This window comes from Parasteatoda tepidariorum, unplaced genomic scaffold, assembly GCF_982258835.1.
Source record: "Parasteatoda tepidariorum strain Cologne lab strain unplaced genomic scaffold, Ptep-v5.0 scaffold_12, whole genome shotgun sequence".
NCBI classification, from domain to species: domain Eukaryota; kingdom Metazoa; phylum Arthropoda; class Arachnida; order Araneae; family Theridiidae; genus Parasteatoda; species Parasteatoda tepidariorum.
The window spans coordinates 501547-637153 of record NW_028257371.1 but is presented as its reverse complement, the minus strand read 5'-3'; the positions used below and the strand labels follow the sequence as shown (position 1 = coordinate 637153).

The following is a 135607-nucleotide window of genomic DNA, read 5'->3' as shown; positions in this document are numbered from 1 at the left end:
TCTTCAAAAGGGTATTTTTAGACAGAAATAAAAATTCACTTTTTTCTACAGTCCTTTCTTTACCAATGATTACTACATTCTAAGGGTTTTCAACTATCAACCTATCATTATTTCGTCTAATCTTCCAACTTGGTTTACGTAATTAAATAAAAAACAGAATCCACAGTATTGTTGCTTCATAATTATTAAAAAATGTGAAAAACACAGAAGGGTGCTATTTAATAAATTACTAAAAAGGAGAAGTAGATTGTATAAAACACAGTAATTCGATGTTGTAAATTTGATTATCAAAAAATTATTTTATAAAACATATATTAAAGAAATTTTTTAAAAAATAAAAAAATTATGTTTAATTTCAGTAGCATCATCAAAAAAGTAAGTATTATTGGCATATATCAATTAATTAGTCACATTTCACAAAAATAATAAACTTCAATTATTCAACTTAGCAAATAAAACTTAGTTTTAAAAAATCAAAAATTTGTCTCTTTCAACAAAACTAAAGTTAGCTGAATAAACTTTTATTTGCAAGAATTTTTAACTGAGAACAATTTAATCAATTACATAGCTGTTAGTAGTATACAAGATATGACAATACTAATGGTTTCAACTATAAAGGGTAAAAGAATTTCCCAAAGCAAAAAACTTTCAACAAAAAATGCGGGCTCAAAAACCAATGGGCAAGATGAAAGTGGGTCTTTCTTGAGAAAAAGGGAAAATATAGTAAACAAAATTTTTTATTCCAGATTGTCAAGAAATTTTGGATTGGTAATGGTTAGGAATATTTACTGGCAAAAGCTTATTTTTTCCAGGACATTGAAAAAAAATGAATAAAACCGAAATAAATTGAATGAAATGGGTGATAGTAAAAATAGCCAAATAGAATTGTTTAGCAATCTGTTCCTACATAAACATATTTGAATTTAAATAAATTACAATTTAATATAATAACAGGAAATGTAGTTTTTTTACATTTCTTTTTTAAAATAACTATACTTGTATTATTAAAGTTTCATGCTTAATGTTCTTCAAAGGAATTCCCAAGAGACGATAGATTTCTTAAATGAGGTCCATTCTTCATAGACTTATAAAAGTAGAAAATTTTAAGCTCATTTCTCGAAGCTTATTGAAAAAAACAAAAAATTAAATTTTCTGCCAAATTTGTATTCAGTTTGTTTTGATTACGACGTTTCTGATCTTCTATTTCTGTTACATGAGTTCTTTAATCATAAATTTTACATCAAATGCCTAAAGCATCTAGCTCACCCGTTGTTTAACCTCAAGGGACATTCTCACTGTTTAAGAAAAATTCGCGAATGGGAGACAGAGATTTGAAGCATAACCTGGTAAATGAAATCCTTTAACTAGAAAGGCTAAAATAAAACACTTGGGTATACAGAAGTATTAAAAACGGCAGAGAAAATATGTATTGAAAGTTTTTCAGACTTGCCATCACAGTTTGGACTTTTTGGAGAGGGGATTAGATAGTTTCCATGACACTGGTTGGGATCATAGATTCGCGTGCTTTCTGACAGCCCTGTCAAAATACGATGGTTTGGAGTATAGTAGCGAGACTTCGCTGACCTAAAGATTAATGAAGCTAGAAGATTAAAGAAAATGACATAGATTATTACTTTTTATTTTCTAATAATAAAAATTAATTTTTTGATAATGCAATTAAATTGTAATTTATCTTTTCTTTGAAGAGGGAAATACCTTTGAAGAGTCACTCCATGACTTGTTTAGAACATTAATACAAAAAAATTCGCAAACATAATTATTACAAAAAATTTAGAAAACTATTGAAACTCAAAATCTAAAAATTGTGAACAGGATTCTGCTCATAATTTTCATTGCATTCGAATGCAGTGAAAGACTTTTCTAAAAATAATACAAAAAGAGTGGTCTTAAACTATTATTCTTTTATTTAACTTTCTTTTATTTAACGTACTTTTACAAACGTATTTAAAACTTTTCTTTTAACTCTAAGTTTCCAAACACTTACACATGGTCTAAGGAAAAGTCAAAAGGGGTGTTTTAACTAAAATTAAAATTTCTGAAGGAAAAGAAAATGCAAATTTTTTTAAGTATTACTTGCTTGTTAAAATATTTAACATTTTTGAATCATACTTCGCGCTCCCTTAATTTTGAAAACATCTCTTTATTTTCTGCGAAAATTGTTTTTTTCAAATTCATTACATCAAACTAAAAATTTTCATAATTTTTTTTTATATCTACCCTAAAGATTGGCATCACTACAGAAAAAAAAGCAACTAAAGCTTAATTCAAGATAAAAAAAAAAAAAAATGCTTTTAAAATAACATTTTGCGATTTATAAATGTTCAGGATATTTTTCACTAATTTTATTCAATTCGACTTTTTGAAAATATATAATTATTCCCTTTAAGATTGATCCTATGTTTTCATGACGGAAAAGAGTTGAGAGTTCAGTATATAAAATAAAAATATAACAAATTTCATGAAAAAATAGCTAATGTTCAACTAATGGTTTGTCCATTGATTTGGCTAGAGCCCCTGAATTAGACAGACCGACTCATCATCTATTTTTGCTCCAAAGAGCTAACATAAGCACAATACTAACATAACGTTAACTTGAGAACTTTTTTGTTCCAATATTGCTTGATAGGTCAGCTCTGATAATATAGGAGCCTTAGATTTGGCCAATGGTGCATGCACGCAACGTTTTATTTTTTAAATAAAAAATTATTATTCATACACGAAAGTTTTTTTTTGTGCCATAATGATAATGTATCTTAAGCATATTTCAATCTAAAAAAATATCACTTGTCACTCAATAATTTTCTAAAATCTCAGATTATTATTTTTGAAATTAGATCCATTAAAAAAGCCCAGAAAGAACTAGTTTTTCATTAATCAGTTTAAATCGTTCTTTATGGTTTAATTAGGCAATTTTTTCCTGTTATAAATTTTTCAGGTGTGTTAGTGCGATATTTAATTTTTGCAACTGAGAACATAAAATTGTACACAGTAACTGAACAGTTAGTTTTAATAAATTCATAAATTATTGATTTCTACACATAAGACTTGATAGACTGTTTAATTCTTCAATCCTACAATTCTAAACGTTGAAAATTTTCTTACTTTAGAAGAAATTTCCTTTTTTATTACTATTTAATTTAAATTTTAGCGTACTATTTTTGGTAATATTTAAATAGTATGCATTCTAAAATGCACTTCGGGGCAATTGCTAAGGAGGGATGATAATAGCAACGATGCCAACCACAAAATTCAGGAAAATTAGATAAAGTGTGTAATAAAAGAAAATTAAATAAAAGAGAACTTTTCTTGGATTTGTATTTCAATTCAGGTAAAAAATTTAAAACGAAATAAAAACTTGTAATATAATTGGTAAAAACAACAGACAAGAGAAAAATATCTAAAAAGGAAAGAAAGTCATCAAAGGCCGCTGGATTAAGAATCAGCTATCCGGTTTCACCCTAAGCTCCAGAATTTTTCTTGGGATATTCATCCTCTTTTAGATGCACCTTGATAATTTTTTTTTAAATTTTTTTTCGCACATGCGCTGTATAAAGCAACTACTTCAATTACTTTTATTTGGCGCAGTTTTTTTTATTATTTTTTTTAATTTTAAAGCAATAATTTCGTTATCAGTTTAAAATTGATTCAAACGCTTTGTTTAATTTTTTTTAAATAAGCTATAGCAAAAGTGGCACTAGACCTAGTACACATCGGACATTTATCAAAGATCTAGTCATACGACGTCTGGATAAGTGCCATTGCCCGGTATACTCTACACTGATGTTTTTTTAAGGTCAAGAGCCATTGCCCGGTATACCCTACACTGACGTTTTTAAAGCTAAATATTCGAGGCGCAGGCATTAGGGCTGGGCAATGTCAGAATTTCGATATTGTGGTATATTGTGAGCTTCATATCACGATATTATGATATACCGCGGTAATTAAATTGTTATGTATATTATAAATGCTAAGACTATTTTGCAATTAAAAATTAATGTGTTTAAAGAGCATCATTTAAAAAAAATGGGGTACTTATCCTATATTAGCTCGCAGCATAATTATCCCATGGAATCAACTAATTATAAAGCATCATTATTTTAAGACAGAAAAATTTTATTAATATAAACATCAATTACTAATATAAACATCAACACAATTATAAACATCAAAACAGTTATAAACATCAACACAATTATAAACATCAACAATTATAAATATCAACACAATTATAAACATCACAAGGAGATCCGACAATCTCGGATATTTTTAAAATCAGAAGCACGCTATTCTCAAAATGAAACCAAAATCAGTAACTAAGTATACCATGGAGGGTTGATATAACGCGCGGGTGTTTGAAATCCTATATCGCCAATACCACGGATATGACGCATGCGCTTTAAAGTCAAATGATACCACAATATATTGTAGGAGAAATTTCTAGCTGCCGAGAGGAGGTACCGTAAATATTACGCGCAAGCCTTTGAGTTCTTCACCCCTAAATCAATCACGTGCCATACCAATACCTCCTAGATACCATACCATACCGCCACTTCCTCGCCGCCGGTCGGCCGAAGATATTGGCTAGCGGTGAGTACCGAGAGGTGCAGGCATACCGAAGTTCAATAACTCGGTACTGCCGAAGAATATACTTCCGAATATCATTACCGCGGTATCAAAGAAATACCGGTAAATGACGGTATTACGGTATATTGCCCAGGCCTAGCAGGCATATCAATCATGGCGCAGTTGGTAAAGCTGTGTGGCAAGTTAGATCGGGGGCCAGGGGATCGAAACCCTGCGAGGGTCGATATTCAAATTTTTTCTTTATATTATTTTTTTAAATATATTTTTGGATATTTTAACCTGAATCAAGTGTTCTGTACATAATAAAAAAACTATTTTTTCTTTGGGAAATAGCGTATAATAGCTAATAAACGGATAAATTTCGGTTAAATTTTATTTATTTATTTTAATTTATATTATTTTTTTAACTTCTTTTCAATATTTTAAAGCAAATAAAGTGTTCTATATGAGAGAAGAAATATTTTTCTTTGCTAAAGAGAGAATAATGGCTGAAAAAGGGGACAGAAGTCATATCAGGAGGCGACGCACGCATCACACCCCGTAACTCCCTATAATATTAACTTATAAATTTCAAACTCCACCCAAAATTAGAATTTAATATATCGAACAATTTTACCGAAGGATTTTTTTATATACCAATTAGTGGGTCCACAATCTGCCAAAATAAGTTTTGTTTACTAACCGGGAGGAGGTGTTTTAAACTAAATATTCGCGGGGTTGGCAAGAGAAGCATGGCGCAGATGGTAAAGCTGTGTGGCAAGTTAGATTTGTTGTCCCAGGGGCCATTGGTTCGAAACCCTGTTGCGGTCGACATTCAAATTTTTTCTTTTCTGATATATTATTTTTTTAAATATATTTTGTGATATTTTAACGTGAATCAAGTGTTCTGTACATAATAAAAAAACTATTTTTTCTTTGGGAAATAGCGAATAATAGCTAATAATTGGAAAAATTTCGGATAAATTTTATTTATTTATATATTTTAATTTATATTATTTTTTTTTATCTTCTTTTCAATATTTTAAAGCGAATAAAGTCTTCTATATGAGAAAAGAAGTATTTTTCTTTGTTAAAGAGCGAATAGAGGCTGAAAACGGGACACAAGTCATATCAGGAGGCGACGCACACATCACACCCCGTAACTCCCTATAATATTAACCTATAAATTTCAAACTCCTCCCAAAATTATAATTTAATGTATCGAACATTTGAAAAGAAGGAATTTTTTATATACCAATTAGTGGGCCCACAATCTGCCAAAATAAGTTTTGTTTACTAACCGGGAGGAGGTGTTTTAAACTAAATATTCGCGGGGTTGGCAAGAGAAGCATGGCGCAGTTGGTAAAGCTGTGTGGCAAGTTAGATTTGTTGTCCCGGGGGCCATTGGTTCGAAACCCTGTTGCGGTCGACATTCAAATTTTTCTTTTCTTATATATTATTTTTTTAAATATATTTTGTGATATTTTAACGTGAATCAAGTGTTCTGTAGATAATAAAAAAACTATTTTTTCTTTGTGAAATAGCGTATAATAGCTTATAAACGGATAAATTTCGGTTAAATTTTATTTATTTATTTATTTTAATTTAAATTATTTTTTTAACTTCTTTTCAATATTTTAAAGCAAATAAAGTGTTCTATATGAGAGAAGAAATATTTTTCTTTGCTAAAGAGTGAATAATGGCTGAAAAAGGGACAGAAGTCATATCAGGAGGCGACGCACACATCACACCCCGTAACTCCCTATAATATTAACTTATAAATTTCAAACTCCGCCCAAAATTAGAATTTAATATATCGAACAATTTTACCGAAGGATTTTTTTATATACCAATTAGTGGGTCCACAATCTGCCAAAATAAGTTTTGTTTACTAACCGGGAGGAGGTGTTTTAAACTAAATATTCGCGGGGTAGGCAAGAGAAGCATGGCGCAGTTGGTAAAGCTGTGTGGCAAGTTAGGTTTGTTGTCCTGGGGGCCATTGGCTCGAAACCCTGTTGCGGTCGACATTCAAATTTTTTCTTTTCTTATATATTATTTTTTTAAATATATTTTGTGATATTTTAACGTGAATCAAGTGTTCTGTACATAATAAAAAAACTATTTTTTCTTTGGGAAATAGCGTATAATAGCTAATAAACGGATAAATTTCGGATAAATTTTATTTATTTATTTATTTCAATTTATATTATTTTTTTAACTTCTTTTCAATATTTTAAAGCAAATAAAGTGTTCTATATGAGAGAAGAAATATTTTTCTTTGCTAAAGAGTGAATAATGGCTGAAAAAGGGACAGAAGTCATATCAGGAGGCACACATCACACCCCGTAACTCCCTATAATAATAACTTATAAATTTCAAACTCCGCCCAAAATTAGAATTTAATATATAGAACAATTTTACCGAAGGATTTTTTTATATACCAATTAGTGGGCCCACAATCTGCCAAAATAAGCATTGTTTACTAACCGGGAGGAGGTGTTTTAAACTAAATATTCGCGGGGTTGGCAAGAGAAGCATGGCGCAGTTGGTAAAGCTGTGTGGCAAGTTAGATTTGTTGTCCCGGGGGCCATTGGTTCGAAACCCTGTTGCGGTCGACATTAAAATTTTTTCTTTTCTTATATATTATTTTTTTAAATATATTTTGTGATATTTTAACGTGAATCAAGTGTTCTGTACATAATAAAAAAAATATTTTTTCTTTGAGAAATAGCGTATAATAGCTAATAAACGGATATATTTCGGATAAATTTTATTTATTTATTAATTTTAATTTATATTATTTTTTTAACTTCTTTTCAATATTTTAAAGCAAATAAAGTGTTCTATATGAGAGAAGAAATATTTTTCTTTGCTAAAGAGTGAATAATGGCTGAAAAAGGGACAGAAGTCATATCAGGAGGCGACGCACACACCACACCCCGTAACTCCCTATAATATTAACTTATAAATTTCAAACTCCGCCCAAAATTAGAATTTAATATATAGAACAATTTTACCGAAGGATTTTTTTATATACCAATTAGTGGGTCCACAATCTGCCAAAATAAGCTTTGTTTACTAACCGGGAGGAGGTGTTTTAAACTAAATATTCGCGGGGTTGGCAAGAGAAGCATGGCGCAGTTGGTAAAGCTGTGTGGCAAGTTAGATTTGTTGTCCCGGAGGCCATTGGTTCGAAACCCTGTTGCGGTCGACATTCAAATTTTTTCTTTTCTTATATATTATTTTTTTAAATATATTTTGTGATATTTTAACGTGAATCAAGTGTTCTGTACATAATAAAAAAACTATTTTTTCTTTGGGAAATAGCGTATAATAGCTAATAAACGGATAAATTTCGGATAAATTTTATTTATTTATTTATTTTAATTTATATTATTTTTTTAACTTCTTTTCAATATTTTAAAGCAAATAAAGTGTTCTATATGAGAGAAGAAATATTTTTCTTTGCTAAAGAGTGAATAATGGCTGAAAAAGGGACAGAAGTCATATCAGGAGGCGACGCACACATCACACCCCGTAACTCCCTATAATATTAACTTATAAATTTCAAACTCCGCCCAAAATTAGAATTTAATATATAGAACAATTTTACCGAAGGATTTTTTTATATACCAATTAGTGGGCCCACAATCTGCCAAAATAAGCTTTGTTTACTAACCGGGAGGAGGTGTTTTAAACTAAATATTCGCGGGGTTGGCAAGAGAAGCATGGCGCAGTTGGTAAAGCTGTGTGGCAAGTTAGATTTGTTGTCCCGGGGGCCATTGGTTCGAAACCCTGTTGCGGTCGACATTCAAATTTTTTCTTTTCTTATATATTATTTTTTTAAATATATTTTGTGATATTTTAACGTGAATCAAGTGTTCTGTACATAATAAAAAAACTATTTTTTCTTTGGGAAATAGCGTATAATAGCTAATAAACGGATAAATTTCGGATAAATTTTATTTATTTATTTATTTTAATTTATATTATTTTTTTAACTTCTTTTCAATATTTTAAAGCAAATAAAGTGTTCTATATGAGAGATGAAATATTTTCCTTTGCTAAAGAGTGAATAATGGCTGAAAAAGGGACAGAAGTCATATCAGGAGGCGACGCACACATCACACCCCGTAACTCCCTATAATATTAACTTATAAATTTCAAACTCCGCCCAAAATTAGAATTTAATATATCGAACAATTTTACCGAAGGATTTATTTATGTACCAATTAGTGGGCCCACAATCTGCCAAAATAAGTTTTGTTTACTAACCGGGAGGAGGTGTTTTATACTAAATATTCGCGGGGTTGGCAAGAGAAGCATGGCGCAGTTGGTAAAGCTGTGTGGCAAGTTAGATTTGTTGTCCCGGGGGCCATTGGTTCGAAACCCTGTTGCGGTCGACTTTCAAATTTTTCTTTTCTTATATATTATTTTTTTTAAATATATTTTGTGATATTTTAACGTGAATCAAGTGTTCTGTACCTAATAAAAAAACTATTTTTTCTTTGGGAAATAGCGTATAATAGCTTATAAACGCATAAATTTCGGTTAAATTTTATTGATTTATTTATTTTAATTTATATTATTTTTTTAACTTCTTTTCAATATTTTAAAGCAAATAAAGTGTTCTATATGAGAGAAGAAATATTTTTCTTTGCTAAAGAGTGAATAATGGCTGAAAACGGGACACAAGTCATATCAGGAGGCGACGCACACATCACAATCCGTAACTCCCTATAATATTAACCTATAAATTTCAAACTCCTCCCAAAATTATAATTTAATGTATCGAACATTTGAAAAGAAGGAATTTTTTATATACCAATTAGTGGGCCCAAAATCTGCCAAAATAAGTTTTGTTTACTAACCGGGAGGAGGTGTTTTAAACTAAATAATCGCCGGGTTGGCAAGAGAAGCATGGCGCAGTTGGTAAAGCTGTGTGGCAAGTTAGATTTGTTGTCCCGGGGGCCATTGGTTCGAAACCCTGTTGCGGTCGACATTCAAATTTTTTCTTTTCTTATATATTATTTTTTTAAATATATTTTGTGATATTTTAACGTGAATCAAGTGTTCTGTACATAATAAAAAAAATATTTTTTCTTTGGGAAATAGCGTATAATAGCTAATAAACGGATAAATTTCGGATAAATTTTATTTATTTATTTATTTTAATTTATATTATTTTTTTAACTTCTTTTCAATATTTTAAAGCAAATAAAGTGTTCTATATGAGAGAAGAAATATTTTTCTTTGCTAAAGAGTGAATAATGGCGGAAAAAGGGACAGAAGTCATATAAGTTGGCGACGCACACATCACACCCCGTAACTCCCTATAATATTAACTTAAAAATTTCAAACTCCGCCCAAAATTAGAATTTAATATATCGAACAATTTTACCGAAGGATTTTTTTATATACCAATTAGTGGGTCCACAATCTGCCAAAATAAGTTTTGTTTACTAACCGGGAGGAGGTGTTTTAAACTAAATATTCGCGGGGTTGGCAAGAGAAGCATGGCGAAGATGGTGAAGCTGTGTGGCAAGTTAGTTTTGTTGTCCCGGGGGCCATTGGTTCGAAACCCTGCTGCGTCGAGAATCGAATTTTTTCTTTTCTTATATATTATTTTTTTAAATATATTTTGTGATATTTTAACGTGAATCAAGTGTTCTGTACACAATAAAAAAAACTATTTTTTCTTTGGGAAATAGCGTATAATAGCTAATAAACGGATAAATTTCGGATAAATTTTATTTATTTTAATTTATATTATTTTTTTAACTTCTTTTCAATATTTTAAAGCAAATAAATTGTTCTATATAAGAGAAGAAATATTTTTCATTGCTAAAGAGTGAATAATGGCTGAAAAAGGGACAGAAGTCATATCAGGAGGCGAAGCACACATCACACCCCGTAACTCCCTATAATATTAACTTATAAATTTCAAACTCGGCCCATAATTAGAATTCAATATATAGAAGAATTTTACCGAAGGATTTTTTTATATACCAATTAGTGGGTCCACAATCTGCCAAAATAAGTTTTGTTTACTAACCGGGAGGAGGTGTTTTAAACTAAATATTCGCGGGATTGGCAAGAGAAGCATGGCGCAGTTGGTAAAGCTGTGTGGCAAGTTAGATTTGTTGTCCCGGTGGCCATTGGTTCGAAACCCTGTTGCGGACGACATTTAAAATTTCTCTTTTCTTATATATTATTTTTTTAAATATATTTTGTGATATTTTAACGTGAATCAAGTGTTCTGTTCATAATAAAAAAACTATTTTTTCTTTGGGAAATAGCGTATAATAGCTAATAAACGGATAAATTTCGGTTAAATTTTATTTATTTATTTATTTCATTTTATATTATTTTTTTAACTTCTTTTCAATTTTTAGAAGCAAATAAAGTGTTCTATATGAGAGAAGAAATATTTTTCTTTGCTAAAGAGTGAATAATGGCTGAAAAAGGGACAGAAGTCATATCAGGAGGCGACGCACACATCACACCCCGTAACTCCCTATAATATTAACTTATAAATTTCAAACTCCGCCCAAAATTAGAATTTAATATATAGAACAATTTTACCGAAGGATTTTTTTATATACCAATTAGTGGGTCCACAATCTGCCAAAATAAGTTTTGTTTACTAACCGGGAGGAGGTGTTTTAAACTAAATATTCGCGGGGTTGGCAAGAGAAGCAAGGCGCAGTTGGTAAAGCTGTGTGGCAAGTTAGATTTGTTGTCCCGGGGGCCATTGGTTCGAAACCCTGTTGCGGTCGACATTCAAATTTTTTCTTTTCTTATATATTATTTTTTTAAATATATTTTGTGATATTTTAACGTGAATCAAGTGTTCTGTACATAATAAAAAAACTATTTTTTCTTTGGGAAATAGCGTATAATAGCTAATAAACGGATAAATTTCGGATAAATTTTATTTATTTATTTATTTTAATTTATATTATTTTTTTAACTTCTTTTCAATATTTTAAAGCAAATAAAGTGTTCTATATGAGAGAAGAAATATTTTTCTTTGCTAAAGAGTGAATAATGGCTGAAAAAGGGACAGAAGTCATATCAGGAGGCGACGCACACATCACACCCCGTAACTCCCTATAATATTAACTTATAAATTTCAAACTCCGCCCAAAATTAGAATTTAATATATAGAACAATTTTACCGAAGGATTTTTTTATATACCAATTAGTGGGCCCACAATCTGCCAAAATAAGCTTTGTTTACTAACCGGGAGGAGGTGTTTTAAACTAAATATTCGCGGGGTTGGCAAGAGAAGCATGGCGCAGTTGGTAAAGCTGTGTGGCAAGTTAGATTTGTTGTCCCGGGGGCCATTGGTTCGAAACCCTGTTGCGGTCGACATTCAAATTTTTTCTTTTCTTATATATTATTTTTTTAAATATATTTTGTGATATTTTAACGTGAATCAAGTGTTCTGTACATAATAAAAAAACTATTTTTTCTTTGGGAAATAGCGTATAATAGCTAATAAACGGATAAATTTCGGATAAATTTTATTTATTTATTTATTTTAATTTATATTATTTTTTTAACTTCTTTTCAATATTTTAAAGCAAATAAAGTGTTCTATATGAGAGATGAAATATTTTCCTTTGCTAAAGAGTGAATAATGGCTGAAAAAGGGACAGAAGTCATATCAGGAGGCGACGCACACATCACACCCCGTAACTCCCTATAATATTAACTTATAAATTTCAAACTCCGCCCAAAATTAGAATTTAATATATCGAACAATTTTACCGAAGGATTTATTTATGTACCAATTAGTGGGCCCACAATCTGCCAAAATAAGTTTTGTTTACTAACCGGGAGGAGGTGTTTTATACTAAATATTCGCGGGGTTGGCAAGAGAAGCATGGCGCAGTTGGTAAAGCTGTGTGGCAAGTTAGATTTGTTGTCCCGGGGGCCATTGGTTCGAAACCCTGTTGCGGTCGACTTTCAAATTTTTCTTTTCTTATATATTATTTTTTTAAAATATATTTTGTGATATTTTAACGTGAATCAAGTGTTCTGTACCTAATAAAAAAACTATTTTTTCTTTGGGAAATAGCGTATAATAGCTTATAAACGCATAAATTTCGGTTAAATTTTATTTATTTATTTATTTTAATTCATATTATTTTTTTTAACTTCTTTTCAATATTTTAAAGCAAATAAAGTGTTCTATATGAGAGAAGAAATATTTTTCTTTGCTAAAGAGTGAATAATGGCTGAAAACGGGACACAAGTCATATCAGGAGGCGACGCACACATCACAATCCGTAACTCCCTATAATATTAACCTATAAATTTCAAACTCCTCCCAAAATTATAATTTAATGTATCGAACATTTGAAAAGAAGGAATTTTTTATATACCAATTAGTGGGCCCAAAATCTGCTAAAATAAGTTTTGTTTACTAACCGGGAGGAGGTGTTTTAAACTAAATATTCGCGGGGTTGGCAAGAGAAGCATGGCGCAGTTGGTAAAGCTGTGTGGCAAGTTAGATTTGTTGTCCCGGTGGCCATTGGTTCGAAACCCTGTTGCGGACGACATTTAAAATTTCTCTTTTCTTATATATTATTTTTTTAAATATATTTTGTGATATTTTAACGTGAATCAAGTGTTCTGTTCATAATAAAAAAACTATTTTTTCTTTGGGAAATAGCGTATAATAGCTAATAAACGGATAAATTTCGGTTAAATTTTATTTATTTATTTATTTCATTTTATATTATTTTTTTAACTTCTTTTCAATTTTTAGAAGCAAATAAAGTGTTCTATATGAGAGAAGAAATATTTTTCTTTGCTAAAGAGTGAATAATGGCTGAAAAAGGGACAGAAGTCATATAAGTTGGCGACGCACACATCACACCCCGTAACTCCCTATAATATTAACTTAAAAATTTCAAACTCCGCCCAAAATTAGAATTTAATATATCGAACAATTTTACCGAAGGATTTTTTTATATACCAATTAGTGGGTCCACAATCTGCCAAAATAAGTTTTGTTTACTAACCGGGAGGAGGTGTTTTAAACTAAATATTCGCGGGGTTGGCAAGAGAAGCATGGCGAAGATGGTGAAGCTGTGTGGCAAGTTAGATTTGTTGTCCCGGGGGCCATTGGTTCGAAACCCTGCTGCGTCGACAATCGAATTTTTTCTTTTCTTATATATTATTTTTTTAAATATATTTTGTGATATTTTAACGTGAATCAAGTGTTCTGAACACAATAAAAAAAACTATTTTTTCTTTGGGAAATAGCGTATAATAGCTAATAAACGGATAAATTTCGGATAAATTTTATTTATTTTAATTTATATTATTTTTTTAACTTCTTTTCAATATTTTAAAGCAAATAAATTGTTCTATATAAGAGAAGAAATATTTTTCATTGCTAAACAGTGAATAATGGCTGAAAAAGGGACAGAAGTCATATCAGGAGGCGAAGCACACATCACACCCCGTAACTCCCTATAATATTAACTTATAAATTTCAAACTCGGCCCATAATTAGAATTCAATATATAGAACAATTTTACCGAAGGATTTTTTTATATACCAATTAGTGGGTCCACAATCTGCCAAAATAAGTTTTGTTTACTAACCGGGAGGAGGTGTTTTAAACTAAATATTCGCGGGATTGGCAAGAGAAGCATGGCGCAGTTGGTAAAGCTGTGTGGCAAGTTAGATTTGTTGTCCCGGTGGCCATTGGTTCGAAACCCTGTTGCGGTCGACTTTCAAATTTTTTCTTTTCTTATATATTATTTTTTTAAATATATTTTGTGATATTTTAACGTGAATCAAGTGTTCTGTACCTAATAAAAAAACTATTTTTTCTTTGGGAAATAGCGTATAATAGCTTATAAACGGAAAAATTTCGGTTAAATTTTATTTCTTTATTTATTATAATTAAAATTATTTTTTTAACTTCTTTTCTATATTTTAAAGCAAATAAAGTGTTCTATATGAGAGAAGAAATATTTTTCTTTGCTAAAGAGTGAATAATGGCTGAAAAAGGGGCAGAAGTCATATCAGGAGGCGACGCACACATCACACCCCGTAACCCCTATAATATTAACTTATAAATTTCAAACTCCGCCCAAAATTAGAATTTAATATATCGAACAATTTTACCGAAGGATTTTTTTATATACCAATTAGTGGGTCCACAATCTGCCAAAATAAGTTTTGTTTACTAACCTGGAGGAGGTGTTTTAAACTAAATATTAGCGAGATTGGTAAGAGAAGCATGGCGCAGTTGGTAAAGCTGTGTGGCAAGTTAGATTTGTTGTCCCGGGGGCCATTGGTTCGAAACCCTGTTGCGGTCGACATTCAAATTTTTTCTTTTCTTATATATTATTGTTTTAAATATATTTTGTGATATTTTAACGTGAATCAAGTGTTCTGTACATAATAAAAAAACTATTTTTTCTTTGGGAAATAGCGTATAATAGCTAATAAACGGATAAATTTCGGTTAAATTTTATTTATTTATTTATTTTAATTTATATTATTTTTTTAACTTCTTTTCAATATTTTAAAGCAAATAAAGTGTTCTATATGAGAGAAGAAATATTTTTCTTTGCTAAAGAGTGAATAATGACTGAAAAAGGGACAGAAGTCATATCAGGAGGCGATGCACACATCACATCCCGTAACTCCCTATAATATTAACTTATAAATTTCAAACTCCGCCCAAAATTAGAAATTAATATATCGAACAATTTCACCGAAGGATTTTTTTATATACCAATTAGTGGGTCCACAATCTGCCAAAATAAGTTTTGTTTACTAACCGGGAGGAGGTGTTTTAAATTAAATATTCGCAGTGTTGGTATGAGAAGCATGGCGCAGTTGGTAAAGCTGTGTGGCAATTTCGATTTGTTGTCCCGGGGGCCATTGGTTCGAAACCCTGTTGCGGTCGACATTCAAATTTTTTCTTTTCTTATATATTATTTTTTTAAATATATTTTGTGATATTTTAACGTGAATCAAGTGTTCTGTACATAATAAAAAAACTATTTTTTCTTTGGGAAATAGCGTATAATAGCTAATAAACGGATAAATTTCCGTTAAATTTTATTTATTTATTTATTTTAATTTATATTATTTTTTTAACATATTTTCAATATTTTAAAGCAAATAAAGTGTTCTATGTGAGAGAAGAAATATTTTTCTTTGCTAAAGAGTGAATAATGACTGAAAAAGGGACAGAAGTCATATCAGGAGGCGATGCACACATCACATCCCGTAACTCCCTATAATATTAACTTATAAATTTCAAACTCCGCCCAAAATTAGAAATTAATATATCGAACAATTTCACCGAAGGATTTTTTTATATACCAATTAGTAGGTCCACAATCTGCCAAAATAAGTTTTGTTTACTAACCGGGAGGAGGTGTTTTAAACTAAATATTCGCAGGGTTGGTAAGAGAAGCATGGCGCAGTTGGTAAAGCTGTGTGGCAAGTTAGATTTGCTGCCCCGGCGGCCATTGGTACGAAACCCTGTTGCGGTCGACGTTCAAATTTTTTCTTTTCTTATATATTATTTTTTTAAATATATTTTGTGATATTTTAACGTGAATCAAGTGTTCTGTACATAATAAAAAAACTATTTTTTCTTTGGGAAATAGCGTATAATAGCTAATAAACGGATAAATTTTGGTTAAATTTTATTTATTTATTTATTTTATTTTATATTATTTTTTTAACTTCTTTTCAATATTTATAAGCAAATAAAGTGTTCTATATGAGAGAAGATATATTTTTCTTTGCTAAAGTGTGAATAATGGCTGAAAAAGGGACAGAAGTCATATCAGGAGGCGACGCACACATCACATCCCGTAACTCCCTATAATATTATCTTATAAATTTCAAACTCGGCCCATAATTAGAAATTAATATATCGAACAATTTCACCGAAGGATTTTTTTATATACCAATTAGTAGGTCCACAATCTGCCAAAATAAGTTTTGTTTACTAACCGGGAGGAGGTGTTTTAAACTAAATATTCGCAGGGTTGGTAAGAGAAGCATGGCGCAGTTGGTAAAGCTGTGTGGCAAGTTAGATTTGCTGTCCCGGCGGCCATTGGTTCGAAACCCTGTTGCGGTCCACGTTCAAATTTTTTCTTTTCTTATATATTATTTTTTTAAATATATTTTGTGATATTTTAACGTGAATCAAGTGTTCTGTACATAATAAAAAAACTATTTTTTCTTTGGGAAATAGCGTATAATAGCTAATAAACGGATAAATTTCGGTTAAATTTTATTTATTTATTTATTTTATTTTATATTATTTTTTTAACTTCTTTTCAATATTTATAAGCAAATAAAGTGTTCTATATGAGAGAAGAAATATTTTTCTTTGCTAAAGAGTGAATAATGGCTGAAAAAGGGACAGAAGTCATATCAGGAGGCGACGCACACATCACATCCCGTAACTCCCTATAATATTAACTTATAAATTTCAAACTCCGCCCAAAATTAGAAATTAATATATCGAACAATTTCACCGAAGGATTTTTTTATATACCAATTAGTGGGTCCACAATCTGCCAAAATAAGTTTTGTTTACTAACCGGGAGGAGGTGTTTTAAATTAAATATTCGCAGTGTTGGTATGAGAAGCATGGCGCAGTTGGTAAAGCTGTGTGGCAATTTCGATTTGTTGTCCCGGGGGCCATTGGTTCGAAACCCTGTTGCGGTCGACATTCAAATTTTTTCTTTTCTTATATATTATTTTTTTAAATATATTTTGTGATATTTTAACGTGAATCAAGTGTTCTGTACATAATAAAAAAACTATTTTTTCTTTGGGAAATAGCGTATAATAGCTAATAAACGGATAAATTTCCGTTAAATTTTATTTATTTATTTATTTTAATTTATATTATTTTTTTAACATATTTTCAATATTTTAAAGCAAATAAAGTGTTCTATATGAGAGAAGAAATATTTTTCTTTGCTAAAGAGTGAATAATGACTGAAAAAGGGACAGAAGTCATATCAGGAGGCGATGCACACATCACATCCCGTAACTCCCTATAATATTAACTTATAAATTTCAAACTCCGCCCAAAATTAGAAATTAATATATCGAACAATTTCACCGAAGGATTTTTTTATATACCAATTAGTAGGTCCACAATCTGCCAAAATAAGTTTTGTTTACTAACCGGGAGGAGGTGTTTTAAACTAAATATTCGCAGGGTTGGTAAGAGAAGCATGGCGCAGTTGGTAAAGCTGTGTGGCAAGTTAGATTTGCTGTCCCGGCGGCCATTGGTTCGAAACCCTGTTGCGGTCGACGTTCAAATTTTTTCTTTTCTTATATATTATTTTTTTAAATATATTTTGTGATATTTTAACGTGAATCAAGTGTTCTGTACATAATAAAAAAACTATTTTTTCTTTGGGAAATAGCGTATAATAGCTAATAAACGGATAAATTTCGGTTAAATTTTATTTATTTATTTATTTTATTTTATATTATTTTTTTAACTTCTTTTCAATATTTATAAGCAAATAAAGTGTTCTATATGAGAGAAGAAATATTTTTCTTTGCTAAAGAGTGAATAATGGCTGAAAAAGGGACAGAAGTCATATCAGGAGGCGACGCACACATCACATCCCGTAACTCCCTATAATATTAACTTATAAATTTCAAACTCGGCCCATAATTAGAATTCAATATATAGAACAATTTTACCGAAGGATTTTTTTATATACCAATTAGTGGGTCCACAATCTGCCAAAATAAGTTTTGTTTACTGACTGGGAGGTGTTTTAAACTAAATATTCGCGGGGTTGGCAAGAGAAGCATGGCGCAGTTAGTAAAGTTGTGTGGCAAGTTAGATTTGCTGTCCCGGCGGCCATTGGTTCGAAACCCTGTTGCGGTCGACATTCAAATTTTTTCTTTTCTTATATATTATTTTTTTAAATATATTTTGTGATATTTTAACCTGAATCAAGTGTTCTGCACATAATAAAAAAACTATTTTTTCTTTGGGAAATAGCGTATAATAGCTTATAAACGGAAAAATTTCGGTTAAATTTTATTTCTTTATTTATTATAATTAAAATTATTTTTTTAACTTCTTTTCTATATTTTAAAGCAAATAAAGTGTTCTATATGAGAGAAGAAATATTTTTCTTTGCTAAAGAGTGAATAATGGCTGAAAAAGGGGCAGAAGTCATATCAGGAGGCGACGCACACATCACACCCCGTAACCCCTATAATATTAACTTATAAATTTCAAACTCCGCCCAAAATTAGAATTTAATATATCGAACAATTTTACCGAAGGATTTTTTTATATACCAATTAGTTTGTCCACAATCTGCCAAAATAAGTTTTGTTTACTAACCTGGAGGAGGTGTTTTAAACTAAATATTAGCGAGATTGGTAAGAGAAGCATGGCGCAGTTGGTAAAGCTGTGTGGCAAGTTAGATTTGTTGTCCCGGGGGCCATTGGTTCGAAACCCTGTTGCGGTCGACATTCAAATTTTTTCTTTTCTTATATATTATTGTTTTAAATATATTTTGTGATATTTTAACGTGAATCAAGTGTTCTGTACATAATAAAAAAACTATTTTTTCTTTGGGAAATAGCGTATAATAGCTAATAAACGGATAAATTTCGGTTAAATTTTATTTATTTATTTATTTTAATTTATATTATTTTTTTAACTTCTTTTCAATATTTTAAAGCAAATAAAGTGTTCTATATGAGAGAAGAAATATTTTTCTTTGCTAAAGAGTGAATAATGACTGAAAAAGGGACAGAAGTCATATCAGGAGGCGATGCACACATCACATCCCGTAACTCCCTATAATATTAACTTATAAATTTCAAACTCCGCCCAAAATTAGAAATTAATATATCGAACAATTTCACCGAAGGATTTTTTTATATACCAATTAGTGGGTCCACAATCTGCCAAAATAAGTTTTGTTTACTAACCGGGAGGAGGTGTTTTAAATTAAATATTCGCAGTGTTGGTATGAGAAGCATGGCGCAGTTGGTAAAGCTGTGTGGCAATTTCGATTTGTTGTCCCGGGGGCCATTGGTTCGAAACCCTGTTGCGGTCGACATTCAAATTTTTTCTTTTCTTATATATTATTTTTTTAAATATATTTTGTGATATTTTAACGTGAATCAAGTGTTCTGTACATAATAAAAAAACTATTTTTTCTTTGGGAAATAGCGTATAATAGCTAATAAACGGATAAATTTCCGTTAAATTTTATTTATTTATTTATTTTAATTTATATTATTTTTTTAACATATTTTCAATATTTTAAAGCAAATAAAGTGTTCTATGTGAGAGAAGAAATATTTTTCTTTGCTAAAGAGTGAATAATGACTGAAAAAGGGACAGAAGTCATATCAGGAGGCGATGCACACATCACATCCCGTAACTCCCTATAATATTAACTTATAAATTTCAAACTCCGCCCAAAATTAGAAATTAATATATTGAACAATTTCACCGAAGGATTTTTTTATATACCAATTAGTAGGTCCACAATCTGCCAAAATAAGTTTTGTTTACTAACCGGGAGGAGGTGTTTTAAACTAAATATTCGCAGGGTTGGTAAGAGAAGCATGGCGCAGTTGGTAAAGCTGTGTGGCAAGTTAGATTTGCTGCCCCGGCGGCCATTGGTACGAAACCCTGTTGCGGTCGACGTTCAAATTTTTTCTTTTCTTATATATTATTTTTTTAAATATATTTTGTGATATTTTAACGTGAATCAAGTGTTCTGTACATAATAAAAAAACTATTTTTTCTTTGGGAAATAGCGTATAATAGCTAATAAACGGATAAATTTTGGTTAAATTTTATTTATTTATTTATTTTATTTTATATTATTTTTTTAACTTCTTTTCAATATTTATAAGCAAATAAAGTGTTCTATATGAGAGAAGATATATTTTTCTTTGCTAAAGAGTGAATAATGGCTGAAAAAGGGACAGAAGTCATATCAGGAGGCGACGCACACATCACATCCCGTAACTCCCTATAATATTATCTTATAAATTTCAAACTCGGCCCATAATTAGAAATTAATATATCGAACAATTTCACCGAAGGATTTTTTTATATACCAATTAGTAGGTCCACAATCTGCCAAAATAAGTTTTGTTTACTAACCGGGAGGAGGTGTTTTAAACTAAATATTCGCAGGGTTGGTAAGAGAAGCATGGCGCAGTTGGTAAAGCTGTGTGGCAAGTTAGATTTGCTGTCCCGGCGGCCATTGGTTCGAAACCCTGTTGCGGTCGACGTTCAAATTTTTTCTTTTCTTATATATTATTTTTTTAAATATATTTTGTGATATTTTAACGTGAATCAAGTGTTCTGTACATAATAAAAAAACTATTTTTTCTTTGGGAAATAGCGTATAATAGCTAATAAACGGATAAATTTCGGTTAAATTTTATTTATTTATTTATTTTATTTTATATTATTTTTTTAACTTCTTTTCAATATTTATAAGCAAATAAAGTGTTCTATATGAGAGAAGAAATATTTTTCTTTGCTAAAGAGTGAATAATGGCTGAAAAAGGGACAGAAGTCATATCAGGAGGCGACGCACACATCACATCCCGTAACTCCCTATAATATTAACTTATAAATTTCAAACTCCGCCCAAAATTAGAAATTAATATATCGAACAATTTCACCGAAGGATTTTTTTATATACCAATTAGTGGGTCCACAATCTGCCAAAATAAGTTTTGTTTACTAACCGGGAGGAGGTGTTTTAAATTAAATATTCGCAGTGTTGGTATGAGAAGCATGGCGCAGTTGGTAAAGCTGTGTGGCAATTTCGATTTGTTGTCCCGGGGGCCATTGGTTCGAAACCCTGTTGCGGTCGACATTCAAATTTTTTCTTTTCTTATATATTATTTTTTTAAATATATTTTGTGATATTTTAACGTGAATCAAGTGTTCTGTACATAATAAAAAAACTATTTTTTCTTTGGGAAATAGCGTATAATAGCTAATAAACGGATAAATTTCCGTTAAATTTTATTTATTTATTTATTTTAATTTATATTATTTTTTTAACATATTTTCAATATTTTAAAGCAAATAAAGTGTTCTATATGAGAGAAGAAATATTTTTCTTTGCTAAAGAGTGAATAATGACTGAAAAAGGGACAGAAGTCATATCAGGAGGCGATGCACACATCACATCCCGTAACTCCCTATAATATTAACTTATAAATTTCAAACTCCGCCCAAAATTAGAAATTAATATATCGAACAATTTCACCGAAGGATTTTTTTATATACCAATTAGTAGGTCCACAATCTGCCAAAATAAGTTTTGTTTACTAACCGGGAGGAGGTGTTTTAAACTAAATATTCGCAGGGTTGGTAAGAGAAGCATGGCGCAGTTGGTAAAGCTGTGTGGCAAGTTAGATTTGCTGTCCCGGCGGCCATTGGTTCGAAACCCTGTTGCGGTCGACGTTCAAATTTTTTCTTTTCTTATATATTATTTTTTTAAATATATTTTGTGATATTTTAACGTGAATCAAGTGTTCTGTACATAATAAAAAAACTATTTTTTCTTTGGGAAATAGCGTATAATAGCTAATAAACGGATAAATTTCGGTTAAATTTTATTTATTTATTTATTTTATTTTATATTATTTTTTTAACTTCTTTTCAATATTTATAAGCAAATAAAGTGTTCTATATGAGAGAAGAAATATTTTTCTTTGCTAAAGAGTGAATAATGGCTGAAAAAGGGACAGAAGTCATATCAGGAGGCGACGCACACATCACATCCCGTAACTCCCTATAATATTAACTTATAAATTTCAAACTCGGCCCATAATTAGAATTCAATATATAGAACAATTTTACCGAAGGATTTTTTTATATACCAATTAGTGGGTCCACAATCTGCCAAAATAAGTTTTGTTTACTGACTGGGAGGTGTTTTAAACTAAATATTCGCGGGGTTGGCAAGAGAAGCATGGCGCAGTTAGTAAAGTTGTGTGGCAAGTTAGATTTGCTGTCCCGGCGGCCATTGGTTCGAAACCCTGTTGCGGTCGACATTCAAATTTTTTCTTTTCTTATATATTATTTTTTTAAATATATTTTGTGATATTTTAACCTGAATCAAGTGTTCTGCACATAATAAAAAAACTATTTTTTCTTTGGGAAATAGCGTATAATAGCTTATAAACGGAAAAATTTCGGTTAAATTTTATTTCTTTATTTATTATAATTAAAATTATTTTTTTAACTTCTTTTCTATATTTTAAAGCAAATAAAGTGTTCTATATGAGAGAAGAAATATTTTTCTTTGCTAAAGAGTGAATAATGGCTGAAAAAGGGGCAGAAGTCATATCAGGAGGCGACGCACACATCACACCCCGTAACCCCTATAATATTAACTTATAAATTTCAAACTCCGCCCAAAATTAGAATTTAATATATCGAACAATTTTACCGAAGGATTTTTTTATATACCAATTAGTGGGTCCACAATCTGCCAAAATAAGTTTTGTTTACTAACCTGGAGGAGGTGTTTTAAACTAAATATTAGCGAGATTGGTAAGAGAAGCATGGCGCAGTTGGTAAAGCTGTGTGGCAAGTTAGATTTGTTGTCCCGGGGGCCATTGGTTCGAAACCCTGTTGCGGTCGACATTCAAATTTTTTCTTTTCTTATATATTATTGTTTTAAATATATTTTGTGATATTTTAACGTGAATCAAGTGTTCTGTACATAATAAAAAAACTATTTTTTCTTTGGGAAATAGCGTATAATAGCTAATAAACGGATAAATTTCGGTTAAATTTTATTTATTTATTTATTTTAATTTATATTATTTTTTTAACTTCTTTTCAATATTTTAAAGCAAATAAAGTGTTCTATATGAGAGAAGAAATATTTTTCTTTGCTAAAGAGTGAATAATGACTGAAAAAGGGACAGAAGTCATATCAGGAGGCGATGCACACATCACATCCCGTAACTCCCTATAATATTAACTTATAAATTTCAAACTCCGCCCAAAATTAGAAATTAATATATCGAACAATTTCACCGAAGGATTTTTTTATATACCAATTAGTGGGTCCACAATCTGCCAAAATAAGTTTTGTTTACTAACCGGGAGGAGGTGTTTTAAATTAAATATTCGCAGTGTTGGTATGAGAAGCATGGCGCAGTTGCTAAAGCTGTGTGGCAATTTCGATTTGTTGTCCCGGGGGCCATTGGTTCGAAACCCTGTTGCGGTCGACATTCAAATTTTTTCTTTTCTTATATATTATTTTTTTAAATATATTTTGTGATATTTTAACGTGAATCAAGTGTTCTGTACATAATAAAAAAACTATTTTTTCTTTGGGAAATAGCGTATAATAGCTAATAAACGGATAAATTTCCGTTAAATTTTATTTATTTATTTATTTTAATTTATATTATTTTTTTAACATATTTTCAATATTTTAAAGCAAATAAAGTGTTCTATGTGAGAGAAGAAATATTTTTCTTTGCTAAAGAGTGAATAATGACTGAAAAAGGGACAGAAGTCATATCAGGAGGCGATGCACACATCACATCCCGTAACTCCCTATAATATTAACTTATAAATTTCAAACTCCGCCCAAAATTAGAAATTAATATATTGAACAATTTCACCGAAGGATTTTTTTATATACCAATTAGTAGGTCCACAATCTGCCAAAATAAGTTTTGTTTACTAACCGGGAGGAGGTGTTTTAAACTAAATATTCGCAGGGTTGGTAAGAGAAGCATGGCGCAGTTGGTAAAGCTGTGTGGCAAGTTAGATTTGCTGCCCCGGCGGCCATTGGTACGAAACCCTGTTGCGGTCGACGTTCAAATTTTTTCTTTTCTTATATATTATTTTTTTAAATATATTTTGTGATATTTTAACGTGAATCAAGTGTTCTGTACATAATAAAAAAACTATTTTTTCTTTGGGAAATAGCGTATAATAGCTAATAAACGGATAAATTTTGGTTAAATTTTATTTATTTATTTATTTTATTTTATATTATTTTTTTAACTTCTTTTCAATATTTATAAGCAAATAAAGTGTTCTATATGAGAGAAGATATATTTTTCTTTGCTAAAGAGTGAATAATGGCTGAAAAAGGGACAGAAGTCATATCAGGAGGCGACGCACACATCACATCCCGTAACTCCCTATAATATTATCTTATAAATTTCAAACTCGGCCCATAATTAGAAATTAATATATCGAACAATTTCACCGAAGGATTTTTTTATATACCAATTAGTAGGTCCACAATCTGCCAAAATAAGTTTTGTTTACTAACCGGGAGGAGGTGTTTTAAACTAAATATTCGCAGGGTTGGTAAGAGAAGCATGGCGCAGTTGGTAAAGCTGTGTGGCAAGTTAGATTTGCTGTCCCGGCGGCCATTGGTTCGAAACCCTGTTGCGGTCGACGTTCAAATTTTTTCTTTTCTTATATATTATTTTTTTAAATATATTTTGTGATATTTTAACGTGAATCAAGTGTTCTGTACATAATAAAAAAACTATTTTTTCTTTGGGAAATAGCGTATAATAGCTAATAAACGGATAAATTTCGGTTAAATTTTATTTATTTATTTATTTTATTTTATATTATTTTTTTAACTTCTTTTCAATATTTATAAGCAAATAAAGTGTTCTATATGAGAGAAGAAATATTTTTCTTTGCTAAAGAGTGAATAATGGCTGAAAAAGGGACAGAAGTCATATCAGGAGGCGACGCACACATCACATCCCGTAACTCCCTATAATATTAACTTATAAATTTCAAACTCCGCCCAAAATTAGAAATTAATATATCGAACAATTTCACCGAAGGATTTTTTTATATACCAATTAGTGGGTCCACAATCTGCCAAAATAAGTTTTGTTTACTAACCGGGAGGAGGTGTTTTAAATTAAATATTCGCAGTGTTGGTATGAGAAGCATGGCGCAGTTGGTAAAGCTGTGTGGCAATTTCGATTTGTTGTCCCGGGGGCCATTGGTTCGAAACCCTGTTGCGGTCGACATTCAAATTTTTTCTTTTCTTATATATTATTTTTTTAAATATATTTTGTGATATTTTAACGTGAATCAAGTGTTCTGTACATAATAAAAAAACTATTTTTTCTTTGGGAAATAGCGTATAATAGCTAATAAACGGATAAATTTCCGTTAAATTTTATTTATTTATTTATTTTAATTTATATTATTTTTTTAACATATTTTCAATATTTTAAAGCAAATAAAGTGTTCTATATGAGAGAAGAAATATTTTTCTTTGCTAAAGAGTGAATAATGACTGAAAAAGGGACAGAAGTCATATCAGGAGGCGATGCACACATCACATCCCGTAACTCCCTATAATATTAACTTATAAATTTCAAACTCCGCCCAAAATTAGAAATTAATATATCGAACAATTTCACCGTAGGATTTTTTTATATACCAATTAGTAGGTCCACAATCTGCCAAAATAAGTTTTGTTTACTAACCGGGAGGAGGTGTTTTAAACTAAATATTCGCAGGGTTGGTAAGAGAAGCATGGCGCAGTTGGTAAAGCTGTGTGGCAAGTTAGATTTGCTGTCCCGGCGGCCATTGGTTCGAAACCCTGTTGCGGTCGACGTTCAAATTTTTTCTTTTCTTATATATTATTTTTTTAAATATATTTTGTGATATTTTAACGTGAATCAAGTGTTCTGTACATAATAAAAAAACTATTTTTTCTTTGGGAAATAGCGTATAATAGCTAATAAACGGATAAATTTCGGTTAAATTTTATTTATTTATTTATTTTATTTTATATTATTTTTTTAACTTCTTTTCAATATTTATAAGCAAATAAAGTGTTCTATATGAGAGAAGAAATATTTTTCTTTGCTAAAGAGTGAATAATGGCTGAAAAAGGGACAGAAGTCATATCAGGAGGCGACGCACACATCACATCCCGTAACTCCCTATAATATTAACTTATAAATTTCAAACTCGGCCCATAATTAGAATTCAATATATAGAACAATTTTACCGAAGGATTTTTTTATATACCAATTAGTGGGTCCACAATCTGCCAAAATAAGTTTTGTTTACTGACTGGGAGGTGTTTTAAACTAAATATTCGCGGGGTTGGCAAGAGAAGCATGGCGCAGTTAGTAAAGTTGTGTGGCAAGTTAGATTTGCTGTCCCGGCGGCCATTGGTTCGAAACCCTGTTGCGGTCGACGTTCAAATTTTTTCTTTTCTTATATATTATTTTTTTAAATATATTTTGTGATATTTTAACCTGAATCAAGTGTTCTGCACATAATAAAAAAACTATTTTTTCTTTGGGAAATAGCGTATAATAGCTAATAAACGGATAAATTTCGGTTAAATTTTATTTATTTATTTATTTCATTTTATATTATTTTTTTAACTTCTTTTCAATATTTAGAAGCAAATAAAGTGTTCTATATGAGAGAAGAAATATTTTTCTTTGCTAAAGAGTGAATAATGGCTGAAAAAGGGACAGAAGTCATATCAGGAGGCGATGCACACATCACATCCCGTAACTCCCTATAATATTAACTTATAAATTTCAAACTCCGCCCAAAATTAGAAATTAATATATGGAACAATTTCACCGAAGGATTTTTTTATATACCAACTAGTGGGTCCCCAATCTGCCAAAATAAGTTTTGTTTACTAACCGGGAGGAGGTGTTTTAAATTAAATATTCGCAGGGTTGGTATGAGAAGCATGGCGCAGTTGGTAAAGCTGTGTGGCAAGTTTGATTTGTTGTCCCGGGGGCCATTGGTTCGAAACCCTGTTGCGGTCGACATTCAAATTTTTTCTTTTCTTATATATTATTTTTTTAAATATATTTTGTGATATTTTAACGTGAATCAAGTGTTCTGTACATAATAAAAAAACTATTTTTTCTTTGGGAAATAGCGTATAATAGCTAATAAACGGATAAATTTCGGTTAAATTTTATTTATTTATTTATTTTAATTTATATTATTTTTTTTAACATCTTTTCAATATTTTAAAGCAAATAAAGTGTTCTATATGAGAGAAGAAATATTTTTCTTTGCTAAAGAGTGAATAATGACTGAAAAAGGGACAGAAGTCATATCAGGAGGCGATGCACACATCACATCCCGTAACTCCCTATAATATTAACTTATAAATTTCAAACTCCGCCCAAAATTAGAAATTAATATATCGAACAATTTCACCGAAGGATTTTTTTATATACCAATTAGTAGGTCCACAATCTGCCAAAATAGGTTTTGTTTACTAACCGGGAGGAGGTGTTTTAAACTAAATATTCGCAGGGTTGGTAAGAGAAGCATGGCGCAGTTGGTAAAGTTGTGTGGCAAGTTAGATTTGTTGTCCCGGGCGCCATTGGTTCGAAACCCTGTTGCGGTCGACATTCAAATTTTTTCTTTTCTTATATATTATTTTTTTAAATATATTTTGTGATATTTTAACGTGAATCAAGTGTTCTGTACATAATAAAAAAACTATTTTTTCTTTGGGAAATAGCGTATAATAGCTAATAAACGGATAAATTTCGGATATATTTTATTTATTTATTTATTTTAATTTATATTATATTTTTAACTTCTTTTCAATATTTTAAAGCAAATAAAGTGTTCTATATGAGAGAAGAAATATTTTTCCTTGCTAAAGAGTGAATAATGGCTGAAAAAGGGACTGAAGTCATATCAGGAAGCGACGCACACATCACACTCCGTAACTCCCTATAATATTAACTTATAAATTTCAAACTCCGCCCAAAATTAGAAATTAATATATCGAACAATTTCACCGAAGGATTTTTTTATATACCAATTAGTGGGTCCACAATCTGCCAAAATAAGTTTTGTTTACTAACCGGGAGGAGGTGTTTTAAAGTAAATATTCGCAGGGTTGGTAAGAGAAGCATGGCGCAGTTGGTAAAGCTGTGTGGCAAGTTAGATTTGTTGTCCCGGGGGCCATTGGTTCGAAACCCTGTTGCGGTCGACATTCAAATTTTTTCTTTTCTTATATATTATTTTTTTTAAATATATTTTGTGATATTTTACGTGAATCAAGAGTTCTGTACATAATAAAAAAACTATTTTTTCTTTGGGAAATTGCGTATAATAGCTAATAAACGGATAAATTTCGGTTAAATTTTATTTATTTATTTATTTTAACTTATATTATTTTTTTAACTTCTTTTCAATATTTTAAAGCAAATAAAGTGTTCTATATGAGAGAAGAACTATTTTTCTTTGCTAAAGAGTGAATAATGGCTGAAAAAGGGACAGAAGTCATATCAGGAGGCGATGCACACATCACATCCCGTAACTCCCTATAATATTAACTTATAAATTTCAAACTCCGCCCAAAATTAGAAATTAATATATCGAACAATTTCACCGAAGAATTTTTTTATATACCAATTAGTGGGTCCACAATCTGTCAAAATAAGTTTTGTTTACTAACCGGGAGGAGGTGTTTTAAACTAAATATTCGCAGGGTTGGTAAGAGAAGCATGGCGCAGTTGGTAAAGCTGTGTGGCAAGTTAGATTTGTTGTCCCGGGGGCCATTGGTTCGAAACCCTGTTGCGGTCGACATTCAAATTTTTTCTTTCCTTATATATTATTTTTTTAAATATATTTTGTGATATTTTAACGTGAATCAAGTGTTCTGTACATAATAAAAAAACTATTTTTTCTTTGGGAAATAGCGTATAATAGCTAATAAATGGATAAATTTCGGATATATTTTATTTATTTATTTATTTTAATTTATATTATTTTTTTAACTTCTTTTCAATATTTTAAAGCAAATAAAGTGTTCTATATGAGAGAAGAAATATTTTTCCTTGCTAAAGAGTGAATAATGGCTGAAAAAGGGACTCAAGTCATATCAGGAAGCGACGCACACATCACACCCCGTAACTCCCTATAATATTAACTTATAAATTTCAAACTCCGCCCAAAATTAGAAATTAATATATCGAACAATTTCACCGAAGGATTTTTTTATATACCAATTAGTGGGTCCACAATCTGCCAAAATAAGTTTTGTTTACTAACCGGGAGGAGGTGTTTTAAACTAAATATTCGCAGGGTCGGTAAGAGAAGCATGGTGCAGTTGGTAAAGCTGTGTGGCAAGTTAGATTTGTTGTCCCGGGGGCAATTGGTTCAAAACCCTGTTGCGGTCGACATTCAAATTTTTTCTTTTCTTATATATTATTTTTTTAAATATATTTTGTGATATTTTAACGTGAATCAAGCGTTCTGTACATAATAAAAAAACTATTTTTTCTTTGGGAAATAGCGTATAATAGCTAATAAACGGATAAATTTCGGTTAAATTTTATTTATTTATTTATTTTAACTTATATTATTTTTTTAACTTCTTTTCAATATTTTAAAGCAAATAAAGTGTTCTATATGAGAGAAGAAATATTTTTCTTTGCTAAAGAGTGAATAATGGCTGAAAAAGGGACAGAAGTAATATCAGGAGGCGATGCACACATCACATCCCGTAACTCCCTATAATATTAACTTATAAATTTCAAACTCCGCCCAAAATTAGAAATTAATATATCGAACAATTTCACCGAAGAATTTTTTTATATACCAATTAGTGGGTCCACAATCTGCCAAAATAAGTTTTGTTTACTAACCGGGAGGAGGTGTTTTAAACTAAATATTCGCAGGGTTGGTAAGAGAAGCATGGCGCAGTTGGTAAAGCTGTGTGGCAAGTTAGATTTGTTGTCCCGGGGGCCATTGGTTCGAAACCCTGTTGCGGTCGACATTCAAATTTTTTCTTTTCTGATATATTATTTTTTTAAATATATTTTGTGATATTTTAACGTGAATCAAGTGTTCTGTACATAATAAAAAAAACTATTTTTTCATTGGGAAATAGCGTATAATAGCTAATAAACGGATAAATTTCGGATATATTTTATTTATTTATTTATTTTAATTTATATTATTTTTTTAACTTCTTTTCAATATTTTAAAGCAAATAAAGTGTTCTTTATGAGAGAAGAAATATTTTTCTTTGCTAAAGAGTGAATAATGACTGAAAAAGGGACAGAAGTCATATCAGGAGGTGATGCACACATCACATCCTGTAACTCCCTATAATATTAACTTATAAATTTCAAACTCCGCCCAAAATTAGAAATTAATATATCAAACAATTTCACCGAAGGATTTTTTTATATACCAATTAGTGGGTCCACAATCTGCCAAAATAAGTTTTGTTTACTAACCGGGAGGAGGTGTTTTAAACTAAATATTCGCAGGGTTGGTAAGAGAAGCATGGCGCAGTTGGTAAAGCTGTGTGGCAAGTTAGATTTGTTGTCCCGGGGGCCATGGGTTCGAAACCCTGTTGCGGTCGACATTCAAATTTTTTCTTTCCTTATATATTATTTTTTTAAATATATTTTGTGATATTTTAACGTGAATCAAGTGTTCTGTACATAATAAAAAAACTATTTTTTCTTTGGGAAATAGCGTATAATAGCTAATAAACGGATAAATTTCGGTTAAATTTTATTTATTTATTTATTTTAATTTATATTATTTTTTTAACTTCTTTTCAATATTTTAAAGCAAATAAAGTGTTCTATATGAGAGAAGAAATATTTTTCTTTGCTAAAGAGTGAATAATGACTGAAAAAGGGACAGAAGTCATATCAGGAGGCGATGCACACATCACATCCTGTAACTCCCTATAATATTAACTTATAAATTTCAAACTCCGCCCAAAATTAGAAATTAATATATCGAACAATTTCACCGAAGGATTTTTTTATATACCAATTAGTGGGTCCACAATCTGTCAAAATAAGTTTTGTTTACTAACCGGGAGGAGGTGTTTTAAACTAAATATTCGCAGGGTTGGTAAGAGAAGCATGGCGCAGTTGGTAAAGCTGTGTGGCAAGTTAGATTTGTTGTCCCGGGGGCCATTGGTTCGAAACCCTGTTGCGGTCGACATTCAAATTTTTTCTTTCCTTATATATTATTTTTTTAAATATATTTTGTGATATTTTAACGTGAATCAAGTGTTCTGTACATAATAAAAAAACTATTTTTTCTTTGGGAAATAGCGTATAATAGCTAATAAATGGATAAATTTCGGATATATTTTATTTATTTATTTATTTTAATTTATATTATTTTTTTAACTTCTTTTCAATATTTTAAAGCAAATAAAGTGTTCTATATGAGAGAAGAAATATTTTTCCTTGCTAAAGAGTGAATAATGGCTGAAAAAGGGACTCAAGTCATATCAGGAAGCGACGCACACATCACACCCCGTAACTCCCTATAATATTAACTTATAAATTTCAAACTCCGCCCAAAATTAGAAATTAATATATCGAACAATTTCACCGAAGGATTTCTTTATATACCAATTAGTGGGTCCTCAATCTGCCAAAATAAGTTTTGTTTACTAACCGGGAGGAGGTGTTTTAAACTAAATATTCGCAGGGCTGGTAAGAGAAGCATGGCGCAGTTGGTAAAGCTGTGTGGCAAGTTAGATTTGTTGTCCCGGGGGCCATTGGTTCGAAACCCTGTTGCGGTCGACATTCAAATTTTTTCTTTTCTTATATATTATTTTTTTAAATATATTTTGTGATATTTTAACGTGAATCAAGTGTTCTGTACATAATAAAAAAACTATTTTTTCTTTGGGAAATAGCGTATAATAGCTAATAAACGGATAAATTTCGGATATATTTTATTTATTTATTTATTTTAATTTATATTATTTTTTTAACTTCTTTTCAATATTTTAAAGCAAATAAAGTGTTCTATATGAGAGAAGAAATATTTTTCCTTGCTAAAGAGTGAATAATGGCTGAAAAAGGGACTGAAGTCATATCAGGAAGCGACGCACACATCACACCCCGAAACTCCCTATAATATTAACTTATAAATTTCAAACTCCGCCCAAAATTAGAAATTAATATATCGAACAATTTCACCGAAGGATTTTTTTATATACCAATTAGTGGGTCCACAATCTGCCAAAATAAGTTTTGTTTACTAACCGGGAGGAGGTGTTTTAAACTAAATATTCGCAGGGTCGGTAAGAGAAGCATGGCGCAGTTGGTAAAGCTGTGTGGCAAGTTAGATTTGTTGTCCCGGGGGCAATTGGTTCAAAACCCTGTTGCGGTCGACATTCAAATTTTTTCTTTTCTTATATATTATTTTTTTAAATATATTTTGTGATATTTTAACGTGAATCAAGCGTTCTGTACATAATAAAAAAATTTTTTTTTCTTTGGGAAATAGCGTATAATAGCTAATAAACGGATAAATTTCGGTTAAATTTTATTTATTTATTTATTTTAACTTATATTATTTTTTTAACTTCTTTTCAATATTTTAAAGCAAATAAAGTGTTCTATATGAGAGAAGAAATATTTTTCTTTGCTAAAGAGTGAATAATGGCTGAAAAAGGGACAGAAGTCATATCAGGAGGCGATGCACACATCACATCCCGTAACTCCCTATAATATTAACTTATAAATTTCAAACTCCGCCCAAAATTAGAAATTAATATATCGAACAATTTCACCGAAGAATTTTTTTATATACCAATTAGTGGGTCCACAATCTGCCAAAATAAGTTTTGTTTACTATCCGGGAGGAGGTGTTTTAAACTAAATATTCGCAGGGTTGGTAAGAGAAGCATGGCGCAGTTGGTAAAGCTGTGTGGCAAGTTAGATTTGTTGTCCCGGGGGCCATTGGTTCGAAACCCTGTTGCGGTCGACATTCAAATTTTTTCTTTCCTTATATATTATTTTTTTAAATATATTTTGTGATATTTTAACGTGAATCAAGTGTTCTGTACATAATAAAAAAACTATTTTTTCTTTGGGAAATAGCGTATAATAGCTAATAAATGGATAAATTTCGGATATATTTTATTTATTTATTTATTTTAATTTATATTATTTTTTTAACTTCTTTTCAATATTTTAAAGCAAATAAAGTGTTCTATATGAGAGAAGAAATATTTTTCCTTTCTAAAGAGTGAATAATGGCTGAAAAAGGGACTCAAGTCATATCAGGAAGCGACGCACACATCACACCCCGTAACTCCCTATAATATTAACTTATAAATTTCAAACTCCGCCCAAAATTAGAAATTAATATATCGAACAATTTCACCGAAGGATCTTTTTATATACCAATTAGTGGGTCCAGAATCTGCCAAAATAAGTTTTGTTTACTAACCGGGAGGAGGTGTTTTAAACTAAATATTCGCAGGGTCGGTAAGAGAAGCATGGCGCAGTTGGTAAAGCTGTGTGGCAAGTTAGATTTGTTGTCCCGGGGGCCATTGGTTCGAAACCCTGTTGCGGTCGACATTCAAATTTTTTCTTTTCTGATATATTATTTTTTTAAATATATTTTGTGATATTTTAACGTGAATCAAGTGTTCTGTACATAATAAAAAAACTATTTTTTCTTTGGAAAATAGCATATAATAGCTAATAAACGGATAAATTTCGGTTAAATTTTATTTATTCATTTATTTTAATTTATATTATTTTTTTAACTTCTTTTCAATATTTTAAAGCAAATAAAGTGTTCTATATGAGAGAAGAAATATTTTTCTTTGCTAAAGAGTGAATAATGACTGAAAAAGGGACAGAAGTCATATCAGGAGGCGATGCACACATCACATCCCATAACTCCCTATAATATTAACTTATAAATTTCAAACTCCGCCCAAAATTAGAAATTAATATATCGAACAATTTCACCGAAGGATTTTTTTATATACCAATTAGTGGGTCCACAATCTGCCAAAATAAGTTTTGTTTACTAACCGGGAGGAGGTGTTTTAAACTAAATATTCGCAGGGTTGGTAAGAGAAGCATGGCGCAGTTGGTAAAGCTGTGTGGCAAGTTAGATTTGTTGTCCCGGGGGCCATTGGTTCGAAACCCTGTTGCGGTCGACATTCAAATTTTTTCTTTTCCTATATATTATTTTTTTAAATATATTTTGTGATATTTTAACGTGAATCAAGTGTTCTGTACATAATAAAAAAACTATTTTTTCTTTGGGAAATAGCGTATAATAGCTAATAAACTGATAAATTTCGGATATATTTTATTTATTTTTTTATTTTAATTTATATTATTTTTTTAACTTCTTTTCAATATTTTAAAGCAAATTAAAAGTTCTATATGAGAGAAGAAATATTTTTCTTTTCTAAAGAGTGAATAATGGCTGAAAAAGGGACAGAAGTCATATCAGGAGGCGACGCACACATCACACCCCGTAACTCCCTATAATATTAACTTATAAATTTCAAACTCCGCCCAAAATTAGAATTTAATATATCGAACAATTTTACCGAAGGATTTTTTTATATACCAATTAGTGGGTCAACAATCTGCCAAAATAAGTTTTGTATGCTAACCGGGAGGAGGTGTTTTAAACTAAATATTCGCGGGGTTGGCAAGAGAAGCATGGCGAAGTTGGTAAAGCTGTGTGGCAAGTTAGATTTGTTGTCCCGGGGGCCATTGGTTCGAAACCCTGTTGCGGTCGACATTAAAATTTTTTCTTTTCTTATATATTATTTTTTTAAATATATTTTGTGATATTTTAACGTGAATCAAGTGTTCTGTACATAATAAAAAAACTATTTTTTCTTTGGGAAATAGCGTATAATAGCTAATAAACGGATAAATTTCGGTTAAATTTTATTTATTTATTTTAATTTATATTATTTTTTAAACTTCTTTTCAATATATTTAGGCAAATAAAGTGTTCTTTATGAGAGAAGAAATATTTTTCTTTGCTAAATAGTGAATAATGGCTGAAAAAGGGCAGAAGTCATACCAGGAGGCGACGCATGCATCACACCCCGTAACTCCCTGTAATATTAACTTATAAATTTCAAACTCCGCCCAAAATTAGAATTTAATATATCGAACAATTTCACCGAAGGATTTTTTTATATACCAATTAGTGGGTCCACAATCTGCCAAAATAAGTTTTGTTTACTAACCGGGAGGAGGTGTTTTAATCTAAATATTCGCAGGGTTGGTAAGAGAAGCATGGCGCAGTTGGTAAAGCTGTGTGGCAAGTTAGATTTGTTGTCCCGGGGGCCATTGGTTCGAAACCCTGTTGCGGTCGACATTCAAATTTTTTCTTTTCTTATATATTATTTTTTTTAAATATATTTTGTGATATTTTACGTGAATCAAGAGTTCTGTACATAATAAAAAAACTATTTTTTCTTTGGGAAATTGCGTATAATAGCTAATAAACGGATAAATTTCGGTTAAATTTTATTTATTTATTTATTTTAACTTATATTATTTTTTTAACTTCTTTTCAATATTTTAAAGCAAATAAAGTGTTCTATATGAGAGAAGAAATATTTTTCTTTGCTAAAGAGTGAATAATGGCTGAAAAAGGGACAGAAGTCATATCAGGAGGCGATGCACACATCACATCCCGTAACTCCCTATAATATTAACTTATAAATTTCAAACTCCGCCCAAAATTAGAAATTAATATATCGAACAATTTCACCGAAGAATTTTTTTATATACCAATTAGTGGGTCCACAATCTGTCAAAATAAGTTTTGTTTACTAACCGGGAGGAGGTGTTTTAAACTAAATATTCGCAGGGTTGGTAAGAGAAGCATGGCGCAGTTGGTAAAGCTGTGTGGCAAGTTAGATTTGTTGTCCCGGGGGCCATTGGTTCGAAACCCTGTTGCGGTCGACATTCAAATTTTTTCTTTCCTTATATATTATTTTTTTAAATATATTTTGTGATATTTTAACGTGAATCAAGTGTTCTGTACATAATAAAAAAACTATTTTTTCTTTGGGAAATAGCGTATAATAGCTAATAAATGGATAAATTTCGGATATATTTTATTTATTTATTTATTTTAATTTATATTATTTTTTTAACTTCTTTTCAATATTTTAAAGCAAATAAAGTGTTCTATATGAGAGAAGAAATATTTTTCCTTGCTAAAGAGTGAATAATGGCTGAAAAAGGGACTCAAGTCATATCAGGAAGCGACGCACACATCACACCCCGTAACTCCCTATAATATTAACTTATAAATTTCAAACTCCGCCCAAAATTAGAAATTAATATATCGAACAATTTCACCGAAGGATTTTTTTATATACCAATTAGTGGGTCCACAATCTGCCAAAATAAGTTTTGTTTACTAACCGGGAGGAGGTGTTTTAAACTAAATATTCGCAGGGTCGGTAAGAGAAGCATGGTGCAGTTGGTAAAGCTGTGTGGCAAGTTAGATTTGTTGTCCCGGGGGCAATTGGTTCAAAACCCTGTTGCGGTCGACATTCAAATTTTTTCTTTTCTTATATATTATTTTTTTAAATATATTTTGTGATATTTTAACGTGAATCAAGCGTTCTGTACATAATAAAAAAACTATTTTTTCTTTGGGAAATAGCGTATAATAGCTAATAAACGGATAAATTTCGGTTAAATTTTATTTATTTATTTATTTTAACTTATATTATTTTTTTAACTTCTTTTCAATATTTTAAAGCAAATAAAGTGTTCTATATGAGAGAAGAAATATTTTTCTTTGCTAAAGAGTGAATAATGGCTGAAAAAGGGACAGAAGTAATATCAGGAGGCGATGCACACATCACATCCCGTAACTCCCTATAATATTAACTTATAAATTTCAAACTCCGCCCAAAATTAGAAATTAATATATCGAACAATTTCACCGAAGAATTTTTTTATATACCAATTAGTGGGTCCACAATCTGCCAAAATAAGTTTTGTTTACTAACCGGGAGGAGGTGTTTTAAACTAAATATTCGCAGGGTTGGTAAGAGAAGCATGGCGCAGTTGGTAAAGCTGTGTGGCAAGTTAGATTTGTTGTCCCGGGGGCCATTGGTTCGAAACCCTGTTGCGGTCGACATTCAAATTTTTTCTTTTCCGATATATTATTTTTTTAAATATATTTTGTGATATTTTAACGTGAATCAAGTGTTCTGTACATAATAAAAAAAACTATTTTTTCATTGGGAAATAGCGTATAATAGCTAATAAACGGATAAATTTCGGATATATTTTATTTATTTATTTATTTTAATTTATATTATTTTTTTAACTTCTTTTCAATATTTTAAAGCAAATAAAGTGTTCTTTATGAGAGAAGAAATATTTTTCTTTGCTAAAGAGTGAATAATGACTGAAAAAGGGACAGAAGTCATATCAGGAGGTGATGCACACATCACATCCTGTAACTCCCTATAATATTAACTTATAAATTTCAAACTCCGCCCAAAATTAGAAATTAATATATCAAACAATTTCACCGAAGGATTTTTTTATATACCAATTAGTGGGTCCACAATCTGCCAAAATAAGTTTTGTTTACTAACCGGGAGGAGGTGTTTTAAACTAAATATTCGCAGGGTTGGTAAGAGAAGCATGGCGCAGTTGGTAAAGCTGTGTGGCAAGTTAGATTTGTTGTCCCGGGGGCCATGGGTTCGAAACCCTGTTGCGGTCGACATTCAAATTTTTTCTTTCCTTATATATTATTTTTTTAAATATATTTTGTGATATTTTAACGTGAATCAAGTGTTCTGTACATAATAAAAAAACTATTTTTTCTTTGGGAAATAGCGTATAATAGCTAATAAACGGATAAATTTCGGTTAAATTTTATTTATTTATTTATTTTAATTTATATTATTTTTTTAACTTCTTTTCAATATTTTAAAGCAAATAAAGTGTTCTATATGAGAGAAGAAATATTTTTCTTTGCTAAAGAGTGAATAATGACTGAAAAAGGGACAGAAGTCATATCAGGAGGCGATGCACACATCACATCCTGTAACTCCCTATAATATTAACTTATAAATTTCAAACTCCGCCCAAAATTAGAAATTAATATATCGAACAATTTCACCGAAGGATTTTTTTATATACCAATTAGTGGGTCCAAAATCTGTCAAAATAAGTTTTGTTTACTAACCGGGAGGAGGTGTTTTAAACTAAATATTCGCAGGGTTGGTAAGAGAAGCATGGCGCAGTTGGTAAAGCTGTGTGGCAAGTTAGATTTGTTGTCCCGGGGGCCATTGGTTCGAAACCCTGTTGCGGTCGACATTCAAATTTTTTCTTTCCTTATATATTATTTTTTTAAATATATTTTGTGATATTTTAACGTGAATCAAGTGTTCTGTACATAATAAAAAAACTATTTTTTCTTTGGGAAATAGCGTATAATAGCTAATAAATGGATAAATTTCGGATATATTTTATTTATTTATTTATTTTAATTTATATTATTTTTTTAACTTCTTTTCAATATTTTAAAGCAAATAAAGTGTTCTATATGAGAGAAGAAATATTTTTCCTTGCTAAAGAGTGAATAATGGCTGAAAAAGGGACTCAAGTCATATCAGGAAGCGACGCACACATCACACCCCGTAACTCCCTATAATATTAACTTATAAATTTCAAACTCCGCCCAAAATTAGAAATTAATATATCGAACAATTTCACCGAAGGATTTCTTTATATACCAATTAGTGGGTCCTCAATCTGCCAAAATAAGTTTTGTTTACTAACCGGGAGGAGGTGTTTTAAACTAAATATTCGCAGGGCTGGTAAGAGAAGCATGGCGCAGTTGGTAAAGCTGTGTGGCAAGTTAGATTTGTTGTCCCGGGGGCCATTGGTTCGAAACCCTGTTGCGGTCGACATTCAAATTTTTTCTTTTCTTATATATTATTTTTTTAAATATATTTTGTGATATTTTAACGTGAATCAAGTGTTCTGTACATAATAAAAAAACTATTTTTTCTTTGGGAAATAGCGTATAATAGCTAATAAACGGATAAATTTCGGATATATTTTATTTATTTATTTATTTTAATTTATATTATTTTTTTAACTTCTTTTCAATATTTTAAAGCAAATAAAGTGTTCTATATGAGAGAAGAAATATTTTTCCTTGCTAAAGAGTGAATAATGGCTGAAAAAGGGACTGAAGTCATATCAGGAAACGACGCACACATCACACCCCGAAACTCCCTATAATATTAACTTATAAATTTCAAACTCCGCCCAAAATTAGAAATTAATATATCGAACAATTTCACCGAAGGATTTTTTTATATACCAATTAGTGGGTCCACAATCTGCCAAAATAAGTTTTGTTTACTAACCGGGAGGAGGTGTTTTAAACTAAATATTCGCAGGGTCGGTAAGAGAAGCATGGCGCAGTTGGTAAAGCTGTGTGGCAAGTTAGATTTGTTGTCCCGGGGGCAATTGGTTCAAAACCCTGTTGCGGTCGACATTCAAATTTTTTCTTTTCTTATATATTATTTTTTTAAATATATTTTGTGATATTTTAACGTGAATCAAGCGTTCTGTACATAATAAAAAAATTTTTTTTTCTTTGGGAAATAGCGTATAATAGCTAATAAACGGATAAATTTCGGTTAAATTTTATTTATTTATTTATTTTAACTTATATTATTTTTTTAACTTCTTTTCAATATTTTAAAGCAAATAAAGTGTTCTATATGAGAGAAGAAATATTTTTCCTTTCTAAAGAGTGAATAATGGCTGAAAAAGGGACTCAAGTCATATCAGGAAGCGACGCACACATCACACCCCGTAACTCCCTATAATATTAACTTATAAATTTCAAACTCCGCCCAAAATTAGAAATTAATATATCGAACAATTTCACCGAAGGATCTTTTTATATACCAATTAGTGGGTCCAGAATCTGCCAAAATAAGTTTTGTTTACTAACCGGGAGGAGGTGTTTTAAACTAAATATTCGCAGGGTCGGTAAGAGAAGCATGGCGCAGTTGGTAAAGCTGTGTGGCAAGTTAGATTTGTTGTCCCGGGGGCCATTGGTTCGAAACCCTGTTGCGGTCGACATTCAAATTTTTTCTTTTCTGATATATTATTTTTTTAAATATATTTTGTGATATTTTAACGTGAATCAAGTGTTCTGTACATAATAAAAAAACTATTTTTTCTTTGGAAAATAGCATATAATAGCTAATAAACGGATAAATTTCGGTTAAATTTTATTTATTCATTTATTTTAATTTATATTATTTTTTTAACTTCTTTTCAATATTTTAAAGCAAATAAAGTGTTCTATATGAGAGAAGAAATATTTTTCTTTGCTAAAGAGTGAATAATGACTGAAAAAGGGACAGAAGTCATATCAGGAGGCGATGCACACATCACATCCCATAACTCCCTATAATATTAACTTATAAATTTCAAACTCCGCCCAAAATTAGAAATTAATATATCGAACAATTTCACCGAAGGATTTTTTTATATACCAATTAGTGGGTCCACAATCTGCCAAAATAAGTTTTGTTTACTAACCGGGAGGAGGTGTTTTAAACTAAATATTCGCAGGGTTGGTAAGAGAAGCATGGCGCAGTTGGTAAAGCTGTGTGGCAAGTTAGATTTGTTGTCCCGGGGGCCATTGGTTCGAAACCCTGTTGCGGTCGACATTCAAATTTTTTCTTTTCCTATATATTATTTTTTTAAATATATTTTGTGATATTTTAACGTGAATCAAGTGTTCTGTACATAATAAAAAAACTATTTTTTCTTTGGGAAATAGCGTATAATAGCTAATAAACTGATAAATTTCGGATATATTTTATTTATTTTTTTATTTTAATTTATATTATTTTTTTAACTTCTTTTCAATATTTTAAAGCAAATTAAAAGTTCTATATGAGAGAAGAAATATTTTTCTTTTCTAAAGAGTGAATAATGGCTGAAAAAGGGACAGAAGTCATATCAGGAGGCGACGCACACATCACACCCCGTAACTCCCTATAATATTAACTTATAAATTTCAAACTCCGCCCAAAATTAGAATTTAATATATCGAACAATTTTACCGAAGGATTTTTTTATATACCAATTAGTGGGTCAACAATCTGCCAAAATAAGTTTTGTATGCTAACCGGGAGGAGGTGTTTTAAACTAAATATTCGCGGGGTTGGCAAGAGAAGCATGGCGAAGTTGGTAAAGCTGTGTGGCAAGTTAGATTTGTTGTCCCGGGGGCCATTGGTTCGAAACCCTGTTGCGGTCGACATTAAAATTTTTTCTTTTCTTATATATTATTTTTTTAAATATATTTTGTGATATTTTAACGTGAATCAAGTGTTCTGTACATAATAAAAAAACTATTTTTTCTTTGGGAAATAGCGTATAATAGCTAATAAACGGATAAATTTCGGTTAAATTTTATTTATTTATTTTAATTTATATTATTTTTTAAACTTCTTTTCAATATATTTAGGCAAATAAAGTGTTCTTTATGAGAGAAGAAATATTTTTCTTTGCTAAATAGTGAATAATGGCTGAAAAAGGGCAGAAGTCATACCAGGAGGCGACGCATGCATCACACCCCGTAACTCCCTGTAATATTAACTTATAAATTTCAAACTCCGCCCAAAATTAGAATTTAATATATCGAACAATTTCACCGAAGGATTTTTTTATATACCAATTAGTGGGTCCACAATCTGCCAAAATAAGTTTTGTTTACTAACCGGGAGGAGGTGTTTTAATCTAAATATTCGCAGGGTTGGTAAGAGAAGCATGGCGCAGTTGGTAAAGCTGTGTGGCAAGTTAGATTTGTTGTCCCGGGGGCCATTGGTTCGAAACCCTGTTGCGGTCGACATTCAAATTTTTTCTTTCCTTATATATTATTTTTTTAAATATATTTTGTGATATTTTAACGTGAATCAAGTGTTCTGTACATAATAAAAAAACTATTTTTTCTTTGGGAAATAGCGTATAATAGCTAATAAATGGATAAATTTCGGATATATTTTATTTATTTATTTATTTTAATTTATATTATTTTTTTAACTTCTTTTCAATATTTTAAAGCAAATAAAGTGTTCTATATGAGAGAAGAAATATTTTTCCTTTCTAAAGAGTGAATAATGGCTGAAAAAGGGACTCAAGTCATATCAGGAAGCGACGCACACATCACACCCCGTAACTCCCTATAATATTAACTTATAAATTTCAAACTCCGCCCAAAATTAGAAATTAATATATCGAACAATTTCACCGAAGGATCTTTTTATATACCAATTAGTGGGTCCACAATCTGCCAAAATAAGTTTTGTTTACTAACCGGGAGGAGGTGTTTTAAACTAAATATTCGCAGGGTCGGTAAGAGAAGCATGGCGCAGTTGGTAAAGCTGTGTGGCAAGTTAGATTTGTTGTCCCGGGGGCAATTGGTTCAAAACCCTGTTGCGGTCGACATTCAAATTTTTTCTTTTCTTATATATTATTTTTTTAAATATATTTTGTGATATTTTAACGTGAATCAAGCGTTCTGTACATAATAAAAAAACTATTTTTTCTTTGGGAAATAGCGTATAATAGCTAATAAACGGATAAATTTCGGTTAAATTTTATTTATTTATTTATTTTAACTTATATTATTTTTTTAACTTCTTTTCAATATTTTAAAGCAAATAAAGTGTTCTATATGAGAGAAGAAATATTTTTCTTTGCTAAAGAGTGAATAATGGCTGAAAAAGGGACAGAAGTCATATCAGGAGGCGATGCACACATCACATCCCGTAACTCCCTATAATATTAACTTATAAATTTCAAACTCCGCCCAAAATTAGATATTAATATATCGAACAATTTCACCGAAGAATTTTTTTATATACCAATTAGTGGGTCCACAATCTGCCAAAATAAGTTTTGTTTACTAACCGGGAGGAGGTGTTTTAAACTAAATATTCGCAGGGTTGGTAAGAGAAGCATGGCGCAGTTGGTAAAGCTGTGTGGCAAGTTAGATTTGTTGTCCCGGGGGCCATTGGTTCGAAACCCTGTTGCGGTCGACATTCAAATTTTTTCTTTTCTGATATATTATTTTTTTAAATATATTTTGTGATATTTTAACGTGAATCAAGTGTTCTGTACATAATAAAAAAACTATTTTTTCTTTGGGAAATAGCGTATAATAGCTAATAAACTGATAAATTTCGGATATATTTTATTTATTTTTTTATTTTAATTTATATTATTTTTTTAACTTCTTTTCAATATTTTAAAGCAAATAAAATGTTCTATATGAGAGAAGAAATATTTTTCTTTTCTAAAGAGTGAATAATGGCTGAAAAAGGGACAGAAGTCATATCAGGAGGCGACGCACACATCACACCCCGTAACTCCCTATAATATTAACTTATAAATTTCAAACTCCGCCCAAAATTAGAATTTAATATATCGAACAATTTTACCAAAGGATTTTTTTATATACCAATTAGTGGGTCCACAATCTGCCAAAATAAGTTTTGTTTACTAACCGGGAGGAGGTGTTTTAAACTAAATATTCGCGGGGTAGGCAATAGAAGCATGGCGATGTTGGTAAAGCTGTGTGGCAAGTTAGATTTGTTGTCCCGGGGGCCATTGGTTCGAAACCCTGTTGCGGTCGACATTCAAATTTTTTCTTTTCTTATATATTATTTTTTTAAATATATTTTGTGATATTTTAACGTGAATCAAGTGTTCTGTACATTATAAAAAAACTATTTTTTCTTTGGGAAATAGCGTATAATAGCTAATAAACGGATAAATTTCGATTAAATTTTATTTATTTATTTTAATTTATATTATTTTTTTAACTTCTTTTCAATATTTTAAAGCAAATAAAGTGTTCTATATGAGAGAAGAAATATTTTTCTTTGCTAAAGAGAGAATAATGGCTGAAAAAGGGACTGAAGTCATATGAGGAGGCGACGCACGCATCACACCCCGTAACTCCCTATAATATTAACTTATAAATTTCAAACTCCACCCAAAATTAGAATTTAATATATCAAACAATTTTCCGAAGGATTTTTTTATATACCAATTAGTGGGCCCGCAATCTGCCAAAATAAGTTTTGTTTACTAACCGGGAGGAGGTGTTTTAAACTAAATATTAGCGGGGTTGGCAAGAGAAGCATGGCGCAGTTGGTAAAGCTGTGTGGCAAGTTAGATTTGTTGTCCCTTTAGCCATTGGTTCGAAACCCTGTTGCGGTCGACATTAAAATTTTTTCTTTTCTTATATATTATTTTTTTAAATATATTTTGTGATATTTTAACGTGAATCAAGTGTTCTGTACATAATAAAAAAACTATTTTTTCTTTGGGAAATAGCGTATAATAGCTTATAAACGGATAAATTTCGGATAAATTTTATTTTTTATTTATTTTAATTTATATTATTTTTTTAACTTCTTTTCAATATTTTAAAGCAAATAAAAAGTTCTATATGAGAGAAGGAATATTTTTCTTTGCTAAAGAGTGAATAATGGCTGAAAAAGGGACAGAAGTCATATCAGGAGGCGACGCACACATCACTCCCCGTAACTCCCTATAATATTAACTTATAAATTTCAAACTCCGCCCAAAATTAGAATTTAATATATCGAGCAATTTTACCGAAGGATTTTTTTATATACCAATTAGTGGGTCCACAATCCGCCAAAATAAGTTTTGTTTACTAACCGGGAGGAGGTGTTTTAAACTAAATATTCGCAGGGTTGGTAAGAGAAGCATGGCGCAGTTGGTAAAGCTGTGTGGCAAGTTAGATTTGTTGTCCCGGGGGCCATGGGTTCGAAACTCTGTTGCGGTCGACATTCAAATTTTTTCTTTCCTTATATATTATTTTTTTAAATATATTTTGTGATATTTTAACGTGAATCAAGTGTTCTGTACATAATAAAAAAACTATTTTTTTCTTTGGGAAATAGCGTATAATAGCTAATAAACGGATAAATTTCGGTTAAATTTTATTTATTTATTTATTTTAATTTATATTATTTTTTTAACTTCTTTTCAATATTTTAAAGCAAATAAAGTGTTCTATATGAGAGAAGAAATATTTTTATTTGCTAAAGAGTGAATAATGACTGAAAAAGGGACAGAAGTCATATCAGGAGGCGATGCACACATCACATCCTGTAACTCCCTATAATATTAACTTATAAATTTCAAACTCCGCCCAAAATTAGAAATTAATATATCGAACAATTTCACCGAAGGATTTTTTTATATACCAATTAGTGGGTCCACAATCTGCCAAAATAAGTTTTGTTTACTAACCGGGAGGAGGTGTTTTAAACTAAATATTCGCAGGGCTGGTAAGAGAAGCATGGCGCAGTTGGTAAAGCTGTGTGGCAAGTTAGATTAGTTGTCCCGGGGGCCATTGGTTCGAAACCCTGTTGCGGTCGCGTATTGACAAAACATACCGTAGATTGTAAACGTGGCGATTGCAGGTGGAGTTGGCGATGGATTACGCGTAAATGTGGTGGGAGAACGAAATTACATTAACCTAAGCAGTGTAATTCGATATTTTCTTCTTCTCCTCGACTAGCCATTATGAATAAAAATAACTCATTAATTCCTTTTAGCAGAGAAAATAAAAAAGAAAATAACACCTTTTTATTGTCAGGATCACTTTACAAATACACTGTATTCATATTTTATTAAGCGCTATAATTTATATTTTATAAAACGATCTAGTTTTTTGATAAAACAGATTCAATTTTTTAATTTTTTTTACAAGAATTGTGTTTGCGAAGAAATAAAAATAATTTATTAATGAACCAATCACAAAAAATAACGTAACATTTTAATACTATGTTTTATTGAAACGCTATTTTGAAGAATTAATTCTATTTTACTTTTATTGTAAGAAAACATAACATGTTTTATTTTAGTGATATTTTCTATGAAATCAATATTCTCTATAAAAGAATAATGTAAGCTTTTTTATAAAGATTATTTTTTTAGAAATTAACAAAGACATATTATTTACTAGAAAAAAAATAGAGTATTCAAAAATGTTATCACGCTTTAAAGTAATAGTTTCTTGTAAACGAAATAATCAATATTTTTAAAATAAAGTTTGAAAGCGTTTGTTTCATTACTAGAAGCATTCATTATAAAAAAAATATATATATAAATTACTTTTTTGCATAATTTTATGAAATAACTTTTTTTTGAAATGAGATGAGATTTTAAACTTTGTGAAAAATTGATTCAATTCCTTAATATATATAAAAGTCGGTAAATACTTCATTCATTATGGAGGTCATAGATAACTTGATACCTTTTCAATATAAGAATAATAAATGCAATTAATAGAAAATGCACAATTTTAAAAATATATTTTATTTACACGCATTGCGTACAGGTTATCATACGTATCATACCTATCATACGTAACATAAATTTATAGATTCCTAAATACTGTTATATGAGTTTGGTAATTAAAAATATAATTAAAAAATAACATAATTGAAAAAAATTTCAACCTTCAATTAAAAACTTCCTGTTTTCATATATTAATAATAATTATAATTTTTAGCAACTTTTTTGGGCACAAATTTTTAATTCTCGAACTTAATACTATCCTTTATATGAAAATATCAGAAAATTTATAAAAGAAAAACTATATTTTAAAATTGAGACATTGGCGACAACAGAGGTTAGATGTATGTGCTGAGTTTAAATAAATTATATGTTATAAAACTCACATTTAAGATTTAGATCAATTTATTATCAGGTCATAAGAGTGTTTTTTAATAAATAAATGTAGTGATTGTTTGATTTACAATTGTAAGGTCCTGGGTGTTTAATGTTAAGTTATACATTTCTTTAGAAATAATATTTGAAATATGCAAAGCAGGGCGGCATTCATTTCAACTTAAAAATCATCAACTTAACTTTCAATAACTATAGATAAATAAAAAACAAAAGTTTGATAAAAACTTTAAAAGAAATACTTTTAGAAAAATTCTTTCTAAATAATATTTAAATAAAACACAATCACTTCGTCTGAGTGATTCTGTAAGAAATTCTAAACTTTACAATTTTACAAGTTAGGTGAAAAGTAAATATCGACAATAGTGGTAGGGAATTAAGGAAATTCTAAATCTAAAGTTTGAGTCCTAGAACGTAAACATCTGATCATTAGATCAAAAGTTAGTTTTAGATTTTTCGTTTATTGCTCACTGTACACTAAAAAGTGATTTTTTTTCTTTTGAAATTTTGATTTTAATGCCCTTACTTCAACCTCCTTCGAGTTATGCTTACTTTATAAATTTAATCTCAACTTTATTTTTCTTTTCACTTTTAAACTGTAAAAGACTTTTTCTCCATTTGTAAATTATGAAAAAAGTTATTAATCTGATTGCGTAAACAGTTAATTTATTAAAATTGAACATTCTCAATTAATTCCTTTTAATAGTCATTTATATTATTAATAATAATTATTTACACAAAATTATAATAGAGGAAAGTTTGATTAGAAATTTAAAAGTTCTTGCTACAATAATTAGGGAATTTCTATTGACAAATTCAAGTAATTTTTTTTCCGGAACAAAATGCATTTTTATTTAAAATGAAACAGTACTGACTTAACATTTATACGATAAAACACTCTCTAATCGCTAACACCGATGACAGGAAAAAATTTAGTTTTTTTTTTTCTTTTCCACAAAAAGTTTAGAACTTAAAATGTTGTTCTTTCATTATAAAGCAATAGCATAATATTCTCGTATCATGTGAAACTTGATAACGAAGTTACTTATCTACCGTTTTACAGTTATAAAATGAAATGATTATTGAATTCTACTTGCATTTTAAAATGTCAATGTCGCCATCGTTCAATGAATTTTACGATTATTTTTATAAAATTGTGTATAATGAACATTTCAACTAAAATAATTAGTACAAAATAGCTGCTAATAATTCTCTTAAACATTTATAAATATTATACATTTATAAATTTCAGCTTCTCGCATTATTGCTAAATAACCTCTACGTCGAAAAATATTTAAGGAATTCCATAATAACTGAAAATTAAATAAAATTTAAAAAAATTGTAAATGGTTATCGAGCAGAACCATTAAGTTTAATTAATGAATATAGAATTAGTAACAAAGTCACTGCTGAACAATAATTTTTTTTTTAATCTTTTAAGTAAACAAACTTTATTGTAATAATCATTTCATTATTAAGGATTAGAGGTTATTGTGAAATTATTAATTTTAATAAGTGGATGAGTAGGTAAAGAAGTTCACTACTCGAAATACGCGTATACATTTAATGAAAGTTATGAAAATACAGAAGGGGGCTATGGAGGTAATAATATATAATTTTTTTTTTATCTTAGTTTTATTACGATCTTCTAAAAAACGCTAATAAACACAATTATGTTAACAAATACAAACGATTATGTCGGAGCTATAACAAAAAATACGCTTTATATTTCATTTAATGCAGAAGAATCTAATGAAGATCAGCTTATTTGAAACTCTGAAATGTGACACCCATATATAACTTGGTGAATGATAGATACGTGATACCGAAAACAAAATAAAAACATAAGCACACAGCTGTTTGGCGATTTGCGAGACGCTCCTTCAACGCCGATAGATATTTTCGCCAACCCCTTTACAATCTACGGTATGTTTTGTCAATACGCGTTGCGGTCGACATTCAAATTTTTTCTTTTCTTATATATTATTTTTTTAAATATATTTTGTGATATTTTAACGTGAATCAAGTGTTCTGTACATAATAAAAAAACTATTTTTTCTTTGGGAAATAGCGTATAATAGCTAATAAACGGATAAATTTCGGATATATTTTATTTATTTATTTATTTTAATTTATATTATTTTTTTAACTTCTTTTCAATATTTTAAAGCAAATAAAGTGTTCTATATGAGAGAAGAAATATTTTTCCTTGCTAAAGAGTGAATAATGGCTGAAAAAGGGACTGAAGTCATATCAGGAAGCGACGCACACATCACACCCCGAAACTCCCTATAATATTAACTTATAAATTTCAAACTCCGCCCAAAATTAGAAATTAATATATCGAACAATTTCACCGAAGGATTTTTTTATATACCAATTAGTGGGTCCACAATCTGGAAAAATAAGTTTTGTTTACTAACCGGGAGGAGGTGTTTTAAACTAAATATTCGCAGGGTCGGTAAGAGAAGCATGGCGCAGTTGGTAAAGCTGTGTGGCAAGTTAGATTTGTTGTCCCGGGGGCAATTGGTTCAAAACCCTGTTGCGGTCGACATTCAAATTTTTTCTTTTCTTATATATTATTTTTTTAAATATATTTTGTGATATTTTAACGTGAATCAAGTGTTCTGTACATAATAAAAAAACTAATTTTTCTTTGGGAAATAGCGTATAATAGCTAATAAACGGATAAATTTCGGTTAAATTTTATTTATTTATTTTAATTTATATTATTTTTTTAACTTCTTTTCAATATTTTAAAGCAAATAAAGTGTTCTATATGAGAGAAGAAATATTTTTCTTTGCTAAAGAGAGAATAATGGCTGAAAAAGGGACAGAAGTCATATCAGGAGGCGACGCACGCATCACACCACGTAACTCCCTATAATATTAACTTATAAATTTCAAACTCCACCCAAAATTAGAATTTAATATATCGAGCAATTTTACCGAAGGATTTTTTTATATACCAATTAGTGGGTCCACAATCCGCCAAAATAAGTTTTGTTTACTAACCGGGAGGAGGTGTTTTAAACTAAATATTCACGGGGTTGGCAAAAGAAGCATGGCGAAGTTGGTAAAGCTGTGTAGCAAGTTAGATTTGTTGTCCCGGGGGCCATTGGTTCGAAACCCTGTTGCGGTCGACATTCAAATTTTTTCTTTTCTTATATATTATTTTTTTAAATATATTTTGTGATATTTTAACGTGAATCAAGTGTTCTGTACATAATAAAAAAACTAATTTTTCTTTGGGAAATAGCGTATAATAGCTAATAAACGGATAAATTTCGGTTAAATTTTATTTATTTATTTTAATTTATATTATTTTTTTAACTTCTTTTCAATATTTTAAAGCAAATAAAGTGTTCTATATGAGAGAAGAAATATTTTTCTTTGCTAAAGAGAGAATAATGGCTGAAAAAGGGACAGAAGTCATATCAGGAGGCGACGCACGCATCACACCACGTAACTCCCTATAATATTAACTTATAAATTTCAAACTCCGCCCAAAATTAGAATTTAATATATCGAGCAATTTTACCGAAGGATTTTTTTATATACCAATTAGTGGGTCCACAATCCGCCAAAATAAGTTTTGTTTACTAACCGGGAGGAGGTGTTTTAAACTAAATATTCACGGGGTTGGCAAAAGAAGCATGGCGAAGTTGGTAAAGCTGTGTGGCAAGTTAGATTTGTTGTTCCGGAGGCCATGGGTTCGAAATCTTGCGTCGGTCGACATTCAAATTTTTTCTTTTTTTTTATATATTATTTTTTTAAATTTATTTTTTGATATTTTATCGTGAATCAAGTGTTCTGTATAGATAAAAAAAACTATTTTTTCTATGGGAAATGGCGAATAATAGCTAATAAACGGAAAAATTTCGGATAATTTTTATTTATTTATTTATTTAAATTTATATTATTTTTTTAAACTTCTTTTCAATATTTTAAAGCGAATAAAGTCTTCTATAAAGTGTAATAATATAATTTAAAATAAACAAAAAAAAAGAAAGAAAATTTATTGATAAATTGTCCGTCCTTGGGATTCGAACCCAGGACCCCTCCCTCCAGCAGCGAACTTGCTGGTTCGGTGGCCTACCATCCAGTCCACCGTGATACGTGAAGCATACCACAGTTTCGAGTCAAAAGCTCTCTTCTCTCATCTTCGTAATATACCTTGAGGGGCCCACTGTGACCTATAAAAGCTCTCTCCGGGGAATATTCAGAGCCCTCCTGAATATTGAAAAACACATTAAAAAAATAATATAATTTAAAATAAACTTTAAAAAATAAGAAAATTTTTTGAATTTTTTTTGTCTTTATCGAAGAGCAAACATAGGGTATCTAATATATGTGAATCGCACTTCAGATGTGGCACACTGCACAGTTAAAGCTCCAACGGATCAGTCGGCGTAGGGACCGACGGTGTGCGGTATGTTAACTCGTTAAACTGTTCTACCGTATAGTGCTCGACTTCGGCTGCAGGACGTCGAGCTACCGAAGCGGGGGTGCCATCCCCTCTGCAGAGGATCAAAATTGTGATGGCATTTCTTCGGATTATCCTCAGGGGTGTTTCCCAGACCGTCGCCAATATCCCATCGTACAGCTCTAGTGCGACGTAAATTAACTACAACAACTCCCGGCGCGAGTTCTAACACTATTAATTACATGTGGAAAGATTGAACACATATAGCGTTATTGTTAATAATGGTGAAATTATTAAATATATAAACAATGGTGCTTGTTTGAGTTATTTGCAAACATTTTTAACTCCAAAATGGCTGTGAAAAAAAGCAAAGTTGATTCAGAGTGCTGTGAGTTCAATGATGAGTGAACTTGGAAATATTTTTCTACAGTTGGAAAAGATAAACCAGTATCTCTTGTCTGCAATGAAGATGTAGCAGTTTTGAACGAATACAACATTGACCGGCATATTTCAGTCAAGCAGAAGAATGCCAATTACGAAGCAATATCTGAATGTGAAAGACAACAAAATACCGAAAGTCTTCTTAGAGAATTATCAGGCGGACAAAATTTTTTCGAAGATAAACTCTGCCCAAGAAGCAGCTACGCATGCAAGTTGTATTGTAACATACAATGTTGCTAAAAATAATAAATCTCTAGGTGATGGGGAGTTTGTTAAATAATGTATGCTCCAAGCTAGTGATGTTTTATGTCCAGATATGAAAAATAATTTTGAGGCTGTAAGCTTATCGCGAAAAACTGTGACTTCTAGAATTGAAGCCAACGATAAAAGTTTGACATCACAACCCAAGTAGCACCTAATATTAGATAATATCAGAAAAATCGGTAAAATCTAACGTTATCTTGTACAACTTCTAATATTAGAAAGATACAAGAGGTCGCTGTTTGCTCTGCCTTATAATATTAGATTCTATGCGAACTAATATTATCTAGCATTCGCCATAATATTATTTTTCATTAGTTTTGATGCTATATAATATTAGAATATATATTTTCTGATATTATCTTGCGTCGTTTTTTATTTTTTGGAGTAAGTAAGAGGTAGTGGCAAGGAATCCGGCAGAATAATATAAAAGGGGATGCAATCCTCTTACAAACTATCAACCCCAAAAAAATTAAAATATTCTGTTATTACATTTTGTTTTGTTATTACATATACTTTAATCTGTTAATTTTTTTCAAGATACATTTCTTCATTGTTAACAAGATATTTAAAATAAAAGTACGAATTTCCTGTACTTGCAAATTTTGCCGCGAAAAACTGTATTGATGGCGCTGGCATAGCTACTGAGTTTGAAACACAAATAACTACAAACAGTAGTTTCGTATACTAACGTGTTTGTGCACGCTTAACATTGGTATTTATTGTGTTGATGAAGTTTTACAGTTGTGATAAGTCAGTTTGTGTTATACACCTTTGTTAAACTAAATAACCAAGAAAATATAATATTATTTATGTTTCATAAAATGAAATTTAAAATTATAGCTTAGATATCTGCCAAGTTTGTGCATGTTCAGTGTGCATTAGAAAAGAATCAAAGATGACTCAGAATTCATTGAAAAAGTAATAAACAGGTTTGGACAGCAAACAAGACGATTTCAATTCTTGTTTGATTAAAAAAATTTTTAACTGTTACGTATCAATAATTACTTAATTATTTGCTTTTCAATAAAAATATTTTTAATAAAACATTTTTATAACAAAATTGTTTTTCTGTATCTCTTTAAGTACTTAAAAAAAAAAAAAAAAGAAGCTAGGGGGTGCAAGCGCACCCTCTTGCACCCCGCTGCCGGCGCCCTTGGGTAGTAGAATAATTGGGAGATATAATTTTACTTAATTTTCTGTATTGCTGTGAAGCATAGAACAATAGTTTTATAATGTCATTCCATGAATTATTTTCTTAGCGATACAGAAATAATAAATAAAATAATTGTAGCGAATTCTGCTAACCATCTATTTTCCCCCTTCTTACTCCAAAGTATATCTTATGTTCAGCTGATTTTTTTATAAGTATTTCAAATTTAATTAAGAAATACTATATTGCAACTTTTATAGCTATTTTTTTTCTTTTCTTCATACAATGGGTCTTTTAATGAATTTTTTATCATTAATAATTTTAAAATCATTAATTTAAAAATGTATTCTTAATTTTTTTTTTTAGAAATGAGCCTTTCTTATCAAAATTTTAATTGAATTTGTTAGTTTGTAAAACTTGTTTATAAAAGCTGTAACTTAAGCCAATTTTAATCTCACAATTAACATTAATTATTTATATTCTGAAATTATGTAATGAAAACCACACTACATAATTATAAAGTTATATATTTACATTTGAACTGAGTGGAAATTTAAACTTAAAATTTTTTTCTTCTTATAATATTAAAATAAAATTGTTCAATTTTTAAGTGGTCATTTCTTGCAATAATTGACACAATAAAGAACAAAATTTAAAAATATTCAAATTACTTACTTCAACAAATTTACACATTTTCTGCCCCTTCTTCTTTTACAGAAATTAAATGTAGAAATACTTACGTAGCTTTATTCTTTCAGTATCTGAAATTTTATTTGACAAAACACCTGAAACAAAACCCAAACGCAACCTAAAAATTTTTCCACGGAGAGAAACCAGGAAAGCAACTAATACTATGAAAATTGGAATTATTTTTCTTATAATGTAAAAATAACTTTTATGGGCACTTCAGAAATTTTCATCAATTTGATAATTATTTAAAGGTGTTATGTACTAAACCAACAATTTTTGCAAAAAATTTACATAGCAATTTAATTTCAAAACTGTCAGTAAATATTATGTTTTATCTAAATTAAATTTGCACTAACATATACTTGCATACAAGAATGAGGCAAAAATATAATAACATTTTTTACATTATTTTTTAAAAGTTGCTTTCAGCATGAATGATCAAAATTTGACTACAATCCAGGGTTCGAGATTTTTTTGATTTTTTAAAAAAAAATCAAAAGAATCAGATTTTTTTGATTTAAATCGGATTTTTTTGATTTAAATCAGATTTTTTTGATTTTTATTCAAATACACTGAAAGAACTTTAATTTATGATTAAAAAAATTATAAATGTTTAAACAAATTAACTTAATATTAAAACTATATTGTAACAATATTTTAGAAGCTCTAACTAAAACATGGCTTTGAATGCATAGCAACCATTTTGAAAGAAATGCATGATTAAAATTTAAAGACTAGATGAAATAGAGAATTTAAAGAATACTTCAGGGGTCTGTTTGGGTCTTTCTGAGAGGTACCTATTTTGTGAAAATTAAAAATTATATTTAAAAATCAACACAAATATAGTAAAAATATGGATTTATTGTTTCTTACGAGACACAAAAATAAAATTTTAAGAATAAGTATTTTGTGTGATTATTCTATCATTTTTCCTTACGTTGAATTTGTAAAGGTACCGGCTTGGACAGACCCCTGTGCTTTAACTATTAAAACAAAGTTTCAGTTAGCAAACCATAACTTTAATTCAAAATTGTGATTTCTTTTTTTTTCTCATGATTTTTAAAATGACAAAATAAATGTAGCAGACTGTGTTTATAAATGTTAAAAAACATCTGAAGTATTCATCAAAAAATAAATAAATATTTAATCTATATATTTTTATATTAAAATATTCACTTTTAATTCTATATCAAAATAGATAAGTTAAGCTAAAAAAAAATTAGAAAATCTATGTATTCATTGGAATTTTCTTTCACAAAATTTCTTTATAGAAAATCAGATAATGTCAAAGATACTGTAAACATATTATGAGAAAAAAATACCAGTTAATAACCCTACTGCATCAAATAGACTTCGAAAGAGTTTGAAAGGGAAGAATAACACTACAATAGGAAAAAAAACATCTGAATTCATCAGCCCGTTTTTTTTTCTTTTTCTGTTTTTGGCATATTATGGTAATTTCTTTTTAATATAACCTCAAGCTTCAGAAATATACATTTTCCACCAATAAAATATGATGTAGATTTTAATTAACGCTTTTTCATTCAAAAGGTAGAATTTTAATTAACATTACTTGCATTATTTTTTGAAAAAAATTCATGTTTATTAATTACTTTCTACAGCTATGCAAGTCAGACATTAAGACAGCATTAAATGTTTACTTTAATCTGTACTTTCAATCTCAAGAATCAAAAGATTTTTAAAAATGTAATTTCAAATGTGTTGGAATTTAACACACACCAAGAAAGTAATTTCGTTAACTAAAATTAATTAATGCAGCAATTTATTTAAATTAAATTTTAATACTAAGAAAAGAAAATAATAGAAGTATCAAAAATTTAAAACACTGTCTTTTAACTTTTAAAATCAATATATATAGATAAAAAAAATTAGTTGATTTAAATCAATGATTTTTTTAAAAAAATCATTTGATTTAAATCAAGCTGATTTAAATCAACGAACCCTGCTACAATCCATTACTCTTTTGAGAACGTTGCTATAAAAAAATTCAGATTTTTGTTTGAAACAATTCCATTGCTTTTATTTTGCTGATTATAGATTATGCGTTATGACATAAATAGGTTTAGAAAAAAGCAGGTGTAATATGTAAACATTTTAAACAGAGCTTTTCAGAAAATAAATTTTAAAAAATTAAGCAGATGCTAGAGTCAATTTTCTGGTATTGATCAATTAGCCATAAAAAAAACTACATTATGCATTTAAAAACTTGCTTTGCAAAGAACCTTACTGATGAAAACTTAAACAAACAAGATTCTACTCTACGTTGGTTTAAATTTTTTGCTTTAACAATAATGTAAATAAATGTTCAGCTAAATTTTAAATATTAAGTCAAAGAAATTTTTACTATTATCATTATTTTAACATCATAAAAATATTCACTTCTTATCTTAAATTTGAACTAAATAATTCAAAATTAAGTGAAAAATACAATGCTAGTAGTATAAATGCTCATAAGCTGGAGTTAATGTTTAACAATGATGTTAAAATTAAATTGTTTCTGATATGTTGCAAATTTTAAAGAAACCAAATCTTAACTTCATCTAATTTCAAAATACTTAAACATTACTATCATGACTATAAAAAAATTTCCAACATTTATATCTTATTAAGTTTTATTAATGAACACATATCTGCCTACCCCCTTTTCTAAAATTTTGAAGATTTATTATAAAGTTGCTGTATAAATTACCCAATGCAGTAGTTAAGAATAAAAAAAATTAATCAAATCAAATCATGACAAACATTATTTCACAATTTAATTATTTTATTTTAAAATAAAACACAATATAAACTTCACTCAACTATAAAAGCAATATATTCTTACCGTCATTGTTTAATATAAACATATAATCCTTAAGAACACATATTTATCATTAAATAAAATAATTTTTATTGCAAAAAGCAACAGTTGGACTATGTGTTATCATTTTTATTATTATTTTCTAATAAAAAGAATTCCAAAACTTGACAGTAATTTATTTCATGCAGTTCTTTTCCCTTCAATTGCAATTTTTTGTTTATGTGCAACTATATATCAGAGCAATAAACTGATGAGTCTGCTTTATTGAAAGATTTTATAAAATTGTCAGCAACAGTAACCACACAAACACACAGCAGGGATGAATCACACAGAGATCTTCAAACTTCTGCACAACAACAAGAGGACAATCAGCTCCGGCAGATTTAAAGAGAATCTAACAGCATATACACATCAGTTGTTTTGTTTTCTGTCAGGATTGAACTTAAGGGCCCTCGTATTCTACCAGAATGTCATTTTCCATTTGCATTATCCAGCAGCCTCAGACAAAGCTAAAATTATAAGAGAGAAAAAGTTAAACTTTACATTGAAAACACTAAATTTAAAACTATTAGCATTGATTATTTCTTTAAGACTTAAATCATTTAAAAAAATTTTTAATGAGTCTAAAAGATTAACGGTTTCCAAATGATGTTAGGGGTTCCGTGAAAGAGTTCTGACAGTTGAGACTTTTTGAACAGTTTCTGAAATCTGTAATTATATTTAAAGTAATATGCCAAAAAATGGGAAATGAAAATTTTTAAAAAAATATATAATTTTTCTAATAACAATTTTATAAAAGTATGAAAAAAACATGCATTTATCAGAATTTGCAATAGTATTTAACATTGCGCTTTTCAAATCAAAATAAAATAACAGAATTTTTTTAATAAAGAAATATGCTTCCCTAATAACTATTTTCAACATTTAAAAACAGTTTTTAATAGCAATATAAAAACAAATTTTCAATTAGACTAGATTCATCTCTAAGACAGTGTATATTCAACTGTTAAACATACGAGTAAAACCTAAATAAGATTATTAAATAAAAACGATGAAAAATTTTTTTTTCTCCTTTTAAATATTAAAAGTTCAAAATAAAAATAAAGTTTTTTACCCTAATTATTACCGGACTATTTAATTATTTAGGGCTTCATAGCCAAAAAAAAAAAAAAAATTGGGAACGGCTTTTCTGGAATTGTGCTATTTAAAGTCCTGTTAACAGAAGACACAGAAGGAAGTATTTTCATCTAATTTCTGTTTGTATTTATTCGTCATTTGCATGCACTTTACAGAGCTACATGCTACCTTCCTTTAATCAGGATAAATATAAATACTAAAAGGTCTTTCATGCTCTATCCATTCTTTAAATAAAAATTAAAATTGGTCATGAAGGAAAAAAAAACTATGATTACCAAAAATATTACAAATTTTAAGTCTTTTCCTTATGTTTCACTGCATTTTAAAAATATTTTTGCACTGAGTTTGACTTCCTAGCCTTTTCAACAGTTTCATGGCCACTAGTAACTCATATAAGACTTATTCTCAGTAGCAGCTGATTTAGAACGAAAAAAGAATATTTGTATGGAAATATTTAGCAATCCTGCTTAGGTATATTAAATAAAGTAAGTTGAACTATTTTTATTGCTGTCATTACCATTCTGACCCTTGATGAGTTGATTTTAACATTATTGAAAATTTTTGTTCTTGATTAGTTTATATTATATAAGTCTTTGTACAAAATATATAATAGTTTTTAAAACAGTAACAATATTTTGTTTCCTGCAGAACAGCAATCAAGATGGATAAGAAATATTATAAATTTCACGGTAACTGCTGCATAATATACTAAATATTTTACATATAGAGAATTTTAGGGATTTTTATTGTCATCAAAATACAAAAACTTTATTACCATAATGTCTATAAATGGTCTGCAATATTTTTTCTTTATGATTGGCATTAAATGAATTCGAAATTTTTTTATGTTAACTCATAATTTTAAATAGTAGTAGACAAGTAAATAATTATTGATAGTTAAAAGATTTAATTTAAAAAGGGAGTTCTGAAAAAAAGAAACAAATTTTTAGAGCACAGAAAAAGAAAAGCCTTAAACTGATTCCTGCGAGGTCCATTTCATTATGTATTAGTAATACTTTTTAAAATATTCAACCCAGCAATAAATTTAGTAAAATCTCTATTTTAATGGGCGATTTTTTGAAAACTTAATTATAGATCTAAAATGTACAAAAATCAGGAGAAAAGCCAGAAGAAAATGGCAAAATCCAGTAGTCTGCTGGTAGATCCAGTAGAGTTGGCAGCTATGCTGCAGGGTAAAATAAAAAAATGTCCATACATCTTAAACTATACTATTACCATTCATCTTAAAATTTGTAAACATATGAAATTACATCTTAAGCGCATACATCTTAAAATTTGTATAACAATTGTAATGACAGCTTGAGATTCCTAATGACAGAAATGAAAATAGAATAATACAATGTAATTTTTATTTATTTCACAATCTTAATTTAAATTTAGCACATTGAATTGTATACACAATTTCAGATGCTAAAATTTTGGCCGTTTTTTGTGTAATAATTTTGGATTTTAATATTTTATTTAATGTTAAATGGAAATTCATTAAAAATGTACTTAAGTACTTTTAATACCTTTGCATTTTGTATCATTTTATTTTTTAAAATCGCGACAATAATTTGTAACCATCAGGAATAAATAATTTTTTGTATTCATCTTAAATAGTCATTGACGACAGGGGTAATTGTGAGCCCAAGTCAAAATTCCGGAAAATTTCTCGAGTAAAAAAAAAAAAAAGTTTAAATCGAAACATTAGAAAAAATTTTAATCCAGGTGTTTTTGTACTTAGTTTACTTAAGTTATACTTAATTTAGTTTACATAAAATATATTTAAAATTTTACACATACCTATGATGACTTAGAGAAGTAATTTAAATTTACAAATATGTCTTTCTTTCTTGAGTTTATGATTATAATAACTATTTACTAATAAAAAATGAATATTAATCTTGAATATAAGCTTATAAAGTAGCTCTCCTTACAAACAAATAAAGTAAACTGCGTTTTTAAGTTCCACCTTTGAAAATTTGATTTCCGAAAACTTTCGTGATCAATGATTTTTTGAAACATCTGAACCTTCGATCTCTTCTCATGATTCTAACTGTCTGTGGGGAACAATTCAACTACTTTTTAATTTGGCTTTTGATTAGGTAGGTCATGGGAGATTTATTCCCTATAGCCTGCCCTTATTAATATTATATTATGCAAAATTGATTTAGCTTAAAGTCTTATTGATAGAATATAAATTTTGAATCTTGAGTTCTACAAATAACTACTAAATACAAGTTTTATTATAATTCATGATCCAGTTTACATCATCAACTTTCATTATCCTGTTTTTCATCACTATCTTCAATTAGTCAATTATACCATACAACTTCCAACCACACCTGAATTTTGTCTTCACAAGTGCATATAATTATAAATTCTCTTAGATTGTAAGGCGGTGGTCAACTTTTTAATCTTCTTTGTGAAAGAGCTTTAAAAAACACTGTTAATGTAACAAAACCAAATTCCTTGCTTTGGACTAACAAAAAAACGAAGTATGCCAAGAGGCATTTTAACTGTTACGCATGTTTTTATTTTACAAAGCATTACTTGATCAAATTTAAAATGAAGGAAAATTGCTTCAGTGCCAAATTACCAAAGAGAGTTACTTTATCATGTACTTCTATGCAAATAAAGTATATATATTTTTGTAAGATCATAAAAAATTTACATCGACCCATGAAAAAAGAGAGTATAAAACGCAAAGTAAGGGGGAAAAAAGACATACCTAGCAGATAGGGTAAAAACTTCACACAGGAAATTAATTTCTAATGGTTTGTTCTGTGCATCATAGTCAACATTTTATCAAGCAAATACCTTCAGGGTTTCTAAGCAAAATATATCAGTAAAGGATGCATGTGTAAAAAAACATGTACATTTCAATGTTAAACTTAAAATACATTCTGGCATTTTTTTTTGTCCTTTATTCCTTAGTATATTTAAGATGTCAGATTTATAACATGAATCCATCATTACCATTTTTTCGCAATAATTATCATCCATGATACTAAATTGTTTGTTTTCAAACTATTTATGCCCAAAGTTACTTATTCTAAGTTTTTTAAATGCCTAATTTTAACTGTATGTTATGACCTAAACATTATTTGCGAATTAAGACACTGAAATACTAAATAAAAATAAAATAATAATTCTAAATCTGAAAAATTGAAATAAATTCAGACTTTGTTCACATTTATAGGAAAAAAATTTACAACATTTTATTTTTTTCTGATTTTCTAGAGGCACGTCATTATTAACTTTAAAACAACTCACAAAAACTATATTTTTCAAAATTATACATGATTTATGACAAAGAATGATGAGGACAGTTTTTGACAAATTTATAAAATTTGACCTTCTTAGCTTTAAAATAAATGTAATCTTTTATGAACTTTTGTAATTTCCCAAAGTTTGCCTCTATAAAAAATGAAAAACTGTACCTGTAGCAAAAATGTAAAGCATTTAGGAATGAAAAATCACACATTACAATATGTATGTTAGCTGAATAACTATTTTCATACAAGGTGAATAAAAAGAAAATATTCAATGAATCAGCACTGGATAAATTCTATATTTTTTGAAGTAACAAGCTTTTTATATTCTTTATTTTTTATGACTTTATATATTCTTTATTGTTTTTTATATTCTTTATTGTTATATTGTTAATGTAGACAATATTTTAAGTCTAATTAATACATTACATATTAACAATATTTAATACATTAATACATATTAACAATATTTAATACATTAATACATATTAACAATATTTAATACATTAATACATATTAACAATATTTAATACATTAATACATATTAACAATATTTAATACATCAATACATATTAACAATATTTAATCATATACATACATATACAGTCAATTCGCTATAACTCGAAGTACGATAACTCGAATATTACTATTACTCGATTTTTTTATGAGGTCCCGACCCTTTTATCTTCAATTTCATGTTAATTATTCTCGATTACTCGAATTTTACTCCCTTTAACTCAATTTTTTTTGGATCTTTTGAAGCAAGAAAAAAAACCTAGGAGCTGATATCTTGTCCCTTCCTTTGCAACACACACACAATGTCTTTCGCACTCTTCATGGAGAAGCTAAAGCTGTCCCTCTTGAAGTATGAGAACAGTGGTTAAATGAAACGTTACCAAATTTACTTCAAGGATACAGTTAAAATGATGTTTCAATACTGATGAAATGGGTTTATTTTTCAAATGTCTTCCAAATAAGACTATGATGTTCAAGGATAAAAACTGCTCAGGGGGTAAAATGAGCAAGGAACGTTTGACTGTCCTAGTTGGAGGAAATGCGCCTGGGACAGAGAAATTGCCCTTACTTGCTATCGGAAAATACCGAAATCCCCGATGTTTCAAGAATGTAAAAACGTATCCTTTGGATTACAAGTCTAACAAAAAGTTTTGGATGACATCAGTATTATTTTTAGACTATGTAAGAAAATTGGATCGGAAATTCTTCGCTAAGAAAAGAAATCTGATACTCTTTATGGATAAATGCACAGCGCATAGTGATCTAGCTAATTTGAAAGCAGTAAACTTGCAGTTTCTCCCACCAAACACAACAGCAAAGTTGCAGCCGATGGACCAGGGTATCATAAAGTGCTTCAAACAGTCTTATCGTAAATGGCTTGTCAGAAAAATGATCTTAAATATTGTAAGCATTTAGAAGATTTGTAATTAATAAGCATCAATTAAATAATCCGACAATATTTTGAAAGTCCAAAACCGAAACTAACGGTAAGTCGAACTTCCGATATGTCGAAGTTTTTCGTCAGTCCTATCAGATTCGAGTTATCGCGAATTCACTGTACAATATTATATACATTAACATACTTTCTCTGAATAACTAACATGAATTTATCACTGAATAACTACATTTTGACTATCATGAGTTATTTCCTGTACAAAAATCTTAAATACTTGAAACATTTTTGCTTAATATAAATTAGTGAAATCAGCAGCTTATGACATAGATGGTATATACCAAATGGAGACAAATATAAAAAAAAATTATAAAACGATTTTTGACTTAAGTAATAATAGCAATATTGTTGAAAAACTTATTCGTTTAGAATTGAGGGTGCTGAATCTAGCTCATTTAAAAAAAAAATCACAAAGCTTAAAACTTTATAAAGACAAATTTTGGTCTTAATTTATATTTAGTTGAAAGAGGTTATATTGCTCTGCATCATCTTAAAAGTAATATTCACTCATTCATGATTAGTATTTTTGCACTTTTGTTAAAATTCCAAGAAACAGATCTTAAATTGGTAAGAATTATTTTTTATTTTAAATGAAATAATTATGTATTACTACATTAATATTTATTGCACTGTTCATTGGTTTCATGTTGAGTGAAACAAGAAATTTCAAATTTCTTAAATAAGTCTCATAATGTTCATTTTGAATACAAAGTAAGAAAGTCAATAAATTTACTTGCATTTTGATCACTCAAAAAATAAATTTTGATGTCTAAAAATATTTTGTATAATCAAGTAATCAAATGAAATAAATAACGAACAAAAATGCTTTCTTAAGAGTTTAAAAAATAAAAATAATTAATCAATGAGGTGAATTTTACATTTATTTGAATCTATTTTGAAAAAAATAGATCTTTAAAGTTTCTTCCTAATTCTGAGAAAATATAAACTATTAGTTAAGTTTTTCGGTTATACAAATTAACAACATTATAAGTTAAGGCTTTTCTGCATTAGTAACTTTTAGCAAAAAACGTTGACTTACAAGAGGAACTGGTAGAAGACAGAAGAGAAGATGAAGGGCTGGGATTCAAATGCTGGAAGCGAATCAGTGCCGCTCACCTGCCGAGAAACATAAGATAATGAATGACATATACATAAAAATACAAATTTAAACAAAAATTTAAATATAACCTTATATTTCTCGAGAATCCCACTATCTTATGTTTTTTGAGTTTTATTACCAGCCAGTCAAACATTTATGACGGTAATTTCTCCAGCGTCTGGCAAGACTAATTTTGATAAAAATTTAATTACAAAATTTTAACCATTTGCCGGCCTTTTATCAGAAACCAAAGCTTTATCCAATGCTCCCCACAGCACTCAAACCGAGAAAGAACTGTTTACAGGCCTTGGAGATAAAATTTAACATAAATTTGTATTTAAATGTATAGTGTTTTTTCTACCTTAAAAAAAGAAACTTAACTAATATCAAGAAACAATAAAATTGGGATAGTTATCAAGTTGAAAAATAAAAAATAAATAAAATGCTACCATTAATGTTCATTGAATTTATTTGACAAAGCAATTAAAAAAAATAATTAAATATTAATGTACTAGCGAGAGAGCAATAATTTTTTTTTTAAACTATTAAACCTATAGGCTAACAAATATCACTGCCGATGTTATCTTTAAAATATTTGAAAAATTGAATTATCAAAAGTTAAATTTAAAATAATGGGTAATGCTTAACCAATCAGAAAATTCCATTTTTCGTCTTTTCTGCTCATTCTGCTTGAACAGTTTATGTGAACTTTTAATTTTAATAATGTAATTGCATATGTTGTTTCTATTTTGTCAGATTTCAAACAATATTGGAATAAGAATGCTATTGTTTAACAATAAGAACATAGTCAGTAATTATAAGAGAACAAAATTTTAAAATGAAAGAACAAATTTATTACTGTTAATTTGTTTGCGTCAAACAGATAATTTTGCTTTAAAAAAAACTATAAAAACTAAAAAAAAAAAAAAATTTTTTTCAAAGCTTAAATGTACATTTGTTTTCATAATTTTTATTGGAAGTTAGATCAATATATTTTGTTTCCCCTTTTGTATTCGAACTACTTTAAGATCTAAATGTTGTAATTTCAACTAGGATCTTTTAATTAGTTTTATTTAAAAAAATTATTTTATCATATATTTCTTTATTTGTAATAAAAAGATATTTGGTTCCTTGAAAAAAAGAAAAACAGTCTCCACATAATGCAAAAGTTAGCGATTTCAGTTTTAGTTATTTGTCGATATTTTTTAACTATATAGTAAACTTCTGATTATTTGAGGAACCAGTGGCACACGAAGTGTGAAATTGCCAATTCGTGCATAATCCACAAAGCACTTAATGACACACATCATCAATTTTTTAAAACATAAATGATACATTTTTACAGGTTCACTGGTTGTAGGCAGAAAATATATGAAAATTTTTAGAAAATGAAATTAAGTGTCACTTACATATTTTCCATGCGATGCAATCTATTTTCTTTAAAATAGTAAATAACTTTCCAATAAAATATCACTTAAAATATTCTCTATGCTATTTTAATTAATTATTTATTCATAAGAAAAAAGTTTATGATCTTTGTGTGTTTTTAAAGCAGTCAAGTGAGGAAACAGTAATTATATTATCTCATGAAAAGGCAATTTAAAACTGTAACTAAATTTTTGTCTTAAAAGCTTCTTCATTGCTAGTCATTGATTTGTAAACTTCACTCTGTTATCAAAATTAAGTTCATTATGAGATGAATTCTTAATTGACTGAGATTGACTTTTTCATATAAGGTACACGGATATAATGATATGTAAAGAGAGAACCCAAATTAATTTGCAAATAAGAAAACATTTGCGAAAGTAAATTAGCACAAAATTGTGTTCTTGAATAAAGAATTCTATATAGTCATTTCTAAAAATTGTTTTGTACATGCATGATATTAAATGGAGCATTTACTGGGCAGAAAAAAGCAACTAGTGTCACACTACATGGAATTTACTATATGAAGTTTTTGTATGAAATTTTGTAAGTACAATTTTACAAAAGCAATTGAATAAATTTAAAAAAATACTACTGAAGCGTATTTAATAAGGAGGTTACTCAACATAATCTGCACATCATCTTTGCAACAATTGATTTCTAAAGTGTACATGTGATACAGAAATTTACAAATTTTATATTATTTAGAACTTACTGCACAAGCATTCAAAGCATTCTCTCCCAAGTTGTTGCATGATTACTCAAGTTGATAAAGTTTTTCCAGCAAAAATTTTATTATAGTTGAATTATTGCAAGAAGCAGCACAGTGAAGATGAGTCCTACAAATAATTAATATCACAATAAAAAGATTGATAAGTATAAGAGAGATTTTTAAAAAAATCAAAATTAATTTAAATAATGCACAAGCTTAAAAGCTACAATGGAGCATACATAATTAGGTAGATTTGAATATTTCACACTATTTCTAATGTATGTTTTTTGTAATTAAAGATGTTTTAATGTAAATGAATACAATTGTGTACTCCCAATAAAACTTGTATACAATTTGTAATACATATTTTTAATTTTCTTCATGTTCCGTATTTTACTTAGTTATATCATTTACTAGCATTTTTCACAGCAAGTTTACAAGGTTAATGAAAAATTTTACAGGAAAATAAACATGATATTAAATAACTAAATATTCAAACAAATGTAACACAATTAAAAAATGTCATTGAGATTTTTGTTTGCAACGTTCACACCCCTCTCCTCAAAGTATTAAGAGAAATAATAAAAATAAAATTTAAAAAAACAAACAATTTTAAATGTTTCTTTGAATAATAGACTACAGATTTACATTTCTTTCGATATGAGTTTAAAAATTTACCGGTTATTTAAAATGTAATTAAAATTTACTGTAAACATGGAAAATGAGAAACTTTAACGCTGTATAGAATTTTTTTTTTCAAATATTGGAGTGTTGTCAATAAAAAAAAAAAGAAAACACTTAGTGAATAGAAAAATGAATAGCAAATCCTAAAACATTATCAGAAATCAATCCTGTTAAGTTTTTATATTAACAATCTTGTGAAAATTACTTATATCAAAAACTATGGTTCCATAATCATCTAAATACTATATAATTTTTTAAAACCATATTAAGAACAATATATTAACTTTCAAACTAAGAAATATCAAATGAATAACCACTTCAAAAACTAAAGGATAAATAAAAGTCTTCAAAACACACATCAGTAACTCTTGTTTAATTACTTTGGAAACAAATTCGAAAAAATATTTCATTTGATTGAAATACTTATTATGAACAAATTATTGCAAAATAATGAAAGTGTAAAAGATTTAAATAAATAAGTTTACATACAATATAAAATAAAAACTTTCAGCAAGATCTAAAGAATAAATGAATTTTCAAAATAAAATTAAAAACTTTTATCAACACAAACTGCAAGAATTTAAAAAAAAATAAATCCAAATGATAAAAGAAAAAAAAAAGTAACGTAAACAACAGTATTGAATTATTAATTCAATGTATTAATACACAAAAAAAAACATACTTATAAAATGAAAAAATATTCAATTAATTAGACCAAAAAAATAATAATAATAACATCTTATAACAAAAACACTTCTCGAATTTGCAAAAAGCTATGTGATGGTTCAAGAATATCTTTTTAAGAAAAACAGTGCTTTTTTTTATTCATAATTCATTTTTGAGAAAACTAAATGATAATTACACAGTGGTAAAGTTATCTGAGATCACAGATTTCATTTCATAAGTATCTTTTTTTCCTAAGGGGGTGTATTAATAAATTTAAGTGATTCTAAATTTAATTTTCTGTTAAAATTATAGAAAAAAGCTTTTAAGCTGCTTATTGAAAAAATTTTATTTTACTTCTTATTTTTAATGATCGTTAAGTTTTCAATAAAATTTATAAATACTCGAGTATTTATGAAACTGAGGTATTAACCCGGGTAATTAGCAAGTTTTAAAATCTAAATATATGAGATGGTAAAATAGAAGATAAAATAAATGAATGAGAAATAAGGATTGAAAAATACAGTACGCAGATCCGGCTTGAAATTACTTAATTATTTAAGGTAGTTGATAAATATTCATTTTATACATACTAACTATTTATGTTTTTAAAAAAACATAAAATCTAAGTTACATAAGAAAATATAACTTATAAGCAACTAATCTTGAAACACAAATTTTACAGTATCTTATTAGCTGTATCATATTTTACAGATATGGCTTGAAATTCTATTAAATTATTTAAGCTAGTTGATAAATATGCATTTCACAGTGCTGACACCTTACTTACAACAATTCTGATAGTACATTTTTTATTCCTGTTATAAGAAATAGGGAAGAAGAATTTAATACAAAGTAAAATTAATGATAGGATAATTTTAAACAAGGGATAAATGTGTAACTAATACTATTTAAAAAGTGTTTACATAAGAGGATCTTAAAAATATAAAATGTAATGTATGGTAGTTACAGGTAAGTAGTAAATGAAACATTTATGTGACCTCATTCTTTATTAATTGATAAATTTAGAGTTTGATTTCAGCAGTTATCCTAAATTTTGAAACATACAAGAGAAGGAATATTGGAAGTCGTTTTTCAATTATTCTTTGCAATGTAAATGCTTTTAATAGCCTACTGTAAATTCTGGTGAGTAGTTTTTTCCTTCTAAGCATTCTCCTCAAGTAGGAAAAAAAAGTGTAGTAACAGGAAAAATTGAAAAATAACTTTAGAAAATCAGAAAGAATCTGGCACAAATATTTAAAAAAAATAATAACTTCACATACAAATATCTAAAAACTATTATATTGAAAAATAACTTTAGAAAATCAGAAAGAATCTGGTACAAATATTTCAATTTAAAAATAATAATAAATAAATAAATAACTTCACACACAAATATCTAAAAACTATGTTATTTTATAACCAATAAAAATAAATGTAACATTGTTCCTATGTCCATTCATAAGAGCATAGTCACGGAATGTAATTAATTTTATTGAAATAAAAAAGTTGTACAAACTTTCAGTGTTATGCTAATGTCATAAAGTTGCTTATTTGCCTTTAGTTAATATTTATGTTCTCTCATAATAGAAAAAAATAATTAGTAGTAAGTAATTTCAAAAACTGAGAGAATAATATTAACATGTTAATGTCTAGGATGCATTTTTTCTTACATTGATCAAATGCTACAATGTAAAGTAGAAAGCTAAAAGTCCTGCCTGATGATTTCCTTTTAAATCTGTTTGAAACATTTCTGAAATTTATCAATTTATAACAGGGTTAAACTTTTATAAATATTAAGCACCTTGCATCCTACCTTTTATAAATAACATACCTTGCATCCAAAACACTATTTTTGCACATTCATGATGTTCTCTAGCTTGGATCTTGCTTACCCTTACAAAAGTTATGTTACATATAAAGAAATTTTTTTTTCTTTAACATGAAAATAAGGTAGGGGTGCCCAACCTTTTTAAGTGAAGGGCCACTTGCACGGCAGGTAGATAATAAAGGGCCGCAAGCATATTTAGTCATGTCAGTTGCAAATATAATGATTTTAATCTAAGCATTATGAAGCACTAAATAGTTTTATCAGTAAACTTAATAACATATTTGCAGAAAATTAAATACTTTTAACGATTTTAATTTATTTAAAACTAAAAAAAAAAAAACTAATGCTTTTTTAAAAAAAAAAACTTTTTCCATTTTTCACAATAATTAATTTATCAAATATATATGCATACATAAATATTGGAGGGGGAGATACAAATTCTAACCAAAAAGAAGCTTAAAGAATGAAAGATCAAAAAATATATGCATTTTATAGAGTAATATAAATTTGAATTAACTATTTTAATTAAAGAAAATTCATAATGTTTAAGCAAAAACCAAATTAAAAGAAACTTTTTATTGCATTCAGAAACTCCTGCAGGCCGCACATCAACAGTCAGAGGATCGCAAGTGACCCACCCCAATAATTAGACTAAAGAAAAAAAATTCTACAAATACACATTTTACATACCACAAAAAGAATTCTGTTGTAGAGTCTTAGACCAATATGGAGCAAGTACTGAATGAGCAGAACCTGAAAAGTAATTTAATTTTAATAAAAGGCCAAAACATTTGATTAAAACATGAAAATATGATTAATTTATTTTTTATTTTTAATTAAAACAATTAATACCATAGAATTTAAATTAATCTGAACTTGAACTGGAGACAACATATACATAGAAGCAACAGAGTTTCCAATTATACAAGGCAAAAAGGTAAAAATCTTTAACATTCTAAGTTATTGTCAACAATTTAAGATTAACAGAAAGATATATTTAATTGAAAAAGTTACAACCAGGGCTCAAAACTAATGATGGCCCGAGACCATCATCATAAATCCAACCATCATAAAATAAATAATCCATGGCCTCCCTGACCAGCAATCATTGTTAACGAATGGTAAGCTGTTTTAGTTATATGATTTGAAATAATAAAAAATAGCATATAGTGCAAAATAGAATATTTCTTCATTGTTAGGAATGAAGTTCCATTTGACAATTCCATATTCTATTATTGTCCATATTCTACATTATATCATTACAGTGTTTCCATTACAAAGCGAGAATCTCGCATATTTTTTTCTTTTCTCGCATTAAAAAATTATTACCATGAGAAATTCACGCATTCTATACTTCAATTTCAAAATTCGCGAATTTCTCGCATTTTGTTAAAAGCTCAGAATTACACCATTTAGAATAAAATCCGTTTAACTTTTCTTCCTGGATCTTTCATTATTTTCAACATCTGCCCCATTATCTAGCTTCCCTATTTACCAGTATTGTTCAGAACCTTTTCAAACAACAGAACACAACCACAGAACTCCTTTCAGAACACATTTCTCTGCAACCACGTGTTTACCGTAGGTTAGGTTTCCTCACGTAATATTCAAATATTCAATGCTTTATCAAAAATATTCAATGCTTTAAAAAATAGAAGACGCTAAAAATGTATTATAATTAAAGAAACGATTTTTTTTCAAGAGTTTTTGTGTTTTTTTAGTTTTTAGAAATCTCACCCAGTTTTTGAGAAAGGGTGAGAAATTCTCACCCATTTTTTTTCTATGATGAAAACACTATATTATCCTATCTATGATGAAAACACTATTTAACATTCACACTATTAATTTAAAATAAAAATTCAAATAGAGACAAGCAAGTAGACCATTGAAACTGCGTATGAATTAGGTAGTAATATATTTTACAGGGATGAGAGTAGTCAGAAAGTAAAAAAGAGGAAATCCAAGAATGAATATATATATATATATATATATATATATATATATATACACACACAAAAATTTGACACAAAGAATGAGATCTTTAAACTTGTAAACCATGTGATTATAAATCCTGATGATTAATTTTAAAATTGTATGAATATATAAATATTAATCACATGCCTTATTTTTAAATTGAGACAATGTAAATCCCGATATGAGGCTTTTAAATCACGTGAATATGAAACTCTATATAGAATTTTAAAGTATGCAGAAATACAATCATGATGCGTAATTTTTAGAGCACATAAACACGAATCATGATGCATAATTTTCAAACTGCGCAAACACAATGTCTAATTTTTAAAGCACGTTTATGCACGAAAATCGATGTTTGATTTTACAACCGCAAAAACGTATCACGACATGGAATTTTAAGCTCGCATGAATACCAATCGCTACATAAGGTTTTAAAAAGCGCAAATACAAATTACTTTATTGGATTGGATTTCGTATAAATACGAAATTCGATGTTTGATATTACAACCGCAAAAATGAGTCACGACATAGGATTTTAAGCTCACGTGAATACGAATTGCTACATAGGGTTTTAAAACCGCGTAAATACAAATCGCTATATTAGATTTTTAAATCTCGTAAATAAGAATCGCAATGTACGATATTTAAATCGCCTGAATAAGACTCGCAACGTTCAACTTTTAAATCAGGCAAATACGAAAATCGATGTTTGATAATAAAATAGCGACTTTAAAAATGCATAAATGCAAAACGCGATATTGGATTTTTAAATCTCGTAACTAAGAATCATAACGTGCGATGTTTGAATAGCGTAAATAAGAATCGCATAGCGCAACTTTTAAAGCAGGTAAATACGAAATCGATGATTGATATTAAAATTGGAGAGACTGGACTTGGGATTTCTAAAAGGCTTGTTTGTATTGTTTTTGTTTAGACATAATAAATGAAAATTTACAAGAATAAGTGAATGAGCAAATAAATATTTTCACCCCAAATCCACCTCTATTTTTTCTTTTTCTTTTTCTTTCACGCCAGACAACAGGGTCATGACGTCTGAATTGCAAAAATACGAGCTATTCAGCGGACGAATAAAAATACGGAAAATCTTATTTTCTGTGAAGAGAAAATAGCTAAAATAAGTAAAAATACGGAAGGGTTAGTAGCTAGGATGTAGTTTGAATTTTTTGTTTATCTTTGAAAATCGTAAATAAATATGATTATTTTATTTTAACAATTGAATTTTCAAAAAAAAAAAAAAAAAAAGCGGGATATTTATTTAAAAAAAAAAACGAAACTTTTAGAGAATCCGAGTTTTTGATAAAAAGGCTGCAATGCGAAAGGCAAAAGCGAAAAAATATCATCTCTGTATAAAGGTCAACCAGTTTTATCCCAAGGAAATGATTTTTTGAGAAATTTCAGAGGGAAGAATGAAGATTTCAATGCTTTCGCTCCGCGGAAAATTAAATTCCTCATAAAATATTTTAACTTGTGCAAAAAAATTTCCGCGGAAATTAGCGGGAAAAATGGAAAAATCTAAAAAAAAAGCGGAAATCCGCAAATTCGCGGTAGAATCTCATCCCTGATTTTAGTTACTTGTTCATTGTACCAGTGATTATATTTCCTTAATTTCTAACCATGATTGCAATAAAGTATCAATCAGAACAAGTTGGAACTGGAGCCAACTCTAGAACAATGGATAATGTGAATAAAAGTAAAAATGATTATGATTCTAAAAGAAAGTAAAACTTCAGGGTTAAAAAAAAGGAAAAGAATTAACGAAACTAAAATCATGTATCTTTTTTAAAAGAAAACTAATTATTATTTGCCTTTCAGTTAATATCATTTTTCTACCAACATCATCTTATTTCTTTAGTAAAACATACCAAAGATGCAAAATAGAAGTATGTATTCATATTTCACAAAAAATATCTCAAAATTTTTCAAGCAAGCTGTGATGGCTCAGGGGATAGAGTGTTCGCCTTCCAATGAGGTACACCAGGATCGAATCCTGGCAATGGCTGGTCGATTCAAATTCCGCATTCGGCTTGCACCGACCACAATGCTGACGCGAAATATACTGAGTGGCAGATGAATCATGGGATATAGTCCCCTTGCCGTCAGGTTAAACGTGGGAGGTTTTACTCTCCATGTAATGCAAATATGGGTTAGCTCCATCAAAGAGTCCTCCAGAAAAGCAAATCTTTCCCAATATTTGATCCAGGAGTTCCCTTGTCTTCTGGGTTGGGTTCAAAATTACAAGGCTACGGAGTTGAACAGTAGTAGTCCTAAACCCAAAATTGAGTAGGCAGTTCAACAAGGGTTAAAAAAAATTTTCAGGAAAAAAATAGGACTCTTAAATTTATGATGAAAAGATAAATTCTCTTATAAAAAGATCAAGCAAATAAATCAAATATTGAAAATTATTATCTTTAAATAACCAGGCCTCAGTTCCTTCACTTCAAAAAGAATTCTTTTTAATTCTTCAGCACCCAAACTGTTCTAAAAATTACCCATTTCCATTACCCATAATATGTTTCTCTAGATAAAATTCCTATGCTTCCATCTTTATGACAACCAACATTTAACAAAACCTTCCCCTTTGTTGGTTTGTGGTTGCAAATCATTATACAGATAGTAAATACAAAATACAGTAAATGCAACCAATACTTGTCATCTGCATATTTTTAACATTTACAGTTGTATTATTTCAAAAAAGGAATTTGGAAAAATCAACTACACTGGGTTAAGCTTAAACATCATTGCATACTCATACAAAAACGGAACAAACAAACAAAAGACATAAAAAAGGAAATGAAAAAACTTTAACAGCTTCTGTGACTACTCATTTTATAATAAGTCCAAGTAGTAATAGAAGCAATAATATATGTCATACAACTAAAAATAACAATGACCGGAAATGAAAACAATGGCCCTCAGCAGCCAAAATTAGCGAAAAATTGAATAATGTACACTATTACAGAAAAAACCAACCTTATATGTCGGCCTCTCATCTACTCTCTTACTTTCTCAAACATTTAATTCAGTGTGTTGTGACTAACTCATAACACAATTAAAAATTGTTAAAGTATTAAAAGTGACATGTTTTGAGCACTCAAAACATAGCCACCCATTCTCAAGACCCACCAGACCAAATGAGGAAACCAAAAAAATTTTTTTAAAGGAATAAATGCTAAGTGTCCAAAAAAGAAATTCATAAATAAAAGTGAAAGACAAAAAAAATTTACGGTCGACAAGAGACAAAACAGATAGATATGGGACTTTATCTGATTTATCTAAAGGCTGGTAACAAGAGTACTAAAATAATTTCAACTTTTCTTATTTCATATTTAAAGGTAATAAAATTTTTTGTTTTTCATTATGAAATATATTTTCTAGCTTCTGTTTCTTGAGAATATTTATTTTAAAAGAAAAATAGATCAACTGAGGCCTGTCTATATATCATCAAAAAAGCAAAAATTTCAAAATCTCAACTTTTTATTTCATTTTGCATAATTGTAAATTTAACGTCAAATAATTAAGATAAGATAAATACCAGTAACTGGGTCCTCAGTTACTCTCAACCAGGGTGCAAAGTAACGGGATATAAAGTCATACTGATTTCCAGCATCATCTTTGCAATCGAATTTGCCTCTTGCTAGTCACTATCACACCAACTACCTCTGAAGATGCAGATAATAATTCTTTTTCATTGCTTTTGAAATGATTCAAACTCATGCCTGAAAATTTAGGTACAACATTAATTTGTGACAGAATCATAAAAACTTACAGAGAATATCAAAATAAGTATTTTCAGAATGTTTTTTCTGAATTTAGAACATTAGTAAATTGTAATTGTTCTTAAGATTCTATGAAAATTGCTTAAATAGAACTACTATTTAAAAATATTGATATCAAAATTTTCACTTTAATAATTTGATCTCTATTTTATTTTTCTTGAAAAAAATAGATTAATATAGTATAAAAACTCTTTCATCTACAATTAAATAAGAAAAACAATAAACAATTAAAAATATTTTTTTGCGTGAAATTATGTTTGAGTAAACAGGTTTTATGAGTGGGTGCAATTTTTTAAAAAATTTCCTTAGTATTTTTGAAAATTGATTAAAAACACAAAAAGTGAAATTAACATTAAGGGGTCCAAACTTTGGAACGCTCTCCTGGCCAAACTATGGGGACCCTATTTTCCAGACAGGGTTGCCACTCAAATCTGGAAGGAAAAAAAAATTCCCCGTGTTTTCCCTGTACATATACGCAATATATTAAGAGGAAACAACAATTACTGCACTCTTGTGTGAGCTACATTAGGCAAACTATATTTATTAGTTCTAATTGCTGGCAAAACAGCTGAGCATACCTAAATAATGCTATAGTATATGAAATAATTTAGTACAGCTGAAATATCATGGTTAAATATCCCATAGATTACACTTTGAGTGGTCACCATTTTTTAAAAGATAAAAATAAGAAACAAAATTCCCTGTATTTCCCCAGTTTATAAAGAAAAAATAAAAATTCCCTGTTATTTTAGGTGATTTTTAAATTTCCTGTATTTTCCAGGTTTTCCCTGTTCTTCCTGTGGAGTGGCAACCCTGCCAGATTCCGGTTACCTCCTATATTTGAAAGGTTAAGAATCCAAAGATGCAAAAAAACATATATGTTAATGCAGAGAAAATACATTTTTGTGTTTGATTCATAACTTAATTAATGGTTAGCACTTAATAATTAGCATATTTGAGGTTACCCCTAGAAACCATTTAGATTGACACTAAAAAAATGAAAATTTGATCATTAGAACAAAAGTTATTTATCGTGATATCTTTTTTTTGTGCACCTGTACATAGAAGATATTTAAAAGATGGTAATTTTAATGCACAAAAGTAACATTTACAAAATTAAAAGAGATCAAATTTTTTATGCAATATTTTTTTCTTATCAACACAGTAAAAAATATGGATATTGAAAAAATTATATAATTACTCCTTTTTCATACTTTATGAGTCTTCATGGCATTAAAAGAAAGATAAAAAAAAAGAGGATTTTAAAAACCATGAAATTTAAGGAAGTAACTGAGATTGATGGTATAGCCATTCATTTGTATTTACTACAAAATCATGTGAACCGATTCCCTTTAAGAAGGGGTTAATTAAATGTATGCAGTGTGATTCAAGTATTGTAATAAATAATATTAATGGGTGCCACTCTAAGAAACTTTCAAGATAGAACTTATTTTTTGACCAATTAACACAGTCTGTTAAACAGAATATTTCAAAAAATTATTGCAGCTCACTTATCATGAGGGTGGTCAATTTATTATATCATTGAGTATATCAGCGGATATTTCATTGCCAACTTTTTTAAAAATTTCTTCAACAAATAAGGAGAAATTTGAGAATATACTTGTAAACAGGAGACAGTTGTAAAATATAGGAGTCTTTGTTAAAAAACAGAAGACTTGGAATGTATGTAATTTTACATTCCTTTTTAATTTTATTTCCCTTTTTTTAATAATTTTAAATAATTATTAATAAATTAATTTAATTATTAATTTTATATCCCATATTTTAATTAAAACTAAAAAACGTGATATTAACATACATATAAAAAGTTTAAAACTATAACGAAATATACTGCAGTTTTAGTAGAAATCATAGTAAATATGGAATATATAGAATAGAGAATAGAATTAAATAGTTAGAATTGAGGTACAATTTACTGTAGTGCTTTTTTTGTAGCCAGAGGAAACATTTCCATGCATTTTACATTCCATTCAAAGTTAAATTTACACAGTAATGCAACATTTTCCAAAATTACTACACAGTAATTTTTTGAAAATGTTGAATTTTTTTCTCGTTTAATTAAACAAGTTTCAAAATTAACAAAATAATTGAAAATAATTTTTAAAACTTTAACCAAAGTCATTAGGCTTTAAAATAATTATTAATGAAATCTAGCAGGCTTACCAGGAAAAAAAGTTAGAATAAATATAATAAATAAAATAATAAAAAATAAATATAATAAATAAATGAAGTAAAATATTTCAGTTACTATTTTTAGACTAAGTAATATTTTAAACTTAGGTGATCAAGTAACAAGTTTAACAGACATATGATTGCTAGAAGAAATTATCTTCAATTTTTTATTCGCAATGTATATTTTTTTTGTATTTAAATTCTTTTTATCCTTTTGTACAAGGATAAAAAGGAAAATCATTATTGATACATAAAAAAAGTATATGTATTGAGAAAAACGACATAATACTCAATTTTCGCACTTTGAAATCGTCAATGCATGAAAAAAAAAACTTTAAATTTCCAGGAATAACTGAAAAAAGAATGATTAACCCGAGTGTATTTATAACTAATCGAGAGCGACAAGAAGGGGTTAATTAAATTTATGTTTCGAGATTCAGACATTATCTCGATATTTTTGATATATTTAAAAACGTATTAAAATAAACGAAATTTTAAAAAAATATAAAAAAATAAATAGTGATAAATGCCAAATAACTAGTGGAAAAATTATACAATTATAAATAAAAATACTTAAATGTGCGATTTAAATTTCTCATACTACAATAATGTAGTGATTTAAAAAAAAAATCGTGAAAATCAACAGCATTGATTTAAAAAAAGAAAAAAATATTAAAAGGTTGCTTGGATTTAGTGATGATCAAATGCGTTTGAAACTAATTACTCAAATGCGCATTCTAAATAATATTGTATGTAAAATTATATGGTATTGCATGTAAATTTCCTAATATGAATTTAAAAAAACACAAGAAATCTGTAGCAATAACTATGACAAAGTCAGTAAAATAAATTGTATAAAGGAATGATAAATGCACCAATAGAACTTCGCATATCATAACAATGTATAAACAATAAAGGGATTTTAAAAAAAAGCATTGAGAAAATTTGCAGCATTAAGAGCCGATAAAATGATCGAAGTACCACATGGATGTTATAGTATCACAGTGCTTATGATAGTATTCACATAAATCAAACATATCAAAAAGTTATTACTTGAATGCGTGATTTAAATTTTGCGTGTCATAATAATATTGGAGTTGGAATTACTTTTTGGAATTACTTTTTCGAATATCAATTTTATATTTCAATGCTTGCCTCACTAGCTCACCAATTTGAGACTAAGTTATTATGGAATTTTTTTTATTACACTCATGTTCTTTTAAAGAAAAACAAAAGAGGATACTGATAAAAACAGAATAATTTTACTTAAAGCATACCTGTCAATATTGGAGAAATAAAATAACAGAGATTTTACTAGTGACATTTTTTAGGCTAAGAGTAAAGTTTTGATACATCATGCATAATCATGTAAGTCAAAAAGAGAAATTCAAAATTGGAAATAATATAAGCACTTACATTTATCTAAGTAAAAAATATGTATATAAATCTTAATCTAAAGAAAAAATTTTTTAAAACCATTAATAATAACTAAAACTATAAATACTCAACATACTGCAGAACAGGCAATAGCACTATTTGTTCAGGAATAAGAAAAGTATTTTTACCATCAGCGGATGTTTTATCACCAAAATTTTATTTTTCAATTTCTTCAACAAATAAGGAAAAATTTTGAGAATATACAAGTAAACAGGAGGTAGTTGTAAAATACAAGACCCTTTGCTAAAAAACTGACTTGGCATGTATGCGCAAGAAACGAAATGTAAATTTTAGATTAGCAGAACTACCATTTTGCCAGAATATAAATTATGGATTCACAGAATTCCGTGAATTAGCAATAGCATGCCTGGCTCTAAGGATTGATTCTCACGACTTAGCATGGTGCTAAAAACAAAATTTCCGATTTTTAGCATTTCATTAATTGCCTTCAAGACTCAAAGATTTTATTTGTCTTACAGAAAATGTAAGTAAAATTTCGCATTTAAATTAACATTATTTCAGTGTCTGAAACACGGTTTTTAATTTAAAAATTTAGTCTATTTTGAGTAAAATAAATTTACAATTTACAGCAGTCAATATTACAAAATAAAAAGATATTCTTTTAATTAAAAAATTACAAGAGACCCAGCTTCAGCTGTTTTAGGTGTTCAACTTATATTTTGTTTTCTTGTACAAAATCTATAAGATTTAGAAAATTGAATTTGCAGAGGAGTGTAAAAAATGTACAAGGTTAACAAGGAATTTTACATTTGATGCTTAGTTTGAAAATCAGTTATTGCTATATTTGAGTAAAAAGATACCCTTCAAGTTTCTTTGCAACCCTCAGGTATGCAACTAAAGAATTGAATTTTGACATGCTGAAAGAGGCAATTTATTTATGAACTTGAGTTTTTTTCATGAGTCGAGTTTTGAGTAGTTTCTTTTCTTCAAAATTCCAATTTGTTAAAAAATTATAGCAATTTTAAATGCTTTTCTAAAGAAGTTTTTGTTAAAAAACAGGAGACTTGACAGATATGAATAAGCAATGAAGACGCTAAAAAACTTTTTGTTCATAATAATGTATTATACAAAATTATAATAGTTTGTCACCATGAATAAAGGAAATTCAGAAACAAAAGTGGATTTAAAAAAAATATTTCTAAGACAGAAATTTTAAGTTCCCTAACTCAGACATCCATTTGACAACATTCCGTTTTTCAAATCGTGTTTTCCCGATATTCCCAGTATGTACAAACTCTGATATTTCTATAAGAAAGAGTGCATTTAAAACACACACACATACATATATAAATTTGCAATTACATAAATTATACGCATGAACAATTTAATAATTTGTCTTCAAATTTGACCAACATAAATACATTTAGCAATCCACAGCTCATGGTTAGTAACTGATATCAGGTTATAATGAAGTTAAACTAGCACACTATATATAAAAAAAGAAATAATTAAACAAATAATAAATAAATATTATTTCAAAAAATATATTTATTGCTAATTATAAGGAAAAAAATATTTAAACTTTTATGTAAAAAAAAAATGAAATTGACATACTTAAAGCAAAGAATAAAATGGCTGAAGAGTTGCATGCCCACAAAGGTTAACTTCACAGGTTGGAATAAACCATTCCAGACCACACTCATTGCCCAAAAATAAAAAAATTCTAGAAGAATAAATAACATGAATTGAACACTTTTTAAAATTTAAATATCATTATAAATTATCATTCAGCATAGGTACTTCCATTAATATGTCAAGAAATAAGATCTATTTATGCAAGGAATAAGGTGCACTACAGTGATTTATAACCCGGCGTAGAACAGCTGACCCAATTTTTTGGGTTTATGACTACTCATGTTCAACTCCGAAGCCTTGTAATTTTGAACCCAATCCAGAAGACAAGGGAATTCCAGGATCAAGTTTTGGGAGAAATTTGTCTTTGTGGAGGCTTTTTGGTGGAACTAACCAGCATTTGCTTTCACGGAGAGGAAAACCACCAACGGTTAACCTGAGGGCAAGTGGACACTCAACCCTTTGCTGTCTACCACAGAGGATACTTTACATTGGTACTGTGGTCAGTGCAAGCCATATGCGGAATTTGTATTGATCAGCTGATGCTGGAAGGCAAACACTAACCCCTGAGCCATCACGGCTCACACAACATTGATTAAACATGTATAGAAAATCGTTTTAATGAACGACTTAGTACTATTGTACCTTCATATTTATTTTATCAGTTCATTATATATTATTTTATTTTGACTTTATTCTGTAATCAGGGCTTAAAATTAAAGGTGGTCTATTACTCTAGTATTATACTCATTAGTTTAACTTAGACCCTTGAAAGTCTGAGCCTGCCTCACGATGGTTAATCATTAATAACGGCTCTGGATTTTAAAACTTCCAATTTTTAATTTTTTAACATCCTCCTCAATATCTTCCAACCATCTTTTCCTTAACTAATGGCCAAATCCTAAAAATTAAAAAAATAATCAAATTTAAGCTTTATCTAAGTTTCTTAAAAATAAAAACAGCTTCAAATTTATCAGTTTATAACAGTAAAAATTTTTAAAAAAAGTATACAAGCATTAAAAAATAAATTTGCATAAATAATAAAAAAGAAAGAATAAATGTAATAAGCCACTGCACTACGTTTAAATACAAATTACTGTCATTAAATTATACTGCTCAAAATAAAGAATATAGGGGAAAAAAATTTCTCATATAAAACTAAAATTAATTCATTAATTTAATTAATGAATATTTGAAAAAACTGTATAAAAATCAAGTGCCATTCACTACAAGTTTAAAAAAACGTATTTGAAATTGAATGGAGGAATAAAAAGTATTTTAGTAACGATTGAAAATTTGAACAAGTGTAAATATTGTAAGTATTGTAAATATCTGGAGTAAAAAAATATTTTTTTACCAAGGAGCACGAAGGAAATAGAATTTTTTAAAAAACCACAAAATCTACCAACAGTTTTGATCAAGCAATAAACAAAACAAAAAAATCATGTTGCACAAATAATTATTTACCATTATCAAAAGTATCTTCTCCTAATCCTGTAAGAAATGCAGCTTCAGAAAGGTTCATTTCAGCAGCAATTTCTTGTTTAGCTTTTTTTTTGATACTGCCTCTAGCAAATTCAAAAACATTAAAAACATAGTTTCAATAGATATAGTAATCAGAAATAAAAAGATAGGAATAATAAAATTCAAATGTCAAACAATTCATATCTAAACTGGACTATGAGTTTAAAAGTACAAAATCCTTTAAGAGGATGGTAGTTGGCTGGGTTCACAACCCAGTCTATGTGGCTTTTTTTACATGAAAAAACCTTATTATGTTTGGGGCTAATTGGTTTTTTTCTTTTTTACAGGTTTTTTCATAAATGATCTAATTTTGCCCAAAAATGAGTGCATTTTTTAAATATATTCTACATGCATTCTTATAAGTACGAAACAAAAAATATGGTTTAAACGTAAAAAAATATTGCTCGATTATTATCAAAAGTATTAATAAATTAAATGATTATGATGAGAATAACTATTTTAGTCATATTTCTGCCATTTAAATGCACAATAGCATAATTATGAAATTGCTAAAATAACTCTTTGTAAAATGCAAAGCATAATAAACAATATAATTTGCTTTATAGTTAATGAATGGAATTTCTAGATGCAATGTATACATTCATGAAATTAAATATACATATGTATTGAAGCATGTGGTATGTTCATTTCCATTTATTAATGTGTGAGTTTCTTAGATGTTTTAGAAAGTACAAAAAAAAAAACTTTAATCTTTATTAAACCATTATAATGCTTTTAAAATGAAGAAAAAACATAATAAATTTTAAATGTTTGTTTCGAAGCATTTTAAGTAAATAGTTAAAGATTTTAATGAACATGCAGAGATGTTCATTATAACTAATAATTATGTATGAATTGAGATATCATGTACTATCAATATCTACAATATATATTTTCATTCCATTAATAATAATTCCATTATATATTCACTATATAATTCAGGGTTCCCACTCATTTAACAAAGCAAAAATTAAGCACTTTTTAAGGACTTCTTTTTAAAAAAATTAAGGACTTTTCTGAAAAATTAAGAACCTTAAAAATAGTATTGTTTATTATTGAATATTCATATACCACCAGTGACGAGGCGAATCATTTAACTTTCTTAAAAACAAAATTCAATAAATGGAAGGAAAAAAAACAGAAAACAATTTTACTATGATGTAAGTAATGAAATAATTGTATTAATTAACATGGCTTGCCAAAGTAGGAGTAAGCAATTTTTGCAAACTCGGGTCATTTTTTTTCCTTTTTTAAATTTTTTTTTCCCGATTGAAGAGATCTATTGAATATTCGTAATACAATTTTAATAACTTCATTAAATTGAATTGTAAAATTAAGTGTCAAAATTAAGATTTGCAATTCTTTTCATATATTAAAAAGAAAAGAGTAAATAAAAAAATTTAGGAGAAAAAATGAAAATATTATTACAACAATACTTTGCTACTAGATAGGCATTACATATTCAGTTGTGGGCCAAGTTTGCTAAATATTCAGTTATGCCCAAAAATATTCTTTCTTTTCTATTAGTAAAATGTTTCATTTATACAGGAATTAAAACAAAAAGTTGAATTAGAGTTATGCATGAAAGTAGTTTTCTTACAATGTCATGTTTAATTAAGTCCTATTTCAAGTAAAAACAGGCCATACTAACATTCAAGCACCTTAAATTATTCCACTTTTGTTCATTAGGCTTAATTTAATATATTTTTAAAAAAAAATCATTTAAATAAATATTTTTATGAAAGTTTTCATAAAATAAAAATATAATTACGTTTGAAAAAATTTTTACTTTTCAAACCAATGAGTTTTATTAGTTCTCAGTGAAACACATAAATGAAAGGGTCTAGAACGACTTTTCAAAGGTATCAATACATTTTTATGGTCAGAAAATTGGTAAGATTCCTTAAGTAACAAATACTGATAAGTTATTTATTTTTTTATCCTTCATAGGTATTTACTAGTAATATTTCTTTATAATCTGCTATGATTCTTAATATTATTCTCTACTATTATTATGATTTAATATTTTTTTTAACGCAAATTAACAGTTTAAAACTGAAAGCGGTGTACTTTTATTATAAAGTAAGCCTGTAATATCACCTTTATCAGGTAAAGTTTTGCAAAAAAAAATTTAAAAATATTATCAAAAACATATGTTTTTTTTTTTAAATGGTGGGCACTTGAGGGTTGTCCCATTGGCCACAGAAATGCCGGAACTGCTACTCTCTTCTCGTTACCCAGTGGGCACCTGTGGCGAAGATTTTTGCAAAAGTTTGAAAATTAAAAATTTTCCTTTCGAATTTTCAAATAATTTGAACATTGGAAAGAAAACTGACTTTCTCAAGTTAAATGTATGCATTAATTTTAGTATTTTCACTTTAAAAAAAATCTTAGTTTAGCATAAGAAACTTTAAATTAGGCTCAAAATTATGTATGTATGTATATATATATAGACAACAAAATAAATATATACAAAAAAACACGAAGAAAATTAAGAAAAACAATAAGTTTCATTTATTGCGCATAAGCTGCAAGTAAACAGAACTCATTAGATAAGTTCAAAATGAAGATAAAACAAAGGAAAATTACAGACATATGAAAAAAGGGGGGAATAGAAAAATAATAATAAAAAAAAAATAACAAACAACTGGGGGAAAAAAAAAGGATAAAATTTGTTTTAAAAATACGGAAAATAAAAGATATAATCGTTTCATCAGCCCACACGATTATATCCGCAAAAAAGAGTGCTTTCTGATATTGTATCAATATAGCCAAAGCAAAATATATTAATACAATAGTGTGAGGAGCGCTCAAAAATTTTTTTTACAAAAATTACAACAAATAAAATAGAACACAATAAGTAAAGTAACATGTAAAAACAGAAAAGAAAAAACAGAATAAAACAAAATCTATAAAGCGAGTAGCGAATTCAAATATACTTACATGAACGGGAAATTTTACAAGAATGATTTAAAAAATATTTTCGTAACAAGATTGCCAGACTGCAAAATATGAAAACAAAAGGGCAAATTGAGCGTAACTAGAGGAGTTTTGTTTTAAAGTGCCGTTCTTACAGCATTGCTGAAGTGCGTTTGATTTGTTAGTTACCAAGGATGGGCCCGAAATGGATGCGTGCAAGGTAATATTATACTGGATAATTTAAAGAAGTTGGCCATAAATAATTTTAGAAAATAAATATTTGTTTAAGAAAAAAATATGAAATAGAAAAGAGAAACATGAATTGCCTGTTTTGTACATTATTTTAGCCATGGATTTGCCGGAAATGGATTTGCACATAGAAAAATTATGTAAATTAACAAAGAAAATTTTTTTAGTAGATAATTTTAGCCACGGATTCGCCCGAAATGGATTTGCGCATGGAAAATTGTATAAATTAAAAAAGAAATTTTTAGTGAATAATTTTAGCCACGATTGGCCCGAAATGGATTTGCTCATGGAAAAATTGTATAAATTAACAAAGGAATTTCTTAGTAAATAATTTTGACCACGGATTTGCCCGAAATGGATTTGCACATGGAAAAATTATACAAATTAACAAAGAAATTATTTAGTAAATAATTTTGGCGACGGATTTCCCCGAAATGGAAATGCACATGGGAAAATTATATAAATTAACAAAGAAAATTTTTAGTAAATATCTACACAAAAATATATGATTAATTCAATGATTTTATATAGAATTTAATTACTTAAGTTAGGTATCCATTGTTTTTTTTATCAAATTTTAAAGGAGTTTATCGATTTGTTTTTTGGATAAATAAATATTACTACATATTCTTTTAATTCTATTCATTTCATTAAAAGTGGTATTACTTGGAATTCTAATGCTTCTAGGAGCATCTATTTAAATACCACTTCTAATGAAATGAATAGAATTAAAAAAATATGTATTTATTTTCAGGATTTTTTAAAAAAATTTTATCCTTTTTTTTCCCAGTTTGTAATTTTTTTTATTATAATTTTTCTTTTCCCCTCTTTCTTCATGTGTCTGTAATTTTCCTTTGTTTTATCTTCATTTTGAACCTATATATATATATATATATATATATATATATATATATATATATATATATACATATATATATATATATATATTTGATTTTTTGCTATTCCATTTTAAAGGTAATAAGTTAACTTTTATAATCGGTTCTATTGTTTTGAAAAAATAAAAATCAAATTTGATTATAAACTTTCAAAACTTCAGATAATTCAAAAATGTTAACCAGTTTGTTATACATATATATACAGACAGACCTTGATATAAGGTCACCCCCCATATAAGGTCTCTTTTCCAAAGTCCCGGCTCACTGAATAGGAATTCTTTGTTACAGATTATCGGATATATGGTCAAGTTTTAAAAATCGTTATTGCTTATAAGGTCATTAATATCTGAGGCGAGGGGAGCTCTTTTCTAACAAAAGCCTATTTAACTTCTTTACAAGGCAAATAAACCTCTCGAGTTCTAGGAAAATGTTGCAACCTACGAACAAGCTACAATTTCTGTAATTGTTTCACATGTTGTGGACAGTGAGGACAATGACAGTGATCCTGAGACTGTAGCTGTAACCCAAGTGGAAGGCTTCAATGCAATAAATGTCATACGAAATTTTTGTACAAACCATGAGGGAGTTGAACATTTTTAGAAGTTACAAAATCTAGAAAACATTGTTCGAAAAATGAAACCAAAAGGGAGACAGACCTGCATAAATGATTATTTTAAATAGGGTAAGATGATATAAGGTCCCTTTTCCAAAGTCCCGGCTCACTGAATAAGAATTCTTTGTTACAGATTATCGGATATATGGTCAAGTTTTAAAAATCGTTATCGTTTATAAGGTCGTTTATATCTGAGGCGAGGGGAGCTCTTTTCTAACAAAAGCCTATTTAACTTCTTTACAAGGCAAATAAACCTCTCGAGTTCTAGGAAAATGTTGCAACCTACGAACAAGCTACAATTTCTGTAATTGTTTCACATGTTGTGGACAGTGAGGACAATGACAGAATTAAAAAAATCTAGAAAACATTGTTCGAAAAATGAAACGAAAAGCGAGACAGACCTGCATAAATGATTATTTTAAATAAGATAAGATGTAATGTATGTATGTACACTTTGAATAAATTTGTAAACAGCTTTATTTTATGTTAAAAAAAATTTCTTAATTCTTTACTAATTTTATTAAAATTTATTGACATAAATATTTAATTTATGGCCGATCGTTTTTGTTTGTTCATTACCATTTAAAAAAAATCATAATGTGTACTATTTACATGCTTAGTTACGAACTGCTAATGAATCGGTTAAAAGGTCACCCCGCTTATAAGGTCACTTTTGCGATGTCCCTTAGGGTGACCTTATATCGAGGTCTGACTGTATATATATATTTATAAACTTAGAGTCAAGTTAAAAATATTACATTTCTATAAATACTTTAAAAAAATCAACAAACATTTTAGTATCAAAGGCTACTAAACTTTCATTTGTAGAAACTTACTTTATCATTTCTTTCACACAGGAATTTCAGCTTTTGAGTTTTCTTATGCATAAACACACCATCCAAATAACCAGTTTCTACATTACATATTTCTATCGTTTTATGGCCCCATCCCAGGATGTGGCCTGCCAAATGTACGCTACAAGGAAGAAAAAAATATTTAAACAAATGGAAGATTAAAAGTAAATCACACACAAACTTAAAACTACTAATTTTAAGCTACAACCTGAAGTTGTACTTTTTAGATGATAGTAAATGAAAGATCAATAACATAATTTTTAAGAGCAAAAATTTGCAATTAATTATTATTTTAAAGGTTTATTTATTGTAAATAAATTCCTTCAAATATTTAGCTTTAACTCAGTTAAAGATGCCAATTTTCTAAAAAAATGCTTCAAAATCTTCATAATGTATGTGTATGTTTTATCATTCTATAATGCTAAATGCAAAAACTATTAGTAAAAGAGATGTCATGTTGTGTTCATTTAACTAACTTTTATGTAAATGACCATACTTAATATGAATAGTAAAAAATTTTTAAAAAAAATAAATTCATCCAGTAAGGATTTCATTAATGTTAAAAAAAGACTACAGATGCTAAATTGACTTGATCTGTAAACTTTTCAACTAAATTTAGTTGAAGCTCTGAGGAGCTGCATATTTTAAGCATAATCTAATAAAACGCAATTTTTTAAACTTCACACTCAGAAACTGTAGCTACTACTCTTGTTTGGTAGTTAAGAACATCGTAAAAGCATAATCTAAATAAAAAGCAAGCATATCTTTGATTATAATAGCTTCATTCCTTTTTCGTCTGTATTATCATGCAAAAATATTTCCTTCAATTGATTAAGAATTCATTTAATCCTCCTCTTTATAAATCATTAATATGTTTTTCTTAATAACTTAGGCATTTGCGCAGAAATCAAATTATTTAAATAGATTATTTGTCTACAATTGCCTAAAACATTAACATAAAACTCAAGAACAGTTCAAGTTTTATTACAATGTTTTTACCTTTATAAAATAGCCATTAACTTCCCACTGCTAAAACTGTTCTGCAGATAATACAATACAATTGAAAGAATATTTTTAAAATAGCTTTCAAGATTGAAATTTGGAAATATAATTATACAGGATAATATGTAACTGTTCCTATCATAACTGAATAAAATGTTACATTTAAATCCATTATTCTTTCAATTTACAATAATAATATGTATTGTAAATAAACATTTATAATAATATTGTAAATAAACTGTTATACATTTCAAACTTGATAATTATTTCAAACAGAATAGATAAATGACGGTAAAATCAAAAAGAAAAAAATATTTCTTACCTACAGATGTTGGCATCTCTCCCCACTGAAGAACAACATTTTTATTAACTTTCCCACAAGAATTTACATAAACTCCTTCATCTAGAAATAAAAATAAACAATTTATTTTAAATCATAATAAATAATTTCAGTACCTAAACAGAACTACTCAAAAAATAGGATGGAAAAATTCTACTAAAAATCATTATCTTAAAAGTTATTTCAAAATACAGTAAAAGATAAGAGAAAGAAAAATACATAGCAAATTTTTAAAAAAATGGAGATGCCTTAAGTTTTAAAAGATAAGTATGTTGAGTTCCTTAAATATAACAAAAACGTTAAAGTGAGAACAAGCACTGATCTCGTGACAATTACTAAATATAGTTAATGCCACTTTAAAATATAATTATTTTAAAAAAATTGTAAAACATTAAAAACTATCAACACCTTCTTGAATGTTCTGAGTAAATTTTCCATTCCAACTGTTATGCTGCAAACAATTTTTTAAACATCTTAAAACATTTAAGAATCAAACTAATTTATGTAATACTTTGTATTTGCATGTTTTTATTGCTAGAAAGCAAAGAAGATGTTTAATTATAAACTACTAACATTTTTAAGGATGTTTGGAAAAGAAAGCTCTTTTTCTGTTCAACTCTTAACAAAGTTGTAATTCTTAAATAAAGAGAAGGATCTTGAGAAATCTTATTTTTCGTGATCAACAGTCAGGTTATATTTTTCTAGCAAAGAAAATAAAGCTCGAAATGGATATTTAAAAAAAAATGGACAAAATATTTCAAGGAAGATAGGCATTTAAACAACTTAATGTGAGTGTCGAGGAAAACAAGCATTTAATTCAGATTTTTATACTACTGTTATAATTATTTTTCAAAAGAATTACCTGGAACTAAAATAATTTCATAATGCATGCATCTCTGCATATGCAATTTTAATTATAAGTAGTTCTTCAACAGACTTTCACAAATTCTGAAAATAGTTAAATAATTTTCTGAATCTCAGACTTTTAGCTTTGAGAAATGAAAAGGTTTTCGAAGAATATATTTGTTTTTATTTTTTAACTCATCATCTGAGATCATATGAAAAGTTACAATTGCAACTTTTCAAACTATCCTAGTCAACTTAACCTAGCAGTCCAAAATCTTAATCCATAAGGATTATTCCTAGTGCAGTGATAGGACATGTGCCTATAATACAAAAATATGATGGAAACTTAAAGCATTAGCATAGAAGCAAAAGAATCATTGTGCTGAGACAATTCTTATAAATATACACTTTAAGCTTTATTTACTTTTTTAAACACCCATTTGTAAAACTTTTAACCCCTTATTTTGAGCTATATCCAATTTTGTAAAACATATATATCAAACTATGTTCATTTTCTTACATATGTTTTTTAGCTGTATCCAAAACAAACAGCTCAACAACAATTTAATCTTCTTAATATATTGCAGATTAAAAATAGTTTTATTTTAATTTTATCAGTTCATTAAATTTTTTATGAAATTTATTATTTTAATTAAATATTTAAGAAAGAGTATGTTAATAATCATCTTTTAATAAAAATTGACCTTTTTTAAAAAATAGTCTGAACATAAAAATTGTCACTTTAAAAACAAGAATAAGAACATTTACATATATTTGTAAGAAGTATATTTGTATAAGTACATTTAATGTTAATATTAATGGCTCAATATGTATAGATATATATAACATTGTTAAAAAAATAAAATCTTTCATAATTCATCACAAACAACTTATTCTATACAGGTTGTCCGAAATACAACAAATGTGGCATGCATACAGAATTTAATGGTGGGATCTTTCCCAAGTTTTCCTAAAGTGCCTTGCATTTCTTCGGTTTCAGCTGAAACTGTGCTGACAACAGATTCAATACATTCAAAGGAATGAAACTGCAAATCTCAAAAAGTTCTGATTTTATAATAATGAAGACTCCACAGAATAATTTAATGTACAACGAAATATTTGAAAGAAATACTAAACTTTAATATGTGTGATGTAAAATGCACAGATTAAACTCAAACACATATTAAATATTCAGTTACTTTTTAGTATCTGCTCAACATAGCACATTTTGTCGCATTGTGTGAAAAATTATCAAAATTAAGAAAACCATCATTTTTAACCAAATTAACCTACACAAAAATTATAGAAAACAGAAAGTCTTCTTAATAATGTTCGGGTACATTTTTAAACTGATAATGCAACATATGATTAGCAATAATTACAATAAAACTATAATCAGTAATTTTAAATCTCTAACAATAACAGTTTATACAGTTAGAAAATACTTTTTTCTTAAAAAAATTTGATAAATTCTTAAAATGAGCAGTAAATAGCTGGAATCAAATGTAAAAGAATTTATGTTCAGTTATAAATTTTAAGTATTGAAATTATACTCACTATCATAACAAAGAAGAAGTTGCAAGCCTTTGGAATTGGGAAGAGTGACTATAGTGTGAGGTGTAATGGAGCCCTGAGACTAAAAGAAATATAAACATGAACATTAAAAACTTTTGAAATGCTTTGGACAATGATCAAAATATACTAAACAAAGGAGCAGAATATATATATATATATATATATATATATATATATATATATTATATATATATATATAAAGGTACTTAAAACAAGAGAAATTCTGATATAAAATTACTAAACAATTAATTATATCTATAAAAAATCATACACATAAAAAAAAAAAGATTCTGCACAATCTAGCAGAAAATATATTGTGTAAAAAAAGGCCCAACAGCAAAAAATAAATAAATAATATAAAATAAAACAATAATACAATTCCAATGTGTAAGATGCAGCAAGCATATAAAAATAGAATAATAATAATAAAAAAAAATACTTGTATAAATGCCTTTCTAATTTAGGTCCCAATAAATGTTTCAATGATACTAACAATTCTTTTTAATTGTCACACACATTTAAAAAACCGAATTAATTCATTTTAATATATATTTCATATGAAAAATCACATGTATTCCAAATTAGTTTCAATTTCCTGTTAAAAAAAGTTCTTTGTTAACACTACAGCAGAATGCTTTAAAATTTAGTGTTTAATGTTAGTATTTTAAGGCTTTTAAAGACAATTTTTGAAGAAAAAACATTATGAATGCAATTTTTGATTATAAAACAGATTTTAATTATATTTTATAAAGTTTGATAAAACCTTAAATAACCCAAGAATACAGGGATTAAATATAGGAACTTTGTATATTAAAACCAGAATTTTAAAAAGTATTTATTAACTGACATTTATTATTCTCTATGCATACATGCACACTAGCAAACATTTCAGATTATTTAACATAATTGCAATGAAATACAAATCATGAAAACATTTAATCAGGGAGCTACTTCAATTCCAAACTTCCTTATGATTTTTGTGTATTGTTTATTACAACATTAACTGCTTATCATATCATACTTATTTATTAACCTTTTCAAGAGGGATCGACAAGACATCTAGGTCTGTAGGGGTATCTTTCTGCGACTGGGGGTGGAAATTGTAAAATGTAGTCTCTGTTCGTAAAAAAATGGTGACGAGAATGAAACAATTTTATACTCCCACTGTTTTTCTTAAACACGGTTCACTACTTCTTTGACTATCGTATTTAGGGACAATACAAGGGCCACCAGAGAGGGACTCTTGTGCTTTTGTATCACTTTATAAGTGCAGAAATCCTTTTTCAGTGGTTTTATTAGATTCAGCATAAAAAATTAAACAAATAACACTTCACATATCGTTTTCTATGATAAATTATCAGCCTATCCTATGTTATTATAACTTATGCACCTTCAAGCATTCATTCATTTGCACCATGTAACACTTTGTCAATCTTTTTGTTTTGAAGTTTATCAATGCAGAATCTCAATAAATAATATTTCAATGCCTATAGGTACATTTATGTTTAAAAAATTAATGAATGGAAAAAATAATAGAAACAGCTTTTTCTTTTTTGCTGTTATATCAATCCCTCATTCACAACAATTTCTGCAAAAGCAAAATTTAAAGAATCAAGTCTTAGTTTACAATAACATACAAAAGTTTTAATAGCTATAATTATCAGTACCTATAATAATAACTATTTAATACATTACAATTAATATTTGCAATTTTAGTACGTTAAGCATTTCACGTTTAATTTCTATCAAAAAAATTTTACAAGCTGTTTTTTAATATATTTATATTAAAACAAATTTTAAACAATTTGTCTCTGTTCTACAATAAGTCTGAGTAAAAATAGAAGAAATTTAAATAATTTCTGATGCACAAAAAGACAATTTAAATACAAATATAACTATTTGAATATATTTTTCATCTTTAGAATTGTTAAATCTTTTCAACTTATGAAAATACGTCACTTCAATCAATGATAAATAGTTTTTACCACTTTATTTGCCGGTTTTACGTTTTCACTATTAATGATAATAACAATAAAAACAAGAGGGGGAAACGAAGACAATTCTACTATAATTCCTGGCTAATTTGATTGATCTGTTCTTTTCAGTAAGAATGGTCGTTACTATTGAAATTATTTAATCAAATAAATTGCCTTAATCTTATTTACAATATTATATTAAATAAATTGTGTGATACATAAAAAAACTACTAACTACAATAACTTGGTTAATCATTGACAAAAATTAATACAACATTTTTAATTTAATTTCATTTTCTAAATAGCATATATCGTAATTTAAATCACTAACTCAAAAAATGCTTTAGCCAGTTTCTAAATTTATTTATAACATATCACTCAGAGCCTTATTCCTCTAATTTCTTAGTTCGAATCAAATATGTGCTTTGATTTCCAAAGAATTTTCTTTTAAAATAGCTCCCCAACAAGTAATACATGAATATTTCAATTATTGTGCTTCAGTTGCAAATGATTCATATAAAATATTCATATTCAAAACATCATGTCATTTTCTTTTTGTACCAAATTTCATAAATGAATGCATCTTACAGAAACTATGTAGAAACTATAATAGAAATTTATTTTTTTTTAAATTCAGGTAATAGATTTATAAAATTTTAATGTTCTTAAAAATTTAGTTCGATCTTATGAAGATAAACCAACGAGATATTATTAGACTTCATAAAAAGTAACTTAAAATTAAATTGTATCTAGCATAATGAGAGGGGAGGAACACAAAAATTGTCACAAAAGAAAAAAGATTAGGAAGGAAAAAAAAATACCATTTATGATTTCATTACAAATAAAGCATAAAAAATACAGTATTACAAATTACAATTTCAAAATCCGCAATCTTTGAAATCCGTATATAGCCAAAATCATGAATGAAGTTACAGCTAAAAAATTTAAATATATATATGAATTTTTCCTACAAAATAAATATCTTTATTAAAATTCATAGTAAAATATTTTCTTCTTGTCTGCAACAATTACAATCAAAAGTTTAAAAAACCGATAAGCACCACATTTATACCAAAAATAGAATAGAAACCCAAAAAATATTATTTATTTGAGTTTATTTAAAATATTTTACTTCAATATTTATTTCAATTTGAGATAATTTACTTTGACGGCTATGATTACTTGATATTTTTATGTATAATCAAAATTGCCATTCGTTAAATTAAAATAGCAATAAAGAAATTATCGTTGAAAAATAACTTTAAAACATTTTTTTAAACAAAAATATTTTTTACAAAATTTAAATTAACTACAAAAAAAGCAGGAAAGAAAACAGTAGATGTATACCTAAACTTATATTTGATATTTGAAAGTAGGTGGGAAATGTAGAAAACATTCTCTACCCTAATGAGAAAGTGTTGCATAAAACAATAAAACACATCCCACAGCCACCCCTTCCCCCAGAAAAAGGTTAAAGCTGAACTATCTATATTAGAGGTTTATACTTAAAGAGTTTTACAACAAATAGCTTCACAATTGTATAGATTAGGGTCGTAGTAGAAAAATGTGGCAAAATAAATTGCAACACTTAATGAAGTTTCCATTCTTATTCTGCTTCAAAATCCACATTTCATTACTTTTCAGTCAAAGGATACATATTTACACCCCAAGTTGCTTTGAGTCAGCTCTTTAAATATAAGAACTAAAGCTTATTTTTAGCTAATTCACAAAGTTCTCTATCAAGAATAACTTTTTGGTAAGAAAACTAGCATTTGATCAGAAAATTATCAGTTTATTTAGGGGAAGTCATAAGATTACAGGGTGGTTCATAACTATACGTCAAAAATGTGAAGGCAGCTAAAGGTGACCTAAATAAACTGATTTTGTACAGGAATGTACAATATATGCTCAAATGCAGTGTTAAAAGTGCTAGCATGTAATGCAGTATTACTCCCAAGTAATTGAAAAACAAGTTAGATTAAAGATTTATTAACAGTTCCTAATATTAACAGATTTATTAACAGTTCCTAATATTAACAGATTTATTAACAGTTCCTAATATTAACAGATTTATTAACAGTTCCTAATAGCTTGCAACCAGTTTAGAATCAAATTATAGAATTACTTGATAGAGCGAGTATCAACAAGATTCAAAGAAGTGGCGTATGAATTGGTGTACATGAGCAAAAACAGTCAGCACATTTTCAGTGGCAACCAGATCTTTAGATGCTTCAAGACTATTGATTGTACAGGTTACTTGTTTTATATTTGACCCCACATGAAGAAATACAAGCATGTCAAATGTGGAGAATGCGGTGGCCAGTTCAGGAACGTGAGAAGAAATATATTAAAAGCAAGCAGCAATGATATTTTTTTCTGCATCAAAAATTAGGATTAGAGCGCATGAAGCCTACTAAAAGCTAAATAATGTATTCATATTTAAAACATACCCAATTGCGAAACTATCCAAAAGGAGCGCAAGAAAAATTCAGTGCCTGCATACAACTCTGCATTAAATGCAAAGGTCTTCACTTTGAAAATTTGTTATTATATTACAGGCAATAAAGTTTTCAAAACTCATTTGAAAGTCTGGTACTGATATTTTGCTAAGCATTAAAGTTGTAGAGCATGTGTGTCAGCTTATCTCTTATAACTCTGTAATTTTAAACTATGCACAAATTTTCAAACAAACCATGGAGTGAGGGATATTTGTGTTGCAGTATGCCACTTATTGTAAGTTTTTAAGACTAATTTCGTATAATTTATAATAAATATCTTCCACGTTATTATGTACATCATGACAATCAGTCACAAAATGTCAAGATGTGAACTAAAGTGATCTTCAAGAACACAGAAACAGATTCCTGTGGCTAAATATTATATTAAAACTATTAGTCTAGTAAAAATAGTATGTAGTCTAGTACTCTAACAAAGAGAGTACAAACTTTACTCACTTAACTATACTTTTACTCTAGTTACATCAGAAAAAGAATAAGGTAAATTACTAAGAAAACAAAGACAAAAAACACACAATTCAATGATGTCTTGATAACTACATGCTTGAGAACTAAATTTAACATCAATAAAACAAGTCCTAAATAAAGCAAAGAGAAAACTTTTGTTACTTTTAAATCTATTATATGTTATTAACTCAGAAAAAAAACTTCTTTTTATTTAACCAACATATTAGTCATTGTGTTTCTTTGGATTATTATTTTCTTAAGTTTACTAAAGTTGCAATTTTTAAAATACCATATTTATTGCAATATAAGCCACCCTTTCCTTTTCAATGTTACTGAAAATCGAATGCAGCTTAGAGTCGAAGGTGTAAAAATTTGTTGAATGGGAGAAATTTAGTTTTTACCCCTTTCAAATGGAAAAATGTAACGATCCATTCTGGTCACTGCACTAGTCACGTTTCATAGGTATATCTTTAGTGTTCAATCTATCCTGAACATGATTGTCTGCATAACAAATGCATAGGATTTCATAATAGACAACTCTTTGTAGGAAAACAGCGACACCAGCACCAATTCCATTGGAAAGTCAGTTGTGACAGTGGGAGTGACCAATAATTTTCGGAGAAAACCACAGAAAACTCAAGCATCAGTTACAAATTTTATTTTATATTTTCAAATATTTTATCAAATATTTTATTTTTCACAAATCTGTGTTCAAAATTTGGAGTACAGCTTCAATTCAAATAAATACCATATGATCATATTAAACGGTAGCGAGTCTGATATGAAGATCTGTCACCAGATCATAGTTTAGAGACCCACAGAAAACTCAAACATCAGTTACAAAAAAATTCATTAAAACTCAGAAGGATATCAAAATAATTTACTCACATGAGCGGGTATATAAATATCGTAGACATCACCAGAATCCAAATCTAGAGCCTGAAAACCTTCAGTAGAACCGTACACTACTTTGAGCCAAACACCCTCTTCAATCATCATATCTATTAGAGCAGGCCAGTGAGCTAAGTCTGCGAAAGACTTGAAGGCCATGAATTTGTGATACGGTATTGGTGCCCATTAATAAATTTCTATGCTTTCTTTCAAGGCGATCAAAAGGAGCTTTATTCTTTCAAATTCGACTGGGAAAAAATTATAAAAACAGTCACTCTTTGGTATAGTAGTGATATATTACTCATAAAGTTCTTAAAATTATAAAATAAAGAAATCAAATTCTGGTAAGAACTGGACTCTTAATTAGAATTAATCATCATTACAATGCTCTGATAAGTAGTCTAATGAAAAACCTACAAACAGGTTTATAAATAATATTTGTTATGCTTTGAAATGGATTTACGTTTAAGGTTATACACATTAGAATTGATGTAAATATAAAATTCAAAATAAAATTTTAAATAACACTAAATTTTAAATAACACATTTTAAATAACATCACTAAACAAAGAAATCATACTTTTGTCAAAAGTAGACACTTTACAAGAATTCATCACTGTTTGAGTCATTAAAATGAATAATCTAAATATAAACACTGCAAGCTGTTTTTTATAAAGAAAAAACACACTTATAAATACACAGTAGTACCTCGTTAACGTGAACATGCTTAACATAATTTTTTTTAACAGGGTGTATAGCCAGATTTTTCAACAAAAAATAAGTACCTTTTATATACTTTTTAAGCACTCTAATTAGGATCTGTGCAGTAATAAACACATTTTTTTTCTATTGTTTAAAGTTCTTACTTTATAAACATAATAAAATTCAAAGGAAACAAAATTAATTTATAAAATTCACAATCAATAAAATTCAAGAACATTTTTAAAAAAATTACACAATCATGATAAAGTAACTAGTTTCTGATAAATATTGCAGAGAAAAATATGAAAATCGTGCCCTTTTTTGTAATTTAGAACGAGAATCGACAAGGCAAAGAAAAGAAAAATTTCATTTAAAAATATAGAAAATTATGCACTTTTTACAAACCCGAATTAAAAAACCACCACCTTTAAGGGCGTTTAAAAAGCGCAAATAAAAAATAAGCACTTTTTAAAAATGTTACGCACCCTGTTTAACATGAACTAATTTTTTATTCCCTGCCAAATTGAATACGTACATAATACTTTAAAGTACTTTTAACATGAAATATCTTTTAAGGTGTACTTGAATTTCATTGCCCTTGGATTAATATGTACTTTAAATGTGAACAAAAAATTCAGTTCCCCTTGAACAGGTTAGAAAACTAATCATTCACAGTTCTACATCTATAAGAGTTTTTTAAATGCTTTGTTATCGAGTTATTAATTACAGCAATTAAATTAATGTGTATGAATTAAATCTGTTGAGAGAGCATTGTTGTTGAGCATTACAGGAAACAAGCCTTTTGTACTCTGGTGTGAAAAGAGTTTTCTTCTACCTCATGAGTGTGAAAGTAAAGAAGCATGCTTTCTTTAAAAACCCATATTGATCCTTTGTTCAATATGAATAGTTATTTCTCCACCACACTCGTTCCAAGAAATTGATATTACTGAACTGCATTTCTAGAGATAAATATGTGTGGAGCAAAGATTTTTCTTAAATTTCACTAACGAATACTTTCATTTCATAACGAATACTTTCATTTTTTTTTTGTAATGAAAAACGAAAGCTTGAATCTTTTTTTTTTTTTCGATACAGTTGATAAGTTAGAAGACTTTTGGAAAGCGTGCGTCAATAAGAAATCAAAACAAGATTTTACCAATTATCTTGTTAGTAATCCTCTTTAATTTGTGCAATGAATAAATTTTTCTCAAATAGTTACTTTTAACCCACTGATGGCTCTGCACAAAAAAAGTTGGCTTTGAACCTGCAGTCTTCTCCACATAGCAAAACGGGTTTTTTCAATACTAATAGAGAGGAGAATAGTGCACAGGTGAGAAACATTCTTCTAATTTTACCTATTTGCTAAACAGCCAGTAGCATTAGTAATCTTTTATTTGCTTCAACAGATTTAAAAAAAAAAGATAGAGCACCTGAAGTAAGAACATTTTTTAATTAAATTCATTTGAACTAAAATATTTTTAGCTTCCTTTATAACTTTATTCTATTTTTTGAAGTAATTGGTTGTATTTATTATGAGATTTAAAAAAATTATTTAATATAAAGCAGAAATAAAAACTAGATATATACTAGATAAAACTAGATATTATAGTACAATTATAATTATATGTTTCACACATAAATAAATATGAAATCAAATATATATTAACTTAAATATTTATAATGGGGATATAACAAAAAGCTTTTTGTACTACAAAAAGCTTTTTGTACTACAAAAGACTAGTTTTACAGACGCTTTTATTATGACAAGGCAATTAGGAGGATTACTTTAATCTTCACTTTTCTTGAAAATACAGTAATTGGAAAACTGAAATGTTAAGCATTAAAACTTTCTTTCAAAAATTACGATAAATTTTCAGTTCTTCTATTCTGCTTTTGTGTATAATCTTTGTTTTTTATATGCGTTTTTATAATAGCGCTGCATTCTTTAAGAAGTTTCTGATAGACATTACCTCTTTCAATGTTTTATGCATAACTTTTTTTGCGGAAAATATTATTTTTAACATTAAAGTTTTGTTTTAAGAATTAAGAGAATATTCTTTTTTATTCACCTTTACAACTTTAGCTTTTTTTTTTCAATAGCAGTTAGTTTTTTCCTTATCTTAAATATTTCTAATTATCTTAGTATCTAATTATCTTTGCTAACTTAAACATTTCTATTAAAACTTTTTCCCCTTTACCCCATATCAATTATACAGCTAAGTTTCGATTATTTTTCAATAATGACTAAACTTATTCCAATATAAAAAATATTTATTCATGTTTTTTAATTAAAAATAAAAGTGTTGCTATTCGGTCAATTTTCTTTGGCCAAATATTTGGCTTTTTGACTATTGGATACATTTCTAATTCATAATAGAGATTTAAGACAAGAAAATGCAAATTAATAACAGATATAGATGTTAGAAAACATGTATTGTAAGATTTTCTTAAAAATAATTTCTGAATTGATAATGTGAACTACTTTCAGCATGAACAAATTTTCTGTCTCCCTTCGAGGTGACATTAAACAAGGTTTGACTGTATGTACATAAAATTAGAGAATAGAAGAAAATAGAGCTACAAGTATGCTACGAAGCATAGTAAATAACAGTTTTCTTCTTTCTTTTTTTAAAATTTGTGATAAGTTAATTCATACTGAGAAGCAGTGCATAGCAGAATAAAATTTTGATACAGTGTTAACTTTGACGTGTGCCAAATAAATATTTATTTAGTATTTCTTTTGAATTGTAAGCATAAACACTACACATAAATTTATGGACATAAATACAAAATTTAGATTACATAACACTTATGCATTAAATTCTTGTTTACCTATTTTAAAATGGATAGCACATTGAAGATCTCCTACATTTATCCAACCGCTTCTTTTTTCAATCTAAAATATGATCACAGTTTTGTTAAGTAAATTGTTTTCATTAACTATAAAAAAAAGAATGGATAAAAAATTAACTTCTTAAAATATTAACTTAAATAAAAAAAAACTCATTTTAGTAATTTTTTTTTTTTTTGTGTGGCTTTAATGCTTTTGTAATGAATTTGGGGCTTTTCATTAAGCATAACAGTAACTTTTAAATAATTTACCACTAATATAGCAACCACTAGTAAAAATGGTCTAAAATACATTTTTTTAGACCTAAATAAATCTAAATAATAAAAAAAAAAACAATTTAGGTATAGGTGCAAAATAAAAAATTATAACTTGTTAACTTAGTCCTAACTCTATACTATAGACAAACAGCATGTAGTGAGCATTTATGCAAAATTTCAATAAAATAAGGCAAACAAATATTTAAAATATCACACTTACCAATAGAGAAAATAACAAAACAGGTTTTTAGCTGCAGTAACTGCACTTATATTTAAAAAAGAATGAAACGGGGAAGAGAAATGTAAAGGAATGTAAACAAAAACTGCTGATGAGTTAAGAAAAAGTATTGAATACAGTTATCATTCAATATCAGTTTAAATCACTGACTCATTAACCTTTACTATTGAGAAAATAGCTGAAGCAAAATTTAAAAGAATAAACTAAAAAATAAATTAAATTCCTAAAATGTTTAATGAGATAAACACATTTAAAAAATATTCATCATTTATTAAATCAAACAAAAAAGTGGTGCTAAAATATTGAAAAAACGAGTAAAATAAAAACCAGTCTGTGCTCTTTTTTTATTTTATTTAGACACAATAAAAATAGTGGGTACATTTAATTAAATTTGTTAACTAGCTATATTCTCAAGATCTGAATGTCAAAGATAAATTTGACATCAATTCCAATTTAACTCTCAATGAAATAATAAAAGTTATAAAAACTTTTACAAGCCTTAAAAGAGCTTAATCTTTAAAATGCTGCTTATAAAATAACAAAATCGTTTAAAAAAAATTGAAGCTATTTTTTTAATAATATATGACATTTAAATTAAAACCATTAAAATTAAACAAAAATACAGAAATTAATTTAGCCACTGTAGTATTTGTAAAGTTTAATATTGAAACCTTTTTTTATTTATTTAAATGTAGAATACCAGTTAATAAAATTAGCCACTTAATACAATCAAACTTCCTAAGAACGAATGATGCTTTATTAAGTGACAGGCACTGTATATTATTAAAAGACAAGTCTTGCTGCAGCTCCCTATAAGAAAATGGGTTTTTAAACTTTTATAACTTCTTCTCTAACTAGGACAAAAAAAAAGTTTGGGAGAGATGAAAACGAATTTGTATTTAATATTGAAATCTGAAATTTAATGATTTACTCATAATAAGCTTAAAAGTATATTTGGTTACCGTTAATAATAAAAACTAAATGAAATCAAATAAAAATTAATTACATTGTCTAAAATCAAAAGCCGAATCATAAAACATGCATTAAAAACTATTTCAGTTTCCCTATCAGCTAATAAAAAATAATTCATTAATAACTAAAATATAACTGTAAGGAATATATAAAAAACAATCCTGAACTTGAATATGTGTTAAACTGATAATACACTAACTAATACTCACTCCATCAGTTCTTAATATTTTGCTCCTCAGCCATGAGAAGTAATATACGCATACTCTACATTTTTCGCCAGACACTGTGACAAGAATATTTTGGCCATCTAGGACTTCAATTTGCCGAAATTTTCTCCTCGATATTAACTGGTACCCCTTACCTTGACCACTACGGTCAAGAAGCATGAGTCCATTCTCTGTACCAATCAGCAGATTTACTCCTAAGTAACAACAGTTTATATTAAAAAACAATAAAGTAAATTTTAGCTACAAAATTAAGTTCAAAAAGAAATTTATATAAAAAATGATAATTCCAAGCAACAGTGTGATAAAATATTGCTATCAGCAATGTAAAAATTCCACCTAATGCTTAAGTCACAGTTAGTAGCACAAACAAATAAATAAGTAAATTACACAATGCAATGAATTTAAACTAGCTTTTAATCTATTTTAATAAATGTTAACCTGCTTTAATTCCAATTAATATCAGCAAATTACTAATTAATTTTTTTCTACAAAATAATTTATAATTTTATTATGCCATATTAAAAATTTAATGTCCTTGTTCGTTACCCATGAGAAAACTTAGAAGGATACACAATAAAACATTTAAACATCGTGTTGCAATAATAATGAGTGATAATTTATTAATAAATTAATAATGTAAGGCTTACTGTTTACTTTTCACACTAAAAATAAACACCATCAAAGACTTTAAAATTATTAAAAAAAAATATTTCACTATTGAATGCTTGACTTTCAAACAAATGGCATGTTTTTACAGTTTTTTATTTATTTATTTTGATTTCCTTTGCGAGCAGCAGAAACGATCATCGCCTGGTAAATTACCTTGAAAAGGCAAGATCCGCTGTTTGAAGTGAAATTATTTAGTTGTAAGTGAACTCATTTATTTAAGAAGGTTGAAATAACAATCATATTTTAAAATAAAACAATTTAATTTGATAACTATTAATGAAAATAATAATGAAATTATTAACGAAGTTAAACTCATAAAATCTATATGAAAAATATTAATGGTTAAAAGCCTAGTTTTTAAAATATACAAAACAATGCCATCCAAAAATTTTTAAAACAATTATAGTCTTTTTCTTTGTAAAAAAGCCAGCAGTTAAAATATGCAAGTACATACAAACGTAAGTCAATATAAAGGGCTATAATGTATTCAGTCTTGTTCTAAATGTATCACGGTTTTTTTTAAAAAACTCACACCTAATTTTATCACTAATCTAGCACTAAAACTAAATCAGGTAATTTGGATATAAACTTTTGATGTTTGAGAAAAAGGATTTTGTTTTCAAAAGGAAATGAACACATTATGAGGAGTGAAATAAGAACTAATAAGCACTTTATAGGAACCCTGTAACAGAATTTAGGTTTCAGGAATAATATTTACATAATTTACTTTGCTAAATAATCGTGTATCAAAAAAGAGACGGAGAAAATATTTTTAAAAAAGTGCTCGATTCTCACTCCATAAGGCAGCACATAGAACAGAGTTGAATCGTACTTTCTTATTTCTGGAGTGTCATCAGATGACTCGTGCGATGTTGGTGTAACATTGACACTAACATGGCTCTCTCTCCTTGGAGATGGAAAGGGACCAGTACCATCACCGAACCCAAATGTGAGAAAAGAGCACTGTTTGTGTTGTAGTTGAGGAGGGGCCTTTCCAACAGCTTGCCTATACTGTTACATAAAAGAATAAAGTTATTCAATTAGAAAAATAAAACTAAGAGGTAAACAGACAATAAAGCAATATAAAAAGCAAGCATCAAGAAACTATAAATATTAATTCATGCTGTATTATTTAAAATTAGCACAACAAACAAAGCCAATACTTATTTTAAAAAAAGTGGTGATTTTATTTTAACATTTAGTGCAATTGCAATAACATATAAAAAAAAATTTTAACACTTACTTCCTGATATATATGCAATAAAAATTAAGATACTTTTATTATACTGATTTCTTTAGAATATTTAAAGCAAAAGTCAAATTTATACATAAGTAATATTACTTTTCATTTCAGTTAAAATAAAAACTAAATATTTTCAGCAAAAGTTATGTAATGAATGTATATGTAGTTACATATGTTATAGTGAATGCTAAAAACTTGGTAATTTCTCTTTCCAATAACATAACTAATTACTATTAAAAAAGATAACCATACACAAAAATTTTAATGAGACTTAAAACTAGAATATTATATTATGTTGTTCCATTTAAAATATGTTATTTATAAATTCTAAAAACAAACAAAAAAAATTATCATAATTCCTACTAAAAAAGCATAACTCTCTCAAATAGAAACACATAAAATTTAAGCGAATATTTTATTTAAAAAAAAATCACATATTAATAGCACATGTGGGTATATTTTCTGATAATTAACTTTAAAAATTATTAATGTTTCAGTCACCAGAATATCTTACTTAAAATATATATTGAATGAGCCAGTTATACAAGTCACAATAGGAAAAAACGAATTTCTTAATTCTAACTAATATTTTGCAGGGGTGACATTAAAGAAATGGGGAAACAGAAGGGAAAAAAAATATTATGCTTTAAAAACAAATAAGAATATTTTAAGTGCAATAAATGTATCAAGTAACAAATCAACTAGATGTTTCCAAAGGTCTGTCCAGACATTTTGTGAAAGGTCCGTTTTTGTAAAATTGTGAAAAAATTAATCGTAATTAGTGAATAAAAAATAAATGTTAAGTCACATTCTTTCAACCAGGGTCCTGCTTTTGTGAATTTGTGCAAATAGGGTCCTGTTATTGCAAAAATCCTTTACAATGAGTTTTTAAATTGTAAATGGATACAAGATTATGCTCAACACTGTAAAATAATAATAAAAACAAATTAAATTTTCAAAAATAAACAGCTATTGCTGCCACTAAATTAGAAATGCAACACACAAATATTTGGTTAGTCTATACTTAGTTCCTTTGCATTTGTCTTTCTCCCCCCCCCCCCGCTTCCTGGGAAAGGTTCATTCGATTAGCTAAACAATAGTGAATATAATCAAATCTGTGAAGGGTCCACTTTTAAGTTAAAATATTTTGTTAAGGATTTGTTAATGGACCCAAATTTCTTCTAAATAGACCTTAATTTTTGAAACCAATGCCATACAGTATGCTTATTCACAGCACTACCCCCTGACACTTGACATATTCGGAGTTCTCATGCAGCTAGTGATAAGCAGTGTATGGTGTACCTGCTTTTATAACAACTAATATTCCTACTCTGAACCGACAGGATTTTTGTCCACTTTACACACTAATTTACTTTTCACTCAATAGCAAAGCAAAGACAGCAAGAACTTTATTAGTTACCATATATATATTATATTAAACACTAACTCATGCATGCATTTTAAAGTTTAAAATATATACACACTTAAATATAGTAATATAGTTAACAATTATGTTTAAATTGAGATTATAGTTCAAAATTAACTCTTACTTTAATTTAAAAAATCTGTGTTAAAATATAAATTTTGGTCAGTAATTTTATAAAAAGAGTTTTCAGAAGACCTTTTGTTTATACTATGGTCAATACTTAAAGTTTATTTATATACACTGGTTATTTTAGATAATAGTGCATAATAATGGTAAAAATTTTGTTTGATATAATTTGAATTCTTAACTGTAACAAAAGAGGAATTTTTCAATACACTTTTTCTCATAAGTTTAGCTACTTAAAATATCAACATTAATGTTATACCAATACATAAAAGCAATTCTTAAGGTTTTTGATAGCTTTCACTGTGATGGTTTCACACACAGTTATCTTAAAAAAGCTAAAAGTGCAAAAAAAAAAAAAAAAAAAACTCGTTCACAATAATTAAGTCTTACTACAATTTTAGTAACACAACAGTTATAAAAATCACAAGTAATACCTCATCTGATATTGTTGAGTCTTGAAGCCCATGCTGTGGTGAAGACTGATGATCAGATGTGTTTGAAGCATGTTGCTGCAAGAGGTCAGGTACAACACCCATAGAACGTGCTAGCGGTCATCCCTATATTACCAGGAGAGCTTCGAGTCCAGGACCTCGATCACAGCCACCGCTTGATGAACTCCGATCTGTTCGCTCCCTATCACTGCAAATAACAAAAGAGCTTTAGTTTTCAGAACTAAACACAATTAAAAAGGAGAGAAAATTTAAAATCTCTGGAATTTAAAGTATAGCAGATATGCTTCTAGTCAGCTACACATTTATGCAGATTTTATTGCTATTACAAGAGTAATACTGTTTTACTACAGTGTGTTCCATAATTCAAGCAGGAAATAATTTTGATTGAAAACACAAGTTTTAAACCAAAAATTGTGATTTAAAAAAAAAACAAACAAAAAAACAACCTAGAATTGCATGTGTGATAGCGCGTTTGAAATTTTAATAGTCTAAACCCAGAACTTCCAGAAATCCACAACACTGGCATTTTATTTTCAATATCCGCATTTTATTAATCAAATGACATAAAACTCAAAGATTGGGTGACTTTTAGAACACTCTTTATTGCAAACAAATAGCATTTTTTCAGCTAGGAATACAAGTAATATTATGTAATTTTTTTAAAATTGTTAATACATGAATTAGAGTAACAAACCATGCCACAAAAATTTGACATCCAACAACTGACAGTAACAAAAATGACTACTAAAACTGTTCCCTAAGAGCTATCTGCTACTCTATTTAAGTGCTACTCTATTAAACAAGATTTGTCTTACTTATAGTTCTGAGGATAATATTATTTTTAATTTTCACAAATAAGCTTGAAACTTATATATCAGTTTCAAAATTAATACTTTAAATAACTATAAATACATGAAACAATACTGCATTAAAATGATAAACAATTCATAAAATTAATGTTAAATAAAGTGATACATTATTGCATTAAAAAAGAAATGTAAAAAGGTTTGCAATGTGTAATAAAGTAGACATTATATTAAATCATTTAAGTTTGTGTATTTTGAAGAAAAAATAATTTTTTTAAATGCAATGCAAAGATAGAAAATTTTAAAAATAGAAAGGTAGTTAAAATAATAACTAACCATCAAATCAGATAATCTGTTTTGTTTTTGACTACCAGTGATACCACCATCAATTTTTTTATATTTGTAATCTCAACCTCCAAAAAGTTGTTCAATATTTTTGTCATCTGGAAAGAAAAAACATTTTAAATTAAGTGCATAAATAGGCACAGTTACCAACATGAAAATAACAATCCGAGGATTTTTTAAAAATGTAAATTTTATACCAATTCTCAAGTCATTTATATAACATTCTAGAAAAAGGAAATTTTAGAGATTTTATAATCATTTAGAAGAAACTGGTATTTCAAATTTGCTGCACTGCTTTTAGTTAGCAGTTGTCTTTAAATTAATTTGAATACTACTTGTATTTATTATTTTAGAAATAATGACTGGAGACAAAAGAACTGTTGCTGTCATGTGGACTCCAGACAGAAAACAAACTAGAGTAGTTTTGAGGTCTAGAACAGGGTTTCTTAACCTGTGGTTCATGGACCCCCTAGGGGTCCATGAGTCATATTTTGGGGGTACGCCGACTACTTTTAAGACGATGGGATTAATAATATTTAAATAACATTGATCTTTTTTTTTCTAAAAGATGAAAATACATACATATTTGAAACTAGGTGATTGAGATACCCCAAATTCAGTGCGGACCCTCTAATATCCTTGTCATATTTTTAACATTCTGCACCAACCGGCTTCCCGTTTGAACCATCCGGGGCAATCCCCTGTTTACATCCGATTTGCTATTTTTATAATCCTCTATCGACCCCTCATTTTTTATGAGCCGTCCCTTTGCTCTTTTCTCTTAGATATGCCAGATATCCTCCACAATATGAGGAGCCACATTCGTAAACCATATAAAAGTTTAACATTTTTAAAAACACAAAATAGCCTTCGAATTTTATTTCAATTGAAAATAAAGTAAAGTAAAAATAATTGATGGTTTTTGCAATAATTTTTTTTACAGGGGTTGGTCTGTGACTTCTTAAAAAATTTCAAAAAGGGTCCATTATACCAAAAAGGTTAAGAAACATTGGTCTAGAATGAACATTGCAAACTTGATATCTTAGCATAAAAGTTACAAAACAAAGAATTAAAGATAAAATTTCAATTAAAAATAGCAATCGGAATTCTGAGAAATGACAATGCTCAGAACATTTCAGATTAAAATTTAAGTATCACACAATAAACGCAAATTTATTAAGAAAATAAATAAACAAAAGATCAAGGTCCTTGAATCAGGGTTTGTTGATTTAAATCAGCTTGATTTTAATCATGATTTAAATCAAATGATTTTTTTAAAAAAATCATTGATTTAAATAAAAAAAAATTTTTTATGTATATATTGATTTAAACAGTTAAAAAACAGTGTTTTAAATTATTGATACTTTTATTATTTCTTTTCTTAGTTTTAAAATTTATTTTAAATAAATTGCTGCATTAATTAATTTTAGTTAACGAAATTACTTTCTTTCTTGGTATGTGATAAATTTTAACACAATCGAAATTACATCTTTAAAACTCTTGACTCTTGAGATTGAAAGTACAGATTAAAGTAAACATTTAAGTATTTTTTTCTCATATGTTTACAGTATCTTTGACATTATCAGATTTTTTATAAAGAAATTTTGTGAGAAAAAAAATTTCAATGAGTATATAGATTTTTTTTAAAAATTTTTTTAGCTTATCTGTTTTGATATAGAATTAAAAACAAATATTTTAATATAAAAATATATAGATTAAATATTTATTTATTTTTTGATGAATGACTGCATTTATAAACACAATCTGTTACATTTATTTAGTCATTTTAAAAATCAAGAGAGAGAGAAAAAGGAAATCACAATTTTAAATTAAAATTATGAATTGGTAATTGAAACTTTGTTTTATATTTAAAGTATTCCTTAAATTCTCTATTTCATCTAGTCTTTTAATTTCAATCATGCATTTGTTTCGAAATAGTTGCTATGCATTCAAAGCTATGTACTATAATGAAAAATTGTTTTAGGTAGTTAGAGCTTCTAAAATATTCTTATAATATAATTTTAATATTAATTTAATTTTAATTAAACATTTATAAAGTTTTTTCTGTCATAAATCAAAGTTCTTACAGTGTATTTGAATAAAAATCAAAAAAATCTGATTTAAATCAAAAAAATCCGATTTAAATCAAAAAAATTGACTTTTTTTATTTTTTCTAAAAAAATCACGAACCCTGCCTTGAATATTAACCACTGTCTTAAGCTACTAAATGAATTATTTCAATTTTTATCTCTTATATTAATAATTTCTACCTTAGTAAATTTCTTGTTTACTTTGTTACAGAATAACAAATTACTTATTTATCACTTCAAAAGAAAGGAGAACATTTATAATAAATTTAAAACTAAAACTAGCTCAAAAATAACAAGTGCAGAATCCACCTAAAAAAAAACAAAAATCCATAAATTTTTCAATCTGATGATATCCATATACAATTTTTGTACACATACCTTTTACTACAGACTCCTCCTTAAAAGTAATCAAACAGTAAGTATGACGTTTTAAATTAAAACGGCTACTCGAAATAATAATATATTAAATTTAATAATAAATTGAAAACGCTTAAAACTAATTTCGTTGGATTTAATTGACGTGTTTACATAATTGCATAAACAAGCAAATAAATTCATTGGGGTAATAATAATTCAACTTCAACAATTCATCTGCAAGGAACATCGAGCAGAACAGGCACAAGGGCTTTCACACCAGTTACGATTCATTCAAAAGGCACATTCAACAGAACAAACAACAGAACTTCCACACAAATTAACATTAACAGGGCAATTACAATTCAGTTAAATGTATTCATTCACAAGGCACATTCAACAGATCAAGCAAAAGAGGCAGTCAAATAATATGTAACTAAGTCAACTCATGTGAAGAATTTAGTGCCAAAAACAATATTATTTTATATAAAAATTACAATAAATGTCGTCAACATGCCTAAATACTCGAGCATGCGAACTTTCATTAGTTAACCAGAAATACAAGTAGCCGTGAATTTAAAAATGATTGTGCACCCTGAAATAGGTAGATACTATTAAAAAACATGCATTTCTATTTTAATTGAATTCTTTAATTTAAAAATCCAAACTGAAAACAAATTTATATGGTAAAAATAAATTATTGGTTTAAAATCAATTTCCAAAGATTGTGCGAAAATATTTTTACACTTTTAGCTTACTTGTCTTCTATGACCGTTCTAGTTTTCTTTGGAATTCAAATTTTATAAGAGGTAAGATAAAAGCGCTCAGCAAACTGTTAAGTAAACATCTTGAAAGGGAGCAGAAATAAGAATAAATAGCTTTAGTGTAAAGGTTGCTGGTAGAATCCTTTTACCCTGGACTTTATTCCAAATATTCCTATTTCCTGGTATATATAAGTCCCGCAGTGGACTAATCGTTAAGACACGGTTCCCAGGCAGATCACTGAAGTCAAATGTTCGAATATAACACCAATTTTCCTAAACAACTCGTAAACAATTTTGACTGAAATAAAATTATCGCCGATTCCCTGAAAAATATTAGTTGCTAAAAAATTACCTTCGTTTATCTTCCTGGATCAAGTATTGAGAGAAATTTGCTTTCGTAGAGAACTCTTTGATGCAACTATCCCACATTTGCGTAACATGGAGAGGAAAACCACGAAAACTTATTTCGGTTAGCCTGACGGCAAGGGGACTTTAACCCATGATCCGTCTACCGCTGAGGATATTTTACATCAGCACTGTGGACGGTGAGAGCCGGGTGCGGAATTCGTATCGACCAGCCATTGTATCCTACCAGGTTTACCTGATCGGGAGGCGAGCTCTCTATCCCCTGAGCCACCACGGCTCAATACTATCATTTTTATTTTATGATCGTCGTTGAACAGCTGACCTAATTCTGGGTTTCGATTACCAATGTTCAATTCTGTATTCTTGTAATTTTGATCACAATCCAGAAAACAAGGGAGCTCCTGGATCAGAGTTTTTGATTTGTTATGGGAACATGGAGGACTTTGTGACCTGACAGATTTAACGGGCATCAGTCACTATTTACTACACGGGGAGTCATCGGCCGGCGATCTCTTCGACATGGGCCCAGTATCCTACGAACTAGGCTATCCTAGCCCTCTCTTGTAATTTTATTTTATATCCGATTTTGGGTCCTCTCTTATAGTTAAAATTGGGGATTCAAGGTCACAGTCACTTCCTTCGTCGCTATGGTAACAATGTGACTGCCAACAATGCCACCATTTTTATTCAAGCCGCAATTAATGAATATCTATAACTCATAACTGTATATTATTATAATTACGGGGGTGGGGGAAAGTGAGATATGCGGATACTGTGGTGACACAGTGGGGTGAAGTGTACATTCACCGCATTTCTGCGTTATGTGGTTCGGGCAGAATGTCGAAAATACGATATTTCATTTATGAAAACCAATGTTATCATTTGGGATGTGAGCAAAAACTCTTATCTGGATGAACTGCATAACTGTCACTACATTAAAAAAAAATGAAATAATTAAAGTTTGTACAGACGAACCTCGCTATAGTGAGCGTTCAAAGGACAGAAATTTCGGTTCACTATAACCGGGGTTTCTCTATAACCATTCCGCAAACGATTTTAACTTATGGTTCCAAACCCCCCCCCCCCCTTTTATTACGCATTATTTAAATTATTGACCCATAGAACGAAATACAAAAATGACTTAAAAATAATTCGTAGTAACAAAAATATGTTGACTTTTATTTTCTATTACTCTTCGTCTAGCGTACAAAATTTTTTTTAGTTATCTTTAGTTGATGAGCAATTCTCAACATCGCGAATATTGAAACACTTCCCGACTCTCCGATAATTTTTCTAGAATTTATGTTATTCCGCTTTTTATTAAACCTGTCTTACCAGCCATTCGAGCACTTAAAAGTAATCTCACCCAATCGCTTAGCAAATTCATCGGCTTTGACTTGAATCACTTGTGGCCAGACCAGGGGCCCCCATCAGGGGGGAAGGTGGGCACACGATGCGCCCACTTAAAGCCTGGGGGGGGGGATTTTTACGCTAAATAAAACGAATAGTTTAGGGGGAATTTAGAATTTGCCCAAGAATGCACCCATGAGCTTGGGGGGGATGGGGGCCACTGGGCCAGACATTGGAAGAGGGCGGCTTCTTTGAATGCTGAACATATTCAATAATGAAGCACACAAGAAAAAATGCTTATTGCTACATTCCATGCTATAGATGGTTTTTAAAAATCGGTATATGTATTTGTTTTGAAGTAGACATTTCAAAATTATTGCAAAAAAATTAAGAAAATAAGATGAAAAAAAGTGGATACTATCCAAATTCTCTTCTTTCTTTGGTTCATTATATCCACAAAAAATAACATTATACGGGTGCAGTAAGGCAGGGGAGCGAACATTTCGTTCACTTTATCCGGGAATTCACTATAAACCGTGTTCACTATAGCGAGGTTTCACTGTATTCTCAACTTGGTGGTCCATGATATTAATGAATTCACGAACGCTGATTTAGATAATAGCAATTCTTCATTTTTTCTTTTTAAATATAATCTCCAGCTTGCATGATTGCTTCTCATTATGTTTTTATTTAAATATTGTTTTTTGAAAAAAATAAAATAATTTTTTTTTTTGAAAAGTAAAACTTATACTTAAGAACTATCGCATTTTGTGAAGTTACATTTATAATTGTTGATAAAAATTTATTAATAATTTTAGCGTAGAAAAATAAACGAAACACTAATTCGTATCTCTGAAGCAATAAATTTGTGAATCAATCATGGACATAATGAATGAGCAAATTTATGAAACAGAGAATTAATAAAGTCGTCAATCAATGATTATCAGCGATTCAATAAATTAGCAAATATTTGACTTAATGAATTGATAAATAAGAGAATGCATGTATCAACAATCGATTCATCAGAGACTTAATCATCGAATGCGTGATTTAACAGGTGAGTGATTTATTGAATCGATAAATATGTAAACGAAAATGAAAAAGAATCAACACATTACGGAATCAATAAAATAGTGCGATAAGAGTTCAATCGACTAAAAGTTCAAAGAATCACTGATTACTGATTCGCTTCTCATTGATTAATTTTTTCTTTAATACTCTAATTCAGTAATTCGCTGTTTCATTTTCCTACTAATAATTTAATTCATCTTTTCTTGCTTTCATCCCCTGACTGATAATCAGATGCATTCAATTTTTGTTTATTTCACTTGATCCGTTTTTTAATATGGTAATTTATTTTTGATATATCGATTCACTGTTTTTTTTCCTTCAATTTAATGATTCATTATCCACTGACTCGTTCATTTATTAATTTGCTCATTTCATGGATTTGAAGATTCTTGAATTTCATTCTTAGCCTTATTCTATACTTATTTGGACATTTTATTATACTTATTTCATTTTTTACTGTTATGTGTGCACTAAATGCGAAATTACGGATAACTATTACAATCTAATAAGTAACTACGAGTATATAAATAAATTTCAGTTGTTTATGGTAAAGATAAATAATCAAATTAAAAAAAAAGAAACTCTGGTTAGTAAGCTTGTTTAACTGAAATTCTGTAGTTTCATATTACATTCAGAAAATATTTCTGAATCTTACTAAAATAAGTAAACCGTTTCTAAGTTTGATTTCTCTTCGTTTCTAATAAGTACAGAAGTAAATCAATGGAAGAAAAAATAACAACTAATTTAAGCCAATCGAGCACTAAAATTCCACAATATAATTGTATTTTCCACCATATATGAGAGTCTTTCAAATGAAACCTGGTCAATGCGTCTAACTATGCATTAGACGTAATGGGGCGCCACGTAACTGCGTGTATGGCTGCACCATCTATTGGTAGAGAGACTGACGTATGAGCAACGTTTGAGGTTGCATAGCGACAGTGTGGTTGCACTTCGAAGAGAAGGTGGTCATGCAAGTTATCGTCCACTACGGAACATGCAGGCGAGTAAGCAGGAGCAACGAGTTTCGGTGGGAAACGCTGGAACATCCACCGTACTGTCCAGACCTTTCACCGTGCATCTTTCATGTTTTTGGACCTCTAAAACAAGCTATTCAAGTATATATTTTCAAAATGGACGACGAGGTGTGTGACTGGGTCCAGGCCTGGATCCGACAGCAGCCTACTAGCTTCTTCAAAGATGTAATAGACCAGCTAGTGTCGCAATGGGATGAATGTGTGCTAACAGTTTTGGCGACTATTTTTGAGTATGCGTACTGTGTATAAGTGCATTTGTGAGTTAATAAAATCGTTACTTTACACTAGTGATCGGGTTTCATTTGAATGTCCCTTATATACATAACATAACCAAATGCCGGGATAGCCTGGTCGGTAGGGCGCTGGGCCCATATCCAAGAGGTCGTGGGTTCGATCCTCGCCGGTCGAAGATTCCCCGTGTAGTAAATGGTGGCTGATGTACGTTAAATCTGTCGAGTCTCAAAGTCCTCCATGTTCCCACAACAAATCAATACCTCTGGGGGTACTGATCCAGGAGTTTCCTTGTCTTCTGGATTGGTTCAAAATTACAAGGCTACGGAGTTGAACGTTAGTAGTCGTAAACCCATGAAATTGGGTCGGCTGTTCAACGACGGTTATAAAATAAAATAACATAACCAAGAACATAAACCAACATTGAAAGGAAAATGATTTAAAAAAATATTCAGTAAAACGTCATCACATTAAAGAAAATAATTTTAATACATTTTTACAACTCTTTTTACAAGAACTTTGACTTTATCCTCATCGTGATGCCGCAAATTGCCTCATCTTTAAATACTCTTCATATTATTTTACGTATTACACACAGAAAGAATTGTCCTTTGTTATCATCTATGACAAATATATATTCTTATCTGAAAAATAATATACTAGCTTCTTAAATGCTTTATAAAGGTTTGTAGAAATTAAATTTCTTCCCTTCTAAATCCTCCTTCGTAGAGCTACTTTCTTTTACTGCATTCCATTTGTATGAATACATTTATTGAAGAATTTAATGAACAATAAATAAATAAATTTATAATCGAACATTTACCTGATTCCTGACAGACAGGAAGCAGCCATCTTCTTCATGAAATTCATTTCTACAAATATTATAGAAAATGCATTATAATAACTATAAATACAACTTTATTATGATTAAATAAACTAAAATGGAAAGATATTTGATTAAAAAAACTTCATTCTCTTCAGAAAATATACAGACTGAAAATAACAGTCGACATGTTTCAGAAATAGGCTTCTATTTTCAAGGCTTGTGACTTAACCCTACGAAGTTTGTTACTTTACAGAATTTACTTCGCCGTTTTTTTTTACAGTTTGTTATAAAATTGCTTCGATCCTCTCCAGTTTTGGTTCATTTTGAGGTCTCTAAAACATTCCATCAGTTTTGATAATAGTTGAAGGCACATTCCTTACTGTACAAACGCTTTAAGACTTGATTGAAAGTACTCGACAGACATTATCAGGAATATGAGAAATCATCAATTACTGCCTCATGGACCCGATGCGTCGTCGCTTTCCAATGAAGTAAAACGAGTTCGAATCCAAGCGATATCGGATCGATACGAATTCTTCACCCAGCTGGCACCGACCACAGTGCTAACTTAGAGTATCTTCAGTGAAAGACGGTTCGTGGGTTAGAGTCCCTTTGCCATCGGGCTAACCGTGGTAGTTTTTCTAAAGTAAATTTGGGATTAGTTCCATCAATGAGTCCTACATTAAAGCGAATTCCTCCCAATATTTCATCCCGCAGTTCCCGTGTCTTCGAGACGAGGTATAAAATTACAACTCTATGGAGTTGAAAATTAGTAGTCGTAAATCAAAATTGGGTCGGCTGTTCAACGATGATTATAAATCAAAATTGCCGCACATAAGAGGATAGAGTGCTCGACTCAAAATGAGGTGATTCGAATACCAGCGAGGGCTAGTCGATACGCATCCGGCTCACACAAACCACAGCGCTGAAGTGAAATACCCTCAGTGGTAGACGGATCATGGGTTAGAGTCCCCTAGCAGTCAGGCTAATCGTGAGAGGTTTTCGTGGTTTTCCACTCTGTAACTTAAATGTGAGTTAATTTCAACAAAACGTCCCCCACGAAGGATCCAGGAGTTTCCTTTCTTTCTGGATTGGGTTCAAAAGTACAAGGCTACTTATATATTAGAAGTACACCTTAAGAATGTTTTTCCCTTAAAATAATAAAAGCCAATTTTGTGAATTGAAGGCATAAATTTGAATAGTAGTAAAATCATCGTTAATGATACTGCTTCCTAGAGGTATATTATTTACTTATCATCGAAACACTGAGTTTAATTCAAGAAGATTTTCACTATAATTATTTTTTTTTCTGGTTTATCCATTCAATAATTATTTTTTCTGTATACAATATTATGAATTCCTATTTATCATTATTTTTTAATATTACTTATTGCTTGAATTACCCGATTTTTTTTTAAAATTTCTTTTGTAAAAACAATTTTAGTTTACAAATAGTACTAACTTAAATAGGAATTTGATTTGCTGCATTTTTATTGTATTTTTTTAGTTACTGGATATAACTTAATTAACTTATTCGTTATTTAGTTTATTTAGCTAATAGCTTTGACAATGGAATTTATTAGTGATGATTATAAATATTAAACAGTTAGACTTATGATGAATTATCCATAAAGCATTAGTTTTGTACAACTCTACGACGTTTATTATATAGAGGTTAAATATCTTCAGAAATTTATAAAATTCTCAATTCCAGAACTCTTTGTTTGATCAAATTAAAACAAAACTATTTTCATCGATGTGAGAGAAAAAATTATCATAAAAAAGTAAATTTCTCTGAAAAATAATAAAGTTTCTTTTAAAAAAAAAATATTAAAAATATGTTATTTTAATTTTTTTTTCTAGAATAGAAAAATTAAGCAAAAGGATATGAATATTGAACTCTGTGAAATAATTGAAATTTTATTTCCTATTTTTCCTTAGCGAACGGAGAAAGAAGAAGCACTTTGCCTAAACGCGAAAAATATACTTGACAAATGTAGTTTTTGTTTCTTTTTAAACGTTAAACCTAATTTCATTTAAAAATTCATCTGGAATCATCTACTGTATTAAAATGTTCGCAAAAGAAAGAAAACGAAACTGCCATACTGACCCAAAACATGCAAAATACTACTTTTATAACTGTCGTTAAACAGCCGATCCAATTTTATGGGTTTACGACTACTGATGTGCAACTCCGTAGCCTTGTCCTTTTAAACCCAATCCAGAAGACAAGGGAACTCCTGGATCAAGTTTTGGGAGAAATATGCCTTCCTAGAGGACATTTTGGTGGAGCTAACCCGCATTTGTAGTACATGGAGAGGAAGACCATGAGAACCTCCCAAGGTTAGCCTGACGGAAAGGGGACTCTAACCCATGATCCATCTACCACTGAGGATATTTTACGTAAGCACTGTGGTCGGTGCAATCCGGATGCGGAATTCGTATCGACTGGGATTCGAACTCAAAATACTACTTAGCAAATCCCAAATCTACACCCCAAAAAAGCAATAAGCATCCCATTCTTTTCCATTCCATCAAAATACATAAACAAAACCCCAGAGCTCAGTTATTCATCAGCGATATTCTGTCAAAAAAGCCAAAAACGTGCAGATATTTTCATGCTTAAGTAACCCGGATAGAATAATAATAAATCAGAACATTGAATGTCAACGCCTGTGAGACATTAAACGAAACTTCAACAGCCATTATGAAAATTTAAATAAAACTTTCCAAATTGAAATCACGTGCGCTTGACTATGGGCTACTGGATTTAAAAAGGCTCGTCTCATGTTGTTCACTTCATTGATCTGAAGATTTCATAGAAATAAAAACTAAAATCAAATTTATAGAAATTATATTTATAGTCATGATTTGATTTTTATACTTTAATCGAAATTTCCGAGCAAGGTGCTTTAGAGATTATTTTACTTAAATTACGAAAAACCGTTGCAGAAAAAGAGTAAATTTAAACTTCTTGTATGAGTTTACCTAAACATATTATATGCCTAAATATTCAGAGGAATTCATTGGTGAATATATTGGAATTAAGAAAATTATTACAAATGAAACTTTTTATTCATTTTCATTATCTTTTTTAAATTAACTTAGGGGAATGAATTTGGTTGCGTTGAAGCAAACCACTGAAATCAAACATTACGATGAAAAAAATTCTACAAATTTTTTTCCTGTAAGAAGTGATAAAAATGCGAGGTCAGTTTAAAAGTTTGCTTTTCCGCAATTCCATTTTTCCACTCCTTTGAGAAACGTATTCATTGGAGTCTGTTTTAAGCCTTCCTATTATTTCATCTGTTTTCAATCCTGGAATTTCACAATTAAAGTGAAAATTCACGATTTAAATTCAATCTCATTTAAGGACTTTATTAAAATTTTTTGTAGCTCATGCCAACTATCCTAGTTTAAATGTTAAAAAAAAAACTTTATTCAGTTGCTTCACAATGGCCAACATTCTAGGAAAAATAACTACAATTTTGATCCTATGCAGAAAAGACGACTCTCTTTTTGATAGCCTATATTTGAAGTCGAGCACTTTAGGGTAGAACAGTGCGCCCTCTGTTCCTTCACAAGCTGATCTACTGAATCGCGTCTGTAAGAAGCTTATGAAAAGGCGAAATTTACCTTCACTTTTTTAACGTAAAAAATTAGATACTTACTTCGAGATCTTTTTCTTCTTCGAGGAAAAGTGGATCTCAGAGTACTAATAAAAAAGTGGACCTCAAATATTTCATAGCTTCTAATATAAATTTGATTCAACTAAAATTCATATGTTATATGTCTTTTCGACTCTTCAACGTCTAAATATGTTAATATCTAAATTTCGGATTTTATAAAGATTGCGAAAATTCCAAACAGAAAATAAGAGGGGCTTAAAAAAAACTAAATTTAGGAAACTGTAAGAAAGATATGTTAAGTTTTGATACTACACTGATAGAAAAAAAGCTTAAACTAAGATTTAATTATTTATTAATTAAACAGATAGAAATATGATTTTCGGATGCCTTCTAATTACCGAACAAGAAAACAATAAAAGGTCATTATATGAACAGGGCTACTATCTTCCTACGCTTTTTGGAAAAATTTATTCTAGTGGTAGTTTTATTTATGTTTGAATGCATTATTTTTTATTTAATTTTTTAATCTTATTTTCCGCAAAAATACATGTAAATGAGAAATTCATATGCAGCGCTTAAAATGTTGATTTTATGTTGATTAAATGTTGAAAATTTTGGTTTTTAGATGTTCACCGCTCTATGAGATATTTTGTAAAAAGCGTAATAGTTGGCATGCGTAGATATCTTTTTTTTTATAAAACTAAATTATTGAGGAATATTCTTACAGATTTGCTTAGATTAGAAGATCAGTTTGTATAAATTTGCATTAATTTTGCAAAAATTCTAAACAGATACACAGTAACTATTAAGTTGCCGGAAATTACATGAAAGATCAATTTTTGAACTCAAATTTCTGCTTAGTTCTTAACGATAACTGCAAATTTTAACTACAATTTTCACAAAAGTTTTAAACTATAAACTTCAAAAAAGATCAAAATAAGGATCAAATAAAGTTATCATTTGAACAGAAAAAGCATTTGCTAACAGAGCATTTCATTTAAGATTTAATGCATATTGGATTAAAAAAAATTCAGCTCTAGTAAAATGTTAAATGTACTTACTCACTTTAAAAAATAATTTAAAGTTTCGAAAATTTAGAAAATAATCAATTTAAATAGTTATACTGTTGTTGCTGTTAATTTACGTCACACTAGAGCTGCACAATGGGCTATTGGCGACGGTCTGGGAAACATCCCGGAGGATGATCCGAAGACATGCCATCACAATTTTGATCCTCTGCGGAGGGGATGGCACCCCCGCTTCGGTAGCCCGACGACCTGCGCGCGAAGTCGAGCACTTTACGGTAGAACAGTTTAACGAGGGCCAATACCGCACACCCTCGGTCCCCACGCAGACTGATCCAAGTGGTCACCCACCCGCACACTGACCGTAGCCAGTGATGATTGACTTTGGTGATCTGCTGGGAACCGTGTCTTAACGATCAGCCCACTGCGGGACTTAAATAGTTAAGACAATAATAACTATGCAGTTATAATTAATTTTGAAGTTTAATTTCAATAATAATAGTTATAATTTATCAAAAAAGATGGAATTTTAGAGTCGCTTTATTGACGATATATTGACGATAAGCCTTAAAAGTAGCCGAAAATGGGTTGATTGGAGCAAACAATAATCACGCAAAGTACAACATAAGATATAGCTGTCAAACTATACTTCTGTCCCAGTAGCCAGGGTAGAGATAAAATGTATCTACGAAATGTAAATATATTGATTTCATTTTTAGAATTTTACTAATCAATTACTCGTAATCACCTTATCATATTTTTGATTACAGATGTAATCGTGATTACAATGGTAGATTACAGCAATAAATTACTTGAAATCTAGATTACAATTCCCCATAATTTTAGTTACAACAGTTATTGTGCGTCCGAAGAATAACAATAAAAGAATGATTGCGTGTAATTAACATTACAAAGGATCAAAATATGTGATTCCAGGTAATCGAAACAAGTAATTTTGATTATTGTAATCAAAGTATACGACCACAAATAATTACGATTCTATACCTTATGCAAATACAGTATGTGTGCGTACATATTTTTATTCAAAATCAGCAATAAAAAAAATGATTTTGAAAATTTTTGAAGGGTGGCTGTATTGTCATTCTACAAAGTGTTATGGCAATAACTCAAAAAAATCTTTTAAATTGTATACAACAGTTAACTGTAATCATCGTTGCTGATTTTGATGAAAAAATGCGCATTTTCTGATAAAAATATCATTTGCATTCGATTTTAGTGTGCAAAAACTACCCCTCAAATAAAATTTCATAAAATTCTGATTATTAAAGTGGGGTCCACAGAGATAAATGAAGATATGCATAAAAAATGGAATGTTGCCAATGTTTGCGTTGGTAGAAACATTTGGCAGTCGTACTGCCTTTAATTTCGTGCGTTAACTTGCGATTACGTACAGAGAAGTAAACCTGACCTCAAATTTCAAAAATAATTTTTTTTAAAAATTTATTGCTAAAACGTGTCATACCACTCTACTAAGTAAATCTACCCCAAATTATCAAGATAAATAAAAAGTTAGTGGCAAGATTTTTTTTGCTTAAAAATTTAAAAAAAATAAAATTAAAAAAAATTAAAAAAAAAGAAAAGAAATAAAGCTTTCTAAAAAGTTTTCTTCGTTCTTCTTTGAGTTCAAGTGAGTAGACTAAATTATGACTTATGCACTCTATTCACAAAATGGTTTTTTTTTAATTCGCAAACGGCTCCCAGCAGATCACCGAAGTCAAGCATCACTGGCTGCGGTCAGTGTGAGAGTGGGTGACCACTTGGATCAGTCTGCGTAAGGACCGAGGGTGTGCGGAATTGGTCCTCGTTAAACTGTGTTACCGTAAAGTGCTCGACTTCGCACGTAGGTCGTCGGGCTACCGAAGCGGGGATGTCATCCCTTCCGCAGAGGATCAAAATTGTGATGGCATGTCTTCGGATCATCCTCCGGGATGTTTCCCAGACCGTCGCCAATAGCCCATTGTGCAGCTCTAGTGCGACGTAAATTGGCAGCAACATTATATATATATATATATATATATATATATATATATATATATATATATATATATATATATATATATATAATCTTTTTATGTTATTCCCTTATCTAAATCTTTTTCCTAATTTATTATTCTAAACTAAACACTCTTCTTCATCATACTTTAATATTCACATCCAATCTTTTACTTAGTTTATACATAAATATATAATTACGACGTTGTAATGGGAGAATTTTTAGGTGACTTCTTCAGTTTTAAAATTCGTACTCTATTGTCTGAAATACAATAAGAATTTTTTTTACACATTGGCAAAATGAGTGTTGTTCTGGGTTTGATGATGTGAGTCTCTTATTTGGACGTCATCACGCTTTTCAACTGTGTTCAAGAGTAATAGTAAACAGTTCGCATGTGTCGTCGTTGCATGCGTTGCTATAACGATTAATTCTTTTTTTTTTTTCACTTTTAATTTTGCTATGCATTGAATTGGTAAGTTTATTTTGGAGATATGGGACCAGAGAGATCCCATAAATATTTCTTGAGTTGTGAATAAAAGAGAATTTAATCATTTGAGAGATATTTTTGTTTCAATTAGGAATCATAAATTCTAATCTACAGTTCAACCTGAAAAAAAAAATTGACAACTACCATTTTGTCCATGTGTAACCTGTGATTATTTTTACTTCATTTAATTATTATTTTCTTTTGTAAATTATTTATTATTATTTTAACTTCCATATTTTGAATATAAAACATCATAAGTGCTAACTTCTTTGACCTTTATACTGGGGAAATATGTTTATTAATGTGAATTTAGTCTTTATGGGTACCATTAAGGTCAGGGCTTTTGACGTCAAAAATTTGTTTTTGAAATAGCATATCAAAAACCTGTCATTAACTTTCGAAATTTGACAAAATCTGTCGAAAACCCGGACTCAATAACTGTCAAAAAGCTTTTTTGTCATTGGGGACATTTTATTCAAAGTTAAATGAAGCACAATATTTTATTTATTACTATATTGATGATTTATATTTTATAACATCAATAAAAGTATATTAAAAATTATTGAAACTATTAGTTTATTTTGCTAAAAATATGGTACCATTAATATTTTAAGATCAATATTAGTTGCTATATTACAACTATCCAGTTCCTGATATAAGTAAAGAGTTTTTTATTGTTATCAATCTAATTATTTATTTTAAGACACAATGAAAGAAGATTTTTTAGCTTAAATTAAAAAAAGGTTTGCCAATAATCGTCTGATCGCACCTTGCAATTTTTTTTTGAATTTTAATATCTGTTGTTAATTTTTATATGTACAGTCCGCAAAAAAAAACGAATCACCCTGAATAACTTTCGTTCTAATGATCGGATTTTCACGAACTAAGCGTCAATCTTAATGGTTCCTGGGGGTGACCTCAAATATGCTAATTAATTAGTGCTAACTAGTAATTAAGTTACGAAATCGGACACAAAAACATACTTTCTCTGAATAAACATACATTTTTTTTACATATTTGGATTTTTAACCTTCAAAATATAGGGGGTAGCAGCAATCTGGGAAATATGGTCCCCATAGTTTGGTCAGGAGAGCGATCCAAAGTTCGTACCCCTTAATGTTAATTTCACTTTTTACGTTTTTAGTCATATTTTCAAAACTAATAAAGCAATTTAAAGAAAATTGCACCTTCTCATTAAACTCATTTACCCAAAGATAATTTCATGAAAAAAATAATTTTTAATAATTATTAATTATTTTTTATTATTTAATTAAATTGAGGATGAAAACATTTTGAATTATAAGCTATGAATTTTTTTATACTATTTTAATCTACATATTTTTCAATTGACAAATCTAAAGTTTCAACTGTTTTTATTTATTAGAAGCTGAAAAAAATTAATTATTTTTAAAAAAATAATTTGGCGACAATAAAGAAATGATTAAATGGGGCGATTAATATTAAAATGTGATAAACTTGCGAGGAACTTGACTTCGCGCGCGTAGTGTAAAATTTCATTCATATTTTTTTCGCTAATAATCGTTTGCCAATCTTTTCATTTTTATTTCTTTCTAACTATAAAATACAATGCTTCCTTTTTAGTCGCTTAATAATTTATTTGCAATTTAGTAAAGAAATTTGAATAAAACATTTTGAATAAAAAACGCTTTATTCAAGGAATGTCTAGTTTTATAAAATAGGATATGATATGATCTTCTGATATAATATGATTATACACCAGATTGTGCTTATTTAATGTGATTATTTTTTGATTTTGTTTTTCAATAACTGATACAATTTCAATAATATACATACGTATGCATAGATTTGGAATAATATATTTATGAATTTCTTGAATATATATTTTATAAATATTAATAGAAATACGTAGTCAAAATTTTTAAGCATCTCTTACAACATCGCAAATTTCTCAACATCTTATAAGGTAAATTAACGAATGAAGGAACACTTAAGCTTAGCTTGCCTTTAAGAGAAAGTCATAAAAATTTCAAAATTTGTAATTTTAACTAAATGATGGTGGCGACATATTTGTTATTAAATACAAATTATGTAAAAAAAATTTAGATAACTTACATAATATTGTTTTAAGCTTTTGGTGGTTTAAATAATAAGTAGTAAGATAACCAAGTGAAGGAACAGTTCTTACCAGTGAATAAACACTAAATTTTCCAGAGAATGAACACTTAATTTAGAGAATGTTTAATGCTCGTTAGGAATCCATAGGCCACACAAATGTGTAAAAACAAGATTTTTTTTGGAAATACAACTTATAATCACAGTTAACGTGGAAAATGTTACTTTTTTTTCAGTCATGGAATGGAAAGTAAAATATATTTGAATACATAATTCAAAAAAAATAAATGTTTTTCATTTTTTTTTCTCACAGTTTAATAGTCCGTTCTAAATTATGAATGTTTATCTATGCTTGAATGTTTATTTATCACTTTCTAAAAGGATACCAGAGCTACTTCCCCCCTAAAGATTCATCTAAAGTTCTTAAAACTTGTATTTCGAATATTATTCTCTAAGGGAAGTTTTGCCTTTTGAAATTATCTTCGCATTGCACTGAATTATCGGTGGATGTCGCCTTAAAAAAAACTTCACCCATTTTTCACCTGGATGATTGTTTTTAAATGGATTTTTACTACCAGTTCCTGTCTGGACGTTAAAGATCGCAATAAGATAATAACTTAGCTAATTATTAGCACAAAGGCCTGCGAAGAAATTTTCGATTCAAGCTTTTATTATTATATTTATTCAGTAAACATAGCTTATTAAGGTGTCTAAGGTATGATGTAATAACTAATCACTACATTTATAACGATAAATAATTAATAAATTATTATTATAATTCTGTAAATAAATTTAGCAATTAAATTTGCATTTTGAAATGAAATTGTTATAGGAACTATTTATACAACATTTAACTGAATTTTAGGTGTCCTCTATATCGCAGAACTACTAATTATCTATGTAAAATCATATTTCACACACTGTTCATTCACACATACTGTTCATTCAAATCATTCAAAATCAATGATTTTCTTTTCTTAATTTGTTAATTATTTTGAATGTATCTTGTTTTTCCTGGACCTCTATACAAAACCATCGGGATACTGAGGGAGATTTTTTAAGCATTTGCTTCTCCCTCAAATAGAAATGGTTTTGTTTTTAATGGCTACCGAGGCCGGTACCCCCTGAAGACGTCGGCTTTGGTGGTCATATTTTTATTTTTATTTCATTCGTTTCTTGTAGCTTGAATAATTTATTTTAAGCAAATTATTTAATAATTTTAAGCAAATATGGGTGTAAAAATAAACTCGATCAAAATACTCCGAAAGCATACCCTAAAATATGTGTAGAATAAACTTTGGCATCGATACATAAAAAATACCTTTTCAAAACTTATTTTAATATATCGAGTGAAATAATTTAATATGTTGTGTAACTAAATGGATAATCCCAAAAAACTGATTCAAAAATATAAAAACTTGATTGATTTAAAAAAAATAATACATGATAATAAAAGTATACATGTCTTGAGCGTCCAATAATGAAAGTCACAAGTTATTCAAGCCTGACAAGTATTGAAAATGGGCGATTATATTTGAACGCTCGAAGCATGTCGACTTTTACTTCCCTCTTCATATGTTTTGAAGCCAGTTGAGTTTTTATCGTCAATTATACTGTTTTACATTTGGGTTTTGATCATTATTTTGATAAGGAATTTACACTCGTTAAAGTAAACATATGCATTTTAATATTTTAACAGGATTCATGTGGTCTTTAAAAACGTAAGAGCATCAATATTGTAAAAGTTATATTTAACTTAAAAATTAAAATTTTGAGACCGAATATTTTGAGTTACTGAAATTAAATATTTTATCTTTTGAGTTTTTGGGCCCCATTTCAGTATCTTAAGGATATTACTAGCTCTGTTTAAAAGGAGAGTATCAGATATATATAAGAAAACATAAATAATCATAGTAGCAGTATTTGGTGGTAAATGTAGCTTATCGTAATTGAAGAATATGCTGTGCGACATTGTATGGTGAAATTGCGAACGTAAGTTTCAGAATGCATCGAAACATGAGGATGCTATTTGCTAATCATCTTTATCCAAAGAAAACCATGTAACCTAAATATCTAGCAGAATGAAGCGATTTTATAAACAACGAATCATACAATATGCAGCATATTATTTCAATATCTTATTCTTAAACATAACATATTTCAATGTCTTTAAAATGCCACTAAACATTCAGCAATTCCTTGAGTTATAGAAAAAAGAAATATCGTAAATTACAGAAAACCTTGTGAATGTGCATTATAATTACTGTACAATCTAAATTTTATTTTTCAAGCACTTTTTTTTCCTTCAAACTTTCTTGCCTAGAAGACTCGATTAACCCTTTCGTGCCGACTGTCACAAATACGTGACAGCATAAAACAGTATCAACCAGGGTGAAAAGATAAAACTGGTAATCAAAGTAATTCTTTAGCAGTTTATTTGTGGGCTGGGTTATAATTGTTCGATTTATTTAATTCACCATTACTTAGTTCAAAATAAAATTATTTAGTTATACTTTGAACTAACATTGATTATATATATATTTAAACTAACAATAATTAAGTTCAAGGCAAAGTAAGTCTGTGAAATTAGCAACGCCTGCATTTAAGCTATCGTTTTTTATTCATTTACATCCTGATTCTGATTTTGTACGAATGCTTTCGTGAATCACCCGTCCCCAAGGGGTTAAAGCTGTAAAAATGATCATTCCTAAAATATTGTATATAGCTGTAATAAGTTATGTTAATTTGATTTTAGTATGAAATCCTCGAATAAATTTAGCGAAAACAGCATAATCTAAACAATATCAGATAAAAATCTAATGTATTTAAATTCTAAAAACTTAGAAAATCATAAATAATTTATAAATCGATTCAAATTTTCTTTTCAGAGGACATTAAAATAATTTTTTTGCTTTTTAGACAGATATCAGCTTAAAAATTGTCTATTGCCTAGAAACTTCGAGATATTTTCTATTTACAATGAATTAAACCTCTCTGAGCAACCTCTCTGAAACCTCTTAACCTATTAAACCTCTCTGAATTAAACCTCTGTTATGTCATGGTTGCCTAGCAACCTAGTAAAATTAAGCATTCCTCTTTTGAATTAGTCAATGGGTTATCTTCAAATATTCATTTGCGCAGGCGACTTTTTTTGGCGGTTTTCTGGACTATCGCCAAATATATAAACCTTTATTGTGACCCAATTTACGATCCAATTTTTTTTTAAATTTTGTCTACTAAAATTTTGTCCCTAATTTAAGTGTCTAGATTCCAAATATGTAAAAAAAAATTATATGTTTATTCAGTGAAAGTACGTTTTTGTGTCTGATTTCATATATTAATAGTTAGCACTAATTAATTAGCATATTTGAGGTCACCCCCAGAAACCATTAAGATTGACACTTAGTTCGTGAAAATCCGATCATTAGAACGAAAGTTATTCAGGGTGATTCGTTTTTTTTTCGGACTGTACCTGAATCTAAGAAGAATCCATAAATATATTCAATCGTTCGTTATTTCTAAAAGATTTTAATTTAGCTTTAATTTATACTATATTATATGGAGATAACATTATAATTTATACCATATACAATATTAAACATTAATAATTTATACTAGACTAATTTATATTCCAATAGCTGCCTAGAACTCTCGTTACTTTTAATAGTTTATATTCAAAATATTTCAGATAGCGTTCGATTTTTTCATTTATTAAATTTTTGAAAATAGGGCACCTAAACTTCCTTCGTTATTTTCAATAATTCGAAGTAAATGTAATAAGCGAATAAAAACAAATGTGGCACGTAGACATATCTTTATAGAACTTTTAGGACATTTTATACATTTAAATTCACGATTAACATCAGTTTTGAAGGATATTGAAATTAACTTTAAAAATTCTTTTGATTTTATATAAAATTTACTGCGATCTAAACCAAAGATAAACCTTATAAATATTCTGTAAATTTACAGGATTTGCAAACTCAAAACACTTATAATTTTTGAAATTTTATTTTTCTGAGAGATTATGCCCATTTCAGCATGTTACAAGCAATTTCAATAAGCCCGTTCTTAAAACACTAAGATTATTAGAGCGTATAATAAAGCAAACTACATTCTCTTAGTATCTATCGAATATTATGTATTCGACAAAAGTCATCCAAAAAGTTATTTGCATATAAAACTTACTTGCAAAAAGTTATGTAAAATCCTTAATTCTTCCAAATACTCAAACTAAAATAGTAAAATCTACGGGAAAAATTTAAAAACCCAATATTTTCTTAAGTTAAAAGAAATTAGATTCTATAAAGTGAAATAGCAAGAAATCATTTCCATTTAATGGTTTTTAAACACTATTTTCGTATTCTTTGAAAACATAAACTATTCTCGAAGAAGTTAAAGATTTAGCGTTAGAACAATACTAAAAAGAGTATAAATTATTAAAAGCTTTGTTTCACACAAAATCTACGAAATTACAGTTAAGACTGCTTCATTTAATTTAGCATAATTTAACACGATTTTTAGCACTAAGGAATAGTTAAATATACTCCAAAAAAACACGAGATATTCTTAAAAATGGCCTTTGGAACTATGACCCAGAAATTTAAATTCAGATTCGTAAAAATTCAAACATGAATTTTAGCCTTAAAGCATCAAATTTTCAAAAATCAGGAAAACGTTTCAAAACCCTAAATACAAAGTGTAATAGCATTTTTCACGAAAGGAAAATTTCTAACCTCTGCTTGCATTTATAACGCTTAATATTTTCAAACAATTCGGTTTTGCTTCCAAAATAAATAAATTTTTAAATCCTTACATTTGAATTAATAATGCAATGTAAAATACACTTAGTACATTTAAAAAGTGAGTGTTTTTACAATATAATGGAATTAACATATGCTGATATACTTTGCTTTTTAATATAAAGAACATTTAGCATTAGTAAACCAGATCATTTTAAGTGCCATAAAACTTTTGCTCTGTACCATGCCGAGTAAACTGGTTTTAACTGGATTTTAAGCAAATCTTTGTAATTTTTCTTCTAAATTTTTTATTTAGGTTTCTTACCGAAATAAGAGTTTGTGCTTAAGTATCTATAAAAGATCATCTGTTATCGCGATCCCATAACGTAACGCAACAAAAATTTGTTCTTATTTAATAAAAGACCAAAAATAAACTAAAGGTTATTTTTATTTCTGTCCAAGACATATTACAAACTTTTACAAATTTAGCATTTTAAAGTATCAAAGCAATAATTCAATACAAAATACTGAAAACATTCGCCACTAAATCTATTTAATAAAAAAATTTAAACCAATATTAGATTTACTATTTTGTTTCTACACAGCTGGAGATTTATAAATGGCTAATTATATAAGTTAACGTTATTGTATATTTAACTATTTTATCTGAATCTATTGTAATAAAATTTTTGAACATGTGATTGCAACATTTTTAAATAACGATACTTAAAAAATTTATGAAACTTCACTTTTAAAATTTTGTTCAGTTAAGTTTAGCTAAAAGTTTAAATTTTGTTTCGCAGTTTTGAATTTTTATCTAATCTCATTTAATTAAAGCCAAAATTGAAGGAATCATTTTGAAAAACGGGTTTCTTCAATGGATCCAAATTGAAGAAGACCCTTTTACAAAATGACAGATTCAACCTTAGGCTTAAGCTACAATAAAATTTAGAATTTTAAACTGAAATAAATTTAAGAAAAATATAAATTAACGTAGTGAGTATAATTTTTAAGAGTGTTTTACTATTACTATTAAAAAAAAGGTCTAGTTTTCAAATGTAGAAAGTTGCAGAACAAATAAAACTGCATTGTCTTACACAATTTTAAATTTATAATTAAGATATCGGAAAATTTAGTAATCCAGAAAACAAAATGATTAATTTAGAAAATTATGTTTATAATATTTTGATAACTGGTTTAAAATTTAGTATCTTTGAAAATTCTAAAAAGATTATAAACTTGTTCAGTGACCTTTGGTTTAATATGAAACAAACTACAGGATAAGCCAGTATTCATCTTTTAAAATAAATTTATACTAGGAGCATTTTTAGTGGCGAAATGTGTACAAAAAAAGTGCTTTAAAACTAATATTCAAGACACATTACTCACCAAATACTTATATATATGCACAATAATATCGTTGACATCAACATTAAATATAAATTGAATTTCATACTATTGTAATACAATAAATTTGTTATTAAATACACATTGTTTTAAAATAAACTAATTTAAGAATACAGATTGAGTCATGTAATCTAACCGATACAAGATATTTAAGAAAAACATTTAGCTTTAGGGTAACAAGAATTAAGATTTCAAAACAAAATTTCAATTCAAATTTCGTTACTTTTAACACAAGTTTAAAGCGAATAAGAATTAAAAATTATTGGTAAATTGTACTTTTAATACATGGAAAAGGGTAAATTTAGCGTTTAACATTTCAATTAAATTTTGGCTCATAAAAAGTTCGCATAAAATTTGCTTATTACATTTAAACCTTTTATTTATTTGAAAGACTTACGTAGAATTGAAAATTTAGAGAACTATTAAATGCAAATAATGTTAAATTACTCCAAATTTAGAAAAGTTTTGCCCTAAGACACTCCAGAAATTTGTTTATCGATTATTAGCACTTAAAGATAAATAAAAGTCTGAGTCGAAGCTTATCTGCATCGAAATAAATGTTGAAAATGGCAACTATAAATGTTCGCTTTTGTAGTTTATATATTTTAAGACTTGGAAAGTTAGAGTTGCATGATAAATATTGGTATAAAATTTTAATCGATCGCAAATCTAAGAAATTTAAGTTTCAAATTCAGAACGATACAAAGTTTTCAACGTTTAGTTTAAGATCTTCCATCAAAGGCAGCCCTCCTCAACATAACGCTTAGATCACTTCTTTTAAAAGATTTTTAAGAGATTCTATCACTGTCTTAATGAGTTGTCTAGTTCTAATAAGCACTTTTAAAGCGCTGGGGGATTTTTCAGGGCACGAACCTGCGAAACTAAAATTGCAGTCCAGGACCTTACTGTACTCCACCAAACCCTTTAAAATTTTATTCATGACCTAGTTTAAAAGCTTCTATGTTGTTCGGCTGTAAGTGCTAGAGTTCCTCGGAGTCTCTGTCAAAGTTCACGTTTAATAGTAATATTAAAGTAAAAGATTAAATCATTATTTTTCCTTCAATGTTACTTCAACTCTAAATCAAATTATCAATAGTTTTATTATAAACTTGGGAGTCTTACCTTTATTAAAAATCGCAACACACATTTGCCCTCTTATCATAACTATAAAAACACTTCAGGCATCCAGATTTCCCCTCTAGATTTGTTTTAATATATGTACGAACAAATAATTTCTGAAAATTTTTATATTTGAAATTTTTTTAATTTAAACACTTCGGTTTTATAAAATGCTCCGTCTAATCAAGTTAAAATTTCTTAAACTGGAAAATTTAAAAAGGGTTTAGTTAATAATCGAATTCTTTTTAAACTTTTGGTTTAAAAGTATTGTGCATATTGACTGGAGCTTTGATTTCGTTACAAATAGGCTTTTTATTGGCTCGAAAGGTCGTATGAGATTTGAGGGGCAGCAGATGCAAAACTATGTTAATTGAGCAACTTTTTGCATGACTTTTGCCTTAAAGTTTATGTAATTTTAGACAAATCTGGGGCTGTCATTGAAAACAAATCTCTTCATATTTAATTTCTATTTAAAGTATTTTTATCAAAAGAGTTTCTTTTACATTTCAGATTCTATAAAATATTCATGTCAAAAACAAAACTAGAAGAAAATTAAGTCTGGCTGGAACTAAATGGAAGCCTGGTTTTCTAGGTAAAATGGACTTGAAGGTTTGAATGAAGCTATAGTTATAAAGTTCTCTCAAATGTAATAAGCGCAATTCGTAAGTTTTAAGTTTATAATAATTGCCATTAAAATGACCTTTTTACAGTGTTTGAAAGTTAGTTTTTACTTTAAAGAACTTGCTGTGACCTTTGAAACAAAAATTCTTTAAAAATTTAGTCATTCAAAATTTGATTTTTATTAAAAAATAAAATTTCCGGTTAAGTTATGAATTTTTCAGCTCCGTTTCTATTCAGTCCAATCCCAATTATAATTTTATTGAAAAAGATGTTTAGTCTTGTATTCTATTCTTATTCTACTACTGAAGCAGCGAATTAGTGTTATGGTTAATGTTAAGGTATGTTACGTGATTATTGAACAGTTAGTCATTATCTGGCTACTCCAGCAGCAAATAAGAATCATTAAAACTCACAAATTTGTGATACTTTAAATGTAATTTATCTATTTACTATTAGTAATTTGACTGGACTAAATAGAGTGTTACTTTTACAATATTAGCTACTTGCTAGAATAAAAATTTTGATATTAGTTTTCAACTACGTTGAAAATTGAGACAAGTAAGCATTTTTATGGAAAAAAAAACTTATTAAATTTTCCAACTGCAATTACACCAATATTATAAAAATCTTTAGATTTAAGCTGAATCACGCAAGAACAATTCTTTAGAAGTACTTATTTTTGAATTTGTTTTCTCAACTCATTTTAATTAGAGCACGTAGACTGTTAAAAACTTTTAATTATATAATTAAGCTTAAAAGTAACATTCATATAGTCCCCCCCCTCACTTCCGCCTTAGGGTATTTAGAATTTAGTAAAATAAAGAGTCATAAGTCCATTTTTTTTCCTAACTGAAAAGCAGGTTTACTGTGAAAGCAGAAAAATTTTATGTTTTATAAATGCCCTAAAACTGTTCAATTAAAAATTCGTTCTATAAACTTGGTACCGAACGACGTAAATATAAGTCCAGTTTCTGATATTCAAAATCAGATACTTCTGAATTATTAAATATAACTTTAAAAGCATTTTTAGTCTGTTTTGTGCATCTATAAAAATACCAAAATTTCCAGCAAAAACTTTGAGAATTGCTTGACATTTTAAATTTAATTATTAATTGAATTAAAAAGGGTGTGATTCTGAAAACAATTAACTTAAAGTTGAGTCAAGAAAAAAAAACGCTAAAAGAATTACAATGAATGTTTTTATTTGAAAGCACTCAATTTTATTACTTTCACAATAAGAATGCTAGTTGCTTCTAATTTTTGTGTCAACAATCTAAATTTGGATAAATTTGGCGAAATTAACACTTAATTAAGCAATTCCGAAGACTGAGTGATCGTCCGATGTTTTAAATTATAATAGCGCAAAGGATAACTTAAAGGACAAAATACCTGAGCAGAGTAAAAATCTTACATTCTTCTCGATGACTTCATAAAACGTCCCATATTATCTTAAATCAGAATCTCAAATTTCGGGTAAGGAAAGAAGTTTTTCATAAATTTTAAAATTCGGTGAGGGAATTAGCGTACTTAGAGATGTTCTCTATATGCCCTATATTTTTATTATAAAATGATATTTTTGCATCTAATATATATATTTAAATATATTTATTTAAATTATCTTTCAAATCAAAATGGCAAATTTTGGACGCTTATCATGTTTACCTTTTACCGAACAACAAATTTTGGTTGAAAATTTCGAATCAAACATTATACATGAAGCAAGAAATTAGCTAATGAAACATTAGACAAAACTTTTTAAATGATACTTTATACACTTATTGTTTAAGGAGTAGTGGTTACTTAATGTTTACAAGCAATTAGTTTTACATTTGAAGAAGGCATGTAAAATGTATTACATTAGTTTTACTAGACTTTGCGCTACACCGGAAAAGGTTATCCAAGCGAATATTATACACATTTTATACAACGTGTCTGGATGCTTTAAGCATCTAAATGCTATTTAAAAATCCTTGTTTAAAAGAATTAAAAATTTAGTGAAATTTGTTTCATTTGAAATTAAAATTATTTATTTTAGAGTTACTGAGACTTTTTCAACGACTATGAAGTTGATATGAATATGAACTTTTTTATTTTAAAATAATTTCATACAAAAAATATTGCTGATTATGTAAGAATGAAAGTAAACTTACCTGTTAATATTGAACCAACAACAGAAGGTATATCCCACAATTTTAACTTTCTACGAACATAAATACGTGGATAAAGAACGATTCGTTCAGTGTTGTTGTAGAACTGGTCATCTGAGACCTAAATATCCCATGACGGGAACACACATATGAAAGATTGGGTAAAGAACGAGAGCGAGTGTTGCTCTTTTTATATAAGAGGGTGGATGCTTGGGATCGCATCCGACTGTTCATTTTTGTCACAAAAACCATTTTTCTCTTCAGCTGCCTCTTTGACCGGAACGGACTTTTCTATTTCTGATGGGTTCTCACAGTGGACTGATCATTAAGACACGATTCCCAGCATATCACCGAAGTCAAGCATCACTGGCTGCGGTCAGTGTGTGGGTGAGTGACCACTTGGATCAGTTTGTGCTGTATGGGTCCTCAGTAAACTGTTCCGCCGTAGCGTGCGTCGAGCTACCCAAGCGGGGTCGCCATTCCCTCTGCAAAAGATTAAAATAGTGATAGCATGTCTTCGGATCATCGTCAAGGATGTTTCCCAGACCGTCGCCAATAACCCATTGTGCAGCTCAAATGCAACGTAGATGAACAACAACAGTATTAAGATAGAGATACGTTCAAAATTGATACATCACTGTATAGTATAAAAAAATTTATATCGTTTTGAATTAAGTAATTTTAGATGGCAAAACTCGAAATTGCAAGCAATATTTTTTGAAAAATTAAAATTCAAATATTCGAATATATTTTTTGAAAAATTAAAATTTAAAATTAAGGTTTTCTTTAAATATTCTACCACAATTCGGCTGTTTGAACATTATTCCATCTATCGAATATTTTTCCAACCAACTTCCTTTTGCTTTCAATATTCGAACCCACTCTCTTTTTTATCAGTACTCGAATCGGATATCATTTGAAGAGCTTTCAAGCCCTCACTCTTTTGAACAATTCTCCAACCCGCAATCTT

At 28.6% G+C, this 135607-nt stretch overlaps 1 pseudogene across 1 annotated transcript; it reads right to left on the bottom strand.

Annotated features, from left to right (window-relative positions):
- Nucleotides 1–56953: 56953 nt before the first annotated feature.
- On the bottom strand, nucleotides 56954–115396 carry LOC147800840 (serine/threonine-protein kinase mig-15-like; annotated as a pseudogene). The gene is made up of 16 exons (XR_015431068.1): nucleotides 115350–115396; nucleotides 106095–106299; nucleotides 103661–103876; nucleotides 102179–102390; nucleotides 100484–100547; nucleotides 96947–97197; nucleotides 91102–91180; nucleotides 88681–88761; nucleotides 87339–87477; nucleotides 81769–81869; nucleotides 80284–80392; nucleotides 74835–75018; nucleotides 69995–70057; nucleotides 66130–66253; nucleotides 63930–64006; nucleotides 56954–57516 (listed from the first exon to the last, which is right to left on the bottom strand). The product of XR_015431068.1 is annotated as a serine/threonine-protein kinase mig-15-like (transcript).
- Between the last annotated feature and the right edge of the window lie 20211 nt (nucleotides 115397–135607).